At 39.4% G+C, this 119,650-nt stretch overlaps 1 protein-coding gene across 1 annotated transcript; it reads left to right on the forward strand.

Annotated features, from left to right (window-relative positions):
* The first annotated feature begins 5,235 nt into the window (after positions 1 to 5,235).
* ATG5 (autophagy related 5) lies at positions 5,236 to 92,095 on the forward strand. The gene is made up of 8 exons (XM_059834135.1): positions 5,236 to 5,274; positions 6,164 to 6,324; positions 13,736 to 13,863; positions 22,514 to 22,592; positions 27,954 to 28,116; positions 41,905 to 41,999; positions 64,719 to 64,836; positions 89,830 to 92,095. The coding sequence occupies exons 2-8, from the start codon at positions 6,217 to 6,219 to the stop codon at positions 89,964 to 89,966; spliced, it is 828 nt and encodes a 275-aa protein (XP_059690118.1). The 5' UTR covers positions 5,236 to 5,274; positions 6,164 to 6,216; the 3' UTR covers positions 89,967 to 92,095.
* The last annotated feature ends 27,555 nt before the right edge of the window (positions 92,096 to 119,650 follow it).

Consider the following 119,650-nt stretch of genomic DNA (forward strand, 5'->3'; position numbering starts at 1 on the left):
AAAGGCTGTTCCAATAGCCAAACAGCACAGGATTATTGTATTATCCTCCTTATATTTTTGTTTTACTTCCTGGCCATGCTATGATTCAGCACTGAGTTAGTGGTGATCCTCGGTCATAAGCAGCTAAATTGATGTATTAAACATAGATGGAGTCAATCCTGTCACATACTGATATAGTAGTGACAGTATTCCCAATAGAAAAATTGTAAATCATTGGGAATCATTATCCTACTGCCTTTTGAATACCAGCCACTTCTCTTTGATAAGTGACAATACTTGACAGAATAAGTATTCCTTAATTAACATGCAGAGGGGTAAAAATCTAGCTAAGTGAACAAATGGCTGTTGGCACTATTAATATGGTAAAAAAGAAAGCTTATGATCTGATTTATAAGAAATCTCCATACATACATATTGTGAAATTTTTAAAAATGGTATTTCCCTCCCTTTTCACTAAGACTAAGATGTCTTAATGGGGCTACGACAAAATAGTAAACACAAGAAATTTTGTTCAAGGTAGATAATAAGCAGCAGACTTAGAACTAGGAGTTCCTAATGTCTAGTCACTTGTTTTAGCAATAAAAGATTATTTTGATAGTCTGAAATATGACTTAGGAATTTAAAGTTAGAATTAAAACAGGAAATCAGCAAAGTAAACCAGAGTTAACTACTGTGAGGGAGAACTATGACAGCTGCCAGCACACTTCAGTTATTTAGACAAGAAAGAGTTTAAAAACCATCTAGAATGTTTCCAAACCTATTCACCTATTATAGAAGGCAAATATTAGTAGGTAAAGAGGGCATGAAAGGAGAAGTATATCCAGGTAAGAGTGATTTTTTCTTCCACAAACATATAAATTAAAATCGTATCTGGAAAACTTTAAGTGCCATCAGACGTGGTACTTGTAATATTTCCAGACAGGTCTCAGATGAATGAATCAGCTTCTCAAGTAATTAATCAAATTAATTCTTCACTGGGAGTAGGCAACAATGAACTATTTAGCTAGATATAAATAGCAGCATTATGAGTATCATTTGACTCTTACTCACTGTTGCATGTTGAAAGGTGTACATTAATGATTCTCACAATCTGGTTTTGTTTACATACTTAGAAGACAATGGCTAAGAAATTAAAACAAGTATGTTTTGCTTTCTATTGAAAACTGTTAGGGAAATGAAGGGAAAACATCAATAGTGATTGTTGATCAGTTCCTAATAAAGCAACACTGGAAAAAGTTAAGTTTCACATATCTTTGTGTGATTTGCCATTGATTTAATGGAGTCAGGATTTTACACAAAGAGGAGCCAGGCCTGAATAAAAGGGATTTTTTTTGTCCACCTGCCAGTGTTCTTTGTTATACAAGTGAATGATCCTTACTTTGTGTATATGTAGGTGCCATAAAATACCAGTTCTGTGAAAGCAGCATTAAATTCGTTCCATGTGATCAAAGCAATGAATACCAGTTATCCCAGTTATAGCAAAATATACAGGGAAATACTATTTCACATTTTATTTCAGGTAACTTTTCAGCAACCAAATGTTGGCATTATTTGCCTCCACTAACATGATCTAACTTTGTAGCTACTCCTGCTTTGAGAAGGGGTGTTGGCCTAGAGGTCACAAAAGGACTCCAAAGGTCCCTTCCAACCTAAATTATACAGTGATTCTGTTTACAAATCTTCTTCTCCACTACCATTACACAAAAACATAACTGCCCACAAATATGTAAACCATCTCTTCCATTTCTCTTATTTCTGTTAGAATTAATGCATCTTTAATTATGATCTTGTTCTTTGCAAGCATCTTCACATTCCATATGTACTCACTAACAGGTGTTTTGATTTGGGTGCCATTGAGCAATGACTCACTGTGTTGTCTGACGATGACATTTAAAATGGAGGAATACTGCTTGAGGATCTTTGGAATTGGAAATATGTTTGTTGAGCTCTTCCCCTTCCAATTTAGACTGGTCCATTCTGCCGAGTGATGATGCAACCTGAAGCATTAGTTAACAATGTGGAAAACAATATGCCAAAGGATGTAATTCCTTTTTTATTGTATCTCTTTTGACATTCCATCCTAGCAATTATTTTTAATGTTTGGATTCAGATTCATTATTTATAGTATATTAATAGCAAAGTTGGCATTCACTTCAGGTTTACTTTATTTGTTCAGTAGTTACATTATATCTCATGTATTTATCTACAACCAAGTTCATCTCAGTAGCAGAGCCTCATTTTCCTGTAGAACTATTGTCTTTATAATCTCACACAGATTTTACAATGTATCTTGCTGCATCTGTGTCTGGTAACTACATCAGCAGTTTGCTAGGATGTTTAAGTAGGAAGATACTCTAAATAGCAAGTTATCTCACTTTATAACTTACTGTGTTTTACTCTCTACTTAGCATCTTGTATCCAGATCCAGCAAAAGACCTGGGCATGCAATGGTGTTCAATTTTCAGCCTATGGAGTGGAACCCATAGGCCTGAGTCAGGTGCCTATGTTCCTTGTACTATACATGAGAGAATAATGCAAAAGTAAATGTTTAATCTGTTTGGTAGTTGTCATTAGTAATCAACAGAATGCTAGAATGCTGATTACACAGTCTAGCTGGCCAAGACTGTGTGCTTCAAGAGTGGTAGCAGTAGAGGTTAAGTAAGACTTCAGGAGGTAAGGACAGGCAGTGTCAAGAATGGGTCACATCCTCAGTATATACACACTACCAGTATTATTGCTAATAGCAGTGCTGGCAGACTTCTTCCTGCTCATGAGAAAAAATGAGTGGGAGCAGTTTTGCCAGTGGATGTTTCTGGGCCATTTTCTTTTCAATACAAGCTAGCATTATCTTTAGTGATGCTGGTACAATGATCGGTCAAACCCTTCAGTACTACTGAAACAACCCTTTCCTACGGAAGAACTCTGAAGAACTCATAGGTGGAAAGGGCAAAGAATAAACATGTAGTTCTCCTTGATTTTCTGTAGGGAAATACGTATATGTAAAGCTTTCTGAAAGTTTGTAAATCTCATAACCAGGGCAAACTACTTTTTTTTGTTGCAGTGGTGCTGGCAGTTCCACTAGTCAATGCATTGTCATCAGACCAGTTTCAAGGGACCTGTAACAGCATTAAGGGTGTTCCTTGTAGAAATCTGTAGAGAAGGCCATAGCAATGACCAGTGCTTGTGAGTTGGATGCCTTTGTAATTGTGGGATCAGTTCTGCACATGTCTCCATGGCAGCATCCTTCTGCATCCAGAAGTTTCTGCCATTCCAGTGCCATTTCTGCCATTTCTGCCATTCTGCCATTTCTGCCATTCTGCCATTTCAGACAGTCATTTCCACACCATTCATACTAGTTAAACTGTTGTGAGCGCACAGGGAATACTTCCGGAGGAACCCCTTCCTTTTCATCATCTCAGCATTAGCATGCCCTTTAGAGGTGCTGCCCAATACCTGCACCCAAGGCAAGTGTAAGTTGACTATATTTAGGAGCTTAAGGGAACTGATCACTTAAGAGCCTAAACCCCTTGCAATAGAGCATGTACTATGTGCTGTCTTTCCCTATGCTTTGGGGTAGACCATACCAAATATGAAGTTTACTCCAGGTTTACATCAGTTTAGCTGTTTTTTGAATTAACGTGTCACAAAAACCCTTGCAGAGCAGATAGAGAAAGTTTCACTGTGTACGTCCCAAATCACAGAAGTGCCACAACTAAAATTTTTGCTTACAGAGCATTAAAAAAAAGGGTTTTTTTTCCTGATAATTTATAATAGGGCTTGTGTTCAGGATATGTTTTACCAAAAAGAGGTGATCATGACAAGCTTATTTAAACTGGGAAAAATAAAACAAACTCTTCGTATCTCTCTAATCTTTCAGATGACTGAAAAAAATACTAAAATTTCCCAAATCATAAGGTTGAATCAGCAACATACACGTTCATTAAAATGCCAGTCTTTGGGTAAAATCCACAAGAAGTCAGTAATAGCTGTAGTTAGTTCTTGAATTCTTTAAGACACCTTCAGCAGCAGTGGCCGCTGCATGACATCTGGTGGCCACAAGCCAGCATAGCAAGAACATCGCACTACTGATATCGCAGTGTGCCACCCACATCAGGTAAAAACACATTTTATCAGTTTTCTTTCAAATGTTAACTGCAAAAATACCAGTTGTAATACATTTGCTACAGTTGCACATCTTGCCACAGAAGAACCCAGCTTTGACAACTGCTGGTGTGCAATGCATCCTAGCAAGGAAGCTGTGATACAGAACTCCCTTGGAATTATGACATTCCCTCCCACCTGAAAAGTGCTGTCTTTCCTGCTCTTCCTACAGTTGTAGGACACCAAGATGGGGATTTGCAGAGTGACAGAACTGCAGGAGACGTTCTTTAAAATGCAGAGATGGAACTCACTGTAAACTTACACCCATTGGGCCAACAAAAACTGATCCAGAATGATGCTTTGGTATCTAGATGTCCCTGGTGGCAGCACATGCTCCTCACCCTCCTGTGATCATAGTACAAAATCATGGTGTATAAAATCCGCTACATAAAGAACAGGAAAAGAGAGCAATCGGGTAAGAGAGAACTGACAGCTTAAGTGGTTAGATTGTGCTCAAAATAGCATTTAAACCCGCGAGCACCCAAAACTTCCAGCATTAAGCTTCACTGCCTCCTGCGCGCTGGCAGAAGCGCGGCCTCCCGGCTGAGCGACTCCGCTGACGCCTCAGGAGCGGGAGCGGGCCCGGGCCCCGCGGCAGCCCAGCGACCCCCCGCCTCCGGCCCTGCCGCGGCAGCGCCAACAGCGCACTCAGGGAGCACGACCGCCTCCCCGCCCCCCGGCGAGCGCCCTCCCTGGGCGCTGCGGGACCGACCCCTTCCCACCGCGATCGCGGTGCCCGGGGCAGCCGCCGGGCCGGTCGGCGCCGCGCCATGGGGACCCCTACCACAGACCGCCCTAAGGCCCCGCCTCCGCCTCCTTCCCGCCCAGAGGCCCGCCACGCCCCCGCCACGCCCCTCCCACGGCCCGCCCCCCGCGGGCGGGTCTCCGCCACCACCCTCCGCCCCGCTTCCGGCTTCCGGCGCCGGCTGGGGGCGGGGGGGCGCCGGAGCTTGCCCAACGGGAACCGGGCGGAAGCCGCGCGGCGGACAGCGCCTGCGCCCGGGGGCGGGGCGGGGGCCGGGCCGGGCCGGGGGCGGGGCGGCGGGTCAGTTCCTGCCTGGCGCGCCGCACCCCCTGCGCGCGGGCAGGTGGCGCGGGTCGGTCACGTCTGAGGTAACGGCTGTTCCCTCTGCCCCCACCCGCTCCGCTCCCCCTCGGCAGGGTTTCCCGGGGAGAGCCGTCCTCCCGGGGGACGCCACTCGCCCCCGGCGGGCTGCGGCTGGGGCGGGGCCGCTGCGGCCCGCCCCCCGGCCTTGCTGTTGCCCGGGGAGAGCACGCTGGGGGCCGCCGCCGTAGTGCTCCTCGGTCCGGCCCCGTGCGGCGCACCGCTGCCGCGCCGTGCGCTGCTGATTCCCCTCGGGCGGCCGCCTGGAAGGGAGGGTGGACCCCGCCGGGCCTGGCCGGGCTGCTGCTGCGGGCGCCGAGGGCGGCCGCCGCCCCCGAACCTGCTGGCGGGCGTCGGGCCAGCGGGGCTGGCGGGGCGCCCCCGGGCCTCAGCGCGGCGGTGGACGATGCTGGGGCCCGTCCTGGGGCCTCGGTGACCCCCCCGGGCCGACCCGCGGCCTCGCTGGCGAGAGATCTGCTCGCTTCGTCGTCCCCGCCGCTGCCCGTCCTCCTGCTCGTCTGCCGACACCGGCTCTGCTGGCTGCCCGTGGGTCCGGGGCCGCTCGCCCGCCGTAAAGCCGGGGCTTTAGGGGGGTGTGGGAGCTGCGGGATGACTGCGAGGCGGTAACGGGAACGCTCCCTTTGCCTCTACGGTTGGGGCGCGATGCAAGCTTAGAAAATGCATATTTACTGGTCACCCGCCCAGTGTTTATAGTTGGGAAAGTGTTAAGTTGGAGGCCTTAACTCATCCCATTCTTTGTGCAAGCTGATGCATTTAATATCTCGGTGACAGCGTAGAGCATGCTTGCAGGAGCATAGTTATGGGAGAACCTTTAACAACGTGTATTTTATTTGCAGTCGTGCTGACTTGGTTCTTTTGGGGGGAATGGGGCTACAGTTCTAGCTGAAGAAACAAACTGATCTACATGTGCTTCATTATCCACTGGAAGAATGACAGATGACAAAGATGTACTTCGAGATGTGTGGTTTGGACGAATACCAACCTGTTTCACTCTGTATCAGGATGAGATAACTGAAAGGGAAGCTGAACCTTACTATGTGAGTATAATGAAAGTAGTCACACGTAGACCAATGCCATAGGTATGTTTGTTTCCTTCATTCTCACCATGTGTGCTACTACATGTTGTGGGGAAAAAAAAAACAACCCAACTTTTTTCTTCTTATTCCTGGTATGTTCTGAAAGTAAACTGTACGACTACTTTGTGTGATTTGCCTCTCTTCACAGCAGGTTCAAAACTTTAAGCTTGTTTCACTACTGAGAGAAACTTACCACAGCTAATTAAGATCTTAAAAAAATTATGAAAAAGTCAACAAGTAAATTAGATAAAAGGAGGAGGCTCTACGTGAGTTTATATGTTCTTGGATAATGACCAGAAGAAGGGAGAGAACTTTTATGTTACCTTACTACAAAAATAGCTTCAGTCCGAGCTTTGTGCAATCTTAAACACTAAGATCAGTCATCCATGTAACACAAACTCGTAATGAACACTGGCACCACTATTTCTGCTCATGGATGACTTCTCGTTTTCTTTTCTTTAAATGCTAGCAGCCATGAGAGATCTAGCTCAGATGCTGGAAAAGCAGCTATAATGTCTTAACAGTACAGTGCCTGAACTGTATTGCTAGCTGATGATAAAAATGAGGGTGGTGGATGTATTTGAGTTGTGAACTGGAAGTGTCTTCTGTAATCATGTGGTATTTATTTATAGTGTACTCAGCAGTTTTCATTCTTTCAGCACCTAATAGAGATTTGATTGATAGAGAATGCTAGCTGATTCAGTGAAGCTTAAATTTGAAATCTAAAAAGTATGTGGAAGGAAAATCTTGTGCTATGAGTTTTTACGTGATTCTGAAATCCTTAAGTCTTGTCATATCCCATTCTACTCTTTTTGAAAATATTACTGGATGGAAATTTTTTTTTTTCTGTGGTTAATAGCATCTTTATGTCATCAGTTTCTGATTTATGTGTGTATTCAGTGGGTTTCTGAAACCTGATAAAAAGCATTAATGCTTTGCATTCAGTGATGATAGTGCTTATCTTTCTATGTTTTAGTTTCACCACTGGTAAAAGAGAAGCACTTTTACTTCATGTGGTTGAGCTATTGCCAAATGCATCTGAGCTATCTAGAAGTCTCAGACTTTAAATTTTATATACATATATGAATTAAAAAATATATGTGTATATTGCATAAGAGCTATATGAAAGGAATGAGTTTAAGTATAGAGACATGCAGTCTTGATCTGTTTAAAATTAGCATGGAAACCCTGAAACTATGTTATCTTCATGGTGTGGACAACTTTCTAAGCCAAGGAGATAGTTTTAAGCTGGAAGGGTTTCTTTTCTTTACTCCACTTAAAGTGTGCACAAAAATTCTTAAAACTTAATTCTCTATTTCTGCAAAGTCTGGTTATTCACAGATCACAATTCTAACGTTTTAGCTTCTTCCTTTTTCAGGTCATGCTGGAGCTGATAATATAGCTTTGCTTCTTGAAGGGACTAAGGATTTATAACAGTAAAAGGTAGATAGCAATCAAGGTTTTAAGTCATGGTTTAGTTCTCATGGTTTCAGAGTGCATCTACGTTAATGCTTTTGTTCAGATCTGGAGTGCATTTTTGAAGCAAGTCTTCATCCTTTCCACTTACTGTGCCCAGGTTTGCATCACATGGCAGTCTTATAGCCCACAAGCTGAATCATTTTCACGTGAAGCTGAAGCAGAAGATATGCTTCAGCTGCTAATGGGCATTTAGGTATGGGATCAAACTGGAGCTAAATTGAAGTAAAAAAACCATCAAAACACCTAAAATTGTAGTAAAAAAATATATGTAGGGAATGTTCCCAGCCCTTGACACCAGCTGTTCAGCTTTACACGTCTCCTCTTATCACACCTCAGTACTTGATATAGATATAACCTCTGTATTCCAGACTGCCTTCCGTAAATGGGAAGGAAATACATCATTATCTTAAAAGGGGAAAAAAGCTTCTCCTCTGAGGAACTTGCTTTATGAAGATGGAGGAAGACATAGACCTGGAGGGTGAGGGGTTAGAAAAACAACCCAGAATCTGTGTGATGGATTTCAGTTTGTTGTGAGTGGTGTGGCAGGATACCCCTGTCTGTTAGATGTGTTATCACCACACAGGAGTGATGCATGTGTGTATCGTATTATGGCAGTGCATGGGGCTAGCAGAGCTAATTTAAAATGACCTTGTCTATCTTTTGGAAAAAGTAGTGACATCAAGACTAAGCAGCTCCAGTAAAACACTGTCCTATTTCTCCCTGTAGTCAAGCCAGGTAGGTATCTGCAGAGTTACACTGGAAACGGATACATCAGGTTCTTTGTAGTGTTTTCTATAGGGGCTTGTGTTTGGAGTGGAAGTGTAATTAGGAACAGCTAGGTTGAACTACCTTTGTTGCTGAACTATCTGATTTTTCCCTAGTCCTAGAATTGTTATGATTTTTATTTTAAAATGGTGTACTGTCTGTCTCTTGGTGAAAACAACAGTTAGAAGTAAAACATGTACAGGAGGCAGAGTATTCGTTGGCTGAGATTGGTAGGAGTAAAGAAAAAAATTGCAGCAGAAGGCAGACTTTGATACTCTGCCCAAAGCACTAGCCTTTACTGGGCCACTCGTTAAGCTTCCTCAGTGTCAAAAGGGTTGTTTTATTAAGATGTCTGTAGTAGTGAGCAACGTGAAGCCATTCCATGTTAGGATGCTTTCTTCCTTCATCCTGGATGCATTGGTGATCAGACTAGTCCAGTTCCTGTTAAAGATAGGATTTTTCTGTTTTATAATCTGTTTTGCATGTGAAATGGTGTTTTGGTCTGCAACAAAACCCGTGGAGATAGTTGGAGAGGTACTCTTTTTACACAAAGATATATTGCAAGCATTTACTTAGGCATTAGGAGTTCCTTGCGTTTCATTTAACCTCTGCAGAAAGCATTCCTGGTTATTGTGATTAAATACTGTAGCAATATACAATATGCAAAAGGAAGGTGTTGCGGTTTGTGTAATTTTGGGGATGGTGTGTTCTAGCCTACTAGGATTTATTCTGCCTGGGAATGTATTTGGAGATTCTTTCTTAATTTAACAGGAGAACTCCTAATCTTACTTGGTTCCTCCGCCCCACCTTGCCCCGGCCCAGTCAGTTTTGTATAGCTATTTTGGTTTAATCTGAGCATATATGAATTGTGTGCATGTTTTTCACAATTTCTTTCACATTTCTTTTCACAATTTCTTTCAAAGCTAGGGCTAGAAATAATATCAAAAGCAGTTGGTTATTGTTGTGTCTCATTTTTAACCAAGAACTAGTACCTGTTTATTTTAAAACAATTAAATAATTACATTGGGTATGGCCATTGACTTAAGAATTCAGATGTGAATATGAATTTTAGGTGTTTTTCATGTTCTCAAATGGAATTTTTTTTAATTGTAAGTGCTGAGCAATTTGTTTATCTTGTCTTCATTACTGTTGCAATGGTCAGTCTGATCCCAACAGGTCGTGAACATCTACTTGGCTTTATACCATGTACTCTGACTACTTTGAGGGAGTTTATTCCAGCTTTTTGTTTTTATACCGAGTGGGAGAAAACTTACACAACTGGTTGCTGGAGGGAAAGGCACTCAGCCTCATTTAACATTTCAAGAATCCTTACTCATTCTTGACACTTAAAAGCAATTCACCCATGGGCTGCTGTAGACTTCTCTTGAATCTTCTTACAAACCTATCCTTTCTAGGGGACAAGACAGATGTGGCTCCTGAGCCACAAAGCTCAACTGAAAGTGGGGCTTATTTACGTTTCTTTGTTATGTAGCATAGTGAGCAGCAAGCGTTATACTCACCTGCCATTGATCAGTGAGCAGCATGGCAGAGTCGGTTGCCAGACAACTTGAATCAAAACTGGGATTCTCTTCTGTTTAATTCTTTATAGGAAAGTGCATTATATAACACATTAGTTATTTTCTCTCATACACTATTTAAATTAATAACTATTGAATCTGTGCTAAATATGCACTCAGTCTATTCATTGAAAACTTTGATACTACCTTGTCTGCATATTTGCCCATGCAGTACTGTAGGTCATTTAATTTATGATGGGCATTCGGTCTTTTAGCGTATTATGTAGTGATTTATCAGTCCTACATTCAGGTTGCAGTTGTTACATTACTTGCATTGTTGAACGTGTTTGATTTTCATAGCATTCTTCTAACCTTTAGCACAAAGTCTGCTGATAGAAGAGTATTTGTCAAAAAAAAAAAAGAGGGAAAAAAAAAAGCAATTGAGCAAATCTGACCTAGTGAAATGAGTTTAACTTGGATTAGTATGTCTTGTCATGTGATGTGGTGTTTTTTTTCTTAATTAGGTATTACAGCACTAAACCAAGAATTACTCTTATCACTGAATCATGGCTGTTCATTCCCAGCATCTAGAATTATTGCTGTAGGGTAACCTAAGGCTGAAAGGGTCTAGCCTCATTGGCCTGCACAGGCTGGTTTAGGAGTCAGTAGCAAAAGTGTCTGTGGGAGAGGTGTCATTCTGGTGAACACAGCTTTGCCTAAAAGGAAAGCTCCTTGCCACGTGTCTAGAGTGCTGGAGAAGCTTGTGAGTGTCTAATAGTCTAGAAGGTGAACTGCTGTGTAGAATTCTGGTTTTCATATAGAGGCCTCTATAAAAAAATTAACGTGATTCTGCTGTCAGAGAGATTGACTAAAGCCCAGCGTATAGTTAAATACATTAAGGGGTTTTTTTCTAAATATTTTTTAGTACCTTTCCTCTGGAAATACTCAGTAATAGCATTTAAAAATTACAGGAGTTTTGGAGTAAAAATGTTTTGTGTCAACTGGTGTGTTTCACTGAGTATAGACAACTGGTGGAGAAGGGATATTAAAAGGGGTAACAAAATGAAAATGTCTTTAAAATATGCTTTTAAAGGTCTCACTTAACATATTTAGTATACTTGTAAATCTCTAGGGTAATTAAAGCTAGAAAAGAGGTGGAATTGGATCCTTTCATGTCTCCCATGGAAGGGGAGGACTGTAGCAAGGTAGAAGAGGTGGGAAGACAGAAAAAAGGGTTCGGTAGGTGCTACATTAACAAAATAGATGGGTCTAAGGATCACCTCCTCCAAGCTCAGGAGCAACGTATCCCAACAATGAGGAAGTCAGGCAAAAATGCCAGGAGGCCTGCATGGATGAACAAGGAGCTCCTGGGCAAGCTCAAACACAAAAAGGAAGCCTGCAGAGGGTGGAAGCAAGGACAGGTAGCCTGGGAGGAATACAGAGAAATTGTCTGAGCAGCCAGGGATCAGGTAAGGAAAGCTAAAGCCCTGATAGATTTTAATCTGGCCAGGGATGTCAAGGGCAACAAGAAAAGCTTCTATAGATATGTCGGTGATAAAAGGAATACTAGGGAAAATGTGGGCTTTCTCCAGAAGGAAACGGGAGATCTGCTTATCTGGGATATGGAGAAGACTGAGGTAGTCAATGATGATTTTGCCTCAGTCTTTACTGGCAAGTGCTCAAGCCGTGCCACCCAAGTCGCAGAAGGCAAAGGCAGGGACTGGGAGAATGAAGAACCGCCCACTGTAGGAGAAGATCAGGTTCAAGACCATCTAAGGAACCTGAAGGTGCACAAGTCCATGGGACCTGATGAGATGCATCTGTGGGTCCTGAGGGAACTGGCGGATAAAGTTGCTAAGCCACCATCCATCATATTTGAGAAGTCATGGCAGTCCGGTAAAGTTCACACTGACTGGAAAAGGGGAAACATAACCCCCATTTTTAAAAAGGGAAAAAAGGAAGACCTGGGGAACTATAGGCCAGTCAGTCTTATTTATGTGCCCGGCAAGATCATGGAGCAGATCCTCCTGGAAACTGTGCTAGGGCACATGGAAAACAAGGAGGTGGTTTGCGACAGCCAACATGGCTTCACTAAGGGCAAATCACGCCTGACAAATTTGATGGCCTTCTATGATGGGGTTACAGTGTTGGTGGATACGGGAAGAGTAACTGACATCATCTACCTGGTCTTCGGCAAAGCATTTGACACTGTCCCGCATGACATCCTTGTCTCTAAATTGGAGGCTCCAGAGGAGGGCCACAAAGATGATCAGAGGGCTGGAGCACCTCTCCTGTGAGGACAGGCTGAGAGAGTTGGGGTTGTTCAGCCTGGAGAAGGCTCCGGGGAAACCTTATAGAGCAACCTGGTGTAGTGGAAGGTGTCCCTTCCCAGGGCAGGGGGATTGGAACTAGATGATCTTTAAGGTCCCTTCCAACCCAAACCATTCTATGATATGGTATCTTATAGTATAAAGAAACTATTTTAAGAAACAGCACTGGTTATGAGGAACACTGGAAAACAAATGTTTCTCTTTCTCTAAATATGCAAAATATAATTTATTTCTATTTGTTCCTTAGACACATCTATTTTATTAATAATTAGGAAATGAAAATAACTTTACAGGATGAATACAATTCATTTAAAATGTCTGTTCCAAGCCTAAATGTTATTTTACAGGGAGGTTAATCTTCTCTCATTCGGATACTGAAAGGCCTTTGTTCGATAAAGTTTACGGACTGGTTCATTTTAAGTAAATGTGCTGTACGTTCCTCAGTCAGTACACTGATTGATGCAGTCTGCTTAACCACTCTTACTAGGCATGAGACTTTAAAAAAAAAAAAAGGGGGGGAGTGTGTGCAAATAAAAATAACACAGCATTCTGTTTTGGATAGTGCATAATGTTACACTTGAGAAAAAAAGATAGTATACCAGAAAGCTGTAAGAACGTGTCTTGTTTCAACTGATAAAATATTGACAGTTTTCTTTCTGATTTTAGTAGATGGGCAAAGGTTAAATAGTGGAAGAATCATGGTAGCCTTGACTAACATGTTGAATTGGTAAACCCAGTGCAAAGAAAATGGAAATTGCCAGCTATTGGAAATACAAAACACACTTGGAAACCAAACCCTTAAGCAGCTAGTTTTCATTCTTTTTTTTTTCAATTTTGTAGCAATTTCCATTTTGAAATAATAGCTGATACACAGTTGCTCATTATATTCAATAAGAAATTAAACATGTTCCTATTTGTTCATATGAAAAAGGTTAAAAACTTCTTTCTGTGGCCTGCTTAAATACAGAAAAGCAGAAATTAAAATCCAGTCTTCTCCCTCCCACCACATCAAAAGAATCAAGAACTTATTTTTTTACTTATTTTTTGTGTGTGTGTGTTAGTGTATTGGATATTGCTATTCTGCATCTTCTGAGTGCATAATTTTATAGCCTTTCATTGACTATTAATAAGTAAACCATCTAAAAGACATCTTACCTTAAAGCAGGGGAAAAAAAAATGCTGACTGAATTTTGGTTATGAAAATGCATACTTGTTACAGATTTTTATGAATTTAGTAAATTTTATGTATACTTAAAGCTTCTATAATTTTTTTTCTTTCAGTTGCTTTTGCCAAGGATAAGCTACTTGACACTGGTAACAGACAAAGTGAAGAAACACTTTCAGAAAGTTATGAGACAAGAGGAAGTTAGTGAAATATGGTTTGAATATGAAGGTACACCACTGAAATGGTGAGTTTATTTAACTTTGTACCTTAGCTCTTTACATGATAAATTGAGTAATCAAGTTCAGCACAGCGTCAGTACTTTTCCTGAACTAATCACTCCATTGGGTTTCAAAGATGGCAAAAGAGGAGGAGAGTAAGAAAAGCATTTTGTTTGAGAAAAACAGAAGAAGGTTTAATGTTGAACATATTTTTTATTATTCTGCTTATACTTACTATATGTATAAGGCAGAGGTTGTGCTGCACTTTTTGTGCTAGTTGCTACTGTAATATGAAATGCCTGTGTTTTTGGCTTTACTGTTTCTTGCAGTAGAATTGCCGCATAAATCTTTGTTTAACTTATTCTACCTTCTTAAAAGATGCCTAGTAACACATATAGGACGTATTATTTCTGGAGTCTGAATGCAAATAGGATATATGCTTAAAGATAATGAAACATGTGCATAACCTTCACTTTTCACTGGTGTGATATGTGCTTGCACTCTAAAACAGATAATCTAATACTGGTGCACAGCCTCTTCTTGAATTCAATTAGTTCAACTTCATTGAACTAATTGCTGTTGATTCTATTTTTTGTTCTGTTATATGGTCTATTGAAAGTATCTTTTTTGTTTTTCCTGAGAGGTTGGGGAATCAGACTGACATTGATTCTTTTTCTTAGCTTTCATAAATACTGTTCATCAGATTTTGTTTCTTTCTATTTCTGCCATAAAGAGTTTTAAAGAAATTACTTTGAGAGCTGCAATGTTTGCTAGCTCTGTATAGATAGCATCAGCTCTCAAGAAAGTATTTAGTATTTTGAATGCTGAAGAGATTTTATATCTTTCTTTATTTCCTGTATCACAATAGGAAAGAAAACTACCAGTGACTGGTTTAGCTTCTTGAACCTGGAATGTTTTGTGATGAGCAAGCATCACATCATGGAGTCCCTTTAGACTTGGTGATACAGTAGATGTCTTCTAGTCTTTTGTTTCTTAGAGACCAACCTAGTGTAAACCTTGAAAAAATGTAAATAGAAATGCATAAAAACTAGCTTTTTTCACTTTTTCAAAACTGGCTGGCAAAACCAGCTTTAGACATCTATTTAAATTATCTGGAATTTAACAGTAATTGGTTTCTTGGTGTGCTATAGCGACTTTGAGTCATGGATACTGTCTAAATAAACAGCAAGGTACCAAGTTCGTCCCAGTGTGTTCATAATCTTAGGTAGATAATGGGAGGAAACTTTATAAGCTTTCACTGAAGTTGTAACAAGAAAGGAAAGAGAGGCTTTTTACTTCAAGCAAAAATAGTTCTGTATTTTCTGTAAGTTTTCAAATACCACAATGATTAAACTAGTATTAAAAAAAAATAAATTAAATTATAGAATATAGGTATAGAGTAAAAATATAAACTATAATTCTAAAATTAAGTGAAGAGTTAGTAAACTCATTGAACATTGAAATGAAAATGAATAGTCTAATTATGATCTGCTAATTAAGGCTCTGATCTCTCAGAAAATCTAAGCACATTCTGCCAGGAACAGCTCCACTGATTTCGGTGGAATTGCTTTTGTAAGGAAAATGCTATCTGCAAACCATTATTTTAGGAGAATGGTAATCCCCTAAATAGCAGAAGCTTGTTCCAGGGAAGACCCAGATACCAGAACTGAGAACAGATTGAGCTAGTAGTTTGCAGAGAAAGAATAGTGAGCATTAATGCTTAATCTTTTTAAGCATAACTTCTGCATTCAGAATCAAATAGAACTTGCTAATAATATTGCTTATTCTAATTATTTACTTTGCACTGTGAGGTCATATTGCTTACAGTCTGTGCGGTTTCATACCTGATTGGGGTGTAGTGTATCTCTTTTCAGCTACAGCTCTTCTGTTTTCCAGTGAGATTTTGGAGGAAGTCTGAAATGTAGTTTCAACTTCATAGTCTGCAGCACTCAGGCCCCGCTCCTGAAGGAACATGAAGCGCTCCAGGTCTGGAGTTACAGGGGCCTGGGGCCTCCCACTGAGGTTGCTGGGGCAGGGGAAGATGGTCTGCTTGCCTGCAGGAGGTGTGTGCTGGGGGAGGGTCTGTGTCACCAAGTTAAGGAGCTTCAGGAAGTGGTGGTCATCAGGCTGTGCAGCATCAGAGACTACAGAAGGAAATGGATCAGATCTTCTCAGGGACCTTGCAGCTACAGGAGCCTAAACCTACAACTACATTGAAGGAGATGTAGGCAGAGTCTGTGATTACTGGATTGGAAAGTAGTCTCCTAAGATATGGAAGGGCTAGAAGCTTGTGACTTCTGGCAGCAGGAGGAAGGCTCCTTTTCCACCTGCATTTCTGTAACTACAGGATGGGTTCACTGCTCTGACTGCAGGTGAGGGACTGAAAGCTCTGTCCAATGATGCATCTGAGGTGGTTGATGCTGAACTGTGGAGGGGCACCAGGAGGAAGTGGTGCATGAAGTTAAAGGTCTGTATTCTGCTTACTCACCTTTATCAACCTCTCCAGGATCTTGAACTCTGCCATTTCATGGTCACCACAGCCAAAGCTGCCACTGATTATCACAACCAGAACTATTTTGTCGTGTTAGTAAGTAACAGATTCAGCTGCAGGTCAGCTCTGGTCCCTCCAATGCCTGTATTGATAAATTTTTGACTACTTGTGTCCCACTATGTTGCTTATTCCAGGAGATGTCAGAGATTAACAAGAACCAGGGTCTGTGATGCAGAAACTTCTTGAGTTGTTTAAAGAAGACTTTATTTACTTCTCTGTCGGGATTGCATGATCTGTAGCAAACTCACCGTGATGTTGCCCTTCCTATTCTCTCCTCTGATCCTGAACCACCAAGATGTCATCCACCCCGTTGTCTGTCCCATTAAGTTTCATACATCTAAGCTGCTTCCTCACATGGAAGACAACCCTCTTCCCGCATCTGCCCTGCCTATCTTTCTTGAGCAGCATGCGTCCATCCATCCACAGCAGCATTCTAGTTGTGCAAGCTGTCTCACCATATGTCAGGTAGTCCAACTCTGTCACAGTTATGTCACTGCACGTGGAGCTCTAGTTTCTCCAGCTTGTTTACCAAGCTGTGTGCGTTTATGTACATGCACTTGTGGTAGACTCTCTTCTACCTTCTTTTATCATTTTGAAATCTCCCTTGTAGCTGTTGCCTTTCACCACTTGCTTTCCACCCGTGTTCATTAATTTCTACTTGTCTGTGGGTTGTTACTCATACCCATGTTGTTTATGGTCTAAAGCTCTCCTCACCAGGCTGGCCAACCTGAAGGCAAAGATACTTTTGCCCCACTTAGGTGGATTCCATCTTTACCTAGCAGTCCTTTATCCCCGAAGAGTGTCCTGTGGCTGTAAAAGCCAAGTTCTTGTTGTCACACCAGCTGTACAACTGGTTATTGACCTGCAGTTATTGACCAGCATTCACTCCTTTCTGAGCCTCTCTCCTTCCCTCACAGCACTTAAGATTTGTGCCCATGTGATTGAACAGCAAAGGCTAATAATACAAGCGCAGGACAAACCTTGCCAGTCTGTCTGCAACTTCTTAACAAGCAGCAAATCTCCACAGTAGCAAGTGAGATTGGCAGATAGGGGAGGGCTCTAACCCCTGTAGGAGGGAGTCTCCTACCTCTACGACTGCTTCTTCTTGGTGTAGGTGTGCTGTTCAGGCTGCTCTGATGCTTCCTCAGGACTTCCAGCCCCTTGTCTGCCATTGAGGCACTGGCTGCAGGTGGAGAAGGAGCCTGCCTTCTATTACCAGAGGTCGCAAGACTCCGGTCTTACCCATCTTGCGAGTCTCCATTCACCACTCCAGTGACTGCAGACCTTCTTTCTGTGCAGTTGGGAGTTCAGGCTCTCATCTATGCAAGGTCTCAGTGAAGATGCCATCAATCTCTTTTATCTGCTGTGCAGCCCACTGACATCCTGCAGCTCCTTAACTTGGTGACATAGCTCCTCCACTAACACACACTTCCTTTAGGCAAGCACATTTCCTCTGCTTGCCCCAGCCCTCAGGAGAGGTCCCAAGCTGTCCTGGTAGCTTGAGACCTGGAGAGCTGCATCCTTTCTCAGGAGCTCTGCCTGAGTGAAGGCCTCTGATGTGTCAGGGGTGGTTTCTTCAGCAGATGCTAGGGGACAACACCCTATATAGCTTGTTACCATCCTATTTGAGCACTTGCACATGGCATTCAGCAGTGTTTCTGTCCCCTTTCTGTGGATTGTGCTCTAGCCCTGGTAGTTGCACAGGTGTCTCTCTAGTACCAACTGGATGGATGCTTGACCCTTCCTAATCCCTTCAAGGGATCAGGCCCAGCCAGCACAGGTTCATGAGAGGCAGGTCCTGCTTGACCAACCAAAGCCTTCGACAACTGCCTCCCACAGTATTCTCCTGGAGAAGCTGGGGACTCGTGGCTTAGACAGGTGCACTCTTCGCTGGGTAAAAAACTGGCTGGATGGCCGAGCCCAGAGAGTTGTGGTGAATGGAGTGAAATCCAGTTGGCGGCCGATCACAAGCAGTGTCCCTCAGGGCTCAGTTTTGGGGCTGGTCTTGTTTAATATATTTATCGATGATCTGGATGAGGGGATTGAGTGCTCCCTCAGCAAGTTTGCAGATGACACCAAGTTGGGAGGGAGTGTTGATCTGCTGGAGGGTAGGAAGGCTCTGCAGAAGGATCTGGACAGGCTGGATCGATGGGCCCAGGCCAATTGGATGAGGTTTAATAAGGCCAAGTGCCGGGTTCTACACTTGCGTCACAACCCCATGCAATGTCACAGACTTGGGGAAGAGTGGCTGGAAAGCTGCCCTGCAGAAAAGGACCTGGGGGTGTTGGTTGACAGCTGGCTGAAGATGAGCCAGCAGTGTGCCCAGGTGGCCAAGAAGGCCAACGGCATCCTGGCCTGTATCAGAAATGGTGTGGCCAGCAGGAGCAGGGAGGTGATCGTGCCCCTGTACTCGGCGCTGGTGAGGCCGCACCTCGAATCCTGTGTTCAGTTTTGGGCCCTTCACTACAAGAAGGATGTTGAGGTGCTGGAGCGTGTCCAGAGAAGGGTGACGAAGCTGGTGAGGGGTCTGCAGCACAAGTCTTATGAGGAGCGGCTGAGGGAACTGGGGTTGTTCAGTCTGGAGAAGAGGAGGCTGAGGGGAGACCTTATTTCTCTCTACAATTACCTGAAAGGGGGTTGCAGAGAGGTGGGTGTTGGTCTCTTCTCCCAAGTGACTAGTGACAGGACAAGAAGAAATGGCCTCAAGTTGTGCCAGGGGAGGTTTAGACTGGATATTAGGAAAAATTTCTTTACTGAGAGAATGGTGAAACACTGGAATAAGCTGCCCAGGGAAGTGGTGGAGTCACCATCACTGGAGGTGTTCAATAAACGTGTGGATATGGCATTGTGGGACATGGTTTAATGGGCATGGTGGTGTTGGGTTGATGGTTGGACTTGATGATCTTAGAGGTCTTTTCCAACCTTAGTGATTCTGTGATTCTAATCCGGAATCGTTGGAAGACAAAAGGTCAAAGCACCATTTGATCAGGCATAGCTGACATATTGTTTGAAAATGCTAGCGTTTGCTTAAAAGATATAAGAAGAATTTATTTCTTACTAAATACTAAAGGAAAAGGTGAGACTATTCTCCAATGCAGCCAAAATTTCCCTCAATGAGACATTTGTTCATAGAAATACCTAAACACCAGATTTTGGCCGCTTGATACACTTAGTACCCCAGACAGTTCTGAAGCATAGGATTTTTTGAACTGATAAATCCAGGACGTGTGACATGTCTCACTGAATTACCACAGTAAATTATTCTGGTCTGAAAGCAACTTACCGACTCATGCTGTCACTTTGTCCTGGGTTCAGAAAGAAATTGTTAGACAAGTAGTAATTCATTTTCCTCACTGTCCATCTGTCACTTTTGAAAGGATTTTAGGTACTTAATGTGGTGTTTTCCAGGACTTCCCTCACACTCTGAAACCACCTTCTGTGTAATAATAAAAGCAGTAATAAATTGACAATGGCTGGAACTCAAGATGCTGTTACACTTTTATAGATTGAAGACTTCCCAGAACCAATCATTATTCTAGCGACTTGTAAAGAAAGATTTGTGATCTCTTAGACATTTTCTCTTTTATATTTTTCCCATTATTTCCTTTGAGAAAGTTCTGCACAGTCTGCCTGTCCTTGGCTCCCACTCTAGTTCAGACCAGTTTGATTTCAACAATCCTGTAATATTTTTTCAAAATGATACTTTTCTAGGCTGGACATTTCCCTTAGCTGTTGTTCTGTTTGTTTTCTCTTTTCTTTTTTTGGGGGGGCAAATCTTTAAAAGCTCTCTTGGGTTTTTGAATTCTTGGGTTTTTTAAATTCTCCTGGTTACTGTAGGTTCTAGAGGGCATTTGTGTATTTCTTTAATTGCAACACCTGTTTTTCAAATAGAAGTTCAGAAACAGCATTGTAGCACTACCACTGGAAGCAAGATCTTTAATGAGGGAATACTGGCTCATAGCACAAGGCAGATAAATGCTTAAGAATGGAGTGAGGGAATGTTGGGGTTTTTTTATTCCATGTATAGGTTGACAAGTCCTCTTTTCTTCTCAACTTCTCTCTTTGTGCCTCCCTTAATTCTCTATCCTGGTTAAGAAAACAGATTATATTATGAGGGAAATAAAAAGAATAGCTTTAGTATTGTTATATGGAGTGTTGTTCTTTCCAGACTCTTAAAAAATGCTTGTAACTATGTCTCAAAAGTAAGTGAAAAACAGCATTACGTACAGACATTACTTAAGGCTTCTTTTGGCTTCAGGTTAAATGCCAGTGTGTGAGAACTGGAATTTGAAGCAGGACATGTCTTGTATCTCAGGATTGCTTCACTTCTGTTGTGAGCTTTACTCTTAATAGCAGGCTGTGCTTCTGAATAGAAATTGATTTCTCTCATGGCCTGCTGTCGTCATTAATCTTATGTGTTCTGCTATGGAACAAAATGAATTTAAGGCTGGCTTCTTTCAAAATAAAAACCATCTATCAAGTGTGCAAAGCACAAGGATTTTACTGAAGAAAGCTTGAGTACATGAACTTCATTTTGTAATGTAAACTGGGTAGAAAACATAGAGGGAGGCCAAGAACAGATGCTCTTTTTTTTTTTTGTAGCTATCCATTTTGTTCTACAAATAGAAAGTAACTGAAAGTCATTGTTCGTGTTCATCTAATTATCACAGGAAATATGATTTTTGTTGCTTAGCTCACCTGGAAGACCTCTGTTTCGTGGAACTCTTGCTGAATCCCTGATGAAGTACTCAAGAAATGATTGGCAGTTATTAGTAAAAAGTCTTAGTGGTAAAAACTTGAGCATTAGCAGTGAATTGGGATAAATCGGGATATGCATTATCTATATTCTTTATTCACTTTGTCAGGAAAACACAGTTCTAGATACTTTCTTGATACTACCCCCTATTCTTTCTTTTAAGAAGTTACAAATGCAATAGGTAAGTTCCATAATTGTAGTTCTGTTTTGTTCTGTCTTTTATTTTGCTGTTGTGGTGACTGTCTCAGCTCTGGGGTTAGCTCACCCGTAGAGGGTGCTAAAGCACTGTTGTGTGAGAGCTTAGTAGGTCAGGAAATTGGCTTGGCACAGGTGCTTTTAGACCAATGCTCTCTGTTATTGCTCTCTGGACTTTCAAAACTTAAGTACGTGCTTGGCTCCGCGTCCTGTGATCAGTCCCATTTAATTCATTGACGCTATTGAGTTTACAGTTAAGTGTGTGTTTATCTCTTTGTAGGATGAAAAGCTAGTAAGGCTCTTTTACTTAAGATTTTTGAAAGATAAGAAAATGGAGCTTGGTATGCTGAATGCAAAAAAAAATATTTTTATCAAAAATCTTGCCAGTGTCTACTTGTGAGAAAATTGCAGAAAGACCGTTTTTAGAGTGCCTGTGGAAGCTTTGTGTACGTGATATATATTCCTAATATTGCTAGAGGCTGTATCTTCCAATGAATTTAAAGGAGACAAAGCTGTAAGACAGAAGTGAATATTTGGAGGAAGTAGCTTCTTTGTGTAACTCCTTTAATCCAGCATACCACTGAAATTAAAAACTCCAATTAATCTTTTTTTCTCCCCTTCCATTCTTTTTAATTTGATAGCGAAGATATAGAGTTCATCTTGATCTATCCTCTTTCAGCCCTTTTACAGATAAGTAATTTCTTCATTTTACTACTAATTTTCCACAATGATATTGGGCAGGTGGTAGAAAGAAGCTATGTTAAGGGTCAATGTGGTATAAACCCATGACATTTAAATATCTGAAAGCATGTATACTTTTCTGTCAGACCAGCTATTCCTACCATTATCAACCTTTTTAACGAAAAATACTGTTTTGAAGGATTCCACAGAGCAGCTGTAGGCCACTTATGCTGTTGCAAAACTAGCAGTGTTTTGTGGGCACAGCTTGGAGACCACTGGTTTAGATACTAAACATGTAAATTCCAGACTTGATTCTGCCAGAAACTGTTAGTCATTTATACCTGCCTGTATAACTTTTCTGAATAAGCAATAATGAATATTAATTGTGGGAGTCAAACAGCTTATTTTTTTCATGTAAATGCAGGTATGTTAACTGTCATATGTAGAATTAAACGCACAGCTTCTATGTTCATTTAATATCTCTTCATTTTAGGCATTACCCAATTGGTTTGCTGTTTGATCTCCACGCATCAAATACAGCACTTCCTTGGAGCATCACAGTGCATTTCAAGGTAAAATTGAAATACAGCTTTAGTTAAGAACAAGTGAGCGTGGGATTACGTGAGATTTGGAAGCTAGGAAAAGGTTTCATAATTATTTTATAAATAAGTGAATGGTATGACTTGAAGGGGAGAATGTGTGCTCTTCAGGAATCATCTAAAGTTTTCTGTAAATCTACAGCTGTTTTCTGTGAGATTGTATGTGCTTTCAAATGATTTTTCCTTTGAAAATGATTCTGTTATAAACAGAAAATCCAAAATAGTTTTTCAAGATAAGTTATGAGACTATTTTGGTGCAAATGAGTGGATATAAGGGAAGAACTTTATATAAAGTTTTTAATTCGGTCAGCTTGAGTTGACTGAATATTGGGAAGATTGAGAAGTGCTCATCCGTTTAGGCACATGAGCATGGATATGAGATACTGTAGAAATCCTTGAAGTCGGGGAATGCTGTTGTACTTCATGTGGGTCCCCTTTAGAGAACTGAGTGAAATGAGTTTGGTCTTGTGACAGCTTAGTCACAGGAGAGACATTATTTTGCTTACACACTGTAAAACCATTAGGTATGACTTCATAGCACTACTGATCTTTGCTCAGAAGAGTACTTGCCCAGGGTTAGCTTTGGTGCAGGATTCTTTCGTACTCTGAAATGCATTGAGACAATAATCCCAGGTTTGTTTTGAAGTCAAAATTACAACTAGAAACCATAGTATTTAACTTTTAGACTTTAATTTCTCCATTGTAAAAGAAACAATGCAATAGGAAAACTGATCCAAAGGAAAATACTAGGTTAATAGGCTTGACTTTAGTGTGTGAGATTTGAGATGAAATGAAAAACATACTGGGAAGCAGTTGTGTTAAATGTTTTCATTCAAACAATTCTTCTCTTGAAGGTGTTTTAGAAAAGGTCTTGCTGACAGAATTAGTCTGATTCTTTTTGGGAGTGCGCACTGAAATCATACATTCTTATGATACGTATTTCCACATGTTGAAACTTTTAAAATAACTGAATGAATGAATCTGAAGTTGGGGACGTTTTTGAAACCGTTGTAATTGCTACACTTCCGTTTGATACATGTCAGACAGAGCTTGGATGAAGAAACTTCCAGAGTGTTTTGAAGAAACTGTAGGGTGTCTAGTTCATAAACCATGATTTAATTGTTACATGTTCCGAGAACTCTGGGAGATGAACAGTGGCAGTGTGTGGATGTTGCCATCCCAAAGTCGAGCCATCTTGAGAAATAGGTTGCAGCACCACAGTGCTTTTCAATTTCATGTAGTAATGTAAACCGACTTTAAAGTCCTTATATTGCTGCTTGCCAAAAGATCAGCTAATTTAAGTTTGTCTCAAAGGTGTACATTGAAGATCAACAGAAATAATTTACTGCTAAGGCAGTATTATTTTAAAAGCTGATGTAATTTAGTTTTTAAAAACTAAAACACCTTGGATTAAGCACCTGCTCAATCTCTCTTCCTGTTTTTGATGTAATCTGAAAGTTTATTTAAATAAACCCCTCTTAATCCTTAAAGTCAAAACATAACTGAAGTATATCAAAGTATATCAAAATATTGAAGATATTTTCATGTGTTACAGTTTCTCACAGCTAAATAGTTTTTAGGTGTGGGATTCCTGCCTGGATTATTCTCTTCCTTTGTGTGTAGTTATTCTTCAAAGAGCCATAATTTTTCTTTGGCTTAATTGAACAGTATTAGATTTTTCTGGGGTTTAACTTTTGCTGTCATGGCTTTCTCCTTTCTTTTACCAACACATGCAGTCAACAACAGATATCTTGAACATCTGTAAAGAGTGTTTTTTTAACTTCCCCCCCCCATCAGTTTTCTTTGTTTAAAGTTAAAAACATGAAAAAAGTTTATTTCTGTTCAGCAGAAGTTTGAAAGTTGACACATACTTGTAATTGTCCTCCTGTGTTCTGTATGCAGACCAAATAATAAACACACTTATTGTTTGCATTGAAGAAATAGTTTATTCTTTTGTACTTCTGGTATGCAATAAAATGACATGCATTTATATCTCTGGTAAAGTTGAAATACACTTGCCTTAAATAGTCATAGAAGGACGAGCTTGAACAGAGTACTAAGGTCTCAGAATCATGAGAAGCCGTAGTCTGGGAAGTTGCTTTTGTTACCCAGGTGTGGCTTTACAGGGAGGAGGGAAACTCTATCCCTTCCTGTTAAACTCATCTCATGCTACTCTGTGGCATGCTTAGCACTATTCATGTTCTCAGAATGGTAACCAACTCTCCAGATTTTGGTCAGTAGATAGGAGGTGGTGAACTGCTCTGGAAATGGTAGCAGGAGAGGCAATCAGGTGTGCCAGGGGAAAGGCTAACGTTATCCCTCTGCTGAAGCCCTTATCTGCTGATGCCTGCCTTTCCACCCATGCCTGATGTAGAGGAGGAGAGATTGCATCTGTTCTGATATAACAGCTGTTGTCTTGGTTTTCTTAGCTCAAAATTGGGTCAGGTGGAGTGAAAAGAAAGTACTTTTCCATGTAGCATATGGATAAATTGTGGAACTGCTAAGAGACATTGTGGAAGCTAGAAGTATAAATGAGAGTTTTTTTAAAATTAATCTCTTCTGAAAAAAAGACCACTGATCGTAACTAAACACAAATACATGGATGCTCCCCCTGTCACTGGATAGGTTCTTTATGGTTTTTAATGCCATATTATTGGTGTAATTTTCTGCAGACATGGCCTAATGCAACTACACTGTCACAGTATAAACAGATGTTTTGTGAACTGGAAGTAATAGAGAAATATGGGTGGAATGGAGTCATGAAACCAGACTGTTGAAATTACCAGTGATGTTTTTGGAAGTATTATGTGAGAGGTCATTTAGTGCTTCTGTCTGTAGGGATACCTCCTCCTTTATGACCAAGTTTATGCTGCAAGTGTCTACTGGTATGTGAAACAAAACCAGTAATACTTGAGCTTTCTCAGAAAATAAGAGTCAACTCTTAACTTTTCCTTCAAAGATATGGAACATGGAGGGAGTAAGACATCACCAATAAGAGTGTTTGAATTAAAGCTGCTTATGGGATCTGTTAAAATTTCCTGCAAATCTAATGGTTATATAGCCACGGGTGGCTACGAGCTTGTTCACATTTGTCTCTTTCTTCAGGGAACTGAATAAAGTTATTTACATTTGATCACTACTTCCTCAAGTAGAAAGAAGGCAAGTAGAATTAAAAAAAAAAAAACACAACAAGCGTACATGTTCTATATTTAAGTATAAAACTTACTATTCTGTGCCCTAGTTTATAAATCAGTGGGGATGCCATATTTTCTGTTGGTAGTCTCATGTCGTTGAACCTGTTTCCTATGCCTCTTGTAGATGCAGCAGTTTTTCTAAGTTACTGCTTTCATGTTAATATTCTTCAGCTTCTACTCACAGTACTGCATAGAAGTGTGTCAGTATTTTTCTTCTAAAGGAAAGAGTTGACAGCACTGAGATCGTAGGAGTATTTTCCAGTTTTCCACAGTGTTATCCCTTAGAAGCTGGGAAAATGAATCATGCCACACCTTTGTGCTACTGTGGCTAAATTACTTCCAGTAGCTTAGCTAGCTTTGACCAATTTTAAACATCTCCTTGCTATTCTGCAGACCACACTGTGTATGTTGTCTGGAACATGTCCCCAGGGAGTGACATCCTCTGTAATTTGAAATTCATTGGAAGAAAGTCAGCAGGGAGATGCCTACATGTAGAAAGACAGGAATGTCCAAAAAAAGACCCTGCAGTTCAGTATATTTCGACATATGTGTAACAAAACTGTTGTTTTCATAAACTTAGCTAAAATTTCAGCTTTTAGCTGTGAAAGTCAGCTTCTAGGTTCCTGTATTACTTGGCATTAGGTATATTCCACTGCTTTGTCTTTTTCTGAGGGATGCCAGTGTCTCACTTGGAATTCTTGCATGTAAAGAACTTTTTTCTGATCTTGAAGTATTCTTTTTCTGACTGTTTTTTCTTCTGGATTGGTTACCAGACTTTACTTTTTTTATTTGAGCAAGGAAGTTAAACTTCTAGAAGTATTTTACAGGCCTACACAGGTGTCAGCTGGCAAGTAACAATCCCAGTAATGTGTTCCATTCATCTTGGGCCCAATTATGCTGAGACACTCAGCTTTCTAGACGAGAAAGGGAACGTGGTCTGTCCTAGAAGGAAAACTTTCCTTTCTGTTCTGTCCTCTTTAATGTCTTTATATTTGGCCATCCTCATATGAGAACCAAGCTTTATCTCTGTCCTTAGGTTTCTGATCAGCTCTGCATATATCGGTCCTAAGTAACAATAGCACTCCCTTTGTGAGTTCAACACCATACTGTGTATGCTTTGGTGGAAAAGATGTTAGCAGTCTTTTCTTCCCTTTATACTTCTGTTTTTGGAAGATACACATCCTTTTGATCCACAGTTTCCAGAGTCTGGGTTCACTGTCATAAGGAGGAATCACGATATGAAATTCCATTATTTAATTTCCAACTCTTTTCAATAACCTAATGAGGAGGGAACTATCATTCTTGTCCTCAGAATTTCTTTCAGGTAAGGCAATCCCCAGCTCCCTTTCATACTGCCAGCTGTTCGTGGTTCTTGGATATTTTGAGTTCCTGTAATTTGAAGCAGTCTTCACTATTTTTCCTGGGTTTATGTGGAGGAGGGAAGGTATGGGTTTTTCCAGTGTTATATTGCTCCTACTGTGACATGTTAGCTATGTTGTAAAAGCCTTTGAAGAATATCCCATATGAAATCAAGTCACACGGGCTAGCAATAGGCACATGTATTAGGTAAAGTTGGAGCTGACGAGGATTTCCAGTATCTCTAAGGAAAAATGTTTGTAAGTGGCATATATGCTGTAGTTCACATATGTGGATGATGATACTTGGAGGAAATGTTTTTCAAAGGTCTGCATAGAAATGGGTGCTAAACTGCCATTGAGAGCCAATAGGAATTGGGTGCTCGTCACTTACTTCTCCCCCTTTTCTCCTGTTCATTGCCAGAGAATTGAACACTTGCTGGGAAACAAGTTAAAACTCTTGATTTCCTGAATTTTGGATGTAAGTGCCTAAATACATTCACTGATGTATTTAAATTTATTTATCAAGTTGAAATTGGGTGATTTAGAGTAATTTCTGATTTTACAGAAAATTGCTCAACTTTTATTTTTCCTAAAATGTTTTTCACTGTAAAACCTTTCTTGTCAGCAGACTAAGAAATTGGTTGTTACCACCTTCTAGAAGTAGAAGATACCAGCATGCTACTTTTGTATAAATATAAACCTGATTAAAATTATCATTTATTCTTCATCTTCTAAGGTGTGTGATACGTTTGTTTCCCTTGATCTATCTTTTCTCTTTGTAGAATTTTCCAGAAAAGGATCTTCTACACTGCCATTCTAAAGATGTGATTGAAGCTCATTTTATGGCTTGTATAAAAGAAGCAGATGCTTTAAAGCACAAAAGTCAAGTCATCAATGAGATGCAAAAAAAGGATCATAAGCAACTGTGGATGGGATTACAGAATGGTAAATACAGTGCATCAAGTATTAATTATATTTAGGTCTAGCATGCTAATAAATAATTTCTTAAAATTTTAGTCATGGTACAGGATATAAAACGTCATAGTTCTGCAGAATTTTAGTCTAATGTCACAGAAAAGATTTTTAAAAAAAAAAAATAGTCACTGTTTCTGTGATAATCCAAATGTGGCTTGACCCAATTTAGTTCCTTGAATAACTCATGACTCTGTTTTAACAAACCAAAACTAGCAACAAAACAGAATAAATAAATAAATATTGTCTAGTGTACTTTTGTGCAGCTGGTGGTCTTTATTTGTGAGACACCTGGGGTGTAAGTGTTCTTCAGTATTAACTATCTTGGACTGTAAAGGTAGTTTTCTCTAGTTTGTACTTAAGGATTGTCACTGATAAACAATACAGGTAAACTTTCAAAAAAGTTGCCCAGTAGAGTAATAATGTTACTTTTCCCTCTGCCAAACTTTATTTTTTTTATTGCTGATGTTACCACGGCTTTCACAAAGATTTCTGCATAGATAAATGTTGACTCGAAAAAGTCAACAAAATAATTCAGAACAGGATGTTCTAAAATAATTAGTGTTCTTTGTACAGATGCCATGAATCTATATTGCAGTGCAAAATATAACTTCTTTTGTTTTTATTGTCTCCTCTTTCTTATCATGGTTCTTAGAGGCCTGTAAGTTGAAAAGCTTTGTAAGTATTTCAGAAACTGCTACCTGGAATGGGTGGTAACGCCACTTTCAATGCATTTTCCTCATCTCCTGAAGCTGTCACTATGTTATTACTGGTAAATTTATTTTACAGAAGCTGTAAGCATGAAGATGCTTATTCTGTGTTGAGATACAAAATACTAAACACTTAGAATTAACATCTTCCCATATGTTTATAAGGAAAATTAAATGAAACGGGAGAAGCTTTGAATGCAAGAATACTTGAGGCATGTGTTTGCTTTAGACAGTGAGGTTCCAAATTAGTTTGGGTTTAATGGTGTATTTAATGAGTGTGTAGGTTTTCTTTTTTTTATGGTCTAGTGGTACTGCCTTTCATACTAAAAGTATTCCCGTAATAATTTTTAAAGTTGAGTGCTTATTAGAAATTCTGGTTTCTACTTTTTACTTAATTGGGGAAGAGTTAGAAATTGAGGTATTATCTTAATTTGCCGTTTGAGTGGTAAGATCTTGAGGGATGCAGTACATACCTGCAAAATTTATCAGGTAAGAAATTGCACTTTATCTGGTTCAATTCAAAGTACTTCTTGAGAGATTCTGTGTAGGTATTAGCCAGCAAACTGACTGATAATATATTAACTTTTGTGAATTAGCAGTAAATAAAGAGTTCTGGTCCCCTGGAAGCCAGAATTGGTATAAAACCAGATGTTTCCCTAAAGCTTACATTGCTACAAGTCAATTTAAACTGCAATTTTAATAATTCTGTGAAAAAAGTATTCTGCTGTAATAGTATTTGTCTTGCAAGCACTTTAGTTCTAGAGAAGCAAAATGCTGTGCCAGCATAATTTTGTTTTCTATTTCAAGAATTATTAGCTTTATTGCAAAAAGAAATCCTGTCACTTAGTCCCGGTGCTCAAGTCTTCCCAGCAGTGCACTTTATGTGCTCTTTTTATTAATGCTTTTTAAAATTAAAACTAAAGGACCTCTAGCATGAGTTATAATATGACTATAATAATGGCAGAAGAATTGACTACCCAATGAAATGGTATGCCTTAAGGTTCTGTTCTTAACCAGAAGTTGTAGAACCTCGATACCCTCAATATGTAAGGTAAGAAAACAGATACGCGGTGTGTTCTTTCCGTGCTCATCTTGGCTCTATCTTTTACTTGATTATTTGTCTAAGAGTATCTTCAGTTGTAGGGAAACCAGAATTGTACTGTTTTGCTTTATAATGTTAAGAACAGAGGTGGCCTAGCAAGGTTGATTTCAAGAAGGTTTCACTGTACTTAATGAGAAATCGCACCTGTGGAATCTAACACCTAAATGAGAAGTTTAAACAATCTTTTGAATACTTTCAAATGCTAATTTTAATTTCTCAGCTCTTCATAAAAGAGAAACAAGAAAAGCTTGTGAAACCAAGAAAACTCTTTTTAAGCATGTTGTATCTTTCAGTATGTTTTTATAGGCTTTCGTTTGAGATGTAATAATTTTAAACCTCTTTGTGAAACAGAATGAATGACCACAAAAAAGAAAAGAAAGTAGCATTTGTGATAACTGCCTTGTAAGTAATGATACATCTGCAGTCTTCTTTTTCTGTGAAACTTCAAACAATTTTCTTCACTCCTCAAATACAGGAAGTGTTATTTGTTTAACAAGTGATAGCAATACTTAGAGGATATGTGTTAAACTCAAGTTTTTTGAGGGGGAAAAGAAAATCCAATTTTTCTTGTTTGGAGAAATGTAACTACCAATTACAAGTGTAATTTGGTATAAATGTTTCTGCTAAGAAGGAAGTACTTGAACAGGTAGCATGAGAAACTTCGCAGTTTTAGGGGAAGAGCTGTAATAGTGAATTTGTGGCAAAATCTTGTGCTGGTAACAGCTGGTAGGTATTCATAACAACCTTTATATCCCTCCTCCCACCATTTCTGGTTTTGTGTTAGTCTGCTACCAGATCAGGAAGGTAAACATACTTTTCTGTCTATTGCTTGTGCTGTGGTTTTGCTTGTCTTCAGACTTCAGTTAGCCAATTTTTGTCCATAAACCAGATATTTCTTAGCTAGAACACTTCTTTGGGACGGGTACATCTGTGTTGCCCTAATTTTGACCGGCGTCATGGATGTCTGACTGTGGTAGGGAAGTGATAAAGGCAGGCTATATAACTATACTGACCTCCGTTCCTTTGTAAGAATTGTTAAAATTCTTTGGTCAGAATTGATGGAAAATGTTACTACTGTTCTTGCTTTAATAGTGTTATGGCCACTTTTATCATGGATAAAGGGGATTTTCAAGTGGGTGGGTTTTTTCTTCTTGCCTTTTGTGTGGAAAAGTAAAGGCTTTCAGCTTTGAAACATTAAGACTCTGTGGGCCTACTGATGACTCAGGATCAAATGAAATTTCAACCGTTTTTAGGGGGAGAGCTATATTTTTTGCATGGTTCAAAGAATTAATATCTATAACTTCAGTATATAATGGTTCTGATAAAGGAGGGTTTTTAGATTCTACACAGCTGCATTTCATCAGTTGTGGAGAGACATAAGCAACCATACCCTGAAAATTTCACAGGCATCCTTTATAACCGGTGAAGACTAGACTTGGTATTTCTGATACACAAGTGGGGGAAATAAACAGTAAAAACTCATGGCCATTTTTAAGGCTTCTTTATATATTATAAAATATAATGAAGTCATTATATTACTGAAAATATTATGGAAAAAGAATGTAATGCTTATTCATACTGTAGGGCTTACCAAAACTTAAGTTGACCATATTAAAGTGTTCTTATTAAAGGAGAAAAATCCTGTAAACACTCAGAATATGCAGTATTTTATCTTTTAATGTATGTGATTTCTTTCTTGTCTTACTGGCAGAATCAGGCCTGTGTTTTCTTGCATTTCTTTGTAAATCATATCTAAACCAGTCCTGGGTTTTTGAAAGGTTATCACATTCCTGTTTAGAAATGTTTGAACTGCCAAAAAGAAAGTGTCATATGTTACCAGCATCTCTTCTGTGCTGTGTACATATGGCCCACTCAGGTTTGATGTTTATGTTTCTCCTCTTTGTAGACAACTGGTGGGATCAATGCTGTTCTTTACCTCAGTCTGAGGTGATGAGCATGCTTTGGTAGCTGAACAAATCTCGATCTCAACCGGTCATTTGAAACTTAAATTTGGCAATATGTACTTAAAAAATCTTCAGGGATTTAGCAGGAGAATGAACAAGGCATTAGTTTTTAAATCACAAAGCCATCTTTTTTTCTTCGTCCCTGTATCGCTACCAAAATGGTAATATCTTGCCATGTTCTATCTGTAGAGATTTGGCTAACTGTGGAGAAAGACTAAACAATTCTTTTGAGCTTTGAAAATGGGTGTATTAGATGATCAAAAAAAAGTCATTACCTTCCTGGGCAGGTGGTTAAAAATTTCTGGAAATGCATCAGGTTTTCTTATAATTAGTGTCAATACCTGCTTATTCTGGAGTTAAGATAGCATGGCATACATGAAAGACTGGGGTTGCTGATATTATGGAACCTGGGGGGTGCGGTGTAGACAGATTCAAATAGCTCTGTAGAAAGTCAGCCCAGGGCTGTTTTGGTGCTGAGCTGGGGCGAGGTTCAGACAGGCTGGACCTGCAGAATGAATCAGATGCATCAGAGCAGGCCTTCCCAGGGATTTTTTTTTTTGTGGTGGTGGTTTTTGTTTGGGTTTTGACTGGTTGTGGGGTTTCTTTCTGGTAATGTATTGTGACCTAGACTTCAGTGTTAGTTCTGCAGTGTTTACTGGCTTGTTACCCTTTCTGCATAAATTACTAAACTAATCCTCCACCCGTATGGGTGAAGTATCGTGATTCTAAACTGTCATCCCCCCGAAACTGGCTTTTGCCTTGTTACTCTTCTGTGCTGGCCTGGTGCCTACTTGCACAGCTGCCCTTCATTGCAGTGCAAAGGTGGGGAATTGATGGCAGCCTGAATTCACTCTGTTGGCTATCTCTCCTCCGTTCTCAACAAGAGAGCAGAGCAGAGCTGCTGTGTTTGTGAGGCCAGTGAGAATCCGTGTGCCTCAAAGGAGGGCATGAACTGCACGAAGGCAGAAAAGGGAAGAAAGCAAAAGGTAACCCAGTACTCACAATGCTACTTTATACTGAAGTCTCCACCACGAGAGGAGTTTGTCTAGAGATAGGTAGACAGAGATAGAGATGCTTTCTAGTGTTTTCACCACCTTGTGTTAGGTATCTCCATGTGTCTAACGAAAACTGTTAAACTCTGAGGGAGCAAGCTTAGAGGTCTCTGCATCTTTGGCACAGGTAATCTGCCAAGCATATAATCTATTCGTATATATTGGAGAGTTTGAATTTATATACCTGTTGCAGTTTCAAGGGCTTTGTGGTTTGTCCTCATTTTGACTCTTTTCCTCCTGGAACATTACCATTTCTTCAGAAATATAGCCACCTTCCAGTCTTCCTAGTGAAGCAGGTGTGCCTTTCATCTTCAACCCGAATCACAAATAAGCTGGTTCTCTACCTTCACTGCTCCTGCCTTCAGTAGTTTTTTCAGATGTTTGGTAGACTTGGATTCAGATTGAGAGAATCTTTGACTGTATTTCTCTAAATCTATTTTACTTAGGTGTGAGTGATGCAGAACCTTTACTTCTTACTGCTTCCTGCTTTCCTTCCTCCCCTCCCCCTCAAAATATGTGTAAGGTCTAAATAAATTTCAAAGTAAACTATCTCTAAAAAACAGACTTCATTTTTATAATTAACTTTCTTTAGTTGTTGAGGGTTTTTTGCTTTGCAGTTTGAAATGCTTCTAAGTTACTTTCTGCTAGTAAACTCCTGAATTTAACAGATGCGTTAATATAAAGGTTCATTTAACTTTTAAGAAAAGCTGTATTTAAGAACAAACATAGTACAGGGAAAGCCAAGTGGGTTAGAGAGTTATATGGAGATACGCTGCTCTGTTTTCAGGTATATAAACAGAGCACAACCAGAGGCAAAGAAGATACTAAAATATCTAGGCTACCTAGACTTGGAGCAGAGAACTGGAGGATGGGTAAAATTGTCAGGAGTCCTTTCCCCTTTGAATTACTCAGGAAAGTCTGTAACAAGCCTTGCTGCTCTATTCCTAACACAACCTGTGGGTTATGCAAATCCAAAAATGGATTACACATTTTTGTTTAATAGTCATCTTTTTAGCTTAAGTGACAATACCTGCTGAGATCACCTACTTTTAGGCTACACAGAGAACTTAAATTTGGTAGGATGTATGCATTTTCATATTTGAATACAGGAAAGAAAGTAGTCCATCTTGATGATTTCCTTCCCCTGAACCTTTTCCAGATAAATTGATGACCTAGAAATGAAGGGAGGTGGTGTTAAGGAAACAGTGTACTTGAAGTGAAACTTCTGTTTCATGAGTACATTTAATAAGTGAAAAGAATGTTGGTAAGGTATGGCTCCCTTGTATATATTAAAAGAAAACAGGGGGAAAATGCCTTTTTGGATCTGATAGATAATCTGAAGAATGAACTGCTGCTTTGTCATACAGTTTTCAAAATGTCCTGTTAACCTGCAAAACTTAAGCAATATGCTTTTATTTCTTTATCTTCAGAACACTACTTTGCTATAAAAGCTAATGGATAAATTACAGCATGAACATAAATGTGTTAAATGCACTGATCTGAAACCTAACTGTACAGTATTAGGGGAGGGATGCCCCCTTTTTTTCTTAGATTGCATCCATAGATCAATTTATAGTGTGTCTGATAAATTAATGTTTTTTTAAACTAGAATTTACGGCTAACTATACATAAGGAAGTTTCTCCTAATTGTTCCCTGGTTGTAAACACTGCTGTTGGAAATTTGTTACAGTGCATATAGGCAAGCAGAGTTGAATTGATTTAATTCATTTACACAATAATAGTACTAAAAAGAGAGTGACAGACCTAGGTAGTCAACCTTTGAGGCCCATACCACTGTACTTGACTATTACTAGTACTTGAGCTAGTTAACATGATGTTTGCTTTTGCGATGATTCCAGGTCTTATTTAGCATGGACAGGCCAAATAAAGCCTAGTTGTTTTGTACTTTCAAATTTTACAATTTCTACTGCTTTCCTGTGTTATTATATAGTAACATGCAAGCTGAATGCAAATTTGGAGTATATGTAAGATTAACAGGCACATCATGCAGTGGAGATATTTCAGGTAATGACTGTTGTGTAATTACAAGGCAAAATTACGACTACTTCGGATATGTACATTCATGTTGAATGTTGTTACTTCACTATCCATGACATGAAGAATATTTCCACATGTTTCTGTAGCTAGCTTCTGTCACTTACATTAAGTCAAAACAGTTCTAAGGTCCTATCTTTCCAAATTGGATAGTTATTCTTGCCTGAAGATAGTCTGAAAAGACTAGTAAATTTGTGTGCCCTCTTCAGTTGTGGATTCATATTATATACCATGATCTGTCAAAATACCCAAGTAACCTAAGTGTTTAATAGCCAGAATATTTTAACTGTGGATGGTGGCAATGTGTAAAATAGAAAAGAAAAAAAAAACTTGCTTTTTGATGATGCCATACCAGTTTTTCAAACTGTGTTCTCAAAAAGGCTGGCACTGAACTGTAGTAGTCAGCAAGAGTCAAATACGTATCAGAGTCTTCCTGATGTATCAGAGCCTTCCTGAAGTCCTTGATAATTGTATTTATCTGTGTTTTTATTGTACTAGAATAAGAACAATAAGTTTAGGTAGCCTAAAGGCATTTAGAGACAGGTCTTCAAATAGCTGAGAAATGAGAGTAACCAGCTGTAAATGCTGTTTCTGAATAGCATGGTACAGTTAGTTTTGAAGTGTTTAAAATATTTATCTTTCATCAGCAAAGTTGCTTCATGCTTGAGGCATACTGCAGAAAATTTAACTTTATAAAATTGGTTAAAATTGCTCACCAGTCAGCAGAACTGTGTATGCATGTAGAGTCTTAGTCTTCTTGGAAACAATGTGGGAGTAGAATTGATAGTAAATTTTGAGGACACTCCTTTCTGGCTGTAGCAGTTACACACAGTGCTTGTTAGAGCACAAGTCAGTAGAAAATACACTTTGTATCCTTGACTTGCAGCTGTAGCTCTCTGTACAGTACAGTTTATTTGATTATATGTATGTGACGTTAATCCCTTAGTGAGTTTGTTTATGACTAAAAGAAAAAAATTGGTGGGACCAGTTGATAGACTGGAGGGCAGATCTGCCATTCAGAGGGACCGTGACGATCTGGAGCAGTAAGTAAGCAGGAGCCTCATGGAGCTCACAGACACAAGTGCAAAGTCCTGCACCGGGGACAGGAAAAACCCCATACGTTGGGGCAGGCTAGGGACTGACTGGGAAGCAGCTTTGTGCAAGTGGGTAATGGTGAACAACAAGCTGAATGAAAAGTCTGTCGTGGCATTGCAGAAATGAAGATTAACTAGGGAGCTGCTTTAGCCCTTGTGCCCCCCAGAATATAGCCAGATGGTGAGTAATTCTTCTTTACAAGCTCAGTGCTTGTAAAGCTGTGCTGGGAATGCTGTGTCCTCTTTGGGACCCCAGGACAAAAGAAATGTGGGCAAACAGAAAAGAGTCCAGCAGAGTGCTGCTAGGATGATTAGGGGCTGGAGCATATGCTGTATTAGAAGAGAGTGGGGGAACTGCCTTGTTTAGCCTGAAGATGAGGAGGCTGAAGATGGATGTAATAATAGCTGCTGTCCACTACCTAAAAGGAAGGCTTGTAGAGCAGATGGAGTCAGACTCCTCTCAGACGTGCCTCCATTGGCAGTGGAGTTGGGCAATTACCAAAGCAAACAGTTACAAGTTGCAGCAGAAGGAAGTCTAATGGGATATTAGGGTGGGGGGAGTGAAAGTAGTTGAGTGGAAGCCCATGGAGACGGTCAAAACTTGACTGGGCCTTGAGAAAACTCATTTAACTTTGTGTAGACAGCTCTTTTTTGGGGGAGGAGCTTTTATTCCAAAGCTTGCCCTCCAAAGGCACTTCCAATCTAAAGTTTATATATGGTCCTGATACATCAGTTGGAGAGTCTTTGGTCTCTTAGTTAACGGTATGGTTGGTTCTGCCCAAGTACTTCTAGCTGTGCATCATTTCTGTGGTCCATATGGTTATTAGACAGTGGTGAACCACTGAGAATAGACAAAAGTCTTGTGTTTTTTAAACTTGAGGATTGGACATGTTTTTATGCAAGCTGCAAATTGGTATTGCTTGCATAGAGCTAGAGATACAATTCAATTCCAAGCATTTTTCTTAAATTTATACAACTAGATGGCTTTAAGAAGAAACCATGAATAGTCCAGACAAAAAAATTGTGTGTATATGCTACCCTGAGGGCTACACTTGTTTGTTCACCTTTTTGATTTTCTAAAAAGATATTGGAAGATAAAAGCCATGAATTAGCATTTCCTTTTTGAATTTAAGCAATCTTTCAGTTGTTTTTGCATTAATTCTTTCTGTTATTTAAACCCTCTCTACAGCCTTCTTTAAATATATCCAATTCTGGAGTCAGTACTCTGATAGCAGTTTCATTAGTGTCAAATACAGAAACAAAAGATTTCCTTATTATTAAGATATTTCTGTTGATAAGTTTAAAGATTAGGGCAGGTTTTTTTAGTTCTTTTGCCCACTGTTCTACAGTGGGAACTCCATTTTAACTGGCCATATGCTGTGACCACTGTCTTATTGCAAGTTACTTGTAGATACAATTTCTCATTCTGTGATAATTGGCCATGTACTTTGTGTATGCTGATTTAAAGCTATGCTGCATTGAAATGCATATGTTGATTGCAGGCACTCAAGCAGTGATCTGTTCTGGTTACCATTTTCATAGAGTCAGGTGGGTGGAAGAGATGCATCTAACATCAAGGGCCATGTGAAATTTCAAGTTGTTTGAAGCGTGACAGCACTTGAGTTTCAGAGAATGACTGTAAGACTCTAGCACGAATGAAACTAATTTTTCTGGTTGTCTGAAGAACATTGCCCCCAGGTCTCAGCCTGAGAAAGAGGCCCAGCCTTGAAAATTTCAGCCTGGACTAATCCTTAGTTAAAATTGCGTAATATTGAAAGGGTCAGCAGTTACTGTCTATTAACAACTAGCTATGTCTGGAGTTACAACTTTTTAATGTAACAGTTTTATAAATTTGGATTGATTTCAGTGATTGCTAAAGGATCTCCAGTCTTGCTTAATGGAGGAAATGACAATTCTCCAAGTGTTTCCCTGTAATAGTCTTTTTTTAAACTGTTTTAAAGGACGCTTTAAAAGCATTGAATAATTTCAGTGATAGATTTCTGAAAATTAAATGCATAATGTGGGATGCTTTGTTTGTTAACTTATGTTTGAGGTTTAATTTGTTGCTTAATTAATTTGTGTACTGAGATTATTGTTATCAATGACATTGAGTCCTTGTAATTTTGCCAACTCTCACTATTTCTATATATGTAAATACATATTTTCAAAGCTGTCTTTAGATTCTGTGCATCTCTGTAGTACTGAAGGCTAATAATGTCTGTCTGGTGTTTAGGCATGCAGTGACTGCGTTTCTAATAAATGAATATTTATAAATATAAGTGACTTAGCTGGTAGATTTTTCAACTGGATCTCTCCTCCGTTGTTTGGTTATTAACTTCCTGATCTTTGACATCAAATACAGAGAGAAAAGTTTTTATATGTCACTTCAGGCAAAGTTATATAGCAACCATACTCTTTTGTGTAAGAAATATGATTAGTAGAGTCATCTGAAGGTTTTACACTGTCCCTAATCTCACTTCTGTTCGAATCTTATTGCCACTAATTTAAAAATTGTTACTCAGATCTGAACATCTGCCTTTTGTGAGTACTGGTTTTTGCCAATATAGAAACTCGTTAACACATTGGTCAAGCACTTTCTTAAAAACAGATGGATTGTAGAAAACAAAAGTAATCAGATTTGACTGTTACTGGAGTTTAGATATTATGTAGACTGCATAAGTTTTTCATGAGGGAGGGAGATGAGTGTGTAAAGTGCTTTTGCTGATAGGTAGAAAACTCTTCCTTGTTTACTGGCTTGATGAAAACTCAGTTTTGTTTTGATTGTCAGTCTTCCGGCCAGCACCTTCTGTCTTAAGTCCTGTCTAGCCAAAGCACTAATTAGTTCTTAAGGCTTGTCGTGGTATTAATAGCTTTCTTAAGTCTGTTTTGCCTAAATAGGAGGTACTGACACACAAAAATGGGAGAATGATGAATTCTTTCACATATATTTTTCAGGGGGATTTTTGGGGGGGTGGGGGTGGTGGGCAGTGTTGAAGTTTTTGTTTGTTTGTTTTAAGTCTTAAGGGTTCTGTGAAGCAGTTATTTTTGGATTTTGTATTTTGGAGCTTTAGGATTCTGGCATTCAGCCAATGCTCCCGATGCTAATAAAAGCTCTTGCCAGGTCATATATAGATCAGTATGCAAACTGGATAGCCTTTTCCTGCTGCTTGCTTAAAAATTTGTGTTCATTTTCTTACACACAACTCAGTTTCCTGTAGTAAAAATATTGTATCCATGGAAAGATGCTTGGAGGACAGCAACATAAGATTATGAGGATGAATTAGCTTAGATGTCTTCAGACAGTGCTGGACACATGGTGGAGATGTCTCTTAAGATGTCTGACTCCATTATGTCTAGCTAATTTACTAGAAAGTTTTTCATTCCCCAGCATCTCAGGTGGATTGACAAAACATACTTGATTACAAAATGCAACAAGTCCGTCATTCAGCTGTTTCAGATTTATTGCTGTTATATTTAGAAGCTACAGAAACTATTAGAAATTTAAACATCTTGATAAAACAATAGATTGTCTTGAGCATTGTCTAAGTGTTCAGAGAATAATCTGAGAAGTATAAATTTGTAAATTTATCTGCCTTAAGTAAGATTACCTGCATGATTTCTGGGAGGTGAGGAAGCTGGAATGAAGAATAGAAGTGAGTTAACTGTACATTACCACAGTTTAATTTTTTTTGTCCTTCAAATTTCAATTGTTTGCCATATATGCCACAAGGGACGCTATACTTAAACTCCTACCATAAGTCTCATACTTGTTCAGAATTTCTTGTTCTTCTGATCCATAAGATGTGTTGCTCATCTCTGTTGAATTTTGAAGACAGTAAGCTGTTTACCCAACTTCCCTAGTTACTGTAATATGAGCACTAAACAAGTAAATGAAATTAATGTTTGTTTTATTTTTGTTCAGGTAGGATGTCTCCAAATATCTAGATTCCTTATTTAAGAGTCTGCTGAAGCTCAGTAGCTTAAGTAGGTCTTGATTGTTTTGTTTTGTGTGTCACCATAATTAATAGTTTTATGAACAGAGTTTATTGTCAGAAGTGGTAATTGAAGTATAAATTAATTAATGCCTACTGTAGGATGCCTGTCCACACAATCTGTAGTGAAAGCTGTAAGCCATTCTCAACATGCTCTCCAAGGGTGAGGGACGTATGCCAAATCTTCACCTTCCCACTGACAGAGATCATGAGGAAGATGCAGTCGTTCTTTGTGTCAGACATTGTAAGAGTAAACCTCTGACTCTGTAGGCTGGGGTTCCCAAATGTAGGCTTGCTTGGGTACAGTCAGCTCCAGGGTCGTCACTGTCACTGCCACCTGCTGAGCTCCCAGCTGGTGAGCTATGGGGTAGCACCCTGTGTCCAGGCAGCTCCTCATCTCAGGCAGGTGCCTGTGTGGTGGTGCTGACTGCAGCTCAGGTAGGTGTTTGTCAAGAGGCGCTTGCTGCTAATCAGGAAACAAGGGTGTGGAAGGACTTTCCGAGATGAGTATCAGGAAGTGCTTCTACAAAATACCTGGCAGGAGTCTGTTTACGGTTTCTTGGAAATTCCTGCCTTGTGTCCTATTCAGTCAGGAAAAACAATGTGTTATAAACCCTGCAATATGTATTAACGATGTCTTTTAGCACACTGACAGGCATCTGTGCTGTACGCTGGAGTGAAGCAAATCTCAGACTCTTAATTTGCTGCAATTGCTTTAATTGTTATCAGCAGTTTTGGAAGTGGGAGGAACCTTTGTTCCTTGGATAGATTTCTGAATTTTACCTTGCTTCTGGGGGGCTGAATTCCGTACAGTTATACCGCCAGGCTTCTTGAGACTCAGCTGAACATTGTGCCGAGGAGGGAAAATTGCAGACTCTGTGTTCCTTCCGAAGAAACATCCGCTGTGCTTGGTGTCTTGAAGAGTTAGGGCCTATAAGGAAATTTATGCCTTGTTCTTCCCCTTCTAAAGCTGCCTTCTCCAGTAAGGCTAGCAGCAGCTTTATTCATCTTAGCTCTTCATGTTACTTTCTGTCACTTTTGGTATTTGTTGTTTGCTTGATTTGAATAATTGATTTGCATGTATAAAAGCCTTTACTGCTCTAGACCTGTGCTGTCCTTAATACATTTTAAGCACAATAAACTATTCAGTTCTTGTAATGTCTGAACAGGATGAAATGGTGTGCTGCCTTGGGCTACTTTACTAAACCTAGTTACTTGAATAATATTAACAAAAATGCGTTTCAAACATAAGCTTTTATTTTCAGGTTGTGTCATGACACTGGCAGTATATTGTTCTGATTATATCATACATTATTGCAGATTATTTAAAGATCTACATATCCAAATGTAAACCCCTCAAGAAGTTTTTCTGCAGCTTTAGTTTCTCAATACTATACATCTATTGTTCATCTATAGTTCAGAACAATTAGATGTTTTTAACAAACTGTGAGACAGTGTGGACCAGTAGCAGCAGGGAGTGGAGAACTGAAGTAATGAAATCCATGATTTGTGGCTCAGTATTTCCCTAACAGTGGGAGATACAATATGAATTCAAGTTGCTTTCTCTTTCAGTTCGATAAGTTGCCACATTGCTGTTTTCATAGGAGAATGCAGATGACTTACCTTTGGCTTCAGGCTAAATAGGGAAGAGAAACGTGGGGAGAATAAATTCATGCAGGTCAAACTTCTGTAAGAAAAGTTTGCATGTTGTTCCAGTTATGTCTCATTTATCTCTTTTAGCTGAAAAAGAATATATGTATTAATACTAACAAAATCTATTTTACCTTCACAGATAAATTTGAGCAGTTTTGGGCAATAAATCGAAAACTCATGGAGTATCCTCCAGAAGATAGTGGATTTCGATACATCCCATTTAGAATTTATCAGGTAAGAGACAATGAAATAAAACCACTTTTACCAAACTCTTCCACTGAGGTGTCATATATCATAATCTGTTTTCAGAATTATATGTTCCCTTTTCTAACATTATGGTAAAACTTTGTATGCTCATCTTTGCTGGACCCTTGAGTTGTATGAATTAGCAAAGACAAAATAGACTGTATTTATTCTAATAGGTAATTACCATTCATTATGTTGTAAGTGTGTAATACTTGAGAATGTGCTAAGGCTGGTATAGACTACGTTTGTTTGGTTTTTTTTTTTAAAAAAAGCTAATTCTGTCATTAAAAGTAACTGCTAACTATGAAGACTGCTTTGGATGTAAAATGCCCTCTGAAAGGTCTAAGTCAAACATTTCAGGAGCAACACTTTTCCCTCAACCACTATGTAGACTTCTTTTGTTGGCATTATAAGGTGAAAGTAATGGCATTGGTCTTGCATCTAGTTCTTACTAATTGTATATTTAATTATCTTATTATTTAATTGTCTTCTAATTGTATATTTTACAATCCAAAACTAGCTTTGAATATTTTTTCTGTTTTAATACACCAGCACTCTGTTTTTCTCAGCAGTTTATTTGGAGACATATGCCTTGGAATCCTTACAATTTTTTTATGGCCCCTTAGGTTTTATAGCATTAAGGTCACGATGAAGTTTGGAATTAAGTATCATTTAAAAGCTTATCTAGAATTCGTAGCCTCTCCATAAATTAAGCAGTTCTGCTCTGTTTCATCTTTGAAACACTCTCATCTATTTACATTTAAGTTTTGCACCTGTAACTATCAAAAAAAGTCCTTTATTCATAGTACTGAATAGTCTGATACTACTTTATAACAGGTTTTAATGACCGTACAAACCTACACAATCTTGCAGTGGGACTGAAGTAACTTTTAATGTTAGATAAAGACATTTACCGTCATAGTGAAACCTTAGATTGAGAACGGAAGTCAGTTATTTTGTCAGAGATCATAGCAGATGGCAAGGTTCGTATAAGAATCAAAAAGTATGTATCAGGAAAAGTAGTTCACTCACAGCATTTTGTTTGGTTGGTAACTAAGTTGTTTGTTTGTTCTCCAATCGGGGTGTTGGGGTTTTTTTTAAGTCTTTTCATAGAAATCACGTAAATGGGTTTGTGAAATGCAGGTTTTGCTGTATGAATAAGGTACAGACCTTTAAGTTATGAGGGAAATTTTCTATGATATCACGTGATTTCATGCTAATAAAACTTAAAAAAGGAAAAAAAAATCTAATTCAGTAATATCTATCCCTTTAGCTAGTAGTACTTATCTTGATTCTCATCCTCTTTTCAACTGGAAACAGTTACTTGCTGTAGTTTAAACCCAAAATATCTAACTAAGAATACAAGACCAAACACAAATAAAGATGATGCTGAGACAGCCTCTGAGAAGGTTGCTGTATATTATTTTCAGTAATGCTGCTCTTAATATTTCTAAATATTTTCAGTAATGTTACTCTTTTTTAAAAAAGAGGATGCAGGTGTTTCTAGTCTTTTTGGTTGGTTTGTTGGTTTGTGTACTGATTACTGCTCATCATAAAAGTTTATGTATCTAAAAGCATTTTCAGGAAGTGTTACAAAGGGTGAGAATATAATTTGATTCCACGCAAAGGAGTTAATTCTTGTAGTTTTAACATAATTTTACAGTACTTAGTGACAGACTTGCATATGCTGAAGTAACTGATTCAAAAGTATTTTTCAGATGTATTTAACCCCCATTCCAATTGCATTTAATTTCCATTAGTGCTGGTAGAAATCAGCTTTGCATTCTAATTGGTTGCTTGCATATGCCTCCATAAATACCTGAAAGCCAATTTATCCTGGGTTTGTATTACAGTGGACATTTATTCCTTATGTGTTTTCACATAGCATTTTTGTAGATACTTAAGGTTATACAGGTGGATGGCAGGAAATTATTAGGTATTGCCTTCAGTGGGGAGAGTTCCTCCACTTAGTCTCCATACCTTCCATTACTCAAAAATTATTAGAAGGAAATTCTGTGAAGGGAACTGCCTAGATTGTGTTTTGGCAGTATGAGATGGATGAATTTGTTTTCAAAGAAATATACCAGATTATGATATCAACTAAGAAAAATCAGTCTTAGCAACGATTAAATGTGGCTGGGAAAAGTTGCTGCAGAAAAAATGCATGCAATAAAGTGATCTGACATGCTCTTCACTGAAGGCTTGATATTTTCAAAACTCAAAGGCTCTTTCAGTTGTAAAGCTAGTCTATTAAAATACATTTCTAAAGAATAATATGAATCATACCTCGTGTGCTATCCAAATCTGATGGTGTGTGGGGGAGAAAGAGATGGCAAAAATACGAATGTCGTGCTTGGGTAAGTCAGAACTAAACTAACCACAGGTAATTTTAACAGCCCTTGTCCAGTACCCCTTCTTTTAAGTGTAGCAGCTAAGATTGGACCAGAATCCTGGAATCTATTGTAGAAGATGAAGACAAAGACTGAATATCACTAAAGATCAACTCATTTGCAATTTTAAAAGTTTGCTAAGAGATCTTAGATTTTATTACCAGCTGTCATAGTCTAAACTGTGTCGTATGGAACTTGCACCAGATGAACCTTTGACATAGGTGGAAACTTCTTCTGCCAGAGATAGTTTAAAAATAGTGATTATATTTTTGTGACACTTTTACTCACGTGCATTGAAAAAAACCAAGAAGTGCCCCACTTCATCACTTCAGAGGTATAAGCTGCTATGTCTTCAGTTGACAGTTACACGAAAACTTTTTTGCCTTTTTGTCTGATAGTACAGTTGAATAAAGTGGGTTTTTTCACTTGTTCTTTAATAGCATAGAGAAAATAATAAGAATATTTTGAGTATATTATGCATTTAAGAGTGTTGCTTTTCTTGTACAGTACTAGAGCTAGTTTGGCTTGAGGACTTTTTCCCCATGTTTATAAGACCTGCTGGTTTTGCACTTTCTAATTGAACAAACTATATGGCTGATAGATGACAGGACGTTTTCATCAGTCTTTGTCTCCAGGCACTGCATGGGGCTTATTAGTCAGGCACCAGAGAGGAGTCTCTACGTACTGATAGAGACTACCCTGATGAGCTACTGTCTGCTGTCTTATGCTGCAGATGGGAGCCCTCTGAGTCTCGGTTGTTGTGCAGTTAGTTTGCACTCATCCCCGAGTTCTGGTATCTTGCTCTCTGCCCATGTCATGCTCACCCACTTGCTCTTGCTTGCTCTTTCCCTGTCAATCTTGCTCCTTTCCTCTGGAGTCTGCCCTATGAATATATAGGATTTAAAGTTGTAAATAGCCTTTCATTCTTGAGAATAAAATTACAAAAGTATGTGAAAGAAAATGCCTTAAATCTATTCATTACAAGTTCTTCTGAGCTTTTCTAGAGTTGCACTTGGGTTAAGGCAGGCTAGCTGTTGTGTGTTTGCCAGCCCAAAAGGGGATGATCTGGGATTGTTTGTTTGCTTGTTCCTTTATCTGGGTACTGGGACATGCCATGGTACTGGAATGAGCATTTCCTTTACCTCTATTTTCTAAGGGTTTTGATTAGGTTATTAATTTTATTGCCTAATTACATAGTCGGCCTTAGCTTTGAACAGGTTTTTCCTATCATAAGTCCCTTAAGATGTTGTGATTAAATCGTACAGTCACAAATAGTTATGATGTTTATCTGCCTTAGTAATGTGAGTGAAATTCTCCATGCTTAATAATACATTGCTTAAATCCAACACTTTCCTCTTTCTGTCACAGTTGCAGTACTGAGATGTCTAAATGGTTTTAAATGTCTACCATGACCTGTCCTCTAAAAATAGCAAGGTGGGAGGGGGAAATGAAATATTCTAAGACATTACTAATATCTGGCTCAATAAATGAATCGGAAGCCGAAGCATGGCCCTTTCCCAAGCAATGGAAGGCTGTTTTATTCGTGTTTCCACAGAGCTCAGATAACCAATTGCAAAACTCATTACAAGTATGCAAATCAGTGTCACAATTTGGCCCATGTTATGACAACTACTCAAAAACTGATCAAAACAAGTTATTTGGAAAGATACTGGGTCCACCTCTAAAGTCTTCAAGTAATAAATGTATCCATCCTTTTATGCTAGTAGGTTATTAAAATCTTTTTTTGTTTTGGCTGAAAAGTCTTTGTTGCATTTCAAGGCTGAATTTGTCTGACTTCAACTCCAGTTTCTAGATTTTGTTTTGCCTTACACCACTTCAAAGTCATCTGACTTTCTAACCTCCACGTTCACTTACTGAGTGATTTCAGCAGCTTCAGTTCTTTGGAAGCTGAATCAATTAAGCTCTTTAAGCTTCTTGTCATAAGGCTCGCTTACCAGTGCTGAAGTTGGTTTTTAGTCATCTTTTCAAATACTAGCTAATATTTTGATAATCACAGGATCATTACGGTTAGAAAAGACCTGTAAGATCATCAAGTCCAACCATCAACCCAACGCCACCATGACTGCTAAACCATGTCCCAAAGTGCCACATCCACACGTTCCTTGAATACCTCCAGTGAGGATGACTCCACCGCTTCCCTGGGCAGCTTATTCCAATGCCTCACCACTCCCTCAGTAAAGAAATTTTTCCCAATATCCATCCTGAACCTCCCCTGGCGCAACTTGAGGCCATTTCCTCTTGTCCTGTCGCTAGTCCCTGGGGAGAAGAGACCAACACCCACCTCTCTGCAACCCCCTTTCAGGTAATTGTAGAGAGAAATAAGGTCTCCCCTCAGCCTCCTCTTCTCCAGGCTGAACAACCCCAGTTCCCTCAGCCGCTCCTCATAAGACTTGTGCTGCAGACCCCTCACCAGCTTCGTCACCCTTCTCTGGACACGCTCCAGCACCTCAATGTCCTTCTTGGAGTGAGGGGCCCAAAACTGAACACAGGATTCAAGGTGCAGCCTCACCAGTGCCGAGTACAGGGGCACGATCACCTCCCTGCTCCTGCTGGCCACACCATTTCTGATACAGGCCAGGATGCTGTTGGCCTTCTTGGCCACCTGGGCACACTGCTGGCTCATATTCAGCATATTCACTCATATTAATCTTCAAGATTAATATTAAAGTTAGGGAGATGTAGAGGCCAAAAGTAAAGTTTATTTCTATAGGATTCTAGGTCAAAAATACTTCAATCCCAACTCATGGTATAGAGGTAAAGTTAGCTGCTACCTGGAACTGCAAATCTGAGAATTTTTATGAAAGACGTTGAAATGCAATGACTTGTCAAGCAAAAGAACTAGAAAATGTAAGTGCTGTCGACCTGAAGAGGGCAACACAACACAGCAAGTTTCAGCATCTTGTTGGCTAGTGCAAAATGCTCTTGAATAGACTTGTGTGTAATACCTCATTTAACTTTTTTCTCATTTATTAAAAATGACATTTTCATGAAGGACCTGCTGAAAATAGATCAATTTATTTCTTAAAAACTTCCTTTTACAAAGAGGAAGTTTGAGTGAATGGGAAAATAATGTGAAATGATGGTTGATTTGTTTAACAGAGCTGCACTCAGCTGAATTTCTGTGCTGAAAAGAAAAAAGCGGACTCTGATTCATCATCAATTGAGTACACAGAATGACTTATTCTAATAACTGATGGTCAGCACTGAAGAAACAATAGCACACTTTCACTAGTTTTAAATTACTCCAAAATCAAAGCTCTCTGAATGAGAAAGTTTAAAAGCTTTGGTAGGCAAATATTTTTCCTAGTGTCTCATTATTGGAGGAGGAAAAAAAAAAACCAAACCAAACAACCCCTTCTATCAAGTATTGCACATGGGCAGCATGATCCATAAGTTGCTATGACTGCTTGTTTTCTGAACTTGATTGCTTAGTTCTGTGTTGAAAGTAATAGCAATTTCACAAGTTGTCACCTTGAGTTGAAGGTCACTGTCACCACAGTTGAAGTTCCATAATTGCGTGAGCTTTTCTGGTCCATCTAAATGCAAAATGAAATGGTCTGGCTCAAACCAATGCTGTTAAAAATGACTTTTTTACATGTTTTGTATTAAAGAATGTCCATGCAGTTCTTTTAAAAGACTTAAGGAACCCATGTGCAAGATCAGCCTTGTGCCTTTAAGAATCTCAGTACAGGATGGGGGCTGTCAATCAGAGTTTAACAGAAAAATTCTGAGATGATAAACTGTATTTGTTGTGACTAAAGTTTACATAAATATGCCCAAGTTATCTGTAAAACTGTCAATCTGCCTTGTTCAAAGCTATTGTATAAGTTGCATATTGCTCAGGGAAGGTGCTACAGAAGAGATGGGGCTATAAAACCTTGATTTGGGTAGCTTCTCTGAGCCATGGTTGAACTGTTACCAAGCTGGATAGTTTTAAGCTAGCTCAGGCTTGTCAATAGGAGCTACAGTAATCCTTCGGAGTTGAATGTAGATGTAGCTTGTATACAAAGAATAAAGTAGTTTTGCTTGTATGAAAAATACTTCGTTGAAGTTCTGCATTACATTATAACTAGTTTAAAACAATTTAGCGATATACTAGATTCTGCATATTGGGGAAGACTGGGTAGTATTTTGTTTTAAATCCTTTTTTATCTTACCAGATACTCTCAGATCTTAGAAGAATCTAGGTGTATCAAAAACCAGTAGCATCTCAGTACTTAATAAATTAACTTTGTGTAAGCAGTTATATAGATTTTTTTTGTTGTTGGCAAAAGATAAGTCAAAATACATTTTGAGTTACAATGACATAATGAACACTTTTGGTGACCAAAAAATTGTCTATGCCTAATTTGAAAATACCTTAATCTTACCAAATGTCTTCTGCATTCCCTAATCACAAATTGGTAGTTACTTTTTTAGCAAATTTTTTTTTATAAAAGTCTAATTTGTCATCTTTTCTCTGAATTGGTTTATGGTAATGAACTTGGATATAAATAAGTTTATGTAAATGTTCATGCTACAAATTTGAATTTAAACCATGAGGTTTGAATTCTTGTGGCTCTATTTCCCTAAACTGTTTTATTAAGGTAGTACTCTTGTATATTTATATATCATCCTAAATTTGTTATGAAAGTTAATATATGCATGCAATTAAAAAAATAATTGCGCTTTTCACCTCAACGTTGAGTGTTAATTCTTAAGAATATGAATATGTTGAGAGGTTGGGATCAAGACAATGAATGAAGCAGTAATTCAGTTGAATTAGGTCTGTTAGAGCTTGTAATTTAAATGCAGGGCTCGTTAGTATATTGCTGCCTTTCTTCTGATCATTAAAGCTGATCATTTTACTTCTCTGTTTCACTTGGTTTAGTCAACACAAACTAATTTGCCACTTTCACTACTTACTTCGTTATGTGGTCAGGTTCTTATTTGGTAGCAAGAGGGATATTTGCTACCTGAAACTTGTAATCCGGAGCTGTATTCCTCTGAGACTGGCTCTCATACTCTGACGTAATAGCAAAAAAGCCCCACAGCTGGTGAGCTGCTTTGCATTCAGAAAAAGAGGAAAAGTAGATATGGATTTTTTTCTTCAGAGGGATGAAGAATGTCATCTTCAAGGGTTATTTCTGTGGCTGTACAGCATATGCAGTGCCTGTTGCTTAGGAATTGAACTAGAACAAAGCATAGCCTGTGATGATGATGCAAAAAGTTAACTCTGCATAGATGAAAGTCACAGCAGTACCTGGTTTGATGTCAATGTCAGTATGCCATCTTATTTTTCCTTTACTTATTTTTGAGTAAAATAGGTAAATAAAGTAGGTTAACCTTTGCACAAAATTGAGGATTAGGAAATACAGAAAGTGTTCAGTCTTCCGGAAAGTACCAAGACTTCTATTTGCACTTTCCAGAAGACTGAAAGCAAGTTGTACACAGGTAAATGTGGAATGGAACAAACCTATGAGGAAGTGGGATATGACAGCATACTCTAGGAATACATTAAGAATTAACAAACATAAATTTCTGAAATTTTGCTATCCTTGACTATAGGAGTTTCTTCTAGTTTTCTTCTAGTTTTCTTCTAGTTTTCTTCTAGTTTTCTTCTAGTTTTCTTCTAGTTTTCTTCTAGTTTTCTTCTAGTTTTCTTCTAGTTTTCTTCTAGTTTTCTTCTAGTTTTCTTCTAGTTTTCTTCTAGTTTTCTTCTAGTTTTCTTCTAGTTTTCTTCTAGTTTTCTTCTAGTTTTCTTCTAGTTTTCTTCTAGTTTTCTTCTAGTTTTCTTCTAGTTTTCTTCTAGTTTTCTTCTAGTTTTCTTCTAGTTTTCTTCTAGTTTTCTTCTAGTTTTCTTCTAGTTTTCTTCTAGTTTTCTTCTAGTTTTCTTCTAGTTTTCTTCTAGTTTTCTTCTAGTTTTCTTCTAGTTTTCTTCTAGTTTTCTTCTAGTTTTCTTCTAGTTTTCTTCTAGTTTTCTTCTAGTTTTCTTCTAGTTTTCTTCTAGTTTTCTTCTAGTTTTCTTCTAGTTTTCTTCTAGTTTTCTTCTAGTTTTCTTCTAGTTTTCTTCTAGTTTTCTTCTAGTTTTCTTCTAGTTTTCTTCTAGTTTTCTTCTAGTTTTCTTCTAGTTTTCTTCTAGTTTTCTTCTAGTTTTCTTCTAGTTTTCTTCTAGTTTTCTTCTAGTTTTCTTCTAGTTTTCTTCTAGTTTTCTTCTAGTTTTCTTCTAGTTTTCTTCTAGTTTTCTTCTAGTTTTCTTCTAGTTTTCTTCTAGTTTTCTTCTAGTTTTCTTCTAGTTTTCTTCTAGTTTTCTTCTAGTTTTCTTCTAGTTTTCTTCTAGTTTTCTTCTAGTTTTCTTCTAGTTTTCTTCTAGTTTTCTTCTAGTTTTCTTCTAGTTTTCTTCTAGTTTTCTTCTAGTTTTCTTCTAGTTTTCTTCTAGTTTTCTTCTAGTTTTCTTCTAGTTTTCTTCTAGTTTTCTTCTAGTTTTCTTCTAGTTTTCTTCTAGTTTTCTTCTAGTTTTCTTCTAGTTTTCTTCTAGTTTTCTTCTAGTTTTCTTCTAGTTTTCTTCTAGTTTTCTTCTAGTTTTCTTCTAGTTTTCTTCTAGTTTTCTTCTAGTTATTGTAGAAAACTAAGGAGAATTACTGGTTTTAATGCTTTAAAGTAGATTGAAAGTGTTGTATGAAGTGTTATACTATTCATTGCTCTTAAGCAAACAATGTAACGTTTGCTTTTGTGGATGTAAATCCATCTCTAAAGTTGTTTGCTTCATAGGTAGTCAGTATTCTATTGCTTATTTTTATGTGAGGCTTAGGACTGCATATGTGCATAAGACACTGCAGCTGTGAAAAGCACTATTGATTTGTTGTCACTGACTCTTCAGATAACTTGGTATTTTACTGGTTGCAAATACGAATCCTTTTTGGGGAAGGAGTTTTAATACTTCAAGGCTATGCTTATATTATAGATGTCTTTGTCTTCTCAGTGCTCAGCAAAACTGTCTTTGGAACTGTTTCTTCTATTTAGTCTGTTATTTCTGGCCTTATGACCGTTGCCTGCTGTCTGTTCTGTGTGTTACCATTCTCTTGAGTGTTGACTTTCTTCTGCTTCTAGGATCTGTACAATTCACCTAAGGTTAGATAATGCAAATTCAGTTGTTCAGAGAATATAGGGCTACTTTTCCCTGCATAAGCAAATTTAACGGATCATTTGAAAGACCAGGCTACAGCCAGAATGTGGTTCAGCCATGCTTGTTAGGTATTTTGGTATGAAAGTGTTTGTGAGTGGTACTTCTGCAACTTTTGGTATGGAACTGGTAATGGAACTTCTGACAATATATACTCTTGCTAAAAATGACCCACAAGGTATAACAGGGCATTTGCTTTGGATAACATTTGTTCCAGGTTGTCCTAAAAACCTTTGATTTTTGGTACATTCTGCTTCTTGATTTCAATGCCCAGAACTCTGTTTGGCTTAGACCCTTCTTGTAAAGCAGGTGGATCATCATTACCTTTCAAACCTTTGTCCCTTTTTCTTGCAACACAGACACTGAGTAGTTTTCATAGTATTACAGATGTACTCTTTCCCTGTCAGAAATGTTGTAGCACAGATGGCACCCAATAAAATGCCTATTTAGAGAAGCAGTTTGCATTTTTAGATTGTTGTGAAGCAAAATTGCTGCCTCTGGGTAAATTATCTGCACTGTATTTTGGATTACAGCATGTACCCCTTTAGTTCTAGAAGTTTTTTAGCCCTTTCTGGCAAAGTTCACTTAGTTGGATGTATCTGTTATATATCTGCAGATGAAGAGTTTTTCAGGGTTTTTCATGTACTTAGTTGCTGATAGGCTTCTTAGACATCTTGATTTCTCTCTCCTTCCTCTTTTGTCAGAGATCTTTTTCGTCTATGGGAATCTGTTGAATGAATGAGTCTGTTCTTAAGTGTCTTTATGTTACTATTATTTGTTACTAAAGCTCCAAGCAATTCTTTAAACCAAAAGGGCTGAACTAGGCAAGCTCTTCTAGATGGTCCTTCTTATATCACTACTTAAAAGAACAATACCATGTTTTGGGCAATCCTAAATACTTAGGGTTTTCCCAGGTCAATATTCAACATGCTGTGTTGCTAGAGTCTTGTCCATAACTGCATGCATCCCAGACTGAAGCATTGCTGCACATTTTTGGTATATTGTGGGCTTTGTCCTTTTAGTTCTTCATCTGTTTGGCAAAAAACTCAAAGCACTGGCCACTTCAACACAGCTTTTTTTAACCACATATACAGTTAAGAATCTTGCCCAGGTTGGTCAGGATACAAGCAAGTATTGATTAGGGGTGAGTCTCCTTTGGCTCTAGCAATATTAGTGGCCATCTTGCAGACTTAAGGAGATTCTTCACTCATTTGTTAATTTTTGCCACGTTGTGGAAACCTAAATAATGTGGCTTTGGTGGTGCTTCAGCCTTCATTTAACAAGGGACTTTATGACCATTCTGCAAGTGATCATGCTCTGTAAGGAATACTGCTTGGAGTCACAGCATAATGAGCATTTTAAGTGTGTTCTTTAACACACCTTGAAAACAAACGTACATTCTCCATCCATCATCTGTCCAACTGTTTTCTCACAGAAACCTTGAAGAAATGTTAAATTCTTGGTTGAGAACGGAAGAAAGAGTAAACTCAGTCCTTCCATAGATGATTTGGCAGCTTGCAGAAGAAAGATTTTCTGTGGATATAAAACACATTTCACAGAAGATTTGTTATTAAATAATCCATGTTTCCCAGCAGTAATGGAATTTATCAACCAGTTGCAGACTTGCTCAGAAACAACAGTATGAAAATACCTTACTTTTAAAGGGATGCAGTTATGTCGTGGCCTTTCTTAATTTAACAGGCTTGCAACCACTCTTAAACACAGTAGACTCAAGTGTACCCAGTGGGACTGAGGTTCTACAATAAGAACTTTTTATAAAACACGCAGATCCACTTCAGATGGAAGAGAGTACAATCTCTGAACATCTCATAAGGGTCTCAGTGTCTATGCTCATAAATGTGAAGGTTCTCCTAGATAACCTTTTAATTCAAAGAACACAGGGAGTTCAACAGTGGGACCTAAGGCAAGGAAGGCTAAGTGGTATCCTGGGCTGCTTTAGGAGGAGTGTTGCCAGCAGGTCGAGGCGGGTGATCCTTCCCCTCTACTCAGCACTGGTAAGGCCACACCTGGAGTACTGTGTCCAGTTTTGGGCTCCCTAGTAGAGAAGAGGCATGGAGCTACTGGACAGAGTACAGCAAAGAGGCCACTATTAACGGACTGGTGCATCTAATAAGAGGGGGGGAAAAAAGGCTGAGAGAGCTGGGACTGTTCAGCCTAGAGAAGAAAAGGCTCAGGGGGAATCTCAGAATCACAGAATAATTAAGGCTGGAAAAGACCTGTAAGATCATCAAGTCCCACCATCAACCCAACACCACCGTGCCCACTAAACCATGTCACGAAGTGCCATGTCTACGCATTTTTTGAACACCTCCAGTGATGGTGACTCCACCACCTCCTTGGGCAGCCTGTTCCAATGCTTCACTGCTCTCTCAGTAAAGAAATTTTTCCTAATATCCAGTCTAAATCTCCCCTGGCGCAACTTGAGGCCATTTTCTCTCGTTCTATCACTAGTTACATGGGAGAAGAGAGCAACACCCACCTCTCTGCAACCCCCTTTCTCATCAATGTGTATAAATATCTGAAGGGAGAGTGCATAGAAGAAGGAGCCAGACGCTTTCCAGTGGTGCGCAGTGACAGGACTAGAAGCAGTGGGCACAAACTGAAACATGGGAGGCTCCATCTGAACATCAGGAAATACTTTCTGACTGTGAGGGTCACTGAGCACCAGCACAGGTTGTCCAGATAGGTTGTGGAGTCCCCATCCTCAGCGATAGTCAACAGCCACTTGGACATAGGTATCTGTCTATAGGTGGCCCTGACTGAGCATGGGATTTGGACCAGATGTCCTCCAGAGGTCCCTTCCAGCCTCAACCATTCTGGGATTCTGTGATTCAGAATCAACATGCTAGCATGCTGAAAAGCCATTTGGAAAACCAAAAGATGTTCTATCAAGTCACAGAAACTTAAATTGTTCCTTAGGAGCCATTGTTCTTATGAATTCTGTGACAGGCTCCTATTTGATGCTACAAAGCTGAAATCTAGGATTCCTAGAAGGATCTGAGAGAAGTTTGTGCCTTTTTTCTCCTTTATGCCCTTCTGCAATGGGATGTGACTATGTTTGACATGGACACAAAATCAGTGTGGACAGTATTATGCATCTTAAGAATAGAAGACATTGCTTCAGTTTCTACAATTTTCTAAAGTGTTACAATTAAGCCAACCCATTAGATTTTTTAATCACTTGAATTTGATAAAGGATGTGTTCTAACTAGGCATATCTTTTTCAGATTAGTAGAACATGTGCTAGGACTTTAACTTTCAAATGTTTTACGTGGTTGTAATAACTCATTTTGTTGCTATTACATAAAGCTTTTTCTAAAAGATTGTGAGGAAGCATGTTGCCAGTTTAAATAATACAGAAAAGGGTGGTATTTTATATGGTTCTTTAATCTTTTTAAAGATGAGCAACTAATGGCCCTCAACAACATGTGTGGGAGAATTAATTGAAATAGTTGCCATATTTCTCTGTAGGTTTGTAATAATGCTAAATTATTGTGTAGGAAGTTAGGATACAACTGCAGTTGCTGCACACAGTGTGCTCTGTTCAATGAAAGGCTTCAAGGAAGACATGAGTTGTTGCCCATGCATGATTAGGAGAATAGTCCTTAACCATTCATGACCAAAAATTGTTCAATATTATTGTCTAGACATAACTGTGATAAGCCCTACTACATAAAATTTTAACATTATTCCAGATGTGTTTATAATTCTAGTTGTAGCTTTAATTTGATTACAGTCTTGACTGACATATTAGTTAATTCTGGCATTAAGTATTACTTGCATCAATTTTTGACATAACATTTGCCACAGAACAGACCATAACAAGTTAAAGCTTCCACCAAGGGAACACAGCATATAATTGTTCTTGCTTTTAAAACAGTGATCATTAATGTTCAAAACCTAAAGGATTTCCAGCTTGTGTAATACTGTTAAGAGTCCTTTCAAGAATAACAAAATTCTCGCTTTACTTGATATATGTACAGGTTATAATTTTGACTTTAAGTTTATATTTTCTTGATGATGTAAAGTATGCAAATGTAAAAAAATCAGTTTGAGGTAATCTGGATACATACTTCCATAGGAGAAAAATGATCCACTGAGCAAGTTTGTATGTCCTTCATGTTATGCAATATTCTTTTAACAGTATATGTTATTTTCATATCTTACTCTTTCGTGTTACTTCAAATCTTAGGAGTAAGAAGTTTTAAAGATTTATCCAAATACACATTTGTCATGACCATATTAAAGCGTATGTACAGGTATTCATAGAATTATCTTAAGCTTCTATCTAATGATATGTTTCTTTACTACTAATTCATGTGACTGCTGTTAGTGTGAATTAAATGTATAAAGTGTAGCACATTTGTGTCATTTTTTTGTTGTTGTTGCATGCCTCTTAAAAATATTAGGGAATATAGTTTCTATTCATCACCATTAAAACTTTTAACTTCATGAAGAAACCAAAGCTTCCTTCTCACCACACAACTGCAGAAATCCTAATACAAGCACAAGAAAAACTAAAAGGATGCATTTTTTTCTATAGGTTGTCATCAGGTATATATTGTAATTTGTACAGCCACTGAAAATACGTAATTTATTAGAGCAATTTAAAATTTATTATGGGAAGAACAACTGATTTATTCTGTATGTTGACTTTACAGCTAGTCCTGCAACCCATGTCACATCCTGTCAGTGAATCGCTTTTTCTGGTGCTTCTAGATAGGTGTGTTGAGCATGTTTATACTCTTTCTTTTCGTCTTACGGTTTTTAGTTACATATTGAACATATAAAACCATTACTTAGTTCTTTTATTAAAAAAAAATTAATTAGTTCTATTTTGTAATGTGACATACCTTATTCTCTGAACAGTGATGTGACATTGCAGGTAAGCAGTTCAAAATTCTGAATAACAAAAGCAGCACCAGCCTTATTCAAAGCACAGAAAATCATAACTAGAGCATCTATTAGATGGAGTTTGCAGAGACTAATTAAATACTAGAAACAGTCTTTTATTTTTCTTGGAACGTTGTTCCAGTCCTAACAACTTGAAGAGTAAGTGAAATAGAAAAATCATCAAAGGTGTACAATAAAGCAATGGGGTGTCTGGGAGAAGCCCTCTATAGCTTGGAAGATTTGAAGGAGAGGAGCAATGATTACAGGATAAAGACAAATCACGTTGTTGTGTTTTATGCCTCTTGTAATAGAAGCTCAAAAAATACTGATGAAATTTGAAAGGTGACAGATTTCAAATGGATAAAATGAGATAATTTCCCCTTTGTGTGTGTACTTTAGCTTGTTGAGCTGAAAATCAAGGGTGAACTTGCTGCCTTACGAAAGAAATGAAGTTTATAGGTTTTTAATAGATGCTTGAGGAAGAGTGAGTTCTTTGAAGCTTCTTTCAGTGTGTGTATATGTATTTCTTGCTGAGTTTAACTTCAGCCAGTTGTCCTGCATATGGTCACTGACTGCTTGTGGTGAGATTTGATTTGGGGAGGGGGGGGGTTGCTTGAAATGCAGAGGAAGAGTTGTAACTTTCATTAAGCTTGTTTTACTGGGGCTCTGTGAAGGCTTCTTACAACCTACTGTTTTAATATTTCAAATGAAGTCTAGCCGAGGGAAATGGAGGAGAGCAGTCACTGAATTTTAGCTGAGTCTCTGTAAAGGTATAAAAATAAAGGCTAAATCTGAGTAATCAGTTTGTGAGGTCTGCTGTTGGGAGAGTTTTCTTTAGTCTGAATGGCACTAACATGCTTTCTAAGAGAATGGTATGTTCCTTCTAGCAAAGAAGTTGGCAAGGATAAATTATGTGTGCTGGTAGCAGTGTGACCAGTGCTTCCGACGACATTATTTAAAATAAGGGGACCATGGGTTTTTTTAAAAATAAATAGATTAAAATTTCTATTTTTGTGTGATTAATTTTGATCCTGGTTGAGCATTGAGTTTCCTGAAGGTAACCTCTCATTTTGTCACTGGCAAGTTCTGCATAGCCTGAGATGCTGTGCTCTAGAGTGGCAGAGACAAACTTGCACTGCAGCTGTAAATTAGGCTTTGTGTAGAAATAAGCTGGTTTTACCTTTTTTTTGTCAAGTGGGACAAGCTTATAGAAATACCTTGTTTCAATATTCTAGCAGAATAAATATTACCATCATTTGAATTTCCTCACTTTTCTGTGTCTATTGTCATCAGAAAGCAGCGATTTGCAAACAGACCTTTAAAGCGTTAGTCAAGAGCGTTGCAGAGTTTTGAGCGTTGGAGCAATTAGAAATAGTTACCTTGTGTCCTCATAAACTAAGCCAAAAAGAAAGGTATAAACTTGAGCCCATCTATCTCTGAAAGCCTCGGTTGGTTTTCACACTGGAATTGTTTCACTGTAAATCTGTGGGCTTAAAAAGTGAGAGAACGGCTTTTCTTGAAACTCATTGCATTCTGGCAGCTTAAGAGCTCCTACAGATTCTTTGGAGGGAACAGAGATAAAAGTCAGTTAAAATCGTCGAATAACAGAATTACAAATTCTGTTCACTCTGTTTTTTGTTTGTTTGTTTTTTTCCTCCACCCTGGTCTGTGGACTGCTAGCATTGAATTTGATACATTGAAGTAAAATAATCACATAAGGAAACAGAGGAAGTTAATTAATGCTTTTTAATGCAGAAATTCAGATAACTTAAGATTTAGTAAAGCAATATGAATATTCTTGTTAGGAAAAGGCTTCCTTCATTTGTGTTGAAATGAATAAATGACCTTTTATTGAATTCTTGGGAAGTGGACACAATACAAACATGGATTATTTTCACAGGTTTTTTTAAAAACCTGTAGGTTGGCGGCTCACTTACTGGAATGTAGTGTTTGTGCATAGGTATAGTATACTACAATTCAGTAGTGAAAATGAAGTTATCCTGATGTTGTGTTTTGGCACTTAAATAATGGATTTCAAGTTATGCTATAACTTGAATCTCTAGCCTTAGAGTGTAAGCGTATTATTTCTTAGCACACTTTGAAAATACTTTTTCAAGGTTATCCTGACTGAAGCACAAAGTGATTGCTTATAAAATAGTCGATGAAGTAAGACTATAATAATTTTTTGAAATATTTTTTGAAGTAAAATGGCGAGACTCCAGCTGACACACAAATCTTTCAGAATCTATTTATTTAGAAGCATAAACTGGAAGGTATGCTGGGAAATAGCAGCGATTGTGAATAGGGAAGTATTTTAAGATTAAAAACACGTTAAAAATAGGATCGGACCATAGCAGAACAAATCAATTTAATACTTAATGCAGTGTCCCCTGTGTTTTTTAATTTGAGATTACAAATTAAAGTGAAAGGGAGAATTTGATGTTTAACATCACAAGTCTGTGCCTAGAATAGTATTTCCTTCAATACATGCTTGCCTAGCTCTTTTTTTAAGCTTTTATTAATTGAATGATGAAACAGGAATCACTTACAAGTATCAGTTAAGCAGTATTGATATTTTTACCTTTTTTCACCTTTACTCTGTTGTGGAGTTAATTAGGATGTGAGTATCACACTAGAGTCTTCTGTCGTCCTAGCATAAGCTTAAGGTATCTTGATAGGTGGAACATTAATTTATCTTTCAAAAATATTTAATAGGTTGTATGAACAAGAAATATGCAGGAAAGTACAAAAAAGGACTGCTATAGATATTGGCCAATTATTTATACATAAATATTTTGCAGCATTTAACTTGGAAAATTGATTTAATCTATTTGAGTTACACTGGCCATCACAAAAGCAAATGGTTGGTTTTTAGTTTTGCTTTTGTTTAAGAAAGGGCATGATTGGACATAGGAAGCTTAGAACAGCAGCACTGAGTGGTGGGGGAAGAATGAGAGGTCTACGTACACATGATTTTGCTTGTAAAGCATTTTATTATCTGCTGTGATCACCAGCTTATGCAGCCTGCAGGCATGCCGGTAATGCCGAATAATGAACATGAGTTGGACTAAATCTGCTCTTAGATTTCTTTACTGTATAGTCACCTGCTTATTTTCTAGATGATGATAGTCAATGTTTGCCTTGCTATTAAAATGTTCTCTCTCCTACATCACTGATGTTATTTTTGCATAGACTGCCTTGCTGGCTTGTTTTGGCCATCTAATGTTAGCTGTTTACGTATGTAAAAGCTCTCTCTGATGTGGTATTTTTTATTCATTGGTGATTTTTTTTTTTTCCAGAAGCCAATCACATGTTTCTATTGGCCTTATTCTGCAGGTTATCAGGGTATATGAAATGAGTTTAAGAGCCAAGTAACCCCTCTTAATATGTGTCTAGTTTCTGAATGAAAGACAAAATATGCAGCAGTTGAAGCAACTGTAGATAACGTTATTAAAACTTGGGACAAGAGGTAGGGCAAGTTCAGGAGAGCCACCTTAGGCTAGGTCCTCAGAACTTGCTTTTTCTGCACAGCCAGAAAGAGTTCTTTCCCATGCTGACATCAGTCCTTTCTTACCTGAGTGTATTGGAGATTTTCAGTCTTAGCTGCCACTTCCATTTAATGTTTCAGTCTGATAACCTGCCTGTCTAGTTTCCAGTGAGTGGAGTCTTTTTAAAAAGAAACAAAAAACCCCAAACAAACAAAACAACACCCCCCCCCCCCAAAAAAAAAAAAAAAAAACAACACACAAAAAAAAAACCCCAGAAACATTGCTTGTGCCTTTTCCACACTGAAGTACTTGGTGATTCTGGTCTAATATTAAAGCAAAAAGAAGCCAAAGATACATAGCCAGAAATAGCAGCAGAAAAACTGCAATTCAGAACCAGTGAAAGAGCAGTATTTCAGATGGGGCTTTGCAGTATCTCGTTTTCAGACAGACACGGTATTGTGATGGTTTTGTGACTACAGCAATTCGTCATCTTTTCAATTAGTCACTTTTTCATTGTGCATTGAGATTTTTAATTGAAAACATTTCTACAAAGCAGAAGACATCTTAGAAAATAAATGGAAAATACACTTTCGAGTAAATATGTAATACAATTTATATAATTAATTTTATTTTCAGGGAGTAGTTAATTTTCCTATACTTTCCTTTTTATATAAAATAACTCATTATGCAAACTCTTATTATTACTTTTAAAGCTTCTTGGTTGAGTTTAAATCAGTTTAAACAAAATGATCAATTTAAATTATGAGAGGTTTTTTTAGTGTAAAGTGGTTCATTACAAAACACATTAGAGCACAGACTATGAACTTGACAAGTTACTGAAAATACGATGGAGTATGTAGGGAAGTCTCAAGTTTTACGGTTTTAGGCTGCCAGCTTATGCATAGGTGGGAATTGTAAGGAATTCTTTTTTTACTTTGTGGGTTCAATATGTATGGTAACTTTTATTTGTTTGAATACTATTAGAGCAGCAGCAGAGTGTTTAGGCAGAAAATCCAAATCCCTTCCTCTAGATGGAAATATGGGTAGCTGTCTGATTTTTCCAGATTAAAACCCAGCAGTTCATGAGTTATGTTTTTCATTTTAAGAGGCATCCTGTATAAAGTATCTGACTAATTAAATTGTGGATTTCATGCAGTGTTTGATGTTCTCTTGATTCTGAAAAGGACCAGGCAAGCTGACTGCTTTTTTTTTTTTTTTGGCAGGATAATGTGGAAGAAAAAGAATTATAATTGCTAGCATAATATGTAACTATATAGCTTGTCTCTGATCCTGTGAGGCTTTATGCTGCCTTTAAAGGGCCTCTTAAAACTTTCCCTCACCTATAACTCTTCTCAATGCCAGTATACCTGAATAGGTAATTTTAATCTATTTTTTTCTGACTGTCACTTTCATATCACGGTTATTGTTTAAACTTTCTTTAAGAAGAATAAAGTCTTCATTTGTTCTGCAAAGCACAATATTTGTGGTGCTGTGTAGCAGAATGAGAAATTTCAGTTGCAATAAATAAGTCCAATTTTCTAGAAAATATGTTAACTTAGAGTTGATTTGATATTAAATTGTGGACACGATCAGTGTAAAATGCACTGCAAATTTTGGGCCAGGTGATTGTCTTCGTATGCTCGTATACTTGAAGGCATTTCCTTTGTAGATCTGTCATCAGCAATTACTGATTGACTCTCACCTGTTGTATCCTGCAAATGCATCCAGTATCTTTTGAACAGCTCACAGCTATGCTGGGGCTAGACTATAAAATAAAATAATTAAAAAACCACTATACTCTGTTGAAGCTATGATAATCTTAGGAAAAAACAATGGATACTGTACAAATACGTGCTTTAGGCCTGATGTAGATTATTTAAAATGATTGTCAGTTAACAGTTATGCAGTGATGTCTTTGTGGGTTAGATTACAGATAGTACTGTTTTGCATGATTAAGTAAATATTGTACAAAGCACAACATTATGTAAGCAATTACTCGTGTTGGCTGGTCCTTCACGCGTTGTAGTAAATACTAGAGTAGAAAGCTGTAGTCAAGTTGAGCTTGTATTACTAGCTACCACACTTCAAAAGGGGTGATGGTAAGATTTTTCTAAAATGATTTATGCTCCTATATGACTAAGATACTTTGAAAAGTTATCCTATAAACATTCTAGATTGTAAGATGGGACTTTTCTTTTGACTTTTAATGCATAAAGCATCTGCTGCATGGGAGGGAGGGAGTGTAAGCATGTTGGGGTAATACTCTGCCTGTAGGATTATATTTGTGAACTACAATCTTTGTATAAACAATGTGCAGTTACTTTTATCATTTTAACATTGATGGAGACCAGTGATTTTTATTTACATTACCACATCTGTATTGCTCAACACTTAAAATACAAAATTGAATTCATTTTCTGTAACGTTTCATGATAGCAGCTGAGGCTATTGCTTTGCAGCAGTAAGCAACTGCATGAGAGATTTTAGTAAATACATCTTTGGCTTTTCCCTCTTGGCATTAAACTATGATAACTATGAAAAAAAACTGATTGTCGTTTATTACTAAATAATGAGAAACTGCAGTATGCATTTGGGAAATTCTTATCTTAAAAGTCTATTGATGATAACCACCTTTGCCTGCATCCTTCTTCTGGTGTTTATTTCCATTTCTGCTACTTCAAATGGTAAGCACTTGGGAGCTGTGATTAGACTTCTGTGAATAATTGATTATTTTTTTAAAATAAACTTGATAGAAAATTGTTTTGGCTGTAACAATGTTTTAGGGGTTTTGTCTCTTTTTTGGTTTTTTTTTTAATGTTTTGGAGGGACACTTCTTCAATATAATGTGCCAGAGTTCACTTCTCAAGCGTGGATCTGTCTGAGGTGGTTCCTGCTGGCTGTGTGACTCCCATCATTTTTCAAATGTTCAGACATTTCATTAATGCTGTTTGTATCCACATTCTGCTACCCTGAGGACATAGAGAATTGACTATAGCAGCTAGTCAGCTCCTTTTGATCACTCTTCATAAGAAAACTGGAAAAAGACTATTTTTCCATTTTTGGAGACTGTTGGCAAGAAGTAACAAGTAGCTGTGTCAACAGTTCTGCACTGTACTGCCCTGGAATTACTTTGAGGTAGTGTACCATGCTTATGAAAAGACTCCTTGCCCTGCTGTTTCAAGAGAGGTGAATGACAATTAAGTTGTCATGGTTAATCTACGGCTTGTGGCTTTTCATGTAGGTAGGTGACAGAGACCACATCGTAACTTCCTTTCAAAATTAATTTTTAACTTTCAGATTTTTTCTATACTTGGTGTTTATTTTTTTCCAAAAACCTCCACCAGGAGATAAAATACTTCTTGATGTTGAGTTGTGTTGTTTTGTTTCTATTTTTTAATTACTGTAGTAGGACAGGAACCACTTCCTGAGCGATAGAGAACTAAATTCGGAAGGGGCAGTGGCTTGTATTGCTTTTTCCAATTAAGATAGTATTGATGAGAGTGTGATTTACTGGAGCCCAGTCACCTGTAAGGCAGGCCACATAAGCTGCTTTCTGGAGTTACTTGCTAGCAGAAATTTGTCAGCAACAATTTAGAACTTGATTAAAATTTTTGGGTTGGTTGAATATGAGGTTTTTAACTTCTGTTTTCTGGCTCAGGTGCCCAGTTTGGGGGGAGAGGTCAGGTTGTCAGGAAAAAAAAAAAACAACTTTTTCTGTCCTTTCAATATCAGATGCTTGCTGACCCTGGGGTTGCTTATACAGATACTCAAAGGGGATTACCTTAACATAACCACAGTTCTTAAATAAGTGCATCTGTAGATCCCATAAGCTACTTTGCTGCTTCTGCAGTCTTGGGAGTTTCATTGCCTATGTTGTGGACAGTGACTGGCAGCAGTTACTGCCACTCAATTTGCTTTTTTTGTCTCCAAAACAAATTATGATGATGTGCAAGATCTAACAGGACCCATAGTTGAAATCATTCTGAATTCTTGTGCATATCTGCAGCAGAAGTGGGGCATATATGTTCTTTACATCTGACTAATTCCTTAAGTAGGCAGAAGACTCTAGGTTGTCTGTCAAAGCACAACACTTTTTTTTTCTTTTTCTCTTTTTTTTATTGTACTCTGTTTCTTGTAGCTGAGATACTTTGAATTTTTCAACATAAAATCTACTGGAAAAAAATTCACCTGGATTGAGCTGTAAGAATACTCGTTTGCCACTGAAAGTGTTTAATGTGTTTCTAAAAGGAGGAAGATAGTCTATTGCAGAACGTGTTGGATATTTGTTACAGTATTGCTTTGACTTGACAAAACATATAGGCATATATTGAGCTCCTAAGTTTGTGCTCACTGCGTGTTTTACTTAAATTAAGAATATATTGAAATGTTTTGTTCAAGCAGCTCCTATTCCCATAACAGAAGGGGGTTTTTTTATTTAAAAAAAAAAGAATAACACTTTTATATCCATGACACTGTTTATAAATTATTTTCACAGTTTTCTGGAGTGTCAACTTACTTTCAATTGTTAACAAAGACTCCCCTGCATTTCATGATATGAATGGAATGCAAGGTGGGGGGGGGGGGGGGGGGGGGGGGGAGAAATGGAAATGCCAGAAATTTCTTCTGCTGCAACCTCTTGTTCTGTCCTATCTTCTGCCTGTCTCAAATAGTAATACTACATATTTGCATAGTCCTTAAATTGTTGGTTTTGCTAATTTTGTTATTAAAACAGGCAACAACAGAGAGACCTTTTATACAGAAGCTATTTCGACCAATTGCTTCAGGAGGACAGTTGCATACTTTGGGAGATCTGCTAAAAGATGTGTGTCCTAGTGCTATCGCCCCTGAAGGTACTGTAGAAAAAACTTTTGTCCAATAAGATAATTTTTTCTGTTGATTTATTGGTTTGGTTTTTTGGGTTTTGTTTTTTGGTTTTTTTTTTTTTTTTAATATGGGGATTTGGGAGGTAGAACTATGTTTCAGTACCAGAGTTTCAGATTTCACTCCTTCCTGGCCCTTTAGTGTGCCCATTATACATTACCTGCAGTGTTTGCAGAGGATAAGACTGAGTCCTTAGGCATTCCTAAAGAATTAGTCTCTGGAAGTTTTACTTTAAAATTTGTGTACTCCTTTGCCATCACACTGTTCTTAGTAAAAACATTCCTATGTTACTTTCTGCATTTTTAAAAAATATTCTTAAAGCAATGTCAACAGAAGTTTTATTTTAAGTTAACTTTAATTTTATATTGCATAAACTCTTCATATGTAAAACTTCAAAATTGATAGAAAATTAAGATGTTTTCAGAATACTTTTTTCCCTGTTGAAGCCCAACCTTTAAAAATGTACTAGAAAAGAAAGAGATTGTTTTAAGTGTGTAATAGTTTATGTATGGTTACTAAGTAGTATTGTGTGACAAGATACCAATTAGTTCATGTAGCATTGTATCTTGTCATAAAATAGCATTTGTTGATCAGCACTTATTCAGAAAAATAAGCATTTCTGGATGTTATTTTAGCCTCAAATATTACATCTATTGGAACTCTGATATACTACTTAGGCGGGATAAATGTAAAAGTTACATACTCTGCAAATTAAGATCAAAATTATTTCATGTGAAATGTTTTTCATCTTGTTCTTGGTGTTGTCTTACCAATACCTGTAAATGGGTAACTTTTTCAGTCAAGAAATCACAATTTGTTTTGAGAAATGTCTGATATTCTAGAGAAGATCTTGGCACAGAATTTACTGGTGTAGTATCAGCACATTTTGACAGTACAGCACTAAATTTGAAATCAGTGTAAAAATCTGTAAGATGTTGTTGTACACCGAAGTTGTGTAATTCAAAATCAAACAGTTGTCATGGATTTCTTTAAGTGAGTGATCTTAGAAATTGACTGAAATCTCAAAGTATTTTTTTTACCCCTGTTTAATACTTGTTAACACATGGAAACAATTTCCAGAAATAACAGAAGGTATGAAAAATATGGAATGTTGCTAGCCATGTGTCCATTTTTCCTAAAGTTACTATAAATTTTAGAGCATAATTTTAGATAATGCTTTCAACTAACTGTCCAAAAGATAAAGCAAGATACAAATAGATACTTGAATGTTAGCACAAGCAAGTTTAACCATTTGAGAAATTCTTAAGTGTGAGGATCCTACAGACACTAGTGAAAAGGTACAAAGTGGATTTAAAAAAAAGAGTAAGAAGGATGATGCATTTTGACTTGGAAGGCAGTCAAGAGCACAAATTAAATGAAACTCAAAAAGCATTTATGCGAAAGTTATTCCAGGATATAATGGATGATAATTTTTATGTGGATTTGCTAAAGCTGCAGATGGGGAATGTGCTGGTTACTGCCTTTATTAAAAGTGTGAATGGAATATCATTTTATCTGAGTACCAGTGACTTGATGCTTCCAATTAGTAGGCCTTCTTTTCAGATGTTGACAAATGCACCAACCTTTAATAGTAGAATAGAAATGTGTTATGCTAATTGCTTGCTTCATTTTTGTTAAAGGCTAAAAAAAACCCCTATTCTGTTTACTCAGTGGGGGCAAAAAATGGTGATTACTTGGAAGAAAGGAAACTAAAATAGGTACTATCCTTACACTTAGCGATTTGAAATTTGGCGGGTTTCCTTGTATCGGTATATACTTGTCTGTTCCTGTATAAATCTGCTTAAATTTGGCCTAGTTTTGATCCTTGTAGAACCTTGATTCTACTGAGCAACTTGCAAACGTAGAGTTTAATAAACTTGATTCCTCACATGGGTGTGAGCTCGCTAGGAATCAGCAGAATTTCTCCTGTAATGCCGCTTTGCATTGTTGCATTGTTCAGTTGTTCCTCTTATATTCTGAGTGTTCTCCTCCTCTTCTGGTAGGTAACAGAAAGCAAACTGTCTGAGCTAAATGCAGAAAATAATGTGAACTCTTGAGGAGATATGGGGGTAGGCTGATACATAGAGCCAGTGGAGGGGGAGGCAAACTGACTGAACAAGAAATTTGGAAGAAAATGACAGATCTGGGAGTCATTAAATGTGATGGGGAGAGCGACTATAAACAATGTGGCAGGATGAAAGAGATTGGGGTAAAAGCCAAAAACTGACATTATAACTGTGAACACCTGGACAGTAAGTGGGATAGGAGATGATAAAAGGATGAGGGAGAAAAAGAAGCATATTGCATGTGGATCCTACACTGAGATTGTGCAAGGCATCTGTGAAAGAATGGGAGAGGAAGTCCTGCTGGTGAAGTGATTCGGATGGTCTGGAGACACGTTTGGAGAAACAAGTTGAATCAAAAGTTTAAAAGAAGGGCAGATTGCACTGGCAGAATGAGAAGATGCAGGTGGATAGGTGGTCAGGTGGAGCTGAAGATAGTCAGATAAGGGACTGTGGAAAACTTGTTCAGGGTTTGCTGTACAAGTAGACTGCACCCCAGACAGGAATACAAAGTAGAAAATAAAGCATGACAACATGGAAAGAAAAAAAGACCTAGGAGATAGATCAGGAAGAAGCAGAACTAGGACAAAATGGACAGATGATAGAGAAAGGTTCAGACTTATGAAAAATGACCTGAAAAGATGGATGCCCATGACAGCAGTGATTCTTACTGCTGAGGAACACGCACAGTTAAGGTCAGTGCACTTAAGAGGTGTGAAGGGCAGCACTGGTTTAGGCTTGACTGCTTCAGTTCATCATACTCTGTTCACTGATGATTCAACTTAGCCAATAAGTGAATCTTGATTATTCTCTTGCTTGGCTTAATCCACTCATCCCATTCACTATTCAAATGTAATGTGCACCTTATTAAGTGTTCATGCTCTAATACAGCTTTGAGCTATTAAAAAAACCCTACTAACTCACCAGACTGCATAGTGCCACTTTTGAATTTTGCCTGTAGAAATGTTAGCAGCCATAACGTGGACGTTCTTCTCCCTTTCCCAGCAAGTGGACTAGACTCTCGAGACTACAAAACCTCAGCACGTCTGTGCTGCTGAAGTCTCCATGAAACCCACTCAGTCAACTCATTTTCTCTCTGATGCTGATTCACTGAGAGTTTAACAAGCTTCCTCTGTCAATAGATGCTCCACCACTTCAAAATGCAGAGAAGACTGTAGAGCTGAGAGTTTCTATCCATTTTATAGGCATATGAGAATTTAATTTGCAAGCATTTTTTGGAAACCTGGGGAACTATGCATAAATGTTTTTCTTCTAAAGTAGTTGTATCCATTTGAAGTTGAATACTTTAAATTTAGGAGGTGTCAGAGTTATAGACTGCCTGTACAATCTTAATTTCCATACACACGCACACTGATCATTATACAGCTTATAATCACTCTCCACCTCTCATCTCCCTTTGTTTTCTGTGAGACTTTTGTCTTCCTGCACAGGCTGGGCATGTTTTTGGTGTCAGGGCTGTGTAGTGAAAAATCACTGTCCTGATTGTTGAAGTGGTGGATGGGGAATGAATGTACTTCAGGAAGTATTATAATTTAGGCAGCTGAATACTGCCTTTGGGAATTCAATTCAGTTCTTTCTCCCCTAGGGAGTTCATTCATATGTGATACTAGGCAAGCTCGGTGTTACAAAACCACCCATTTTATAGAGAGGAGCACCAGAAAAATGCAGTGATCAGCGTGAGCGTTCTGCTGAACAGCTTGCTTGCTTGTACGTGGAATCAGTGAGAGCTCTGGGGCTTTGAGTGTGCAAACACCAGGCACTCTCTGAAGTCAAGTTCTAGGCCTCTCATTACTCTTCTTCTCTCCCACCCTCCAAAAAATGGATACTTCTGTCCATAATGTCTCTTTGACTTCAGTATGTGATGTATAAAATGATGATAATACAGTCTCTTTCCACAGGAAAATCTTGCTTGTTTGAATTTCATTATATTAAAAATTACCCTCTTTGGACTTTTTTGGTATCTTCTAATTTTTGTTCTTGTAAACTTACATGTTTTGTCTTAATCTACAATTTATATCTATTCTGGTCAAGGCATTAAAATAATGTTGTAACAAAATAGAGTACATTATCAAAGGTATATTAGAAAATGATGGCAAACTCCTTTCCACAGCTGGATTTTCAGACTTTATTCATTGTTATCAAAGTTTAGATCTACTTAATTTTTCTGAACAAAGGGAAAAAAAGTAGTATCTCATCAAAGATATGCCTAAAGACATAATAGATATCGGTGAAGCAAGTTGTTTTCAACCTTTTTCACTCTTGTTTTCAAAAAGTAATTTAGATATTTTTCCAAGACTGTTTTTTAACTCCCCTCCTTTAGTGAATTAATGCACCAGTGACATTAGCTGCATCTTTTTGTCAGTTCAACACAACCAATATGAGCTTCTCTTTCTTTGTTTTTCTCCATCTGTTTTTTCCTTTCCTCTATGTTTTTCTCTTTTCTGATGACTTTTCATTCAACTGGAAGCTTCATGGTAATTGTGGTGATTGCTTGTCTATGGTGACATCCATAACTGAGCTTTGTGCCGTGGGAACACAGAGAAAATACGATTTTCAGACTCAGCATTTGTAGCCATATATGTGAGCTGTTCCTGCTGCCAGATACTTAGGGACCACCACAAGAAGAGGGAGGGAAGGGTTTCAAGAACCACCCACAGTGTCTATATGTCTTTGCTTTAGGAAACATGGATATAATTAAGTCTCTCTTTTAACTGTGCTGAGAAAAAAAATTTCAATGAAGAAATATATTTTTATATATGTAGATTGAATATATACGTTGATTACCAACTGTTGATATAAAGAATGTTGTCAGAAGTAGAACAGGTTGAATAGTGACCTTAAACCACTGACAGTCAAAATGGTCTTTGTAAAATATTGTGTCAATATTACTTTGGACTGTTACAGGCTGTGGGTAACTGTTTAGATACTGCTTTTTAATTTAAATTAGCTTATGAAACTATTTATTCAAGGCTTTTACTGCTTGTTGAAGTGCTCTAAAAAATAAGAACTTGAGCAGTTATTATCCCAACCCATACTTCCCTGTATCTCCTTAAACTGGTCATTTATTCAATTATGTATATATTAACCTGCTTAATGAATGCTGTACAGTGCTCACCTTTCTGGATTGCTAAATAGTTTCATCTCCTTAAACTGTTCCTCAGAGGAAAACTGATGGATAAAAGTTAAAGGCTTTCTGTCATGGGCATCGTTAGACCAAAGGAAAGAGTGGCATCTACTTAGAGTCTATCTTTTAAGTCTTTGGACTGCAAGGAGTGTTAGCTTGATCTTTTTTTGTTCTTAATCACCGCAGTGGAGTTGTCGCAGAGAGTATAGCAGTTTGGAACCCATTGGTCAAAACGCATATCAAGCAATTTATGTATTACTGGTAATGATCAGAAAATGTGAAGAAAAGCAGTACTTCGAATTAGAACAAGCACTAAGAAGCCAGTGTAGTTCTTAAAATTTTTGGCGATTACATTAATTATCTTGACTGTAAAGGATACCCTATTCCTCTAGAACAACAAGGACAATGGCTACCTTTAGTAGTAGCAAACATCTTTAAGAATAATACAGTGTTGAGAGAACCTTCAGAGAAGATGCTCTTTTTTCACCTTACAGTACTCCTACTGCAGTACTGTACAGTACTTTTCTCTGGAAGACTAAGTTAGAACTGATCTAATATAACCCTCTCTAATTTTCTGTCTAAATGACTATTTAGACAGCAAATGTGTTAAATCAGGTATTTTCTCATTAGTTGAGTAGTTTTTCTTTCTCCTTGGTGTGCCTATTTAGCTGCTTCACAGGCAGTGATTGTGGTTACGTGGCAACAGAAATAGTAAGACCAAGTCATCATAGGAAGTGCATCACCTTGTGTTTAATATTGATGCATTTAACTTGTTTCAACTTTTTTTCCTTGGTTCTGATCCTCTGTGTTGACAAGAAGTTTGGGAAGCAGTGAAGTCCTACTTGTCTTGTTTAATAAATATTTAAAATTAATATTCTCAAACACAAACTAATCCAGTAATCACTTCCTCTTCCTCTGTATTGCATCCTACTGTAATCTCTCTTTAAGGCATCTTATTATTTTGGTTTTTAGTTATTGCAATAATAAATTGTAATTTATCAGTTACACAACAGTTCATAAATGAAAGAAATACACCTCAATGTAAAAATTTACTATGGGTAAATCTATGCTATGACTTAGTACAATTTTTATTTACTGTATTTCCATAATTATTATTTACTTAAATTCATCTAAAGGCTGCATACAGTTGAAATTGAACTTGGGAGTTCTGTGGTTGTATAGATAATGCTTAACTTGCCGTTCATGGACTACTATTCCTGACCTCCTAGAGCTACTGGGAATGCTTACTAGAAGATGTGCAATTTCATTTCAGATATCAGTCTTTTAAAGTAAAACTTTGCAAGTTCTGCGATTTGAGGATATTAAACTGTGTTTAGTTCTCCGTTGTGATCATATCCTGTTGGGGGGGGGGTATGTTTGGTTTTGTTTTTACATTTGTTTCTCCCTAGTTGCTCATACTTAAAACCGAGGCAAGCTGGTCATTTAGGTTTTGGGCAATGTTTAATTATTTCTGATCTTGATCCCAGCATCATGGAAGAGTGGCACTTAATTTTCAGTTCTTTTTTTTAACTTGTGTTGACCCATCTTATTTTCTTTCATGTCAATGGCTCTACAGCTGTTTCCTTTCATTTTCCTGCATCGTGTTCCTTCAATACCTCTATTCTAGTCATACGTAACTCTTGCTGTCCGTTGTTACTCTGTTAATATCTACTGTTGCATCCTTTAAAATTGGCTCTTCTACTTCTTTGACTAAGCTTACCATAATTTGTATAAGTATTTTTGTAGTTTTTCAAGCCTTAGCTGATTTTCTAATAGAAATAGATCTAGATCTTCAGGGAGGTGGTTAGTCTTTGTCACTTCTGCTTTAGTTCTTTCTTCTTGGTTTCCATCCTTTTGTCCTGTGGTGTTCCATTATCTATACTTCTACTTCAGTTTCCTTGAGTTTTCCAACAATTTTTTGTACCATTGGATACAAAAATCTAAGATCTGTAGATACCTAGGGACCATGTCTCTCTATCAACATTGTTCCATTTCCCAGTTTAAACCTCTTGGTTTTCAGATGTCCTCCAAGAAGACTAATGTCCTGGTTACTCAGGGAAGTCCAGAATAAAATTGTCCAGTGTCCTCCTTTTCGTTCACCATTTTACACTCCTGAAATTGCACAAAGATCCTTTCCAGCCAACTGTCCAAAGTCTTAGTTTTACTTCTCGTAGACTGTGCATCATGTAGTTTTGAATCTAAGCTCATGACAGATGTCTTTTTTTATTTTAATATGAAACACCCATTCATGAGGACTTCAGGGTTAGAATCAGATTATTCTGATTTTTCATGTTACAGCTTGTAAACTCATTGTCTGATCTTTTTTCCTATGCTTGTGGATGCCATTTGCACAGACAAAAGTTGATCCTTTAATTGGATAGTTCTTGTGTGGTAAAGTGAAATTGTCAGCAGTAGTTCCAGAAAATTAGGTAGTCTTTTAAAAAACTTGAAAGTTATTACTATTTGTGAGAAGATTTAGTGTATTATGGAGGAACAGGCTAAGCTGAAGCTTGATATTGCCTGTAGTCTCTTAGACTGCATAGTTATAGTTTCTATGCAGGTAAGGAAGAGAAGATGTTAAGACCATGTTGTTGCCTGCAAATATAGCATAAGGTCACATAGCTGATATGGTAGAACACATTACTTACGGGTATTTTTCCCAAAACTGCTGAATAACAAAATTAATTATCTGTGCCTGAAGGAGATAGCACCGTGGCTATTTTCCCTACTGTCTAATAACCTCTGTCTTACTGAGATTAGGTAGAATAGGCTACCTGCTTACAGCAACAATGTCGTTTATGACAGAAAAATAAAATTAAGTGTTATCCATCTGTTGCTGCTATAGAGGTCTCGCTGCATTTCCCCACGGTTTTATGCATCTGATGATAGGTGTTCCTGTTGCCAATTAAGGGGCTTTTGTTTCCAGAAATATTGATATCAGTTCTGAACTTCAGAGTTTATCAAATTTGAAAAAAACCATGTGAGTAATTCACAGCAATAAAAAAAAAAATGTTTAGTAGACATTTTGAGGTTCCTGTAAAAGAACATCCTAATATTGTAAACAGTTCATTTAGAAATGGTGACTCATCTTATTAGGAGAAGGGGATGAACACAGTATGATCTTACATAACTACAGAGCAACAACTGCAAGAGGAAACAGTGTTGAGTTCAACAGAATGCTTTGAAGAGGCAAAGGGTTAAAATGATAGAAAACAGAGTTGTTCTGGGGGAGGGAAAGACTTCTTTCCTCTTCCACACCAGAAATTTAAGATGTTGTGCATAATGCAAAGATAAAAATTGTATAATGCAGAAGGAAACGGTTTTCTTCCACTGCTATCATGTCTAAACAATTCTGGATGCAATTTTAATTTGCCAGGGTTGTTGAAGTCTTCATAAAACTTGTTTTGATTTTTTTTGTCTCATGCTTCCTTGAAGACACAAATGGTAAACATTTGGACATAATGACGCAAACAGTAGGCTATCAATCAATCCCAGTTTTCACAGCATTGTTGTTCATTCAGAAAAGCTGTGTGAACTGACCTCTTTCTACAGCAGTGTCATTAGTTCTTTCAGAAATAAAACAAGGATCAAAAAGACTTCCAGGATTTTTCTCTTAAGACTTGCTGTACTGAATGATTTTGTAAAATTAGGAATCAACTGTTTTCAATTAACTCTCAGCTTTTTTTAATGTATATTGTATGAGAGACTACATATTAATTGTTTTTCTTCTTCCTCAGTTTTCTAAGCATTGACTTCCAGTAAATTAATCAAACAGAAAATTGAATTTAGATTAGATTTGTCCTGTAGATCCTAATTTTGATGCAAGTGACAAATAGTGCAATAGAAGGAGGTAAATGTATGGAGTGTGAATGTCTTTGGATTGACATGAAATATAACTGCGCTTGCTCTGTCCGAGGTCAGAATTAGCTGGACCTGGGGTTTACTGTGGGACGTGCACAGCACGGAGGGGAGCAGCACAGCACCATCCCAGTCCTTGCTGCTCCGGTGGTGAGCAAACTTAGGAATTTTTTTGCTCCCCATGTCTAGCTAGTAAGTCTGACTGCTTGTGCGCTCTGCAGGCTGGTCTCTGCTTTTCAGTGCTGTGGAGGTACACTGTTGAAATACTTTTCCAGGCCACCTAAATTTAGAAATATAACTAGCCCTGGTCAGTTTTAGGCGGTTTATTAGCCACACTTCTCGTCCCACATGGATATGACAGTATTGTGAAGGGTTAGAGGTCTTGTAGTGTGCAGGCATACTGAAAGATGATTAAAAGCTCACCAGTGATATGAATTCTAGTCAACTGTCTCCTCTACTGTGAGAGTCATCTTGCAGGTCAGAATTGAACTTCAGACCACTATTTAAGCTATTCCACCCTCCTTGTGTCCTTGACTCAATGGTGCTCTCCATGTTAGAGGAGGTCATCATGTACGTCTTCTTTCTGGTGTGAGTCATTATTTGTGCCTGTTATCTTTTCCTAATCAGGCCATCTGCTTGGATTATCCTTCTCCATCTGCCTTTCATCTGTCTGACTTCTGATTTTTTTTATTTATTTTTTTTTTACACCCACACACACCTACCTGCCCCACTTGCTTTTTTTTTTTTTCGAAGTTGAAGCAGAAGGGTTATTTTATTCTGTGTTAAAATTGGATGCCTTTTGATTTAGTAGTTCTTTTTGATCAAAAGGGGTGGAAGTCCAGAGGTTGGCTTGAGATTGTAGAATCAATAGTCATGACTACAGAATTAATTAATACAGAATTAATTTGTCATCACTGTACAGAAAGGTGCAAATATCTGAGAGTTAATAGTGTGGCAGCTGTGCTGTTTATATGGCTTCTTGTTAGCCATCTTCATTTCTAAACAAGCTCTTTGTATAATCAGAGAGGGCTTCTGTGTATGCAGAATGTTCTGGCTTGCTTGCTCTCAAAAGAGAAGAAAAAACATGGTGGGCATCTGGGGCCGGTTGTGATCATTCTGCACAGAATTTCTCAGGAAACAGCAGGTATAACTTGGTTTTAAGGATTGCTCCAACTTTACCTCAATTGACTATACAAGGATTATTTGTTCGGTAGCATGTGAGCCCTCTGCCCCTCTCCTAGTGGCAAATGGTATGAAATTTAACAAGTCCAAATGCTGGACTCTGCACCTAGGACGGAGTAATGCCGGGCACAAGTATCAATTGGGAAAGCAGTGTCTGGAAAGCAGCCCTGTAGAAAGGGATCTGGGTTTGCTGGTTGACAGCAGGCTCAATCTGAGTCAGCAGTGTGCCCTGGCAGTGAAGAGGGCAAACCGCGTCCTGGGGTATAACCTGCCGGGCAAAAGAGGTGATTATCCCACTGTATTCAGCATTGGTGCAGCCTCACGTTGAACACTGTGTGCAGTTCTGGGCCCCACAATTTAAGAAGGATGTTAAGGTACTCGAATACATCCAGAGGAGGGCAACAAAGCTGGTGACAAAGCTGGAAGGAATGTCCTGTGAGGAGCAGCTAAGAACTTTGGGTTTTAGTTGGGAGAAAAGGAGCTTGAGGGGTGACTTCATTGCTCTCTACAGCTTCCTGAGGAGGGGAAGTGGAGAAGGAGGTGCTGGTCTCTTCTCCCTGGTATCCAGTGATAGAATGTGTGGGAACGGCTCAAAGTTGCACCGGGGCGGTTTAGACTTGATGTTAGGAAGCATTTCTTCACCAAGAAGGTGGTCAAACACCGGAACAGGCTTCCTAGAGAGGTGGTTGATGTCCCAAGCCTGTCAGTGTTTAAGAGGCATTTGGACAATGCCCTTACCATGCTTTAGCTTTTGGTCGGCCCTGAAGTGGTCAGGCAGTTGAACTAGATCATCATTGTAGGTCCCTTCCAACTGAAATATTCTAGTCTAGTCTTCCCTCTTCCATCCAGCAACTTTCCTAATATCACATGAGTAATATGCTTTTTCTTTGTGACTTAAAAGTGGTTTCTGAGCATGCACATGCATGCATATTCAAAAGGGTAGAATGTAGGAAGAAGTACAGCAAATAGGGAAATAATCCTGTTTCTCGGACAAGCCTTTGGAAATTTGTTCAGCTTCAGCTAAATTTGTTCTGTCGGCCACCCAATAAGTTTTATTAGTATCAGACTCCAGACTATTCTCTTTAAATTTGTTAGAAGGCCAATGACTTTATTCAGGCACAACAAAGTTTAAGTCTATTATTAACAGTAGTAGTAGTATGAAATGGAGAAAGTAGAATCCTCCACAGAGCAAAATAACTTTTTCAAAACCTAGTTTATTCTGTTTGGGAATCACAAGCCAGCACTTCTAAAATTCTGTGCAGAGAGAGGTTGGATTTTTCATCCTAGAGCAGTCTGTTTTATGGGCTGCAGTGGAGCTGCACTTCCTGGGAGCATCAGCATCTTACCCCCAAATCCCTGAGGGAATGGTGTGGATCTGAAAATCTAGGTAGTCAAGAAAAGATTGTGGAAATTACTAGAAATTGCACGCAAGTTTTCTGTCAGTAATATACCATGCATATGAGTTGTAGGAAAACTGTTGGAATCAAAGCATCTTGACAAAATGTTTTGGTTGTGGTGAATTTTCAGTTTTAAAAGGAATATTTTTTGTGTTTTAGGAGGAGACCACGGGTTCTTTATGCACTGTACAGACATTGCAGTGTGTTCTCACAGAATTTATCACTTAGACAAAAGATGAGTGAAGAGAGACATAAAGGAAGGAGAAATTAGAGGCACAGAGGGGTGATGTGGCTTGCACCTGGTCACACTGAGGTCAGTAGCAGAGTTAAGAATTAGATTTTTTTGAATCCTGATCTAAATCAGTCTGTCTTACCCTCAAGGAGATCACAGAGGTCATTCAGTATGACTGAGCCATCAAAAACTTCTCAGGAAAAAAACCCAAAACAAACCTTTCTTCTAGTTTCTCATATATACTTGCTCACAGAAACAAGCATGTCAGCAACAGCTAAAGTACACAAAGTATATAGACTTACAGGATATTTTTTACAGTTAGTTTCATAGAAAATGTGAGAATGCTCCACAATTCTTTTTTTCAGTAGTGGTCATCATCCTGCTAACATTCATATGCTGTATAATCACTGCTGCCTTTAGTGCTGTAACTGGTGCAAGTGTAACTGGAGACTTTGGTGGGTCTACCAAAGCTTTCAGGGGACAGCAGTAAACCTCTGTGAAGGCTTGCAATGTGAAGTTCTCAACCAGAACACTGCAGTGCACAACCAGATTTAGATATTGTGGTGTCAGTGGTTTTATTTATACTAGTAAACAAAAGTGGGCTAGAACATGTGTTGTTTGTGCTGTATGACTATTATCAGTTCTCTGGCATAATTTTGATCTAGGCCAATAATACTCGCTCAGAAAATTTGAGCAGTGTTCATGGAGTAACAGTCTGGCGACTATTCTCAGTAAGCAATATGGAGGGGGAGATAATTTAGCTGAATAGGCATGAGCTGTTCTCTGGCACTTGCCCTGAGGTCCAGAGAGTGGGTTCTGGTCCATTTTATGAGCTACATCTATACCTTTAAATTAGGTATATGTACTGTATTTTTGGGGGGAGTGGTTGGGGGTGGTGTGAGTAAAGTAATTCCCATCTTCCTTGTTTCTCTCTTGCAGTCTTGTTCTATTTTGCCTCGATGCATATAGGTATAACCTGATTTTCCCAGGAGATAAACATCTTACAGGGCTAAAAAGAAGAGAACCTGCAGAACTAAAGGACCTGCAAAAAATAATTAGGAGAAAAGTAGCAGCCTTACCAATAATGTAAAGCAGAGTAATACACTAATAAACACTATTTACTGTGTCCTACTCTCTTCTTTAAGGATTCAGCTGTCCCCTTCTTTAATACCTTGTTTTAATTGGAGATTTTGATAACTTCACATTCAGTGGATAAATTGTACTTTCGATCTTATTTGGCACGTGTAGCAATTTGGAGAATATTTGTAAGAAAATAGAGGTAAAACTTTTCCTTTTGTCAAAGCCAAAGTCTTATGCAGTGGCTTGGCATGTGCACAGAAGTGCTATAGTCATTAAAGACCTGAATGCCTCTTGTGCTCCTTGCCCTTTTTCCTGATGGTATCATCACCACACTTACAATGGCAAAATGCAGCGGCTGTCTACACTTTGGGAAACTTCACTAAGTCCAGTATCTTAATGCAAACCGTTACTCACTGGCAATTTAAGCAAAGAAGCCAGATGTATGGACCAGATACACAAATAGATGCCATTCTGCCACTTGTGATGTTGGGGATCAGTATCCTCAGATGGAAGGGTGGTTGTAAAGCCAGCTGTCTTTAAAATTGCAAACCAATGCAGCAAAATTAGCTGTAACTCATTTCAGAGCTATGTACCTGCAGTGTTTTGTCCACATATCTAATGATTCCTAGTAATATTGCTAACTAATGAATGATACTAACTTAGCAAATTCTGTTTGCAAACACTGTATGTATGTGTTACAAGTTTTATGGATCTACTTTTCTGCTGTAAAGTGGAAAAATACTTTCTGAAATCTAAAATTAAAAAAATAGTTGAGTTACTAGTCAAACTCTCTTTAAAGATTATATGATAATCTATCAGCTTTGAAGCTAACTCTTGATATTTTGAAATTGAAAAATTAAAATGAACTTTTGATAAAAATTCATTTCCAATCTTAACTGTGAACAGGTAGCTGTTTTGGGGAGGGGGGTGTTATTTAGGGTTTGTTTGGGTTTTTTTTTAAGTTACTGTTCAGTGTAAAGAGCCCTTCAGGTATTCCATTACTCCTTTATCCACTCTTTCCTGAATTTTTCAAGACTAAATTCTTTAATTTTACTGTGGTAGAGATCTCTTAAATACTTTTATCTACTAGCTGTTCTAAAGAACTTACAGTACATGTGCAGAAAAAGATATTTCATGTGTGCAAACTCTATTGCCTGCTCATTAAAGAATTTCTTTTTCAGTGAGTAAGGGCCCGGAAGAAGCTAATGTAAGTATTTTAGCAAGGGTTTGTATTTCTCTGATAAACAGCACTCCCCTTCTGTTTGTGATCACAGGATGAAAGCTCTCTAAGCTTGTATATGTACATTTTTACTGCTACATCATGTAGTGTGCTCTTAAGATTGAGATCTCATTCCCCAGGAAGCATTTCTGTCTAAGATTAATTGCCCTTTTAAAATCAGTGTTTGATGTATTCCTTTGGCTATATCCTGACTCACTTTAACCCTCTTTGACCTGACTCCACTGACTATTACCGCCATGGTGGAGCAGAAATCCTTCAGCTTGATGTATGCAGTACAGACTTGAGCCTGTGGTTTTTCACATCGATGGATTCAATTAGCCGAGTTTTTACTGATCAACTTAGCAGAGGTTGAAGAATTTGTCAGACATGGAACAAAACTGTCCATACTTTGGGGTTAATTGAATAGCTCATCACCATTTTCATGTATAGTCTGCTTGTGAAGTTGTTTACTTTGAAAAATACCATAATAATATTGCTGGAAGTAGAATTTTAAAAAAGGCAAAACCAGTTTATTTTTCTCCGGTTAAATGGGGGAAGGTACAAAACATGAAATAGCAACCATTAAGCCTTTGATCTGTATATATCGCTTATCACTTTTCAGGCAAATGTTTTTAAACTGTAATTATGTCCTAATGTCCACTTTTGAATTTGATTTATTAAACTGGACAGATAAACTAACAATTAGCATTATGGCTTGATGAGAAGAAATAAATGTGCTCGTTTTTTCTGTATTGACAATGATTTTGCAGCAACAGTAATCCTTTGCATTGCTTTGCTAGGAATAGTTCATCGTTTAATTAGCTGAAAAGTTCATTATAAAAGATGGACGGCCACTAGAATCGAAGAATATTTGCAGGCATGATGTGAATTATAGTAACTTGAAAATGAAGTAAAATAGAGGTTGAAAGTTCAAGAATGCCATTAAAAAACTTTAAAAGTGTATGAATGTGCATATGCATAGGGAATATATAATATGATTGTATAAAGAATTTGCTATTTAATTGTTTGGTGTAACAGTATTTTGAAAACAATGACATTATAAAAGTTCTCACAAACTATTAGCAACAAAAGGTCTTTTACAGCAAATTGATTTGCTTTATACCAGTCTTTTTAGAGAAAAATCTTTATCAAATGTTTCAGGGTTTTTTCAAGAACCATATTGATCACATTTAGCTCCCTAACTGTATACAGGGATAGCCTTAATTTCTGAAGGTCAGTTGTACACAGTTTAGAGGGAAGGGAAACTTCAAATCTAATTAAGAGCATGGTGCATGAAAGGGTTAACTTATTGTAAGTGAAGATGCCTGCTGTTTAAAAAAGCTACACAACTCCTAAAAGTGTTTCAGCTCTCCCTCCACAGTGGAAAACATATCATAGATGAGTTGGGCTCAATTTGTCATGCTTTCAAGTGCTTATCCTTTAATGCACACCTTGCTTGTTCCGTGTGTATATATAAATGTATTGTGTTCTTGCTTGTTACATGGAACAGCAGCATGATATGCATTAACTTTGCCACTTTCTTCACATGTGCATAGCCAAACTTAAATGTATTGCAGAAGATTGTTTTATAAGCTTCAGTTGCGAACCTCAGTGTTTTATAAACTAGCACAGGTTTATTGCTGGTTCAGGGCTGAGGCTAAGACACTGATGCTAAGGAAGAAGGGGTATAAGAATGTTTCCTGGGAGTTTCATCTTATAAAATTTCTTTCTTTTTTTTTTTTTTTTTCCTGCCTGAAACTAGATGTTTGATGGGAAGCATCTCAGGGTCAGTAATTGTAAGGTCTTCTAAAACCTTTTAACTACTAAAATGTTAGATGTTTAAGGAAAGTATTTTGGGGTTCTGTCATAAATGAGTTTGGGACTTATTACAACAACCCCATTAAAAAGCTTCTATTAAATATACAAGAACGAAAATTAAAAAAAAAAACCAAACAACCCACAAAGTTTAGTGAAGTAAAGCTTTCATTTCTATCCACTGTTTGCTTTTTCATTGGGCTGCATGAACTCTATTACAGAAGGAAAAATCCCCTTGGTTGTCTTAGATGGCATTACTGTCAGTGTTAACTGTTTTGGACTGCATGGAGAATTGTTAAAAATAGTCTGCTCAGGCAACCTGGACTTACTGATGTTTGAGGCCAAATTCACTGGAACAGAAAAAAGTTTTCTAGTTTGTTTACATACTTTCTGGCTGCTATGAGGTTAGAAGTGTAACCCAAGTTCTCATAAGCTGCTCCAAAGTGTAATAAACTTTTGCTTGTGGTGATTAATTTAATCCAAAATTTTTGTAATGTTTCAGAAATGTGGCTATCTAACCTGAGGATAGACTTGAGGTAGAAGATGACGGGAAATAATGAGAGAGGAAAATTTGCATGGAGAAGAAAATGATGAATAGGGGTGATGCCAAGTATTTGATTTGTTCTCAGTATTTAATGATACTTAATGTAAGATGGTAATGCTGCATATTCATCTACTTTCATTTTGGGGATAGAGAAAGCTAGGACTGTGCTGGAATGTAATCCAGGAAATCTAGTCATACTAAGAACTGTGACAAAGAAACTTTTTTCCTCTCCTTTAAGTCACAAACATCTAAACTGAAGTAGGAGATGTTTATGCCATGAGAAGATCATGCAGAGATCAGCCAACTGGCCTGTGTCAAAGCCGTGTAAAGAAATACAGCAGTAATTAAAGCTAAATCAGTGGAGATGGACTTCATGACAGTGTCGCAATGGAGGAATATTTGAGATACTTGCCTTTTGTAGTCAAGTACTCTGCAAGAACAGAGTTCACTAAGGTTGGTGCAGGTCTAGTTCTGTCATAGCATTTTGGACTAAAAAGCAGCAGTTCTTGTGAGGAGCTCCGGTAAGATGACATCAAGGTGCTGTAAGGGTGAAATTGAGACACTTAATATGAATGACAAAACACTCTAGGATAGAGAGAGACTGATGTTTTGAACTGTTTATTTTGGAGAAGAATTTTAAAAATCAAAATTAGTTAGAAAAGATAGGTTAAGCACTCTTGTTCTGTTATCTGTAAAGAATTGTTTAGTAAACCTATTAAAAATTAACATTCCTTTTAAAATAGATTTTTAAACAAAATACAAAGTTGTGGATTTTATTTACCATTAGTTGTCTTTGGGGCCAGGAACTTGCCATAGTTAAAAATGCTCTGGGATATCTGTGTAGATATCGAGAATATCCAGAGCTGAGAACATATATTTAAGAAAACAGTGACCTTCAGTCTGAGCAATTGAACTCATTACTACCAATGGTTAAAATGAGAGGTAGTCTCTTGTTTCTGCTAGTTAACCAGATCTACCTGATTCTTTATTTATGTTCATATTGGGCAGTTGGATTATATCCTGGAACTGAAGTTCTTTTTCTCCAAACCACATCCTGTGTTTGGAACAATGATTATTCCAGATACAGAATCATTTTGAGGAAAAAGACTTGTTCTGAATGATGCACTGACCACGTATTTCTGTGTGCAAGTTCTTCACCTGAAATCAGCATCAGTGGCTTTCCCCAGGGCTGGTGGAATATGTAGGCAGGAAGGAAAAGTCAATCCTGTGCTTTCGTGTCACATAGCAGCCTCTACATTTTTGAGGTCAGAGGAACCTTTTGTTGTGGCTAGGCTATTTTAGAGTCGGATTTGCAGAATTTTTTGTGTGTTCTTGCTTTTGGTCAGGATACTAAACAGCATATTTTGCTGATTGTGATCCAATATATCATCTGTGTTTCTGTTTAAACTGATAGTTATTCCAAATTAGGAGAGAGGAAGGGAATAAGGATTTTTCGTAGTTTATGTGCGATTAAAGTGAGGCGAAAAGTATGTTAGCATTGCAACGGAAAATGAGTCACTACTAGCAGTGGAGCCTACTACTGTGACGAGCAGGGCCCTTTTTGCAATAGGGTGGAATTCATGGAAAAGTAAGAAAAGCCTGGGATATGGTGGCTGAAATAGGCTAGTGTGAAGCTTCTGAAAACTCAGACTAAGATTTTATTCCTATTTTAAAAAATTTAACTAAAAAAAAACCCCTGCTCAACAGAATGTGTAGTAACCTTAGACCTTGAAGCTATAATTCTTAAATATGAAGTATTTGATATCAGTAAAGACAGCTTAAGTTTTCACTGTCTGAAGTACTTGTGCTGGGTTCATTCAAAGAGCAAGTGATCATTTGGCCAAGAGATTTGGCCTAGCTCAACTTCTTTTGTATGCGCTTCCCATAAAATTGCGTAGGTATTGAGCGCCTGTTAGTACTTGGCTAAGTAGGTAAGATTTGTTTAAAATACAAGTTTGTTTTTCTATTTGAGACCTTTATATTGAGATGATCATTACTGTGGAATCGGAACATCTTGCCATATTTCTGTACTTTGGTCGCTATTACACATACACATGCCAGAAACTGATTGCAGAAATGTTCCAGTTAGATTTGAGTTTATGAATGGAAAAGCCTGAAATAACATTTTAACTTCTAATATTAAAAAAAAAAAATACTTAAGCAAAGTGTGAATATTTGATTTATAGATGGGTTGAATTAATTCTGTAGCTAAGCTTGCTCACTGAGCAAAGAAATATTTTGCCATAAATTAAAAAAGATCTGGTATCTGGCTAAAGTAAATATTACAGAAGTGATGTGAAAATGTTCATAAATACCCCTTACTTTAATTTTTTTGAAGTTTATGGATATTTTACAAGCACATGTGATTTTTGTAGCACACGCAATGAAAATAATTGTGTAGCTTGTTTTGTTGTAAATGGTATCCGGTCATTGTCACTTTTAATATCAGACATTGGAGCTGTTCTCAGTTTTGGACAGCTTGCTGTTGAAGAGCTAGATGCTATTGGGCAGTTTCAGCACTAGCAGTTGAAAAGATGCCTGTATCAAATTGAACCGTTACTGACAATATTAAGGTTTTGGGTTTTTTAGAGATGTTACATACTTAAAAGTGCAAAAAGTGAAGTACATTCATCAAGTGCTTGTTTATTTATATATATTTATTTATTCTGCTACTGGTGCAGAAGCCACTGGAGTACTACTTCTTTAGACCATGAGGCTTGTCTGGGGCTGTCTCTTCTCTGTATGTCCTAGAATATCCAACCTGAGGTGCCTAGAGAGGGGAAGGATAACCTGAACCACTGTCCAGTTCTTTCTTACCACCTGTGGTTACAGGTTAGAACATAGTCTTTGAATTTGCTTGCTAATATAGTGTAGTCTTCTGTAAATAATTGCACATAGTTTCATATGCGATCCTCTGTGCTAGACCAGAAGTCTAGCTTTCAGGAAGGAAATTTTCACCTTTGCTCACCAGGGACTTAGCTTCACCCAGCTTTGGCTTTAGGTTTTAAAAATTGAGGCAGCAATATCTGTCAGTAACAAACTTAGTGGTTGCATCTACACATGAGGCACATTACTGAAAGCTATGTATCTGTAAGTAGTTTCCTAAGAGATCCTAAAGAGGTAGATGAAAATCTTCCCAGTGAAGATGTTGGTGTGTCTCTTCAGATTCAGAGATGTCCAAGGCACTAGCTGCTGAGCACACGCTGTCAAGGAGTGCTCTGGCTGCTTCAAGGTACATGCGCCTAAAGGCCTGTTCTCCTGCCTGATAATCCGAGGAGCAGGAGATGTGGAAAGGAAAGCGGCCACAAAAAGAGAACTCTGCTCCATGTAACACTGACCCAAGATGAATTTTCCTACAGTGTGGTATAACTTATTGTCAGGAATATCTTAGTATCATCTAATCCAGAACACATCATGTATTCTGAAGATAAGCAAGCAAATGTTTATGGCCCACTTCACAGCTGAAAAAGCTGGAAACTAGTTCTGTTACGTTATTCATAAGGCTGCAACTGCATGACACTTCCATTGGTTATATTTACTCCTTACGCTTTTCAGTGTCCTTGTCCAACATAGTTCTGTGGCCTTGTACGAAGCAAGAAGCACATTATTTGCTCCTAGTTTGGAGCACAGGGTTCTATTTCCCTTTTCAGGGTTTTAAAGCCAATTTTGTAAGTGGCGCTGCCCTGAGTAAGAAGCTGTGGTTTCTGTGTTGTCCATTTTGGTGACTACAGGCAGGTTCTGGGACTTGCTATGCAAAGGACTTGCATGAAGAGGATTCTAATTGAAGTACTCCAGGGACATTTTTGCTAAATCCTGAATATCTTGTATTGTCTGTCAGTGAAAGAATTTAAGCCAGCTAAATTGCCCTGACAGGTGATTGCTAGAGGCCACAAATCAGAAGGGAGGTATTTCATCCCACTAAAGAATTTTAAGTGGTACATCAGAAATGCAGTCTGGCTAGAGAAGCTGATCTTGTGTAGGTGAGAGTATGTAGCTGCAGCATTGGTGAGCATTGTGGTGCTAATCCTAGTGAAAAATGGCTGAAACACGTACCTTTGCCAGAAGTAGGCCCTTCTCACTGTTCTGCTGTTTGGTTTTGAGATAGCTTCAAGTACCTATCTTTTCCTCCATGTTTAATTCTTCCTTTCTAAATAAAAAGATAGCTCAGTAGAAAAATGTGTTTAAACTGCATCAGGGGTATGTGTAACAATCTGAATTGATGCTGAATAAGCTAATTAAATTCTTTTGTTTCCTAATATTGAGTGGTTTACTTTGCAAGCAAAACTTAGAATGTGATACCATGACATTGCACATCTTCCTACCTTCTACTACAGATTTTCTCGTTCTTTCTCTGTGTCTCACTGATTCTTGGAAATGGAGGGGTTTTGGAGGAAGCCTGGGATTAGCAACAATAAATACTGTAGTAGTTAGGGCATTCTGCTTAAGGAAGGGAGAGTGGACTCAAGCTGCCTCAGGTTGAGGAGGGCTTTGAGCCACTGCCTTAAGGGCTCTGTTGAGATGCAACAGCCACTATCTCTTGCTTCCTTCCAGCAGATGCCTATCTGCAAAAGAGTCCTTTGCCAATACTTTCTTTGGCTAGATCAAGGTGGTTTCCTGATCTGGAACACTGACACACCTTATAGATGATAGAGGAGCAGACCTCTTCTTAAACCCTTCATTTCAGAGCTGCCTGTTTCTCTCCATTTTCTGTACAGAGTTGGAAAACTCTTCTGACTTTACATGGTATGATTTATTAGTTTGGCTCAGGTACCTACTTTAAGTGTTGCAACCTTAGAGTTAGTGTCTAAATTAAGTGATCTGAAACGTCTCAAAAATGTCGCAGTACACAATGTGTAAGCATACCTATCTGCCTTCTGGAGACAGAATATTGTTAAGTTTTACCAAAAAGCTTTATAATCTGTGCTTATCACTTGCCACTAGTGACTTTTGGGGGATATAGTGCCTTCTGTATTCATGGATTTCCACAAGAAGAGCAAAGAAAAATCATTTAATCCTGGGACAACTACTCTGATAAGAGTGACCTAATTGGTTTTGAGGCCTTTTTTTTGTGAATGCCAAAACAGTATTTATTATTTGTGCATCACTTCAGTAATATAAAAATACTCTCATTTTAAGTGAATAGTTACTATGTACACACGTTATAAAAACTTCCTACGAAACATGTATTGCCATGCTTTTATTTTTCTGATATTTCCACTTCATCTTCTTCCTGAGACTAATATGCAACAAAGTAAAAGAAACCATCTTTAGGTCATATAATAGCTAACATGTAACTCAGTCCTATCATGATTTTAAAAGGAAAAAGAAGTCAGTGAGGTAACTGGAAAATTTTAACTTCTTGGTTTTGAGGAAATTCTGGGTTTTTTACTACATTACTGAATATTGTAAAATGGGTATTGACAGTAATGATATTATCAGGTCTGAACCCCGTGCACTACAGATGAGCAGTTATTTGCCCTAATTTTTATAGGCCTGGTCCAATGACATAGAAGGGCATTAATCTTCTTTGTAATTAAATCATTTATATCTTACACCACTGATTTAAATATATGTTGTGTTTGGCAACACACTTTTATACAGTTTTATACTTTTATACTTCTATACACTTTCATAGAGGCATTTTGTCAGTCTAAAAAGACCTTTTGTTATAGAATATGGGGTGGGGAAGAAGAGGACAGCACTTGGTGTGGTAAAATGCATACAAAATAAGCTACAACTCTTAAAGACTATGAACAGTAATGGAAGGAAAAATATTATGTAAATCTATTATGTCTATAAACCGGGTGGATGAAGCTTTCATGATAGATAGCAAATCATCCAGAACCCAGATCACAGTAATGGTAATGGTGGATGCAAATGAGACAGCTGTTGAGAAAACAAGAATATTTTCCAGTAATTTTTTTAGTGTATTTGCTGTTGACAACTTTTTGGTACATAAAGTGGAGGAGCCATCTATGGGAGAGAGACTCTGTCTGTGATTCAAAATGGGGAAGTTGCTGAAGGCATGAAAGTTAAGGAAAGTTTGGGTAAATGTGACTTAAGTGAGAGTTTATGGTCCCTAGTAACAAAAGGAGGGAAGAATGCTAAAGTAAAAACAATGGATTTTGTGAAAGAAGGCTACAGTAAATACAGGATTGGTAGATAAGATCTCTTTAGTCAAGCCTCAAGGGGAAGAGGAATTAAGGAGAAGTGATGCTTTGTCAGAGATAATACTAAAGAACAAACAATGCTAATGCAGAGATTTAGACTTTAATTAAACTGTAAATTCTTCATTGACCTCTGAGACTTGCTCAGTTTGAGGAACAGAATAAAAGATTTGTATGAGAAAGGGACAAAGTTGGGTAGGGAGCAGGGAATGGGGACATCCAGATTAACTGCATTTCGTTTTTAAACAAGTTAGTACACACATGGACACACATACAAAACGTTATGTCATACAGTAAAAGAAGAGCCAAACAAAGTGTTTAGCATTTATAATCCTTTCTTCCAAGGACAAGAAAATGATACTGAGGTTCTAAAGCTTTTAATCTATTTTTTGTACAAGTTTTTGCTAAGAGGAGTCAGCTATGTATAGGTGGCTAGCACAGTACTAATGCCGAAACAGCATTCTGCCATTTGTCTGTGTATGCAAATTAGTTGTTACTGAAAAATTAAATAATATTATGAAATGTAAAAAAAGTCACCAACTCTGTGGCCAATTTATGGAATACCATCAGTAGATTTTAATTTGAAAGTGTTAAATACATATATTTGGGAGTTACTTTAATATTAAAAATATTTAGATGTTCCTTAACTTCTCAGTGTAAAAACTTTGGTTTCTGAGATCTTTTCTTTTGGAGTTTATACTCTTGACGATCTGACTGGTAATGTTTCAGCCCAATAAATATGTGGTTTGGTTGGAAGTACCAGAAGTTTATTTTTAAATTATGTGCTGCGTTCTTCTGACCTGTCTGCAATAAAACCAGAAACCAGCAATTGTTTATGCTTAATTTAGTGTGATAATGTGTATACCACGCAATTTAGAGAATCAAGCTTTATATATTTAATCAAGAATTTGTTACCTACATATGGTATCATATTCTATACATGTAACTAATATATAATGCTTTATTTTAGGCAAACATAACTGTCTGCTTCTGCAGAAAGAATTATTACTAGCATAAAGTCAGCAGCATATTCAAGGATGATTCTTCCTAGTCTAATTTAGCCTATTCTGGCATAGATATCTGGTTATAATACAAACTTCTTCAGGCAGCTGTCAAATAATTTGGTTGCCAAACAAATGAGATTTTTATCTATGTTATAAAATAGGAATTATCCTACAACTGGGGTAGCTGAATGAAAGAGCCAATAAAGGTACCTTTGCTTCTAGATTCTGCTCTCTTCCATGCAACTCTTGGGATGCACGGTGGTTTGTTCTGTAATATAGACAGTTGAGCAGGGCATAAAATGCCAATTAGAGAAGGCAGTGATATTTTTGAGCACTGAATGTGGATTTCACTGTGGTAGGTCCATGTGAGAATGCCAGAGTATAGTATAAAAACAGTAAAAGGTCACTGCCTACTTTTTTTTCCCCTAACCATTATTTGGAGCATATTTCAGATCCTCTTCTCATCTCAAGGCTCTGAAATAAATTTCCATTTTTTGTTTTTTTAGTTCATTTCATGACAGTTATGTCAGTTGCTTTAGCTGGTTCCCATCATTTGAATCAAAGGATCAAAGTACTTGGATCCTCCGGGACAAGTATAAATAAAAAGAATTGAAATATTCTTAGAAAATATTCTTGTCGTACTGGGAATCATTTGCTAACTTAAATTTTCCAAGAGATTAAACTAAGTGAGAAAAAGCTGGTGCCAACTCAGCCTTCTGAGTAACTCTGAAATATTGCTAGAGACTGAAGTAAATTATTCTTAGCAAAACAAAATTGCTTCAGGAATATTACATGTATTGTATGTGTGACATATTACACGTAGTCCAGCTCTTTCAGGAGATCACAGTATTTATTATTATACAGCTTTATTAGTACATTTTAGGAAGCTCAACATCTTAAGCATGATCTGTGTAAAATTGATATGGTTCATAGCCAGGCGAGATGGATATGCCTTAACTGTGTTGACACCAAGCTGTGATCACTGTAGGAAAAAAAAACTTGCAACTAATAAAGAAGAGTGGCACTTTCATTAAGTTTCATTTTAACCCATTTTTTTCTTGGAATTAATTTTAACTCAGTTTCTGGTTTAGATGATAGAAATCTCAGCTTTCTCCATACCAATATTTCCTGCTTTTCGTTCTGTTAAATGTTAAACTCTGTAAGACCAATTAAATCTACCGTAAATTAAGTAAATATTTAATCTTTCTGTGACCTTTGAATGGTATACTAGTGGTTTCTCTTTTTCTTTGAATTAGATGGAGAGCAGAAGACTCAAGTGATGATTCATGGAATTGAGCCAATGCTGGAAACACCCATACAGTGGCTAAGCGAACATATGAGCTATCCAGATAATTTTCTCCACATTAGTATCATTCCCCGACCTACTGATTGAAACTCAGCTATATTGGTATGAGGATCATTCTCAAGCTGGAATTATAAGGGCATGTCAACTTCTTGCTTCTGTCAGTCTTAACAGAGGCAGCCTGACCAGAAAAAAAAAAACCCAACAAAAAACCGAAACAAAACAAGAAGTCCTCACTGCTGCAAGCCAAACAGGAAGAGAGATCCTATCATCAGATAAGGGCAATTGGGCTGATCTTATTTTGCATCACTGCTGCTTGTCTTCACCGCTGTAATTAAATCGGTTGCGATATGAAAGAATTTACAGGACCTCTGCAAGTCTGCTGTTTTCTTGTAAAATATAATGAAGCTGAAACTGTCAGCCAAAGAGCAAATGGAAATATGCCACTTGATTGTATTTCTGATTAACAAATAAACAGGGCTGTTTCTTAAAGCGGTAGCGTTTCAACTTTGAGAGTGGAAACATTGGTTTAATTTTCTAGAAAGTTAGACACTGAGAGATTCAGTTACCAATAGCTTTTTGTAAAAGATCAAATTACTGTAAACCCATCTTTCCTTAAAGAGAAGTTCATGTTTACAGTATGTGTATTGGTATGCAAATGATCTTTTAACTTTGATAACAAGCAGTGAGAGATTTTAAAGTAAATCCGTGAGCATGTTTTGTCATTTAAAAACATGCACAGCTTAATAATTTACAAATACTTTTGATTTGTATGCTGTCACTGAATACTCCAGTATGTTTATTATTCAAACCAGTTTTCATAGACTAGCAATGATGTAGGATAATTTGTCTCAGGATTTGTCAAGGCATTTCTTTGTGCTCATCTAAATTTTTTTTTCTGTAAGAATATTTTCTTAATTTAGTTTTAAAAGTTTAAAAAGAAAAAGTAAACGGATGTTGCAAACGATTGTATCCTGCTGTTTATTCCCATAGACTAGAAAACAGTTAAATCATAGAATGATGAACAGATGTATTGCTTTTTAATAATTTTGCATTTCGGAAAGCTGAGGCTTTTCCAAGCTAATACTTCCTTACATCTGAGTTTAGTTTTCTACTGTGGTCCCTGAGCAATCAGTCTGAAATTTGGAAGCTTCTAATCTCATTGACCTTAGTTTAGCAGATGTATTTTTAGGTTATTGGATCGCCTTTGTTTTTAAATGTTTGTTACCATTGCAGCTGCTACTAGGACTCTACCATTTTTTTTGTTACGCTAAATTCATCAAACTGTGTGCTATATTGCTTTGTGGGCTGTTTGTGGCACAAGACTATATTTATGGTAGACAAATTATCAAATATTACCCAATATAAAGAAAGCATGACATTTTTCTTTCAAAATAGTAGCTGTTGAAGTTCCTGCTCAAAGTCTTGGTTTGCAAATGTCCCAGTAACTCCCAGTGCTGTTCCATTTCTGCTTGGTTTCCGTGCTGCCTTTATGGTAAGATACTTGCCTGTATCTGAAAAAGAAGAAAATTAAAATCAATCAAACAAACAAAAACCTCTTTAAGAAGCAAAAGGGGAAGGATCTCCTTGGGTGAGGGTAGAATTGAGGCTAAAAAAAGCCCTAAGGGCGGAAAAAGTCAGTAGACAAATTAGGTCTTGTTTTAAATGTAAATGAGGAAATAACATTAAGGAAATGGAAGGGAAAAGGTAATAGTGAAATAAACCTATGCTGTATTCTGCGGGTCATGAAGAATTTTTAAAACAAAACAAACCATGCTGATCTGTGTTTATGCAGAATTGAAATACAATATTCTTATAGTGGAATGATTTGGTTGAGTTATTCTAATTTCCAGCTCTGTTTGGAATTGTTGTTACAGTGTTTGATTGGCATTTATAAACTTTCTTAGGCAGACACATCTAAATATTGTAGAGAGTTTCGAAATCCTGCCAATGGGTAAAGCAAGTATTTTGTAGAGTCTTCATATTTTAAAAAAAATAATAATTCTTTTGTAGGGATAATTTATCCATTAATCAGGATAAGACGCAGTACATTTAAAAAACTGTAAAGGTTGTGTTTCCTTTGTTTTAAGGTAAGCTGGAGTAAGTCACTGGCTATTTAAATATATTCTACACCAGCATTTTAAGTATACAGCTCTCTTCTCATGCCCTGTATTTGCTAGTAAATCCAACTTTTAAGGCCTAGCATGGAACAAAGAAATAGCTTGGCTTTAAAACATACTCTTTCCTCTTATTTTAACTATTTAAATTTTATTAAAAAATAAAACAACATCTGAGTCTGTCTTTATTTCCAGCTAAATAAGGATCTTTGTCATTGAGTGACAAAAACATTTAATTAATACTTAATAAGTAGGAGCTTCTTAAAGAGCCGACTGGGTGATGTATCTAAACAAAAGCACATCGTCACAAAAATGAAGAGACGTCTTTGCTTTACCTGATTTAAATCATACTTTTGTAGGTTTTTTTACTTAGTGTGTGAATAACAATAGCAACAGAAGGTGCATTATGGCTTAAATATTTTCTTCACTTGAAAATGCTGTAACTTCTGGAAGAAACAGATTTGGTCTAAATTGGTCAGAATCTAACATAGTGCTCACTAAATTAATTTCAGTGCTATTGAGTGCCAAATACATGCACACACAGTCCTCTGCATTTAGAACTTAGGTGTATCTGGCAAGCAAGTTTAAATTCAAGTTTATAGTTTAAAAAAGAGCAAAACACAGAGCTTGTTGCTGTCTTTACTGTATTTCATGTAGTTTTGCAATGGCTACCTCCGTTTTTGAGTGTTCAGTGAAGAAAAAGTTAATTTTCCAGTTATTTCTTTGATACCACTGGCTGTCCCTCAGCCCACTGTCAGTCAGCACACAAGGCGATGCCTTTTCATTAGGAGCTAGAAATTGGTTGTTTTAACTTTAATTTCCATTAATTCTTTGGGGAAAAAAAATAGGGCTATCCTAAAGAAAATAAATTTGTACTGCTAAAAAGTCGGATGACATTGCCACTACTGGGAAGAATGTGAACTTGACATCTGAAGGCCTGGTAACCCTGAAAAATGGAGAACAGGAGAAGATGTTGAACTGAATATCCAAAGTAGGCACAGGGACTAAGGAGAAGAATTTCTGCTGTGAAATGAGTAGAGCTTGTACAATGGTGTGTTACGCTGCTAAAGCATGTGTAATCCCGGGTTCCCATTAGGTACAGAAAATTCAGAGAAGGGGGTGAATTGCTTCCCCTCAGGGGTGGTGGTTCTCTTATGGAATATCGGGGGGGGTGGTGGTTCTGACTGCATCTGTATGGAAATAAGAGATGCAGGCTGCTGTTGTGACTGTGCTGCCTTAGTGGCAGAAATGGAAATACTGCTGGAAATATGTGTTGGTGTGATTGGGAAATCTTGCAGGAATGTGAAGAAATACTAATTCTTGAGGACAGATCAGGCACAGGAACATGCGGTATGAACTAGCCATTAATAAATGTAGGGAAAGGAAAACTATTGAACTACTTCAAACTAAGTTACTTCACTAAGTGTTTTGGGAGCTGTGGAGCAAGCTGATATGAAGGTTAAGTTATAAAAAGGATGAGAGCTGGCTGCCTGTGATAGCAGTCATTGGACTCAGTGACTGGGAAAGTCCTTTCAGTTCTGTGTTCCTGCACGTTTTGCTCTGACAGCCAGATACCTATCAGCTGATGAAGACTCTTGATCATCACTTCCAGTATTATTTATATCCTGTGTAATAATTATGGCCTTTTTTTTTTAATTTCCTTATATGGTGAATGATGTCTGAGTTTATGTTTATGGCAGTGATGTTTATGGCACTGGTGATGGCTGGTGTTTTTTCAGTTTCAATATTTAGGAAAATCTGCATCTTGGCTTTACAAGTGTGTTAACACACTCTTAGAAGACTTCTAAGGCTAAAAAATGACTATTCACTTTAGAGAATGTTTTAAGCAAATTTCACAGCTTGCCAGTGATAATTTAGCAAATCAAGGTACTGGACAAGAAAAGGATAGATTAATCCCTTTCATAGGTACTTTCCAAACTGAACATTTTGACATGTAATGATTTTAAACTCTCCAAAGAACCTAGATGTTAGTGTGCTTGCAAATTTAGCACTAGCTTACAGAATGTATTTACTCATATGCTACCATATGTAGATGTTAAAACTGATTACATACTTGTATAAGTCTAATATTAATATCGACGATTATCAGATTATGGTAGAAAGAGAACCACGTTAGTGATCGTGAGGTCCCCCGTCAGTGCCATTGTCTGGTGTTGGAAATGGCTGAAATGTGAAATTGAGTGGATCTCTGGCAAGTACTACCACTTTTTCCGACTTCAGCTTTCCAGAAAAAACAAAATTACTCTACTGAGAAAATAATGTTATTTTCTTAACATGGCAAAAGTGCATTTTAGAGGAAAATGTTTCCCCCAAAAAAATATTTTTTATTCAAAATTTGTGGCTGTATCAGAGTAATAATGGCTAAAGTCACTTTCCAAAAGCCTTGATTTTAGCAGTCCCTGTTTATTTGAACAGGAAAGAGATTCCTGAAGTGATTTTTTTTTTTTTTCTTTCCTTAGGATGAGAAAGGGTATGCACAGAGGTTCTTAGAGTATCACATCAAACACAGAATGGATTTCTGAATTAAAGCAGGTAGGTGTCTATTCTGTGTTAAAACTTCTGTTTCTGAGACAGGGATGGTGACATTTCAAAATGTCACACTAAACCTGAGTAATACCTCTTGAGAGAGAGGTAAAAAGATGTGAAGTTTCAAATGCTCAGAAGCAGATTTCAGATTTCTGTACTTTCAAGTTATACTATCAAATTAGCTTGTGGAAGAACAGTTTAAAATGAGAGAGATGTTTTCTTTCCTTCCCTTGCCTTTCATGTCTCCAGGATTAAAGTAATTAAGTTCTTTTAACTGTGAAATGAAACACCAGTTTTTCTAAACAATAGATTAAAGAACACAAAAGAATACAAAACTTCTTTCAAATACAGCTATGCAAACAGGTACATGAAGAAAAGTTTTGTGTAGTTCAGGTTTTTATATGTATGAAATAACTAGCAATTATATGAAGTTTAAAGGTATGGTTTTCCATGTCGTTTTAATAGTAGTTACATGGATAAAAACTACCCAGGGTATAAAGAGAGGCAGTCAAACACCATGTTAGGGTTGGAGGTTGGAGGAGCTTGACTTTACTGCACTTGAAACTGCCAAAATGCGTCAGATGTTAAAATAGCACTTTCCACTGAAGATGTTTAAAGCCTTAATCCTTGCATCATTTCACTAGTAGAGGTCAACAGGTACAATAAAATTAATACATTGTGGGAACAAATGTGTGATCTAGTTACTAACACACATTATAGTCTCATCTTAGTGTTCACGGTAATTGTGAGTATTGTACAGTGGAAAGGGTAAAGTCAATACATGATATAGTTTGCATCTGCCAGAATTTGGAGGATCGCTTGCTAGACTTTGTCAAATGTGTTTTGCAAGCTCACATGCATGTCTGAAAAGCTATTAGAAGTTAGGTCTTCCGAAAACCAGGCTGGGAGTGTGTGTGTGTGTCTGTAAAGCAATAGCGTTGTGCACTAAACATCTCCCTCCACCCCGTTTGCTCCTTTTATTTGTCCTCATCATATACATAGGTAATTCTAGGAGAGAAGCAGCGCATTTTTGTTCGCTTTGTAATTAATTATGTAAATGCAAAACCCTGTTATAGGATTTATTTTTTTTCCTGTACACTGACAAAAGCTTCACCTGCTTTGGTTGAAAAGCATGCAGAGAGAGTGCACATGTGAAAGCTGATGATGTCTTACTTCATAGAGATACGTATATAACTCTTCCTTGTGTATCTTGAGATTTTGTTGCTTAGGGTGAGTAGTGTCCCGACTGCCATAAAAAGGACAGCTTTTAATTCTTCAGCTAGACAGAGGCACTCACAAGTATTTTCATCACCACAGAACTAAAGATCAGAATGGAAACTATCTGGCTGAAACTTGCACCTTACATGCGCTTATAGCTATAATTAAAATAATCTGCACTTCAGAGGTTTGATTTCCATCAGTCGTATGTACACACGCCCTCACTGGATTTTTTTCCACGGCTCAAAATTAGTGAAATAAGCTGGCGTTCCTTCATTTTCAAGTTTATCCAAGTCTGTACAAGGCAAATGGGAGGCCGGGACCAGGCCGTGGGAGTGGCCCTCGAGCCCCGAAGTGCCGGCATGACCCAGGAAGTTATGTGGCTTGTTCACTATTTCCACTGCGACAATTTTATCGTACGAGTCCTGTCCCTTACTTGCAAACTCTTCTTTAATTTGCAGCTTCTCTTTTTTTAGCTAATCCTTGACCTCAGCTGACTAGACGAGGTCGAACCTGCCCCTCGTCTCTCCCTTGCGGGCTTTGCTGTCGGTAACTGTACAGTGAATGTGACTAAAACCCCGATCTCTGGAGCACTCCGTGACCCTTCTCGCACAGCTTCTCCTTCGACATCTGAGGCGTGAGTTCGTTTCTGCTGGCTGTTACCACAAACTGGGTAGCCCTGTAGGAAAACAGTGAGAGAAAGGTGCAGAGGAGGGAGAGGGAGAGGAGAAGAATTGAAAGAGAGTGAAGGTGGGGCTCGAGAGACAAATACTTCGTGGGGAGTGAAATGACAGAGCTGCATTCTTGATCTCACCCAGGTTTCTCGTTCGCTCATCATCTTACAGCTCCCACCGTGTGCTTTCCTTTCCGTCCCTTCCATGAACGTGGTGGGGTGCTGGCTTCCACCTGCGAAACGAAACGTCTGGCACCTCCGGTGTCACCATCTGCCGTAGCTGCTTTCTCCTTGGAGCGAGCACTTGAGAGGGTGTATTTAACTTTGTTGGCTTAGCACCTTGCTTAAGAAAGCCTCGATTTACAAAAATTGTTTCAGAGCTTCTTCCTCTGCAGCAGATCCTAGGCCTGGGCCTCCTGCAGCTACGAGGAACTGGGAGGTCCTGCACAACATGGTGACACAGTTTGCACGGGCACTTCTCGTTACTGCTTTAATACATTGTATTGTGGAAAACTGAATCATCGGCACTGGTTTTTCATTCAGGGAATGGATGATGGAGTTACTCAAGGACCTTCGTGTCATGAAAATTACTGTTTCATGGTTCTGAAGTTTTACTTTATACTGTTACGAACATTTCATACAGAACAGCAGAATACATTTTCAGTGTGTGTAATAAATACCAAACCCAGTTTTGGTCACAAGCCTTTTCTGTTTCATTTTCCAGTCAGACTAAGATTCCATTATAGTGGGTTTAGTTGTAGAAAAATATGTCAATATTCATGATCAGGCTGTATAGGCAGTAGAAAGAGGACATGCTGGGTTTAGTCATTAGCATTTCTGCCCTTTACATCTTGACACCTTTGATAGGAAGCCACACAAGGACTTCTGCCTTTCTGCTGAGGCGTGTTTTTGCCGAACCACCCAGGCAGTTTCTCCGCCAATCTGGGGGATCTGCTCCCTATGGACACTGTCCGGTTTTGGTTTATTGTATATAAGTTTATACTTGACAGCTGCTGAGGAAATCACTGGAACAATAGCCATAATGGCAATTAAAAAAAAAAAATCAGCTTAATTTATTGCTCGAATGTCCTTCACTAAGAAATCATAATTGTCAGTTTCTAGTGAAATTAGTGATGTCCTACTTCTGGTTGTGCATTCAATTATTTCAATGGTAAGAGGGCACGATCCTAATGGGTCAGCTTACAATTTCCTTGAAATATATTGTGTGTGTTTCTTAATATGCTAATAAGAGGAACTACTTGGTCTTTATTTTATCTCTTTCTGAAACTTGAATGCATTCAAGGGTTCTGCTGCGATTGGCTTCCTCGGGGAGGTGCAGCAGGAGTTGTATCCCCTCTGGCCTCCGTAAATCCTGTTGGGTTCAGTATCTTTTGGGGGCATGGGGGAAAATACTTCAGTTCTCTGAAGCCTACCTGATTGCACTCTTCCCTCCCTCCCCAAACTAGATGCCACAATTTTCCATAATGCAGCCCTTCCTTTTTCGTTGCATGCTTTGAACAATGAAGCAGGTGAACTATAGCTACTGGGCATAATGATTACTTCTTCAGCTATCATTTCAGGGATCTCTGAAATTTAGGTCTTTCAAGTTTTTGAGTCACACCTCTAACAGAGACTTGGTCTGGGGTAACCACGCAAGCTTCCAGCAAGATAACACAGGTGTAAATCAAATTATCTTTAAAAATTGGCACTCAGGTCAATGGAGGTATCCATAAAGGCTGTTACCTACCTTTGTTCACACTTGTTTGGCTGTCTCTGTGTAAGCAGCTTTCTGTAAACTTTCAAAAAGCAAACCTAATCGAGATTGTGTGATGGCATATGGAAGAGGCCTATTGCACAACTCCCCTCCCCCTGCCCGCACCCAAGTCAATCCTTGCTTGTGTCACTGCAGGCAATTAACAGTGCTTCAAAACCACATGCGGCTCCTATTCCAAAACACCATTGATAGTATCGGGAGGCCTGAGAGTTCAAGAAAAAAAAAATGTTTATTTTTTTAAAGGGAGTTTATATTCATCGTTAGAAGATGCTGAAATAATCAAAGGCATCGAGTGTGCAACATCAGCAAGTAGATCTTTGCTGCAAGGTATTGTCTGGATGGGATAAAAATGCATTCTTCATCTTTAATGTAATACTGTCTTGAAATGAACTGTAACATATTTAGGTGTTCTGCTTTGATCCTAATGTGTTGTGAGGTGCTATGCTGAAATTAATGCAGATACCATCGATAAAGGAGAAGATCCTTAACATCTTAACGTATGGGCATGTGCCGCAGTTGGCACATAATAAACAAGGGCGTGAGCTTCTCAGAGCTGCCCTGAGATAGGGAACTTTGACCTCCTGTTGTCCCAGGGTAAACAGGTTGCTCATGTCTCTGAGAGCAGCAGTGTGCTTTCTCTGGCATTGGCCGGGGAGGGAGAATGTGAGGATGAATAGTTACTATGGATTTGCCGGATGCTCTGTAACCACACTTGCATCTTGACCCGATAGTAATGAATCTGAGTGTTTATCTTTACCTGCAGGATTTCTTCTGAGTGATTTTGTTATTTATATCAAACAGGGTTTTCAGGGATTTGAGGTAACCTTAGGACAGGGATCTTTTCACTGACTAGCATTGGTGCTAATTATTTGAAGCTAATCAGTGGCTGGGATTTTTTTTTATTTCACTGTGCAATGAGATACGATTAAATATGAATGGTGTAGCTAGAAATTTCTTGCGAATGATTTGAGTTTATTTTGCAATGGCACATGGGATCATAGGAACAAGAGAACGTTACTGCTTGTGCTGTCTTTCTGGTCAGTGTTTTGGTGGACCACTGTTTGCCTGGAGTGCTGGAGTATCCCTCTGCCATTCGGATCGTGTAGTTAGGGTGTTGTAGCGGTGGGAAGATCTCCTTCCCCAAAACAAGAGCTAACCTACATCTGAGTCTGGTTCTTCTGAATTCTGTCACTAATGCACTCCCCAACCTCTTAGCTCCCTGAGCACAGCCGCATTGTTGCTTGCTCAGCACGGTCTCGAGCTTTATCTGGATTCATTGCCTTGCAGGGATGAAGTGTGCTATTTAATAAAAAAAAAAAAAAATCTTACCTCAACAAACGAAGAGCATCTTAAAAGTTCTTAAAACTACAGGCAGAAGCCAAGAGCTTGGAGGAGCTAGCAGCAGCTCCTACGATGTACCAGAAAGAGAGGAGCTCAAATCCTGCACTTTTCATCATTTCACAAGCTTCTCGATGCAGCAGCAGAAAAAGGTTTCTCAATGAGTTGTCTGGTGTTCGGGAGAGTAGGATGATAACTAGGGATCTTACTGCTGCTGATGTTAATGTCAGTACCTTCCACTTCGCAAGCAGAGTTTCTCAGCTTGTGCCATGAAATCTGCTGTCCTTCCTCTGCAGGGATGAGGAAATTCAGCTTCCAGGAGAACTGTTATTTCAGTTTTACTGGAAGAATGAATTGGCAGAAGTTTGGGAATCAAAGGTGATGCTTAGAAGGCTACTTATGGCGGAAGGTCCTTCTCAAAGCTGAGTTTAATCCTGCTATAGAGCAGGCACTGGTCAGAACTGCGGTTATGTTGAACCATTGCTGATACATCGAGCGAGCCTGTCAGTAATCACTTGGTGATGGTTTGGAGCTCAGAAGGGTCAGGTGCTATCATGCTTTGCAGTGCAAAGTTTGAAGGGCGTGTGATTGAATTCACAAGACGGCATGGTTTGGTAAATGATGCACAGCCCGTATGGTTTCTTTATGGGACGAGTCTCTCATAGCATGGTACTCCATTAACATAAGAAGTATTGTTTTAATTATCTCAGCTGATGTTCCTCTGAAACTGCTCGGTGGGTAGTTTTAATGGACTCAGAATGGAAATTGTTGCACCGGCAGGTACCATATCTGTTCATCTTATTTGCTTACAAATGTTCCAAGCAATCAAGTATGACACCTTCCTGCAAATGAGGTAATTCCCGCTTGGCGCTTAGGCCTCTAAAGAAGAAAACTTTTATATTATAACATTAAAGGCAGACGCTTTGTTTTAATCACTTGCCAAAACAGCTGAAAACAATTATTAATTAATAGGAAACATTGACTTTTAACTTAGCGAGCTCTCCAAAGAAGTGTCTGCGACAACTTGCATCTGGATTTATGGATTATTTGGATACAGTGAAACTGGGCATCATACTGCAAAGGTTGACTGCTTTAAATTCATTTTAAGTGTACACATAGCGCTCTTAAAATTAATATGTTTATAAACCTAAATTGGTTCAGTTGAATGCCTTTTGTTCTCTTTCTGGCTTCATTTGAAGCAACAACAAAAAGCTGTGCTTGTTTGTGTGTTTAACCAAAATGTTAAATGCAATTAATCTACCAAAAGCACACAAATATTTTTTGAATAATAGAGGCGCCCCTTTCACAGTGTCTTTGGTATTTAGCACTATGGTTTGGAGAGTAGAAGGCAACTTTTTCACATCTCATAAATAAAATTTTAAAAATCTTTTGCTTGGCTTGTTTAATTTGAACCAACGCAATGCAGCACCCTTGGATTTTCTCAACTGCTTTGATAAGGCTGAAGTTAGTATGTATGGTTAGGGGGAGGCGGCATTCCTAGTATTTTAGATTCTGGATCTTACTCTCCCTTCTGGAAAATATTGTGTCTGGCAAATGCGGCTCCCAATAAATAAGAACAGGGGGATGAATATTGCAGTCTGAGACAGAGCTCCTCTTTGATCTGACTCGGAGGGTGATTATGTGGAGATTCATCATGCAGATCTACTGTTTTTGCCTCTTTTGTCAAACAAAATAATAGAATTCCTTGGACTGTCAGAAAGAGAGAATATCCAAAATATTTCAACAAGATCAGACCACAAGAGTTAGTTTGTTATCTTAATTGAGAATCTTGAGACATCCCAATTATTTTAACAATGGGAGAGTGGCTGCCTAGCCTGCTTCTAGCCAGTCCACTTCTCAGTTATTGAGAAATTCATGGGGAATACTGTGACAAGTTTAGTAACTGCAGATTTTTCATCCGTTCAAATCTCTTTTCTAGCAAACATGCGAGCTTTACTTTATGCATTTGCTACTGAGACTCTTCTCTTAAAAAAAGTGTGTGATCTCATCTTGTATTTAAAATTCTGCTAGTTCTGCTAAGCCAGCAACTCGCTCTTTGCCAGGTAACTCAATCTGAGCTCGTCTTCTGTGCATGGGACTGAGTCTTAACTGCTGAGGATCGGCTGGTCACACCATGTAGCTTGGCTGACTGACAATTTGGGTGCGTCCAGAGTCTATGCCTGGGTATAGAGAGCCAGCTGCCAGACTGTCATCCATGTCGTTTGAAGAAAGGTCATCTGTTTCCCTCTTTAGCATGCTTACTTCTCAATAGTTTATAATGATTGGGGATCTGCTTAGCTGTCCTTGTCCTTTTGATCAAGATACAACATTCATAGCTATTCACCAAGCTATGGAAGACAGACAAATGGGTCTATATAGTCCTATATTCATGGTTAAGAAGAAATCTGGCACGCTGTTCAAAGGCTAAGTTGTGCCTTCAGATAATAATGCCTGCTTTTCCTGCAGTGTTTTGCACAATGGGACTGCACTGGTCCTTGTTTTAACAAATAGTAAGGGCTTAAATGGCTACAGAAATTATGCTGACAGCTAGTTTCCCTTTCCCTTCTCCTCCCCGCCCAGCGCTGTGCTCCTGCTGGAAAGGGGGGTGGATGGTGCAGATGTGGATGCAGCAGCTTAAAAATCAGATATATAGGAATGAGGGGCAGTGCTGGTGCATGGATGGAGTGACATCTCTGCTGTCATGGATAGTGGTCAATAATCTCAGTATCAGTGACCAGCTAAATATCTGGGGATTTTATGGGCTGAACTATGGCAACTGCACTACTTAAATTGATGTTTGTACCTGCTGAAGTCCTACACATTTATCCTGAAATAATTTTTTTTATAAACAGTGGCTGTTCACACAAAGACCTTTGTAATCTCAAAGCAGTTATCTTTCTGCAAGTAGTTAATTGGGTCATTACCAGCTTTTCCTCAAAAGAAGGGGAAAAATTGACTAGTCTGATACTTTTCAAATGCAGACCGAAAGGAAAGAGTAATTTCTGCAGTGGGTCAGCATTTTGTGTACTTCTGTTCTCTTCCACCTGCTGCTTGATATACTACTCAGTCTGGAGACCAGTACTAAACATCCACCCTACCAGGCGTAGCAGAACAGTGAACTGCGCTTGTGGCATCTCCATAACATTGTGACCATTCACAAAAGAAAGCAGTAGGTTGCTTCTGGTTACTCACTGGTGTATTAGATTTCTACTAGCAGAACAATTTTTAGGCTTCTAGGTTGATTGTGGCAGATGGAAATAACTGCTTTCAGTATGGTCTGGGGTATTACTATCCGAACAAGAAAAAGACAGCGCTGCTTCCCTCTCCCGCCACCCAGGGTTTAGGATATGCTGAGTTGGAGTGCGAAGAGGATCTGGGTTGATTCCTGAGTTTCATTTTGGTGTTTTTCATTATTTCCACAGAAGCAGTTGAGGGATAAATGTAAATTCTAAATGTCAACTTCCAGGAAAGGTGTGAATGGCACTTGTTGAGAATGAATTCAGAGTACTGTTACTTTTAATGCTTGGTTTTCGCATGAACTGTGATGATTCGGGGTTTGTCCAGACCAGTGAGGTTCCTTTACACCAGTGTTGGTTTGTGCCTTTTGAGCAATGTCCTTTCCAAACGCTGTGCCTCAGTGCCTAATCCCAGGTACAACCCTGATGCAGCAGAAACCTTCCCCAGCTCTTGAGTTTCCTAAATACGTTCTGGGATTTGAATCCTCTGATGGTTCTGCGTGTAAGAAGTTATTTGGTTTTGGTCTGTTCCTCCCCAACTCTTTGGATCTGCTACCTCTGTGGAAATAAGAGTATGTTAAAATTTTAAAATTAAAAAAAAATTAAAACATGAGGAAATTATTAGATATGCCAACCTCAGAAGACAACTGCTGATTACAGGACATCTTTCTGTGCTGCCCTCTTTTTGACTGCTGTTTTCTGTTACTATGGTAGAGTGAAATTTGTGTTATCCTCAGTGTTATCCTATGCTTATGGGAAATGGGAACCAGCAGATATCTAGGTATAGAAATCCAGCATTAAACAAGTGATTTGTTCATTTTCTGCAGTTGTCCAGAAGGTAAAATGCGTTGTGCTACTGCAGAGGAGTTCTCACAGTGCTCCTTTAAATCAACAAGCTGTTTATTTTCATTTGGCTATCTTGCTTAAGACACAGAAGTGACCACTGAGTCCTTTCGTGGCTTTCATCTGTATTGGTGGAGCATTTTGCGTATGAAAGCTGGGGGTTTTGCCGTCCTTGTAAACAATATTGCAAACCCCAATTCCAGATCAGGGAAATGCCTCACTGTCCACACAGGCAGAATTCAACAGATGCTGAATTTCGCAGTTGTTTTATGTCTCACAGCATAAAAGCCACAGTACGAACATCGAGGAAAGGCCTTTTTCCCATCAAAACTCTCAAGCAATCTTACTAGTGAAGCAAAGCTGCTCCCCCTGTCCTGAAGAGAACATTGGTTAGAGGCAGGGACTTGCAGCAATAGATGAATGAGAAGGTTTGGTCTAGTTGGTCTTTTTCCTTCCTTAAGATCAGCAGAATACTATTTGCCGCGCTATGTTGTTGAAATCTTCAGTTGTTACGAATCAGAGCTAAAAGAAGCACCAATACTTGTTCTTTTTTTAAAAAGAAAGAAAGAAAGGCTGATTTGAAGAAAATCAACAGAAAAGAATGCAGGAAGCTGCTGATGTGGAAAATTTTCACACCGTGCCAAGACAACCTTTTTATCAAGTTTTTTTCTTTAAGGTGTCACTGTGCAAGGTTTTTGCCTATTGCGTGCTGATGATAATGTTTTGCTGCTAAAGCTGGAGGAAATGAGGTTGATGAAAATTTTCTGTGTGAAAACCTGTAGAATTTGACTTCAGAGAAATGGCCGTAAAACGCGAACGTGGCAGAGATGTTCCACAGGAATGTTTCAGCTATCAGGAATATGAACTGCGTTGTGAGCATTTCCCCTCTCAGATTTGCATAGGCAGAGATACGTTGATTCAAAACAGAGGGATTTTGATGAACCGATATGAGCTTCAGCCATAGCTGAGTAAAGAGGAAAAAAGGTAGGTCACATTCAAAACAACGGAAACTCAACAGCTTAATTATACACTACGAATGGTCCTACTTCTTCAGTCAGCAAAGATGGAAAAGTCCTTTGTTAAATGTCGTTATTACATGAAACTGCGCTCTTCAAGCCAATGCCAACTGCTTCTGAAATCACAACAGCAAATACTGCAAGCTACGCTGCAATTCTTTTCCTGAAATCATGTGTTTTAGCCTACAAGCAAGACTTAATTGTCAAATGAAAAGGTTTGATTTGATAAATGAGGTGGTATATATTTTATGAACTTTTGTGGCTGTTCTGCCTTTTCAGTCAAGGAATACTAAAATCTTTGGACAAGATGAGTTAGTGAAAGTAATGCAGCAACTTAGATAGTGTGACTTTCATGATGGCTAAAGGATGGCTCAACATCAATTATGCACGATCACTAATAAGAGTAAGCTAAAATTATAGCCTGACAGTGCTTAGGAGGGGACTTGGAGGATGTGTGTAATATATTTCCCTCCTTCCAAAACTTGTTGGACTAGCAACCTGACTACAGGAAAATCATTGTAATTTAGCTTTTGTTGGCGGTATCGGCAGTGGAATCTAGGGCATAAATACATTGCTTTGTACATATCTCAGCCCAGCTCTAACGTGGGACTAAGTGAATATGGGAAAGTTTGCACTGTTGTCTCTTGTCCTTTTCTTAAACAGGAACAGGAACAGCTCAGGTTTGGTCACACTGGAAAGCAGACATGCGCTTAAAAACATTACCTTTATTTCATCCCAAATATCCTATTGAATAGAGAGATGAGCCCACATTTTATCCGGTCTAATGCAGGGACGCTCTGGCAGACAGCAGGGCTCCTCTCAAGCTGCCTCGGCGGAGGCACACGGGGAAACTCACGGTTCAAGGTTTCAGGCTGGGCACGGGAAGGCAGCTCCCATTACACCCAGCCCCCGTCTGGGACTAAAGCAGTAATTGCCACTCTACGGACTGTCCCCATGCCTCACGTCTGACACAAACATTCCCGTTTCCTTCAACCTGGTCACTGGGAACCATCTGACACAGCTCAGGAGCTTTGCTTTGTGGTGTGTCTGGGGCAGAATTTGTTTCTTATGGTAGGTAGAGACTACAAACAAGGAGTACTGTGGGTCTTGGTTTTAAATTTTGGAAGAGCAGCATAGCCAAGCTGGATGCATTCGGTTCTGGCTCCTGTGAGCTAAGGAAGCATTTGTGGTGACATGTTTTGCCAAATAAATTAGCATAAGCAGACTCAGGCCAGCCCCAAGTGTGTCACTGGCCTCTTTGGTGGCCCTTTTTGCCCCACTTGTAAGAAACCAAGGAATCGCTGTAACCTGAAAAGCCAAATGTTTGAGTTTGTGCCAGCGTGCACCTGTTAACAGGGCTTTGCTGAGGTCTTTGACCTCCAAACATAGATAAGCTGCTCTTGCGGGTTAAGAGATTTAAAACCGCTGGGCTGAAATCCAGCACGTTACAACCCAAGCTCTTTACCTTTTCCTTGGTTAATAGGTGCTTGAACTATTTGGCAGGGAGCCAATGAGGTCTGCTAGGCCTGCAATGGGGCAAGGAGTTACGTTAAAAGACCCAGTTTCTAATTAATCCAGGGCCTTTGTAACTCTGTAAGTGGCTTGCCCAGAGTCACGCTGGTGCAGGGTCACCCTTGTCTTCTGAGTGTGAGACAGGGTCGATGACGCCTCCAGTTCTTCTAAACACTGAACTTCAGTACAGATCTTTAGCATTTTGAAATTAACAATTGAAAATTGCTAGAAAATTATCTGTGTGATTGTATCTTGAGGGATAGAAGCCAGAGCAGAGGTAACTGGCTGATGTTTCTCTCTTGGGCTGCAGATCAGCATTGCCCCATGCTCTCTGCTGAGGCTGTTTTTTGAATAAAATAGAACTTTGCATGGAGCTGTTCTTGGTGTAGCTTGTGTTTAGAGGAGATGAGAATGAGGGAGAACTCATAACCAAAATTCAGCCTAATGTTTTTTCTTCTTTCTGCATTTCTGACGGTAGGTACTGGATGTGGGGAAATTACTTTGCTGCACCAGTCTGGAAGTGTTAGTATAGCTTTGACTGAGGTTGCAGGAGGTGATCCTTGCTGCAGATGTGCCTTGGCTTTAACCAAACCACATGGTTGTTTTTGGCATGCTCTTGGCTCGTGGCAAGTATCTTTCAAAGGTCGTCTGTACCCTCTGGTGCTGAAGGACGTCACGTGTGAAAATGTGATGTCCTGGTAACTCTAATATATGACAGAGCTTTTTGGTGTAGTAGTATCACGGTGAATACCCCTTTTCAGCAACTGGGATGGGGTTTGCTAGCAAAAAGCCTGATTAACACGATACTTGTATGGTCAACTGATCAACAGATTCAAAGCCGTGATTAGCACCGCAGTGCTGGCAGCTCAGATTCCTCTGCTGCTGGTTGCAACTGAAACGGTGATCATCTGCTATAAATGGTGATTCATTGCAGACCCTTGATATACCATTGCTTTAACAATTCACCCTTACAGGGTATTTCAGGTCCCCCAAATTTTACTCACTCAAAGAGAATTCATTTAAAAAAAACCCAGGCTGATAACAAGCCTCACACAGGAAGCTTATTTTGTTTGTTAATATAGTCTTCGTAAACATAGTGTGTTTGTTAATATGGTGTAAGTTGAGTTGAGATAAAAGATCTAAGAAATGGAACTCAGGTTGCTTGAGTCCTGTGTGGTGTATGTTTAATGAATTTTCACTTAATCATCCATTAATATGTATGATAAAAATAAACATGGCAATTGACCAGCACAGTACTAAATACTCTTCTGAAAGAAAACCACATTGGGTAAACTAAAACAACTGCATTTCTTGCTAATCTACACAATGCATTTCATTTAAAAGGAGAATTTATAGTATTTGAAATATCCTACCACATACTGAAACTTTTAGTGTAAACTGCCACTTTCTGACTATCACATATTGAAATACTTGTGGCGCATAGTGAAATTTATGTTACATAGTGTAAAATATATAGTGAAACCGAACTGATGTATAATGAGACACACATGTGCCTGCAATGACTTATCAGTTCCATTATTTTCTAACTAACATTATTTTCATGATCAAGTTTTTCTGGGTCAGAGGAAGACAATGGTGAAGACCAGGACTGGTATTACAATGGAAAGTGTAGACCCAAACATGCACAAAAACCCCATCGAGCTGAGTTATCCTTTGTCCTTTTCTGAGATAAATTCTAAATGCAAAGTCTGCTAATGGTTACAACGTGTCTCTCTCTCTCTGCCAAAGCTTCATTACGAAGATCAGCATCACTCCAGCCAGGGAAATACCACCAGCCACAAGTGGAGAGGCCGAGTGCCCAATTCTCAGCAGTTTTTACCAGTATGGGTTAAACAGTACTGTTGCATGAGAGACCCTGGTGAGGTGTGTGGGGCCTTGCAGGAGCATCCAAGCACAGATTGGGTCGTTCAGACCCATTCAGGTCTCGCAGGAGGGGGCAGCTGGGCATCTCGGACCTGACCTGCTTCGTCCACCAGCACTCTGGACCTCCCATGAAGGCTCAGGGTGGATGGGCAGCACTGGTGGTGGCTGTGACCTGCAAAAATTCCTTCTCTACTGCTTAGATTTGTTTTTTTCTGGCTTAAGCCAGGTCCTGACTATGCAGCCAAGCATCCCTGCCGGGCAGGGCAGGCAGGCTGGCCGCTGGGTGTGCCCTGCTGCTGGTGGAGGAGGGCTGTGGCAGCCGGTCTGGCAGCTGGTGGCCTCCCGACGACCTGGGGCGCTCCTCTGCGGGGCTGTTGTTTCAATGCGCACTTGCTCTCCAACCTCTGCGACGGTTTGGGCTGAGGATGTCATCTCCTGGGCTGGTTGGCTTGGGAGGTGGTTTCAGCCCTGTCCTGGTGGACTGCGATCTTGCAGGTCCCACCCCAGCACGAGGCTGGGGGTCTTCTCCAGCCCTGCCCATTCCTACGCAGAACTTCCCGTCGGACTTGGACCGCAAACAAAGTGCTGCCTCCGAGAGCTGGCCAAAAAAGAAACGGAGATCCCAATGCTGTTCAACCAAAAGAGGGGGAAATAAACCACAAATCTCACACCTCCTTGACCAGTCCTACTCCAAAGGCCATGGGAGGGGTTTCTTTTACAGGTTATCTTTTGCCTGGTTTTGCGCTAATGCCAGTATGACCAAAGGCTTGAACTATCGGAAAGTGGTAACAGCAATGAAGTTCCCTCTTTGTGATCTGCCTCGATAGCCCTCAAGGCAAGGTGTGTTTGTCCTGTCCTCACCGTTGGACTACTGGCCTATTGCTAAATCAAAACAATCTAGGCCATACTGAAATTGAAAGAAGACCTTCCTACTTCGCGGCTGTTGTGCAATCGATGCTCATCAAGGATGGTTGAAGGCACAAGGCAAAACACACCCTGCATTTGAGGGTAACATATATTAACCTTTCCACTTGGAATGTCTAATTGCTCAAATATTGCCAACATTGTTCAAACTGCCAGATATGTTAGAGAACAGGCAGAACTGGAGGGACAACTCTATATAAGGGGTATGACAAATTTATTGGGTAAATTGTATGGGAGTGCTTAACCCTTCTTTCTGTTCTGTTTTTTGTAAGGACAACTGCCAAGTAGAGTTGATCATGACTAATTCATGTGAGGAAATAGGACAGAGAAGTTAAACAGCAACAACCAGTTTAATTTCACTTGTTACCAATAAGGCCTAACTTAAGTTTCAAAAGGAGATGAAAGGTAGTTTTGCCATTTGCCCTCTATGTTTTAAAAGCTGCAAGAGAGCTTGAAGAGAGATGTGCTCTGCATTATTAGTGCCACCTCTGTCTTTAGAGCAGGGGGAGGAGACAAACACAATTTAATTCCCATGTGTACCGGGACAAAAGGTCTCCAAAGCATTGAACTTGTCTTTTGTTTTTGTTCTTCCCCATTCCTGTCTTTTTAAAATCATTCTGGAGAGGTATGTTATTTATCCCTAAAGCAGAGCAGAGCATATATGTGGTCCTACACCTCAATGCCAAAACTGACCAGAAAGATACAGAAACCATAAAGAAGAAATTATCTTGAGGGAGAAGGAGAAGTAAGCAGGAAATGTATCTGAGGTACCTGAGCATCAACTCTAGCAAGCAACATTATTAAGCATGAATATTTCACAGGTGGTACAATCACCTGCTACATCTTTTCTTGACCTATCTTCTTACCTTCCCTGAATCAAAGGGTGCGACAATGGTGACAGTGAGTAGACGAGGTACTATGTATTTAGACAACATTGTAGAAGATGATCTGTTGACAGGGAACCAGAAACCTTTCATAATGCTAGGAGGAAAATTCATACAGTAATCCCAGAATAATAGATTTTTTGAACCCTTGGTTGTTTCCTTGTATGATATAAACTACTGATCCACTCCTTTGTATGATCCACTCCTTCAAACCCCTCTGCAGCTTCACTGAGATGGACCATTTCCTTTTGAAAGATGCTCAGTCCAGACTGAAAGATACACTGTTTTCTTCATCTCTGTGGCTAGATCATTCTTCTACTAAAACAGAATAGAGCAAAACCGCTGCATCTTTTCAAAGGCAGTATATAGAATTATTATCCCTTTGAGCTAACTTTGGTAAGCCAAGCACATGGCTGAGCTTTCATAAGCTCAGGCTTAAACACAGTTCTTCTCATTTAAAATGCTTCTGCATAAAACAATCTTAATTTAAATGTCCGCTACGTGGGTTGTAGATGAAGACTGTCCAAAATCAGGCTGCCAAGCTGGATCTTCCCTCTGCTGAGCTGCGTGAGTCCCTGTGAGGAGGCTGAAGGCAAATGGCTATTTCATGCATTAGCAGTTTAGTCATTTTCTCCGCATCCATGGGAAAGCTGGTGGTTATTACTTGCCAGTAAAGGGGACACTTTGCTAGAGTGGGCCCAGTTCTTTTCTTCCCTGGCAGCCCATATCCCGCCATGGAGATGTCAGTGTGGAAACAAGAGCACCAGCTCCACACCACTGGGTTTTCAGCTCCAGGGAGAAGTATTAGCAAAAAGTAAAGTGCATCATTATTTAGGGAAAAGCCTAAAAAAAGGAGTAATTTGGCAACATCAACCCAGCAAAATGCTGAAGGTGAGCTTTGGCAGGGTGGCAGCAGGCTTCGGAGGAGCCACAAAGCATTGTGGATGTTATAGTTTGTCAAGTCATGGGTGAAATTTCACGCCTCAGAGTAAAGTCAGAGGTGAGAAACTCTGGGCCTTTCAATGTGGGAGAGCCGAATCTATCAAAATAGTTTCACTTTGCATCTACGAACTGTGAAAAGATGTTCTTCCTTTTTTTTTTTTTGTCCTTCTCTTTAGTGTTTCATCTCACCCTTCTCCATAGCTGCATGGGTCCCCTCGCTTAGGAGGCACTGGTTTTCCAAAGAAAAGGCAGCTGCTTCCCTCCACCAGGAAGTCTCCCTCTGGGGGGACTGAAGAAGCCGGTGGCCACCTTCCCCATGGCTGGCGTGCTGGCAGGGCCGGCAGCACCGGCAGGGAGCTGGGAGCCCCAGGGACGCTCACCGAAAAGGCAGGAGGACAGGGCTGGGCACAGGGAAGAGGAGGACAGGAAAGGTAACAGGGACGGAGAGAAGGAGCATGGGGGCTCACCACCCGCCTGTGCTAGTCTACATAACGGGTGACAGGCTGCTCCTGGCAGCAGTGCCACGGCAGCAGGGCTGGTGGCTTGATTCATGGAAAACGACAATCCTGCTATGTTGTACTGACATACCCCAGGCCAGCCACGGAGCGGGACAAATCTCGTCGGTGCGTGTGCTTTCCGAAATCCGGGAGCTTGCCCAGGCAGCCTGTGAGAACAGCACCGAGGCAGCAAGCTCGGGCACTCGGAGGTTGAGAAAAGCCAGAATTGAGGTTGAGAAAAGCCAGAATTAAGGCTGAGTCAGGCCGCTATGGATGTGCGTAACTATGTGGTCTTTACGGGATGCATGTAACCTTTCCCCACGGCCTTTGGCATCAGGAACCAAAAGGAGGCTCTAATCTGTAAATGCCACATCTTGGTGGTGGTCTCTGTTGAAAGGGGTGGGGTAGGCAGAGGGGCCATCTCCGCCAGGGAGCTGGGTGCTGCCTGGGAAAAACCCATTTTTCACTGGATGTTACCCAAGGAGTTGTGCATAGCACAGAGCAAGTCACTTAACCCGAATTTTCGCAGGCTGTGAAGTATAGTACTCTCTGGTTTTAGGTGCTCGGTTTGAAGGCGTTGAGGATTCCCAGTGACCCCTGAAGTTGGGATGAATTACGCTACAGTCAAATAACACTTCAGTTGGGATAAACTGACCTAGAAAGTCTGGGCACCTAAAGAGAATATTTGACTTTGAACTCCTGTATTTTGTTTCTTTTTCTGTCATGCATAGGGATACCACCTTCCCCTCCCACTGGAGGCTGAGTGACACAGGTGAAGCCTTCAGCTGTTCTCCCGATGAGCCCACCGAAAGCACTGAGGAGCAACCGGCCCCGGCTGGAGAGCAGGGTGGGAGCACAAGGGCCAGCAATGGAGACAGGAGGAGAGGGGGGGCAACCTGCCCCGTCCCACGCAGGACAAGCATCTCCTGCCTTGTGTGCTGAGTGAGATAGAAGTCCTGTGGGAAAACCAGCGCGTGATCCAAAATCAGCAGCAAGGGCTGCTCCCGAAGCTTATGCATGGACAAGCTTAATTAATTCTGGCATTTCAGAACTTTTTGGTGCTTAACATTGCAACCTTGCTCACATAGCGTTAATGTGGGGAGAGGTGTGCATATGTGAGTGAGTGAAAGTAGCATCAGCGTTTTGATTAGAACAAGGTTTCCATCAGATACGGACACATGTCCGACCCGATACCTGTTTGTTTCCAAGCGATGTGAAGTGAAGGCCCACTTGGTTTCAGCACACTTCTGGGGGCCTGGGCTTTTAATAGCATGTAATATTTCTGGCAACAGATGAGAGCTAATATATTGTGTTTAAATCTGGGATGAGTTGTTGACCAGCTGTGGTCTATGTGCAGAGATATCAAATGCTTTTCTTTGGATAATGTCAGTTCCAGCCTGGAACCCACATGTGGGTCAGAGGCAGGACCGAAGACCAGCAAAAATAACCCACTTAATCTTACGAAGCCATCTCTCTCCTGTAGTGCGTTTGGTGCAGTTGTCCTCTAGCAATTTAAACACTTCAGAAAGTTCTGGGTGAGCTGGCTCCTTTTTCAGTGTTGCACATCAGCCGACGCTGGTGGGAGGTTTCTGCCCTGCTGTCTGCACTGGAGAGGTAAATTAGTTAAGCAGAGGCACGAATTATTTGCATGCAGCTGAGGTGGCGAATGTGTTATCTTAACAGCAGAAGAGGAAATGGTTCTCTGTAGATTATTAGTTACTGAAAAAGCAAAGGCATGTCTTTTGTTGCCACCACACCACTGGTCTGACTGTTGAGTAGATACGGATCAATATCCCCCTTTCCTCCTCTCCCCCCTCGCTCTTCACATTTTCACTTAGGCTGAGGTGAAGAGGTTTCACTTTAATTTATGTCATTCTTGTATTGCCAAATGGCATGCCAGAGCAACCGAACCGGGCGTGATCTGACTCTCTGTTGTGTGCTCTCACATGCAATCCCCTCGTGGGAAAATGCTGAAAGAAAATGGAAATTTAAGCTCTGCACCTAGCCACTGTGGTTTCTTGGGTTTTTAATAGTGCTTCTTTTGTAAGCTCCTTGGGGCAGAGAGAGTTTTTGTTGCGTTCAGGGTAGTCGTAGCCTGTAAGTGAGAACTTCTAAATGTTATGGTATTGCAGATAGTACTATAAGCAACCTGTTCTCTCTATGAACAACAAAAATACATGCTGTTACATATCGGAGGATCTCAAAACAAGGTACGAATATTAGTCTTACACCACAACTTGCACAAGTCTTGTACCTATTCTACAAATGAGTTGGGCGTTGTATGGGAAGGTCAACTGACTTGTTCCAGACCTCGCTACCAGTTAGTGAAGGTACCAAAACCAGAACCCAGCCGTCTAGGCTCCTGGGTCCCTGTCCTTGCTGCAAAACTTAGCTCTGGCCTTGAAATACTGAAATTCCTAGTTTAAAAAAAAAGTCTCTTTAAATTTCCATTATTAAGATAAGCTTAAACTTGGATACATTCCCCTGCGTAGATGCACATCACTGCCTTAGTGTTTAGATTGAGCTAAACAGTTACATTGAAAATTAATTTTAAAAAAATGAAATGCATTAGGAACGGCATCAACAGGCATTCCCGAACTTAAATGCCTCAAATCTGGGAGAAGTGAGAACCGGTAGCTAAACTCTGAGGCTGGGTCCATCCCTGAATGTATTTTTGGGGCCAGTCTCAACATGGGGTTGAAGTGTTTCCTTGGGGTTAACGGGCGCAGAGGGAGTCGGCGGGCAGGAGGCCAGCAGCAAAGGACTGAGATTTAGGATGTTCATGTCTAACAAGGCTCTTCGTGTTTTGCAGGGATGCGTACTGCTTCAGGAGAACATGTTTGATGGTCAGGGAGGGCCCTTGTTTTCTGGCCTCCTTAATTTGGACACGTAGCTGCGATTTTGAAGGAAACCGGAGAGCACTGTGCCTTCAGTACGGTCTGCACCTTCAGCTCTTCACCCTGCTTCTCTGTCGGGTGCTCGCTAGCAGAATAAGGATGATAATCTCCCCCTAGACAGCAGAAGGGCCCATGCCACGTTGCCCCTGCCCTGGAGGAGCCTGGACTGCTTGACTATATGACAGGGAAGAGGGAGATGTACCTGTAGCCCCTGCTCCACCTTGTCTCCTGGGCTCCTTTTTGAGCTCAAGCAAGACAAGTGACTGCAGCAAACGACACAGTCATTCCTGAATGGTGTATCTGGGGTGGGGATTAAAAACCTCAAGCAGATCTGAGGGAGGGAGGAAATCTGCACATCACTCTTAGCTGTTATATAGGTCATAACTTCATTTGAGAAACACTCAGGTATTTTATGAAGAAGGCTCCCAGTAAATTGCGGTGCATGGCACCCAAGGAGGGTGAGAGGAACCCGGGCGTCCCAGGGGAACTGTGCTGAACTCCTCCTGAATGGCTTCAGATTCAGGGGTACATCTTTCTGCAGATTTCGTCAGCAACTGCTGAAGCCGCAGTGGGGTCCCTCTCTGCAGGGAACAGGCTTTTCTGGAGGGTGATGGACCACCGGGGCTGCTGCCATGGGGCTGGTGGCCATGCAGGACACCCAGGCAGGAGGTGCGGGGATGGAGGACGTGGGGCATGGCTCAGTTACAGCCCATCTAGGGACAGGCAGCATGGACATTGATCGGTGTGTAGTCTAAAAGACGGGCATTTTTAGCAAACAGGTGTAAAGATAGCATTGCTCATTTGGAAATCAGCTGCATGGCTGAGCACAGGGATTACTCTTGAGCCAATGAGTCTTTGCAGCCAAACTAGAGCTGCTTCCCAAGGGCCATGGAAGTACCTGCCCTTCCCTGCCCTTCCCTGCTCTTGCTGCTGTCTCTAATCATGGGCACAATTTTGGTCAGTGGCTTGTAGCCAAGCTTGCTCAGGGCCAGCACTGGGAGCCAGCCGAGGGAGGAACAGGGATGGGCAAGTGCCTCCTGCAGCTGCCCTGTTTGCCAAGGCCAGGCCCCCAGTGCTGGGGCATCGGGGCAAGGGGCTGGAGGAGGTGGCGCAGGGTTTTAGGGCAGTGGGGATGTAAGGAAAGAGCTCCAGCCCTGGGGTCCTGGCGCTGCTCCCCGTGGTCCCGGCTGGGCCCTTTCGGGGCGGTGCTGAGGTTGTGGCTCTCAAGGTGGCTTATTGCCCTGCTGATTGGGGCATGAGGGTTTTGGCAGATTGGGATGGTCTGGTGAGAAAAAGCCCTCTGGTCGTCACCTCTCTTCTCTGTGCTTAAATCGTATTTTCTCAGTTTGCAGTGTCAGGGGGCCAGGCGCACCATGAAGCTATTTGGATTCTGCGTTGATAAGGCAAGTGCAAACTGTCCCCGCAGCTCTCGAGAGCAGAATCAAACTGAAACTTACCACCCAGAGTAGAAAGCACATAACACCCACAGCTACAGACATGCACAAATTGCTGCAATATAGGTTAGAAAAGGAGCCCCGTTCTGCACCCTCTGGTCTCAGTAAAAACACACACCCCCCCCATCTTCTCTGAATGACTATAAGCACCAGCGCGTGTTCCCTTCTAAACACCCAACTAACTTGTAACGGCTTATTAAAAAGGCAAATTTTCACTTTTCATGTATCCTTGCTCCCTTTCGCACCTGGTTGCAGTTTCTACAACATTTTTAACTTTTGTTTTTTTCATGACCGGTTGCGAGTAAAGTGAGACCTCTCGGGGACACCACCCAGCCTGGTTAACCGGGTCCCTGCCTGGGGACACGGCCCCAGCGCGGCCAGAAGAAACCCAACCTTCCCTGCTTACTAAAGAATTTCTGCACAGGGCTTTGGGGCTGACAAGAAGAGCAGATCTTGTCTGTAAAGATCCACAGGACCCGTCCTCTAAAAAAACAAAAAGGCCATCCGAATACACAAGGTAGACTAAAGATGGGGGAAAGCAAATGTTGCCTGCAGTTTGCAGAGGGACGGTCCTCACACAGAAAGTTTTGCCATAGGAAAGCTGTAGGGAAGCTGGGACCAAGACTATGATATCCAAGAAATCCCGTACAGACTGCTGCCTGCCACGCTCCTTTTCCTGCCCAAAAGCTACTCTCCGCTTTGCTCATTTAAGTTAGGGTTTACTGTGTAAATCCTGGTAAAGGCAGGAACGTTGGGCTGTCCCCAGCCCTAAGCCTGGTATGACGTTATGACAGCTGAGTCCTCAGCACGGGTGAACAAAGAGAGAGGTCTTCAGCCTTTGATTTTGCTGTGCGTGGTTTCAATATTGCAGGAATCGCTTCTCTTCCCAGTGCAGTGCAGCCACTTTGGGGCAGGAATGCTGTAAGGAATCTCACTCGGTCCTTGGATAAGGAAATGATCAAGGACTTGCCTATTCACAATTAATGGAAAAAAAGAGCTGAAGGCCTTTATTAATCATTGCACAATAAGGAAGTCATACTGGTTTGGCTCCCTTCAATAGGGCTATTTGGTCACACCTACCTAAATCGTTTGGCATCTCAACCATCTCCCTGCGCGCAGCCGGGGAGGAGGAGGAGGGAAGGGCCGGTGCACCCGCGTGCCACCAAGGTGCCTGGCCACCAGCTCACAGGGCAGGGAGAGCTCTGAGTGCCCATCTCCCTTTCCTGGCGGGGCAGGCATGTCTTTTTAGGGATCTCTGCCCAATGCACACACCAGTGCCGCCTGTCTCCGTGCTCTGGGCACACGTTTCTGCCCCAACCCCTGGCACCAAAAAGGAGCGGAAATTCACGCATGCCCTGTGCCGGAGTTTCCTCCCTGCCAGCTGCTGGGGTCCAGGATGGGGAGGGTCTCCTCCCCTGGGTGCGTGCCACCCACCCCGTGACTACAGCTCCTTGCCCCACAGCTGGACTTCTGCTTGGGGCCCTGGCTTACCTCTCATGGCAGCCGGTCTTTAATCCCCAGCTCCAGAAAGCGGTTTGTGATGAGATGTGACGGCTGGCGGGTGCCTCTAAAGTGCCAGGAGACAGAGATACAGGCTCTGGGCTTTGACTGGCGCACGGGGCTGCATCGCCCTGCCCTAGGAGAGGGTGCCAGGGAGAATTTTACAGTGAGTGGCAGGACAACATCAGCACGGGGTGAGAGACAACGCTTCAAGAGCCTTGGCTACGTTTCAGGTGCCTTTGCTAGGTGAGCTTGTGCAGGCTGAAGTTTGCAGAGCTGAACGGCCCGAGCCAGCTGAGCCTGTGCTGCCTGGAGGTGGAAAGCATCACTGTATTTTCCCTGTGCTGGGCTATTCGACTTGTGCCAAGCTGCAAGCTGTCGTGGTGGAGGTAAGGAGGCTTGGCTTTGGAGTGGAAGGTGAGCAGAGGCGATGTCTGCTTGCATGCATCGCTAAGCAATTGACCTTTGCTCCCTCTAGCATAGGACAAGGATACAGCTTTGCATCCAAAATAGGCACCAAGGCAGCAGGGGCTCAGTGAGAATTAGCAGTTCCCCTCCCCTTCCCTTCCATCATATTGTCCTCTTTCAAAAATGACTGAAAGCGGAGTCCTGCAGCACATTGGACACTCCTGAGCCTTCAGCCATTGCCTGTAGCTAGTGCAAATGTGGCCTCAATGGTTGTGCAAATGTGCTATTTGCCCGCACTTCCAGGTGCCGCTGGTTGCAGGAGGGCCCTTTTTCAGCTTCTGATGAAAAATTAACCACCTGTGTTTTTGGGAAGCATTGCATCTTTGACAAAAAGTCGTGTTTTCCTGCTGTTCAGGCAGGACTGGTTAGTGCAGAAGTTGCCAAAATTTCCATCCGTGCCCCTCCACATCCCAGCCCAGGCAGCTGCCTTTTCCCCACCAGTTCTACCCCGACCCAGCACGGAGGAGGGAGACCTCTGCCTCAGTGCCAGGGCGGCTACCTCGATGTCGTCGGTGAGGTTTTCTTAGGCCACCATGACAGCTTGTGTTTGTCAGATACCTGCCCTGTGACGGGCGCATTCCTCAGCCACACTGCATCCACTCAGCCCTGGCTCACGCAGTGATTAGCCAAGTGTTTCCTGGCTGCCTTTAATTACAGCCACAACTACTTCCCTCGCTCTAACGTAATGCCTCTCAATGACAGCACAGGTTTTGGACCCTGTCCCGCACGGAGCCCCGTCCCAGCACGTGTTGGGATGCCGCCGTGCACCGGCAGCCGCTGATTTGAACCCGAAGGGCTCATACCCCCTCAGTGAGTCACGTTTTTCATTTTTGACCTCAAGGTTGTAATTGCCCGTGCTGGGAATTAGCGGTGTCTCCCCAGCACCCAGCTGAGACACGGGGCGTTACAAACCAGCCAGAAGAGCAGGATCCTCCTTATATCTGTGTTTGAGGCCATCTCAGCTGTGATTTGCTCTGTCCTGTGGCAAAGCAGCTCAGCTGGCAAAGTCATGGGAGGAAAGTGCAGATCACCTTTCTGGCCACATCATGGTTGGTCCCCCAAAATTTCCATGACAACAGCAGTGAGGCGGGCATCCAGCCCACCCATGGGCAGCCCAGGGCTCTTTGCTGGGGGCACATGGCCTCACAGGCAAGAGCAGCAGCAACCAAAAGGACGAGCCTTTCCCCCCTGCACCTGGCCGACGCTGTCGTGGTTAGCCGACCTGGTGGTGGTGGTGTTGCCATGGCTGAAACCCGCTGTATTCTGGTCACAACACGCGCCTTCAGCAGCTTCGACCGGCTTGGGGGCTGCCAGAAACCAAGGCAGCAGCTGCCGGGCTCGGCCTTGCAAGGCTGTGATCTATAACGTGCATTGTCTTTTTATGTAATGTGTTTTATTAAACATCTTCTAAAGCTTACAAGTGTCCCCAGGACATAACTCTCCAGCGCAACGTAATGCTTTGCCAAGTAATGAAGTATGATTTATGGTGGTAACGGTTATCCTATGTTGTTTTTTTTTTAAATTATTACAGCAATAGCTCTGTTGAATATAGGAATATAACATGCTGCATTTGGCACGTTTATGACAACAGTGCTCTGGTTTTCTTAACTCCACAGTTCGGTGTTGGCAGTATTTCAAATTCTTGAGACAGATGTTTAAATGAATTTTTTAAGAGGACAGTGAAATACTTTTAAAACATCATACGGTGCTGAGTGTCTCAATATGAGCAGGAACATTATTTCTTTAACGTTCAGGTAGGGCAGGGCAGCACATGGCCTTTCTGGTTTAGATCTCAGGGTAAATGATGGAAGTAGCAAATGTTGAATTAGCTTTTCTGGGGCATCCTGGCCTGTTGTTACTTTTTGGCTGAGGGGGACGGACACTTGACCTTCTCCTGGATTTAGTTCGCATTCGCGTCTCGTTTGTGAGCAGTGAAAACAGATCCACGTTTGTTTTGAATGCAGCTCCCACCACATTGATACAGGACTGAGTGGTCTCATGCTGACATTTTGAGTGTGTCATTGTGGTCCCAGTGGTTAGGGTTTCAGGC

This window comes from Gavia stellata, chromosome 2 (assembly GCF_030936135.1).
Source record: "Gavia stellata isolate bGavSte3 chromosome 2, bGavSte3.hap2, whole genome shotgun sequence".
Lineage (NCBI taxonomy): Eukaryota > Metazoa > Chordata > Aves > Gaviiformes > Gaviidae > Gavia > Gavia stellata.

Excerpts from the sequence above, each read along its gene's own strand:
- ATG5 (XM_059834135.1), top strand. The coding sequence starts at position 6,217 with ATGACAGATGACAAAGATGTACTTCGAGATGTGTGGTTTGGACGAATA. Across the intron at positions 13,864-22,513 it reads GAAGGTACACCACTGAAATG|GCATTACCCAATTGGTTTGC; the intron begins GTGAGTTTATTT and ends TCTTCATTTTAG. Across the intron at positions 22,593-27,953 it reads GCATCACAGTGCATTTCAAG|AATTTTCCAGAAAAGGATCT; the intron begins GTAAAATTGAAA and ends TTCTCTTTGTAG.